General features: G+C 38.3%; 17 protein-coding genes across 22 annotated transcripts; 12 read left to right on the forward strand and 5 right to left on the reverse strand.

Annotated features, from left to right (window-relative positions):
- Positions 1–9,346: 9,346 nt before the first annotated feature.
- LOC140875893 (probable WRKY transcription factor 14) lies at positions 9,347–11,603 on the forward strand. Its single transcript, XM_073279722.1, has 4 exons — positions 9,347–9,432; positions 9,546–10,145; positions 10,722–10,862; positions 11,007–11,603. Exons 1-4 carry the CDS (start codon positions 9,425–9,427, stop codon positions 11,515–11,517), a joined length of 1,260 nt encoding a protein of 419 aa, XP_073135823.1. The 5' UTR covers positions 9,347–9,424; the 3' UTR covers positions 11,518–11,603.
- A 19,907-nt stretch (positions 11,604–31,510) lies between these two features.
- Positions 31,511–31,973, forward strand: LOC140869267 (non-specific lipid-transfer protein D, cotyledon-specific isoform-like). Its single transcript, XM_073272958.1, has 2 exons — positions 31,511–31,854; positions 31,964–31,973. Exons 1-2 carry the CDS (start codon positions 31,511–31,513, stop codon positions 31,971–31,973), a joined length of 354 nt encoding a protein of 117 aa, XP_073129059.1.
- A 206-nt stretch (positions 31,974–32,179) lies between these two features.
- On the reverse strand, positions 32,180–34,329 carry LOC140874972 (patellin-4). Its single transcript, XM_073278486.1, has 5 exons — positions 34,114–34,329; positions 33,093–34,029; positions 32,881–33,005; positions 32,657–32,786; positions 32,180–32,580 (listed from the first exon to the last, which is right to left on the reverse strand). Exons 2-5 carry the CDS (start codon positions 34,017–34,019, stop codon positions 32,326–32,328), a joined length of 1,437 nt encoding a protein of 478 aa, XP_073134587.1. The 5' UTR covers positions 34,020–34,029; positions 34,114–34,329; the 3' UTR covers positions 32,180–32,325.
- Positions 34,330–35,302: 973 nt separating this feature from the next.
- On the forward strand, positions 35,303–37,202 carry LOC140874966 (berberine bridge enzyme-like 21). The gene has a single exon (XM_073278473.1). The coding sequence runs from the start codon at positions 35,328–35,330 to the stop codon at positions 37,038–37,040; it is 1,713 nt and encodes a 570-aa protein (XP_073134574.1). The 5' UTR covers positions 35,303–35,327; the 3' UTR covers positions 37,041–37,202.
- Positions 37,203–38,621: 1,419 nt separating this feature from the next.
- On the forward strand, positions 38,622–40,401 carry LOC140875349 (monolignol oxidoreductase AtBBE-like 15). The gene has a single exon (XM_073279014.1). It carries the CDS (start codon positions 38,629–38,631, stop codon positions 40,243–40,245), a length of 1,617 nt encoding a protein of 538 aa, XP_073135115.1. The 5' UTR covers positions 38,622–38,628; the 3' UTR covers positions 40,246–40,401.
- A 575-nt stretch (positions 40,402–40,976) lies between these two features.
- LOC140879047 (berberine bridge enzyme-like Cyn d 4) lies at positions 40,977–42,484 on the forward strand. The gene has a single exon (XM_073282683.1). The coding sequence runs from the start codon at positions 41,036–41,038 to the stop codon at positions 42,440–42,442; it is 1,407 nt and encodes a 468-aa protein (XP_073138784.1). The 5' UTR covers positions 40,977–41,035; the 3' UTR covers positions 42,443–42,484.
- An 81-nt stretch (positions 42,485–42,565) lies between these two features.
- On the reverse strand, positions 42,566–44,086 carry LOC140879055 (putative RING-H2 finger protein ATL21A). The gene is made up of 2 exons (XM_073282690.1): positions 43,395–44,086; positions 42,566–43,247 (listed from the first exon to the last, which is right to left on the reverse strand). Exons 1-2 carry the CDS (start codon positions 44,035–44,037, stop codon positions 42,778–42,780), a joined length of 1,113 nt encoding a protein of 370 aa, XP_073138791.1. The 5' UTR covers positions 44,038–44,086; the 3' UTR covers positions 42,566–42,777.
- A 1,234-nt stretch (positions 44,087–45,320) lies between these two features.
- On the forward strand, positions 45,321–47,883 carry LOC140879058 (putative germin-like protein 2-1). 2 transcript variants are annotated; one of them, XM_073282708.1, is made up of 3 exons: positions 45,321–45,346; positions 46,957–47,045; positions 47,345–47,883. In XM_073282708.1, exons 1-3 carry the CDS (start codon positions 45,321–45,323, stop codon positions 47,881–47,883), a joined length of 654 nt encoding a protein of 217 aa, XP_073138809.1. The 2 variants fall into 2 exon arrangements, with proteins under 2 accessions (XP_073138809.1, XP_073138803.1); XM_073282702.1 differs by lacking the exon at positions 45,321–45,346 and having other exon boundaries at positions 46,919–47,045.
- A 931-nt stretch (positions 47,884–48,814) lies between these two features.
- On the forward strand, positions 48,815–51,099 carry LOC140876131 (tubulin beta-7 chain-like). Its single transcript, XM_073280008.1, has 3 exons — positions 48,815–49,354; positions 49,807–50,076; positions 50,220–51,099. The coding sequence occupies exons 1-3, from the start codon at positions 48,961–48,963 to the stop codon at positions 50,900–50,902; spliced, it is 1,347 nt and encodes a 448-aa protein (XP_073136109.1). The 5' UTR covers positions 48,815–48,960; the 3' UTR covers positions 50,903–51,099.
- Positions 51,100–51,636: 537 nt separating this feature from the next.
- LOC140876132 (putative germin-like protein 2-1) lies at positions 51,637–52,426 on the forward strand. The gene is made up of 2 exons (XM_073280009.1): positions 51,637–51,748; positions 51,897–52,426. The coding sequence occupies exons 1-2, from the start codon at positions 51,637–51,639 to the stop codon at positions 52,424–52,426; spliced, it is 642 nt and encodes a 213-aa protein (XP_073136110.1).
- A 640-nt stretch (positions 52,427–53,066) lies between these two features.
- On the forward strand, positions 53,067–55,660 carry LOC140881333 (beta-glucosidase 12-like). Of its 2 annotated transcripts, none has more exons than XM_073286551.1 (11): positions 53,067–53,335; positions 53,439–53,497; positions 53,579–53,654; positions 53,743–53,820; positions 53,907–53,994; positions 54,110–54,365; positions 54,446–54,561; positions 54,694–54,905; positions 54,992–55,129; positions 55,199–55,307; positions 55,378–55,660. In XM_073286551.1, the coding sequence occupies exons 1-11, from the start codon at positions 53,083–53,085 to the stop codon at positions 55,574–55,576; spliced, it is 1,584 nt and encodes a 527-aa protein (XP_073142652.1). In that variant the 5' UTR covers positions 53,067–53,082; the 3' UTR covers positions 55,577–55,660. The 2 variants fall into 2 exon arrangements, with proteins under 2 accessions (XP_073142652.1, XP_073142661.1); XM_073286560.1 differs by having other exon boundaries at positions 55,373–55,535.
- A 110-nt stretch (positions 55,661–55,770) lies between these two features.
- Positions 55,771–59,668, reverse strand: LOC140881672 (probable receptor-like protein kinase At1g30570). The gene is made up of 2 exons (XM_073287204.1): positions 59,100–59,668; positions 55,771–58,952 (listed from the first exon to the last, which is right to left on the reverse strand). Exon 2 carries the CDS (start codon positions 58,783–58,785, stop codon positions 56,254–56,256), a length of 2,532 nt encoding a protein of 843 aa, XP_073143305.1. The 5' UTR covers positions 58,786–58,952; positions 59,100–59,668; the 3' UTR covers positions 55,771–56,253.
- Positions 59,669–79,455: 19,787 nt separating this feature from the next.
- Positions 79,456–85,190, reverse strand: LOC140876309 (WPP domain-associated protein). 2 transcript variants are annotated; one of them, XM_073280250.1, is made up of 5 exons: positions 82,391–85,190; positions 81,656–81,782; positions 80,804–80,905; positions 80,557–80,622; positions 79,456–79,949 (listed from the first exon to the last, which is right to left on the reverse strand). In XM_073280250.1, the coding sequence occupies exons 1-4, from the start codon at positions 84,796–84,798 to the stop codon at positions 80,563–80,565; spliced, it is 2,697 nt and encodes an 898-aa protein (XP_073136351.1). In that variant the 5' UTR covers positions 84,799–85,190; the 3' UTR covers positions 79,456–79,949; positions 80,557–80,562. The 2 variants fall into 2 exon arrangements, with proteins under 2 accessions (XP_073136351.1, XP_073136341.1); XM_073280240.1 differs by having other exon boundaries at positions 80,548–80,622.
- A 1,337-nt stretch (positions 85,191–86,527) lies between these two features.
- LOC140869283 (uncharacterized) lies at positions 86,528–88,570 on the forward strand. The gene has a single exon (XM_073272959.1). The coding sequence runs from the start codon at positions 86,528–86,530 to the stop codon at positions 88,568–88,570; it is 2,043 nt and encodes a 680-aa protein (XP_073129060.1).
- A 10,444-nt stretch (positions 88,571–99,014) lies between these two features.
- On the forward strand, positions 99,015–102,578 carry LOC140874622 (phosphoribosylformylglycinamidine cyclo-ligase, chloroplastic/mitochondrial). 3 transcript variants are annotated; one of them, XM_073277956.1, is made up of 9 exons: positions 99,015–99,143; positions 99,407–99,784; positions 100,035–100,129; positions 100,534–100,635; positions 100,720–100,779; positions 101,235–101,407; positions 101,597–101,699; positions 101,771–101,929; positions 102,127–102,578. In XM_073277956.1, the coding sequence occupies exons 2-9, from the start codon at positions 99,433–99,435 to the stop codon at positions 102,295–102,297; spliced, it is 1,215 nt and encodes a 404-aa protein (XP_073134057.1). In that variant the 5' UTR covers positions 99,015–99,143; positions 99,407–99,432; the 3' UTR covers positions 102,298–102,578. The 3 variants fall into 3 exon arrangements, with proteins under 3 accessions (XP_073134057.1, XP_073134058.1, XP_073134059.1); XM_073277957.1 differs by having other exon boundaries at positions 99,071–99,150; XM_073277958.1 differs by lacking the exon at positions 99,015–99,143 and adding an exon at positions 99,177–99,303.
- A 3,653-nt stretch (positions 102,579–106,231) lies between these two features.
- On the forward strand, positions 106,232–107,763 carry LOC140875976 (uncharacterized). Its single transcript, XM_073279810.1, has 2 exons — positions 106,232–106,535; positions 106,788–107,763. The coding sequence occupies exons 1-2, from the start codon at positions 106,448–106,450 to the stop codon at positions 107,606–107,608; spliced, it is 909 nt and encodes a 302-aa protein (XP_073135911.1). The 5' UTR covers positions 106,232–106,447; the 3' UTR covers positions 107,609–107,763.
- A 6,531-nt stretch (positions 107,764–114,294) lies between these two features.
- On the reverse strand, positions 114,295–116,416 carry LOC140889539 (tyrosine decarboxylase-like). The gene has a single exon (XM_073297255.1). It carries the CDS (start codon positions 116,230–116,232, stop codon positions 114,700–114,702), a length of 1,533 nt encoding a protein of 510 aa, XP_073153356.1. The 5' UTR covers positions 116,233–116,416; the 3' UTR covers positions 114,295–114,699.
- Between the last annotated feature and the right edge of the window lie 25,395 nt (positions 116,417–141,811).

Here is a 141,811-nt window from a genome sequence, read left to right on the forward strand (position 1 = left end):
TGACCGACAAGTGTTTGGGGTAATACGATTGACCCTAACAAAGAACGTGGTGCACAACGTGGCGGAGGAAAAAACCATGGAGGAGATGATGTCCATTTTGTCGGGCATGTACGAGAAGCCATCGGCAAATAATAAAGTGTTCCTCATGAAAAAGTTATTCAACTTGAAGATTGAGGAAGGTGCTTCGGTGGCAGCACACATCAATGAATTCAACACGATTGTTTCCCAGCCAACATCGGTTGAAATTAAATTTGATGATGAGATCCGTGCACTTATTCTTTTGGCGTCTTTACCAAATACTTGGGAGCCGATGCGGGCAGCGGTTAGAAATTCTGCTGGAAAAGAAAAGTTACAATTCAATGATGTTCGAGATCGAATTCTTGGCGAAGAAGTTCGAAGGAGGGATTCTGGTGAAGGGACATCATCATCTGCCCTAAATCTCGAAAATAAAAGTAGGGGCAGGAGTAGCGAAAAATGTTCTAACCGATGGAGTGGCTCAAGGAGTGGAAAAGACAAAAATACATTCGAAAAGAAATTAAAGTGCTGGAGCTGTGGTGAAATTGGTCACATGAAAAAGGACTGCAGATCACCCAAGAATAATGTAAATGCTGTTACTGAGGATGTACATGATGCCTTAGTACTATCCATGGAAAGCCCGATTGATTCATGGGTTATGGATTCGGGAGCTTCATTTCATACCACCGGTGATCGTGAGGTATTCAGTAATTACACTGCTGGTAATTACGGAAAAGTTTTCCTGGCTGATGGAAAACCGTTGGAAATAGCTGGTATGGGTGATATCAGTTTGAAAATGTCAAACGGATCCATCTGGAAGCTCAACAAAGTAAGGCATGTACCAAAATTGACCCGGAATCTGATCTCAGTAGGACAACTCGATGACGAAGGTCATAAAGTGACCTTTGGTGATGACTCTTGAAAAGTGAGCAAAGGAGCCATGATTATTGCTCGAGGAACGAAAACTGGAACCCTGTACATGACTTCCAGTTGCAGAGACATGTTAGCAGCTGTGGATGCTGGAGCTAACTCAAGTCTATGGCATTGTAGACTTGGACATATGAGTGAGAAAGGAATGAAGATGCTGATATCAAAAGGGAATCTACCGGAGTTAAAAACTGTCAAACACAAACTGTGTGAAAGTTGTGTTCTTGAAAAACAGAAAAGGGTGAGCTTTTCGAAAGGCGGTAGAGAACCGAAAGCAGCAAAGTTGGAGCTGGTTCATACTGACGTGTGGGGGCCATTTCCTGTGACATTTCTTGGAGGCTCACGATATTATGTCACATTTATCGATGATTTGAGCAGGAAGGTCTGAGTTTATTTTTTGAAGAATAAATCTGATGTTTACGAAACCTTTAAGAGGTGGAAAGTCATGGTGGAGAATGAGACCAACTTGAAAGTGAAGTGTTTACAGTCAGATAATGGTGGAGAATATGAAGATATTGAGTTCAAGAAGTATTGTGCACCGAACGGGATCAAGATGGAGAAAACCATTCCTGGTACACCTCAACAGAATGGTGTAGCTGAGAGGATAAACATGACCCTGAATGAACGGGCCAGGAGCATGAGATTGCACGCTGGACTGTCGAAATCATTCTGGACTGATGCAGTTAACACTGCAGCATATATGATCAACAGAGGACCTTCGGTACCACTTGATTACAGAATACCTGAAGAAGTCTGGAGCGGAAAAGAAGTAAACATTTCTTTCTTGAAAGTGTTTGGATGTTTATCATATGTTCACATTGATTCGGCTAACAGAACAAAACTTGATCCGAAATCAAAGAAGTGTTTCTTTATTGGTTATGGAGATAATGAGTTTGGTTATCGGTTCTGGGATGACCAAAATCGGAAGATCATTCAGAGCAGAGATGTAATCTTCAATGAGTATGTGATGTATAAGGACAGGTCAAGCGTTGGAGCTGGTGATGAATGTCCTGAAGTCAAGAAGAGGGATGAAATACCATTGATGGATATTCCTGTGAATGATTCGAAAACCAGTAACTTGAAAGATAAAGAAACTGTTGCATAAGATGATGAACCGAAAACTCCGAAAATTGAACTCAGGAGATCTTCGAGAACAATCAGACCACCTCAGAAATACTCTCCAACACTTTATTATATTTGCTGACAGATAAAGGTGAACCGGAGACCTTTGAAGAAGCGATGCAAAATGATGATTCAATCAAGTGGGAGTTAGCCATGAAAGACGAGATTGACTGCAAATATAAGAGAAGAAGCATGAGCTGATACGTTGACTGTGTGAAGCCATGATTGAAATCAAGTCTTAAAGTGGGAGATTTGTTAGGTGGCAGGCGTTGGTTGGAAATTTGGGGAAGTGAATTAAATGCGAGACATTTAATTTCACGCGTAAAGGTTTTCCTATAAAAGGCAGCTTAGCTCTTCATTCTAATTATCCCACAGTGCAGAGAGCAAAGAAAAAGAAAGAAAAAAGAGAGAGTTTCTTGGGTTTTCTTGAGTGTTCTCTTGTGTGAGTTAGAGAAATATTTTTCTTGGTAATACTCGGGTGTTGGGATCGTGTGAGAGATATAGTGTTTTGCATACACTTGTAATATTTCTTCGGTAATAAATATTTGCAGCAGCTCCGTGGACGTAGCCTATATTGGGTGAACCACGTAAACCTTTGGTGTTCTTGTTGATTATTTTATTCCGCAATTATTATCGTCATGATCACTACGGCATAATCCATAACAGTAATAATCATCTTAGTTGGAGAACGATCGAATCATCGTACTTAGACTGGTATACAATTTTAAAAATAAATTTGAATTACACTATTAAAACAAAAACGCTCGATCCTACATAAGTGATGGGACATTTTTTGGTAGCATCCCCGAAGTTGACAAGACCATGTAGCGTGGACTGTGGAAGCAGAGCCTTGCTCGGCCTAATTCTCTTTTGTTTCGGTGTATGTACGTTTGTTAGGCAATAGTATATGATTTTTCTTTTTCTTATCTTTTCCCCTTTTTTAAGGCACTAGCTACCTTATTGACCAATACAAAAATGAACATTTACAATTTTCTAAGGAAATTACACATCTGTATATATAATTCAAATCTGTTGTATGTTTATGCACGCTAATGTGCTATGAATGACACGATTAAAAAAAAAAATTAAAAAACTTTAGATCGAAAAAGTATCTAGGTGACAACATGAAATGTATATGGAAGGGCCAAAGAAGCTAAGGTTGAAAAAGAGAGGCGACAAAAAAGTTCATTAAAGGCCATGGTTGGCGAAGGGAACATCGCAATTTCCTCCAATCACACCCGACAAAAATTCACTCAAAACAATTAAAGCAATCCACTTTACTTTACTTATATGGTGCAATAAAGTTGCATTTGACGGGGAAAAAAAAAAAGCATTCAAAATCTAACGCTTTAAGGATTGCGCGACACTAATTGTTGAGACTTTTTTCCTTTTGCATACTTATCAATATACTGTTCATCTCTCCTATTTTTCATTCGTATATATAATGGAGTATGTATGTATAGGTGATATATATATATTAATTTGTGTTTGCGTATATACATTTTACCAAAAGGAAAACAAGGATGGCATATTGTTATTATTGTCGGCATACCAAATGATTTGAACAAGGAACGAGGAGTGTGATTGTGTACGGGTGGGAGTGCATTAAATTACGGGTCACCATATGTATATATATTTTGACGCCCGAAATTTGTGATTTTGCAAATAAAGTGATTCTTTTATATATGGAAAGCGAATCACTTCACAACTCCCTCAAGTCTCATCCTATATATATATGTTGCACCCCATAATATATCTCCATATATCCACATTCTTGCAACGGCCTCGTACCAAATGTTTCAGAAATGAAAGGCACCTTATGGTCCTGCGGCTTCTACTTCTACTTCTTTTTTCCACTCGTCAACCGCGTATATCGTGGATCCTCAACGTTGATGAATTGTTTGTATTGTACATCATGATCATATGAGTTTGCATGAGATGGGGATATGCCTGGCTCCCTGTATGCCACACGGTGACACCGATTCCGGGCGTGGGATCGGGTGAGGCGGGTGGCGTACCAGGAGCCAAGCATGCCGTTGTACATACATCGCGTTTATTGTGTACATATTATATTCGTATGTAGGCATGATTGGTACCATAAGAAAAGAACTTGGCTTCGTTTTTGGTTTCTTATTCATGCTCCCTCTTTAAAATCTTCTATTATTTTTTCCAATTAATCCTTTTTATTGGTCAAGCAAGTTGTTACTCGTCTCGTTTCAATTTTCTTCTCTATCTCTATTATATATATATTTTATGATGTCGGAACCCACAACTGCTTACATTTCGTTGTGGGTTGGGTAAACTTTCGGACTAACACAATAGCCTGCAAATTAAGTTAGCCAAGTAAATCCTGCTAAGTAAATTCTTGGACTAACGCAATATCCTGCAAACTATGGTAACCTAGTAAATCATACTAGGCAAGTCTAGTGAGACAGATTAGTTCAAGCAAATGTTGGTAGAAGAATCAAATTTCTGACATCTGGCTAAGTGCTCACTTAATCTAACAACTAAAACATCTCTTTAGGAGATATCTCCCTGCTTTATTAAGTGTGAAGACGGAGGTTTTAGTAAGTTGCTATCATCTAGCTTTTTTTCCCCTTCTTTTCTTTTTCATAACATTATTAATTTCCGTTTTCCGCCACCATTTTCCCCTTTTTTCTCCCTAAATTTTTTGTGTTTACCTTTTGTATTTACTTTTATTTATAAAAAATATATACTGTACAACACTTTCATAGGATGCTTAGTTTTTAGAAATCGTGTCTATTTGCCTATGATGACATCTAACAGTAATCTATTTGCTTCATGCCATTGATAGCTTGGTTATCGGGCAGAAAGGATGTTTGGTAGGCTAGAATGATGAGCCACAATTTTGGGCCGGTGTGAATTAAATTTAAGACCATCAATAATTCAATCCAAAAGCAAGCCCAGTCTAAAACCAAGAAAACCCAAAACAAAACTATAGTATCATCCACTTTTCTATTTTAACATTATTATCATCGACAATTTTAGTGTAATCATTTAATTGATTGAGGACATATAAGGTACTTGCATCGTTTAGAAGGTCTTGCCCCATTCCCCTGCTCCATTTGTTTTTGCTACATTAATATGTAGGGATCTGTCAAACTTCGGTGTTTTTGTCTTTGTTTTTGTTGTTTTTGTTTTTTTTGTTTTTGTTTTTGTTTTTGTTACATGGTATTATTTCGTGGAAGAACCATTTTACATGGTTTTACGTGCTAATTATCATCGATTATATTTTACATAGTCGTCCTACTCTCTTATTAAGTTTGGTACGACATCATAGCTAAAATTATATCATCTAATAATAAACTCTTATGATACTGTAGACCGGCATTAGGGCCTTAGCTAGGCGCACAATATCTTAAATCTGCATGGATCTAAGAATTATTAATATCATAGACGATATGATGGATTATGTTAAGAATCTACTAAAATCATGAGGATGTATGTGTCTGTCTTGTATTAATTCTACCTATCCACCTGTGTCGGTTTCGCGAAAATTAATGATGAAAATTAAATTTATGTCGCAAATTAGCGACAAAATTAGTATTACGTAGTTGATTAATGCTAGTGACAAATATTTTATAATTGTCGTTAATTAAAGACGTAATTACTTTTTTGTTGCTATTAATAACTGAAATTTTACATCTGTCGTTCAATAATGATATATAAATATAGATTTTGTCGTTGAATTTATAGACTTTTAAAATTTTATATTTTTATATCTATTTTAACGACAGATTTATGCTGTCGTTAATTACCGGCAGAAGTTAATGTTTTGTCGCTGATTAATTAGTTTAGTGACAAAATAATATTTATATCGTAATAATATTTTAATATTCCCCCTAAACCTCCCACCAAGACTTGACGCTGATCTTCTCCTCTTTCTTTCGCGCTCGTTCTTTCTCAAAAATTAACGGCGAAAATTAAATTTTTGATCGGATACACATTTCTCTTGTTTAAATTAACGGTCGTTCGAGCCCTTTGGGCTTTGACTTAATTAGGATAGTCAGTTCTATTTCTCGACGAGACAAAGAGTATTGGACACTGTTTGGTTCATGGATTGAATAACGAGATACGTTTGCAATAGATTGTGCTTTTGTAGAAGTGATTAATTTATAGATTATAAAAAAATTAAGAAAAATCAAAAGTTGGTAGTCTTTAAAAACATATGTGAAAATCTAAAAATCAATGTTGGGTAGTATTTGATAAATAAGTGATTAAACTTTAAAGTGATTTTAACAATGACCTTCTTATTAGAATCACTTTTGGAGAATCATAATCACCACATGACTAGCTTTTGGATTTCAATTAAGTTAAGCATAAGCTAACACATAATCTAGGTTTAAAAAACACACAAAAATGATTTTTTTAAACCAAAAGCTAACAATTATTTTTTTAGTGATTACAAATACTTCATAAATATATGTCTCTTACATGTTTCTTTGGCCGACCCTTCACTAAATCTTGCAGCGGATATGGGAGGTTGATAAAGTATAAAGTATAAAAAAATAGATAAAGGATGGTGTGAAAAATGGCCGGCTGGCTGGTGCTTAGCTTCCAAATCGTACATGGGATTGCATATTATTTATTATTGAATCATAACCCGTATGTATAGTGCCCAACATTTTGTGATGTTCCCTACGTGGTACCTATTAATGAAAACAGATCATATCGTTCAGCAACACATTATATATTACTTCACACGTTTTCATTAATCAATTACGTTTTGTTTTTTATTATTGTTTCTCGACCATTATCTTCTCGGGAGTGCGGATTTAATTTCTGCTGAATATAGTTGAATGCATGATGGTGTAATGTTAATATTTATTGTTTAATAACGACTCCCCTTGACATATCCATTAGCAGCCTAATTAACAAATACCCCTAGAGTACCGCAATATTTAGGAAAAACGAAAATTTAGAAGAAAAAAAAAAGAAGCCATTTTGCTTTACAAATCTAAACTAGCCAAGGGTTTCATGTGTTGAATTAATCAACGGGAGAATTCTTCGGGAGAATGGCAAATATGATTTTGGGATCCATGCCTTGGTTCATCTCAATTCTCATGTCATGATCAAGAACAGATTCTGAAACTTTAAGGATTAAGGTTTTGCTTACATGGAAGAATTTCAAATTCATGGATTTCGATTATAATTTTATTGTTAAGAATGAATCAACATATCGAATCTTAAATTTATATCTTACTTATTTGTTTATTTACAGATTAATCATATAAAGTTGCATGAATTTCAAATAAAACCACTATTGGTCGAATTTGATATATTTTAATTAACATAAAAACTATATAAAATTAAATGAGTGGATTTAAATTTTATGCTATTACTTGTCTAAACAAAAAAAATACATTTAAAATCAACAAATTTGATTCTTTCATCCAAACTTAACAAGAGAAGATTTTGAAAAAAATTCGAGCACGCACAACACACACACCCCCACACAAACCGTGGCATTATACATATCTTGGAGCGACTTTACACACTCTTACAATTATGGAAAAATTGTAATTTTAATAATTTTATTTTTGTTTTTTATGTTGTCAAATTTTTGTTTTAGTTTGTAATTTTTTTCTCAATTTAGTGATTTTTTAGTGTGACATCGAAATTATGCTAACGTGACATTGATATAATGCTAACATGTGTAGTGTACTAGTGTTAGATGATATCCCATGGAAACTTGACTAAATTGCAAAACAAATTATACAATTACTAAAAATAAAAAAGGTATTAAAATCTAATTTTTAGGTATAAAAATCAAAATAGTAAAGATGCAATTTTCCTTATAATTATTATTACACACCAAATTCACCAACATGTAACAGTAAAATTTTTATATATTATGTAAAGAAAGCAAATCTGTTATGATTCCCTAAAAAGTGATTAATTAAAGCAGTAATTATAGCCATCCTATAAATGCAAACTACGAACACCATGCACAATAATCACATGGAAAGACGCTTCTGATTCTCTTGTTTTCAACCTTAATTAATGTGAACGCATTAATCATGCGTCAGTGTCAATTAATTACTCCGATAATCAAACTATTACTTTGTTTAATTTCTTGTGGGTTTTTTATTTCATGGGTCATGCATGAACGTGGGGTAAAATTTTAATTACATGAATGTTATCTTCAGATAGTGCTATGAATGAGGATACGAGCTAGATTTGAAGATGGTCGGAAATGATATATTCCATCTAATTTCTGATCATCTTCAAATCTCCGACCATCGAAATTAAAATTTATATAATATGATATTTCGTTGGATTCGTATTTTCGAGATGACTCTATCGTGAAAATTTCAAGGCAATCGTAGTTGTTTTGGGCAAAGGTGCACGCGGATCTCCCGCACCCTAGAGTGCGTGGGAACAAAACTATATGTATTATATGTACGAAGTCCACATTTATTCATTGAATCTCAAATACGAGAAAACTTTTAGATTGCGTTTGGATGAAAATATTTCAAATCCATAGATTTCGATTACTATTTTAGTATTAACAAGAAACATAGAGAAAATTTAAATCCATAACTTAGTTATTTACATGTTAGTTAAATGAATTAAAATAGATTCCACATGTCCACTTTATTGGATGAACTTAAAATACATCCTAATTATTATGAATTACTATGTAAAAATAAAAGAAGTGTATTTGATGTTTATGATGTTATTTATCTAAACAACAAAAGTACATTTGATTTCAAGGATTTGAAATACTTGCATCCAAGTGCAAACTTAAATATATCATCGAGATGTTATTAAATATTACGATGTAGCAGCTAATACAACAAAGTTAATTTCTACAAGTATAAAATGAAGAATATAAGTTAGAGCCAGATAAGCAGCGGTCCCAGGATACAACGTTTTGGAGCGTTTCTCCGAGAATTGCGGCTGCTTGCCCACCCTCTTTATTTTCCTATCACTGATTTCTCGAAATTGACCCTTTTTCCCAGTACTTGTTATACAACACAAGACATGGCCAGAATGTTAGATTTTAATAGAAATTAAATAATATATATAGTAAGTAAACAACAATATTATACCTGTTAAAATAATCAGCTACTGTCACACAGATTTGACCCTCTTAATTAATGGTGTATATAAACTAGATGTGTACAATCATTAGAAAAAAAATAAAATAAAATCAACAATACTAGCTCAAAACCCTAAAAGATCAACAGTATATATTGTAGTGCTACTGATAATTAGTTTTATGTTGTGTTTCTTTTATTCAAATATATAATTTTTATTCTCTCTTCTCTTCCTTTGTTGCGTATGCTGCAGACTTCTTTGTACCAAAGTCAGCGCCTTTCTCTCATATGCATCAATGATCAGGTTGTTTTTCGATCCTGATCAATTTTGTGATCATAAAAGAAATTAAAGAAGATCGATCATACATTTGTTGTGCGAATAAATAAATATGATCTTTATGTTTTGATAAAGTGCAGTTTTCTGATGGAGAATTATCAAGGTGATTTAGCTGACATAGTCCGCGCCAGCGTCAGCGGAGGCAGCATGAGTGCCGGAACATCGGCCGCGTCGACCTGTCTCACAGATATGCAGTTTCCAAGCAACCAAATGGGCTGTTATTTTGAAAGCCACTGGGAAGATGATTTCGGTGACCCTTTCAACCGGCTGGGAGATCCGTTCCACGATATCGATACGCAGGTATCTGGATTCGTCCTCAACTCGAAGCCCAACAGTTCAAGCAATGGAGGGTTTGAAGCTTTCGGCGGATCATATCGTAACCCTAGCGTAAATCATCTTGCTGATCATCATCATCACATGATTATGGATGATGATGAGATAACTAAAAGACCTTCTGATTTGTTCTCGAGGATGCTGCAGATCTCTTCGGATCCCAAGTTGCCTGCTGTTGTGTCTCCATGTGATCCTGATCCGGTGGTGGCTGCTGCTTCTTCTTCTAATTCCATGTTACTATCCAATGATCAAGTATTGACTTTCCCAGATAGCTCCAAATTGGGTTGCTTGGTGGAGAGCCCAGGTTTGCAGATCTCGCCTCCGCGAAATACGGGGATTAAAAGGAGGTACTTATATCTCTTTGATCAACACATGAATATTTATCTAATTAGTCATCAAAAGTTTTAGCACAATTCCTATAATATTTTATGCAACTAATATTATTGTTAAATGGAGGATCTTAATATATAGAAGTTAGGTTTCCAAAATATGATCTTGGTTTGTTTTAATGATCTGCACGCAAAGCGAGATTGCATTGATTTCCCTACCACAAGGTAAAGAATCGTTTTTGATATTACGTGCGGTGCTATAGCTAAACGTAACGCAGATATTTCAGTGTACGTACCTACCTGTTTCAGGACTTCGATCGCTTTCATTTTATACCTATATAATTAATTTGAACATACATACTGTATCTTGAAACCCACATGACCAGAGATTTCTGTGGTTTCATATGTTGAATCCACATTTCTCCATTACTTTCGGCTTTTTCCAAGGAAAAAAAGCTACAAAAAGCTAGCTGCACACCACTTCATGAAAATGATATGTGATATATATTCTATTATATTCCTTTAATTTCTTTGCGACCGAATTAAGAATCAGTTATTTTAATTTGTATGCAACGTCATTATAATATTGATCAGGAAAAGCCAGTCGAAGAAGGTTGTTTGTATACCAGCTCCGGCACCTGCAAACTCCAGGCATAGTGGAGAAGTTGTTCCTTCCGATCTTTGGGCTTGGAGGAAGTACGGTCAGAAGCCAATCAAGGGCTCCCCTTTTCCACGGTAATTATATATATCTTTATTTTCCTTCTTTTGATCATGGACTAATTTTAGTATATAATGGATATCACATTAATATATCATTGATTAATTCGGCTAATTTACAATATATGATCAGTTTTAATTTCATTGGAAAAAAAAATGCAGGGGTTATTACAGGTGCAGCAGTTCCAAGGGATGTTCGGCAAGAAAGCAAGTGGAACGAAGCAGAACAGACCCGAGTATGCTTGTAATAACCTACACTTCGGAGCATAATCATCCATGGCCGACACAGAGAAATGCTCTCGCGGGCTCCACCAGATCTCATCCGATTAAAACTAGTAATATTCTTGGTGCATCAAGAATTAAATCACCGAATTATTCACAAGCCCAAGAGCCCTCCAGCCCCGACGAAGAAAAGAGATCATCAGAAAACGTCACAGCAGATTTCGGGAATTGTGCGGTCTTGAAAGAGGAAAAGGATCCAGATTTCGAGCAATATTACGAAGACTTTTGCGGGGATTTTGGAGAAACCGAGCCCGACCCGTTAGATCTCTTGCTGATCAATGAGGGGTACTGTGAAAAGAACAAGACTTTCAGCTTCTATGATTGGCCTGCAAACTACAATGATCCAGCCACCAGAGACCAGCAGCATTACCGCCACCAACCGGGCCCCTAAAAAAGCCCGAACTCACTCACTCTATACAAACACAGAATCTATTAATCCCACAAAACTGTATACAATTAATTAAGCGCATGCATGCATGTTCTGAATCAATGTTTTTAGCTGATTAATTTACTTTGGATTAATAATTGCAAGAACATACATGCATGTGATTAATACTCCATCATATTACAATAATTATAACATTGATCCAGGATAATTAATCAGAGATTAATGATCAGTGGTGGTTTGAATGCATGGGATGGGAGGAGCATGAAGTGGGATTATGAATTTGTAATGGGAATAATGTGGATGGGACAGAAAGTTGAGGAACAGAAGGATTGAACAGTTAAGAAGTACAGACATGACTGGAAAACTCAATGAAGAGATTGATGTTCGATGGGACTCCTAGCTAGCTCCCATCTTTCAGAGTGGGATCGATATTTATATATATATTTATTTATTTTCATTTATATAATTCTTAATGGCTGGGGATTTGTAACTTTCTGCTTCTATTTCATGAAAACACGAAATAAATAAAATTAAAATAACTATTTTTGGTGAGAACTTGACAAAACATTGTTGCTAAAGTTTGATATTTCTTTTTAAGAAAATAAAAAAACAACAACAACAATGAAACGTGAAATGCGGTTCCTTAGTTAAGCAATATTGGCATGGAAGCATTTCGGTGGAGTTTGAAGTTGATGCTAAAGATGCGAGTTATGCAATTCGAAAAATTAAAGCTGGCCAGAAATATTTAGGGGGTGTTTATTCAGATTGAATCGAAAATTCGGTTAACCGAATCGAATTTGATCAAAAATCGAATTGAAACGGAATTTTCGGTTTCGAATCTGTTCAGACGGTTAACCAAACCGTAAACACCCCTAAATATATATGATTTTGGGTATACTATTCGAACATGCAATTAGATTTTGCAATAAAACCATCATTTTTAGTCATATATTTGACAATAATCGAGTATAGAGTTTTGCTCGGAGCTAGCTCGAGTAGCTAATTGTTGTGTTAGTCTCACTTTTCATCTCCCATATTTTATTGTTTATTGTCTATGTTCTTTCATTTGTAATTGTACTTTCATTTCAATTAAATAATAATCTCAAAAAATAATAATAAAAGATGCGCAGTTATATAAACCTCTCAATTACATGTTAAAGTAAAGCTATGCCATTTTATAATTAAAAAAGGAATAGAAATCATACAAGATGGTCATGAAACTCATGACTTTCTTACATGTCATAATTTTATATATAACGGATCCCTCAGTATTAACAACCAAAAAAATTTATTTTCTTAGGAATGATGTTTCTGCTGGTGGTTTAAAATAACAGTAAATATGAAAAATTATTTACATTATTAAATAATAAATTATATATAACTATTTGAATAAATATAAATATATTAAAAATTATTTATGTAACACGTGAACCCTAAGCTAGTGATATAATGGTGCGCGAAACAGTTCAAAATTTCAAGTCATTGTTTTGATTTTGACGTTAAAAACATCTCCCACATAATAATTAAGATAATGCACAAAGATAATATATATATAATTTTGGGCTCTCCTCAAAGTATGGGTCCTGTCCTGAGTCGACTGACTCAAGAACTTACCTCATGTGTAGTATAGGCTGGATATACAATTCATATATGTAGTGAAACAATATTTTTTATGTGCTAATTATATAAGAATTTTTTTTCAAACAAATGAAAAAAATAATCAAAAAAGTAAATTACGCATGAACGTCAAATTTTATCTCTAAAAAAAATAGTTGCACGTTTTTCAAGAAGTAATTAATAATTCTTCAAAAAAAAAAAAGAAGTAATTAATAAGATAAATTGATAAAACAGTAAAAAAAATTTATTGCTGAATATAATAGAAGACTATATATTTGTGACAAAAAAATGTGGCTTATCTAATTGAAACGGATGTAGTAATTAATTTTGATATATAAATAAGATTTTTCTTTAAGTCGAATTTGGTAATTAAAAAAATTCATCTCAATAAATTACTTTGTAATTAGACGGTGTGATTAAGGAGTAGTGTTTCTAATCCTCGCGTATCTTCCACGTTCTATTTGAAAATTCTGTCATCAATTAATGACGCTTTTGGAACATTTTGTTTTGTTTTATAAAATATGTGGTGTCGAGTTGAAAATCTCTCGGCTTCATCAAAATGATAGATTATGAGTTAGATGATCCCCTAATATGAGATTTGAAAATATGAAAGCCAGATAGACTCATCCCACCCATATTGATGCGATTATCATAAAATGAGTACCCGAGAATGGGTAAATTCTCAGATAGGCGAGTTCCTTATTCCTTAAAAGATGAATATTAAGAATGTATGTAGTGGACTCAGAGATTTTTGAGAGAGTGAGTGTGTGCAGAATAAATTATTAATCCTCTTGACAGATTCCGAGCTATGGTTTTTATACTCGTCGGCCCGGGTCTTCAATGATTACTAAGTATGAAATTACTGACAACTTTTATGGTGATGGGATGGTTATCACGTGTGATTTAGACACCCCGTAATCTTAGGGAAGAGCCCACTCCGTTGGAATATGGTTAGTAATGATTTGGTCTGTGATTGGAACCTGACATACTCTAAGTAGACGTCGCTGTTTCTTGGCCCTAAGAATAGAAAAGCTCGGGCCCCACCAACTTTCCTTTCTTTCCTACCTTCCGAAGGCTTATTCCTAGATATCTGTCTCCCCTGCTTTTATCCGGGCTTTTCTCGTCTTCCCGAGATCTCCCAGGCATCCTGGATCTCTGGGATGGCTCGGGTGCTTAAACCCTCCGAATTTATGCCATCATCCAAGGTATTCCCCGGGTCCTAGCCACACGGGATATCTCCAAGGTATTCCCCGGGCTTCTAGCCACCCGGGATATCTAACCAGGATATTACTACACTTCCTAAAGATCAACCGGGATATCTTGCTAGGATATCACCACACTTCCTAAAGATAGTCGGGCTAAGACCTGCTCCGCTGTCCCGAGGAGTTAGCGTTATGATACCCCTCCCCGGGTGGTGACATTAGTATGACGTCAGCCCTAAACGCTTCGTAGTGCGTGTGTCAGAGGTTCTGTCAGAGGTCGTTTCAGCTTTCTGAGCACGCTTTGCGTATCTATGCCGTTTAATTCAAAATACATGGCTCAGATTGTTTTGTCCCTTTCGAGTATTTAATCCTTGTGACCCTTCATTCTTTTTCTCACCGTCTTCCCCCTTGCGCGATTTGTTCTCTGGTTTCCTGCAATTTTCTCAAGTTTCCGTCACTCGCTCACTCCCTTATTTGCTCTTATTCTGTAAGTTCTTCTCTTTCTCATGTCTACGGGTACATCCTCTACCTCTGGGGCGAATGCCAAAGGCTCGCCCAGAGACTAAGTGCCAAGTGGTAGCTCGAGCGATGCTTTCTCCGCATCTGCTCTTCCTTCCCGACCCCGTTTTTCTAGAAAAACTTTTCTCTCTCGCACTAAAACTTCTGCGGCTTCGTCTTCCCATATGAAGGGAAAAGGAAAAAAGAAAGTCAAAAACCCTACACCCCTCGCATCTGCTCCTCCAGCCCTGGGTTGGTACACCTATCTTCCCAGCACCCTATCTCAAGGGGCTACGGAGGAACTGCGCGGTTCAGGGGAAATCCCCTTATCCCGCACTTTATTCCGCCCTTTACCAGGGAGCACTCCCGATACCCCTCCGGAGGGTTGTTATACCTTTTTTCGAGACCAAATCCGGAGCGGTCTTCGATTTCCCATTCCTCCTTTCTACCTGGCAGTTGCCGATTTCTTTAGAGTTCCTGTCAACCAATTCCACCCGGGTACTCAACCCGTAAGCTATCATATTCTCGTTTGTTAAAAGGACAGGAGAAGAAAAGTTTTTATTGCCAACTAAAGCCAGGCTGCGAACATAAGGCTCCTCGAATTTATAATGGTCTTGGAGCTCAGGTTGAGGAGGGAGACTGGATATGTAGTAGCCCAAAACCAAAATCAGTAATTAAGAAATTAATCATAATTACTTGAATAAAGTTTGAAAGCTCCGAAGGTAGGTTCGGAAGTTCCGAACAGGATCGGAAGCTCCGATGCAGGATCGGAAGCTCCGATCATATTACGTCAGGCATGACGATTGGCTAGATCTGAAGCTCCGATCAGGATCGGAAGCTTCGATCACCCCTATCCGAAGTCAACAAGTGATATTTTGACACGTGGCAGATCAGGATCTTCGAAAGCTCCGATGGCAGGATCGGACGTTCCGATCAAGGTTCGGACGTTCCGATCGAGGATCGGAAGTTCCGATCGTTGTCTATAAATAGAAGGCCGATGCTTCACTTTCATTTGCCAATTCCGAGTTCTCCTCTCCATTCTAGTCCTTTTGGAGCTGTTCTAGTCTTCTTAGGCTTGGTCCGGAGGTCGGCGAGACGTTCGGTAGTTGTAGCGGAGTTGTGCCCAAGTTCTGGAGGCATCGACATCAAAGGGCTAACGACGGACGAAGGTATAGCTTTTGCTTCCTATAAATATTTGGGAGTATGCAATAGCTTAGTTAAGGCTTTTAGAGCACTTTAATGATAGTAGTATCATTTGACAGTGTAGAGCAGAGTATAGGCATGGACCTAGAGTTGGTAGAGCTTGCACTGTTTTGAGGTACGAAAGTACTGTTCGAGATATCCTGACTAAGTATGCATGTATTATGTGACTGCATGATTTATATGCCATGATATTATGCTGCATTCATTTGCATCTTGCTGTATCTCTTTCGAGATGTCTGTTAGTAGGGTTGTACCCTATCCTGTCAGTGGATGGACTTCCATCGATTTGGGTCCGGCGTATCCACGGTTATCTCGGTATGTGAGCCACCTTCTGAAGCGACGGCACAACGTGCTACATACCAGGGCTCGGTCTGTCTCTGTTATCTGATCCTTGACCTCGAGTCTATAGGGAGTTCACTTTGCATGCATGTATACTCATACTCTCGTACTGAGCGTTTTATGCTCACGTCTCGTACTCTGTATTTTTTGGACACCCTATTCCATGGGGCAGGTTTGCGATTGGACGAGGAGGGTGGATCCAGGAGGGGCTAGTCAGTGGTTTGGCCAGCTGGAGCTTCGCCAAGGTTTTATTACTGTTGTTTGGGTTTTATACAGCTATTCGATTTGGTTGTATATTATTGGATAAATTACAGATTTCTTTACTTGGGGTTGTAAATTATTTATGGTTTCCGCAGTTTTATTCTGATATCTGTTTAATTAAGTTAATTGCATGCATAAGTTCTGTTTAGTAGGTGATCCGGGTAAGGGTCACTACATTTATGGTATCAGAGCATGCATAGTATTCTTGGGATTTAGACTCTGCGTAAGGTAACTGTGAGGTATTTTTGTAGATGGCAAATCATGACGACCGGAGTTCTCATGGCAGTGTTGGTGGGTGTTGGGGTGATGCCGACCGGGAGCCTCATCGAGAACGGCGTCATCGTCATCATGACGACGAGCGTTTCACTGTGCGTCGATTCTTAGCTATGGGTCCTAAGCCCTTAGTTGGAGGAGAGTCTCCGGAGGATGTGGAGAACTGGATAGACCGCATGGAGACGACTTTTCAAACTTTCCAATGCACCGAGGAGCAGAAGGTGGAGTGTGGGGCCTCGGGTTGCTAATCTCATATCTTAAGGGCAATTAATGAATAAGCATCATTAATCTAATAAGGAAAGAAAGGATCCAAAAAAATTTTTTTTTTTTTTTCAAAAAGGGGTGCGCCCCCGCCGCCAAAAACTACCGCGGGGGCGCCCCTGTTTTTTTCCAAAACAGTAGGCTAATCTCCAGGCTGCGCGCGAGCCGTCAAAAATTACCGCGGGGGCGCCTCCTGGAGCAGAAACTTGCCCTGTTCTTTGTCCGCAAATTTGATCCCTTCAATTCCTTCCAATTCATCAAACTCAAGTCTAAAACATGATATAAAAGATCCAAATCATCCATATTAATATAAACAAGGTCTCAAGCATCTATACATGTATTTATTACATCGCACAAGTCGCTAAAGAAATGATAAAAGACATAATCTATCTCAAGTTTCATACATGTATTCCAAAACCCACAAGTTCTAAGGTTCCATGCTTCTAACATTCAAAACATCATCTACAACCCGAGCCCTCACGTGCTAGACTCTCTCCCAGCTGTCAATGACGTCGATGATCAGCTCCTTCCCTCTCTGTTGTCATGCACGCATACAAAACAAGACAACAGCCGGATAAACTCCGGTGAGATATAATTCTCAGTATAACCAACATATCGAAAGCGTTAAATAAATCATATTAACTCTATTTCAAACTCGACTCAACAAATAGAGTACTCAAACGCTTTAAATACGAATTGATTCACATAACTTCGAAGCCATCAAGATTCATAACTGATCTTGACATGGATATCCATCTAACGAATTCGTAAACGACTCGCAAATAAGGTTAACCGCAATCAATTCGATATAACATCATATCAACTCAAATTTAAAGATCCACTACCTGAGATGGATCGACAACACCACAATCAAATCAAAACATAAACAAGTATGTGATTTTTGCGGGCCAACTCAAAGATAATCGTTCTTGAGTTTCAAAGTCCCTACTTCGCGATGTCGTCATTATACCTTCGTTTATCGAGATTCTGAACTCTTCAAATCTGCGAGATATAATCAAAATACATATATCAAACTTCATACCAATCTATCATTTCAGAAACGAGTCAAAACCATCAAGAATTCATCAATCAATCACATTTCAAACCTCAACTCTTTCTTCATTCGTTCAAGTCGGCGTCTTGTGTCGTTAAGCCTTCAAACTCAGTTGAAACTGAATAAGAAAAATACTATAACATTCATAACATCTCAACAACAACTTCAACTCAGAAATCGGCTATCAAAATAGTTCCAAAACTCGATTAAACGACGTAGCGATTCAAAATCGGTAACCGACGTAATCCCGACTTCGAAACTTGTAACTCCAATTCATATATCAGCATGTATCATATAAAACTCAGTCATAAAACATCTTATCAGCAGCTATAGTCATCGATATACAAGCTACAAATCATAATCAATCCCTTCAATCATCCAACTTTGATCCAGTTTCGAAAATAGAAGCGATACAATAGCAAGAACACAATCAATAACTAAAAATCTGATATCTGCTCCATAATGATTTCAAAATCCAAAAAACACAGCATAAAACTTACACGAGATTGAAGCCCTCGTTGTAAGGATTCCAGAACACTTTTCGGAATCGAAATCGGACAACCGGAACAAAAGTTATGACAAATCGAAAATCAAACTTTCAAAGGCAAAATGAAGAAATCGAGCTCTGTTCTTATTTTTCTGAAAATCATACTTCATACACGTGCATAAGCTGAGTAATCAATTCAATATCTGATAACTTTCAATAGAAATTGCAACTTAGTCCCTAGATTCTTCAATAATTGCAATTTGGTCCTCGGCCCCTATTTTAATTCAATTTCAATCCTAAATAATTTAAGAATATTAGAATTTAAATCAAAACTCCAAATATTCCCAAATTAAATATACTCGGATTAAAATTTAAATAAATTCGGATTAATTTCTAATTAATCCCGGGCCTTACATGGAGACCCTTGGCTATCTTCTGGATGGGCGTGCGCGCAGGTGGTGGAGGTTTACATCTGCACCTTTTGTTGCGGCGAGAGGAGTGGCCACCTGGGCCGAGTTCCGCACAGCTTTCCAAAAGCGGTATTTTCCTCCTGCACTCCGTCAGTCGAAGGCAGGCGAGCTATTGAGTCTGCGACAGGGAGCCATGTCTATCGATGAGTATCAGCAGAGGTTCTTTGATCTGCTATCCTATTGCCCCACGATTGCTGATAGCTCAGAGATGAAGTATAATCTGTTCCTTCAGGGCCTTAACCCTGAGATCCATGACTGTGTGGCGGTTGGCGACGACATGTCCTACGAGGGTTTGGTGAGCCGTTGTCACCAGGTGGAGGACAGCATTCGGCGGAACAGGTCTTTTCCTCAGTCGAGGCCTGCTAGTTCTTTGGGTCCCCGTGCCCAAACTTTCAAGAAGTCTGGATCTTCTTCTTCCTCTGGTTCTGGAGGTGTTGTCCGTTACGGTAAGAAGGACAAGTGTGATCACTGTGGAAAGAACCATCCATCCGACAAGTGCCGTAGAGCTTCTGGAGCTTGTTTCCGTTGTGGAGAGACTGGTCATATCCAGAGGGATTGTCCACTGTCTGGGGGAGGCGGTTTTGGATCTGGTTCAGGATCTGGTTATCAGGCCACCGTACAGCAGAGGTCGCAGGGACAGTCTGCTGGGAGTTCTCATTTGAGGCCACGAGCTTCTGGCCAGGTGTTTGCCCTGAGACATGATCAGGCTGTGGAGGAGAATGAGAAAGTCATCGCAGGTACATTTCTGCTTTATGGTATACCTGATCTTGTACTTATTGACACTGGTGCATCTCATTCCTTCATTTCTGCACGTTTTGTTAAGAGGCATAAGTTACCATGCATTGCACTAGACGTAGTGATGTCTGTTTCTACTCCGACGGGCCAATCTGCTTTGGCTAAGCGTCTAGTGATGGGTTGCCCTTTAGAGTTCGAAGGGAACATTCTGTTAGCGAATCTCATGGTCCTGGCGATGGACGACTTTGATTGCATTCTGGGAATAGATATGCTGACTACCTATCGAGCTTCAGTGGACTGCTATCAGAGATTAGTACGCTTTCATCCGGAGGGGAGTGAGAGCTGGTTTTTCTATGGTGAGGGAGCGCGACCCCCGATGCCTTTGGTATCAGCCTTATGAGCCTGTCGAGCTCTAAAGTCTGGCGGGGAAGGCTACCTTATCTATGCAGTTGATTTGTCCGCTGAGAGTATTGGGATAGAGAGCATTCCTGTTGTGGATGAATTTCCAGATGTATTTTCTGATGAGATTCCGGGTTTTCCTCCTGCTAGGGAAGTCGAGTTTGGCATAGAGTTGATGCCGGGTACTTCGCCTATTTCTAGAGCACTGTATCATCTGGCTCCGTCAGAGATGCGTGAGTTGAAGAATCAGCTTCAGGATCTTTTGGACAAGGGGTACATTCGTCCTAGTGTATCTCCTTGGGGAGCTCCTGTTCTCTTCGTGAAGAAGAAGGATGGGTCGATGCGGCTGTGCATTGACTATCGGCAACTGAATCGAGTCACTGTGAAGAACAAGTATCCGTTGCCTCGTATTGATGACTTGTTTGATCAGCTGCAGGGCACGTCAGTTTACTCCAAGATTGACTTGAGATCCGTAGTTTTCTGGGTCTAGCAGGGTATTATCGTCGCTTCATTCTGAACTTTTCTCAACTAGCTCGACCTTTGACGCAGCTTACCCGCAAGGGTGTGGATTTCGAGTGGTCCTCCGAGTGTGAGGAGAAATTCTGTGAGCTTCGACGGCGGTTGACTTCTGCGCCGGTGTTGGCATTACCGTCAGGATCTGGAGGGTATGTGGTATACACTGATGCTTCTCTTCAGGGGTTAGGTTGTGTTCTGACTCAGAATGGGCATGTGATCGCATACGCTTCTAGACAGTTGAAGCTTCACGAGGACAACTATCCAGTCCACGATTTGGAGTTAGCAACCATTGTGTTCGCTTTGAAGATCTGGCGTCATTATCTGTAAGGCGAGAAATTTGAGATCTTCACCGACCATAAGAGTCTCAAATATTTGTTCACTCAGGCAGAGTTGAACATGAGGCAGAGACGTTGGATGGACTTGCTTAAGGACTATGATTGCGAAATTAAGTACCATCCGGGAGCTGCTAATCTCACCGCTGATGCTTTGAGTCGCAAGGTGCGACTATCCGCACTTCAGACTTGTTCGATGTCTAGTGCGATCAGTGACTGTTGTACTTCAGGTTATACCTTCAAGCATAAGAAAGGTATGCAGAGTATCCAGATGTTTGCGATATTATCTGAGCCAGCCTTGTATTCGTGGATCCGAGATGCTCAGATGTCTGATTCGAAGACCCAGCGTTTAGCTCGTCTAGCTAACGAGGGTAGCTCGTCTGGATTTCATTATCAGTCAGATGTCTTTCTGTGTTTGTCTGGTAGGCTTGTGATTCCGCAGGATGAAGAGTTGCGAGAGGAGATTTTGTCTCAGGCACATCGCACTAAGTTGAGTATTCATCCTGGGAGCAACAAGATGTACAAGGATCTACATACTCGTTTCTGGTGGAAGGGAATGAAACGCAGTGTTTATCAGTTTGTTTCGAGATGTTTGGTGTGTCAATAGGTCAAGGCAGAGCACCGATGACCTGGAGGATTGCTTCATAGTCTGCCTATTCCTGAATGGAAACGGGAGTTTATCACAATGGACTTTGTGACCCATTTGCCGGTATCCCCGAGGAACTGTGATGCTATCTAGGTTGTGGTGGACCGACTCACCAAGTCAGCGCATTTCATTACCTATAGCCGAGAGTACTCTGTGGATCGCATGACACAGATGTACATTCAGGAGATCGTTCGACTTCATGGAGTGCCTGTGAGCATTGTCAGCGATCGGGACCCCAGGTTCACTTCTAGATTCTGGGGGAGTGTTCAGCGTGCGATGGGTACTACTCTCAGTTTGAGTACTGCCTATCATCCGGAGACTGATGGTCAGTCAGAGCGCACTATCCGTACTTTGGAGGATATGCTTAGAGCGTGCGTCATGGATTTTGGTTCAGCTTGGCAAGATCATTTGCCGTTGATCGAGTTCGCGTACAACAACAGCTATCATACTAGTATTGGGATGACACCTTTTGAGGCGTTGTACGGGCGACGTTGTCGTACTCCACTCTTTTGGAAAGAAGTGGGGGAGAGACAGGCTGAGGGACCGGAGCTTATCCAGCAGGCGATAGACATTGTCGATCAGATCAAGAAACGGATTAAGACTGCACAGGATTGTTAGGCCAGCTATGCTAATATCAAGCGTAGGCCTTTGCAGTTCGATGTTGGGGAGAAAGTGTTTCTGAGAGTGTCACCTTTCCGCAAGATTCTCAGATTTGGCCTTAAGGGCAAGTTGTCTCCCAGGTTTATCGGTCCGTTTGAGATCTTGGAGAGCATTGGCGATTTGACTTATCGACTAGCTTTGCCACCGCATCTATCCAGTATTCACGACGTGTTTCACGTATCTCTGTTGCGACGGTATGTGGTGGATGAATCTCATATTCTGCAGCGGTCTGAGGTTCAGGTGGACAAGGATTTGACTTATGTTGAGAAACCTATTCGTATCCTGGATTATAAGGATAAGGTTTTGCGGAACAAAGTCATCCCTCTGGTTTTAGTTCAGTGGCAGCGCCGAAGCACTGAGGAAGCTACTTGGGAGCTTGAGGACAGGATGCGTAAAGACCATCCTGAGTTGTTTTGATTTCATTCCTAAGTTGTATTCAGTTGCAAACTCTATAAACATTTGATTTGAATAAAGAATGTTCCTGATTTCTGTATTGCATTCAGTACTTAAGATCTGATTTCGAGGACGAAATATCTTAAGTGGGGGAGAATGTAGTAGCCCAAAACCAAAATCAGTAATTAAGGAATTAATCATAATTACTTGAATAGAGTTTGGAAGCTCCGAAGGTAGGTTCGGAAGTTCCGAACAGGATCGGAAGCTCCGATCATATTACGTCAGGCATGACGATTGGCTAGATCGGAAGCTCCGATCACCCCTATCCGAAGTCAACAAGTGATATTTTGACATGTGGCAGATCAGAATCTTCGGAAGCTCCGATGGCAGGATCGGACGTTCCGATCAAGGTTCGGACGTTCCGATCGAGGATCGGAAGTTCCGATCGTTGTCTATAAATAGAAGGCCGAGGCTTCACTTTCATTTGCCAATTCCGAGTTCTCCTCTCCATTCTAGTCCTTTTGGAGCTGTTCTAGTCTTCTTAGGCTTGGTCCGGAGGTCGGCGAGACGTTCGATAGTTGTAGCGGAGTTGTGCCCAAGTTCTGGAGGCATCGACATCAAAGGGCTAACGACGGACGAAGGTATAGCTTTTGCTTCCTATAAATATTTGGGAGTATGCAATAGCTTAGTTAAGGCTTTTAGAGCGCTTTAATGATAGTAGTATCATTTGACAGTGTAGAGCAGACTATAGGCGTGGACCTAGAGTTGGTAGAGCTTGCACTGTTTTGAGGTACGAAAGTACTGTTCGAGATATCCTGACTGAGTATGCATGTATTATGTGACTGCATGATTTATATGCCATGATATTATGTTGCATTCATTTGCATCTTGCTGTATCTCTTTCGAGATGTCTGTTAGTAGGGTTGTACCCTATCCTGTCAGTGGATGGACTTCCATCGATTTGGGTCCGGCGTATCCACGGTTATCTCGGTATGGGAGCCACCTCCTGAAGCGACGGCACAGCGTGCTACATACCAGGGCCCAGTCTGTCTCTGTTATCTGATCCTTGACCTCGAGTCTATAGGGAGTTCACTTTGCATGCATGTATACTCATACTCTCGTACTGAGCGTTTTATGCTCACATCTCGTACTCTGTATTTTCTGGACACCCTATTTCATGGGGCAGGTTTGCGATTGGACGAGGAGGGTGGATCCAGGAGGGGCTAGTCAGTGGTTTGGCCAGCTGGAGCTTCGCCTAGGTTTTATTACTGTTGTTTGGGTTTTATACAGCTATTCGATTTGGTTGTATATTATTGGATAAATTACAGATTTCTTTACTTGGGGTTGTAAATTATTTATGGTTTCCGCAGTTTTATTCTGATATCTGTTTAATTAAGTTAATTGCATGCATAAGTTCTCTGTTTAGTAGGTGATCCGGGTAAGGGTCACTACAGGATAAGAACCCGGTCCTAAAGGTAAAAGGAGCCGGGGGGCGGATGAAAAAATACCTTTCTTTCCATCCCTTCAAAGAATGGGGGATTTCGGAAAGAAAGCGGGCGTTCAGCCGGGCAGCTAAGGAAAAGGCCCCTTCATTAAATCGGCAAGTAAAAAAGTAGTGAAGAACGAGAGGGGTGATATCTAAATTGTACATTTTAAAAAGAATGTAAGTGGAGGGCAGAAACACTCCTTCCAAATTCCCTGGCCCAAATGTAATGATTGGGCAGAGATCTAACCTCCGGGCCTTGATTCCCAGGATTTCTCTTTTACTTCAAGATTTTCGAGCCCTATTAGAGTCCCCATCAGTGAATCCTCCCGAAATCATTTTGATCACCCCTTTAGAAGATCCCTCTCGGGGTTCTTTGTCTGGCCTCCGAGGTGTCATCTCCCGGGCTTTCGGAGGGTCGGGCCGTGGCACATAGGGACGTCCCCGCTGCTTTTTCTCCACATGTCTTGCTTTCTCGGGTATGGGCTGCCCTGGTTCCACTGTGAGCCTCCGACACTCACTGGTGTCATGGGTATTAACTCGATGTATCGAGCAATATTTTCCCGATCATTTTGGAGGCAATGGTTGGGCATTCTCCTCACACAGATGGATCTCTCGATCCCGGGCTATCTTGTGAGGAGCGTAGGCGGCAAGCCTCCCCGGTTGATCTTGCCTTATTCTCCCTTGACCACTTTGGTTTCCTTTCTCCCTGTGTCCTTCTTTTCTGTCTTTTTCCCTCTTGTGATCAATTATTCTTTTTGGATAAAATTTGGTTCAAGAATAATATTGAGTGCGATCGATCGGTTAAAAACAACCGACCAAGCGCAGCCCTCGTCTGCCGAAACAGTAAGTTTCATAAAAGTTGGGCGCTCGGTCCGCTAAATTTTGCCGACCGAGCGCACCCTTGTTTGAGCGAAACAGAAGGTTGTCAGAAGTGGGGCGCTCGGTCGGTTAAATTTGACAGATCGAGCGCGCCTTCTACAGACTGAAAAGTCACGTCTATTTCTGAGCTTTTTCTGTCATGGGTTGCATCCTTACGCCTTATAACGTGTTGTTTCGTGTATAAGTATATATATACGGTAGTTATAACATAGAAATGATGATTCAGAACATCTGATAACGTGCATACATCAGATTTCTGCAAAATCTTTCCTCTCTCTCACAAAAGAAAAAAAAAATTGATACATATTTTAGTTCGATGAAGATCGAGATATTTGTTGTGCTGCTATATCTCGATTGTATAGTCGTTGTATCTTAGAGACGATTGCCGCCAATGTTGAGCACTGTTAACGGGCAATTTCGTCTTGCGTATAGAGAGATTCTCTCGCCTCGACTAGTTGCTATTTTTTGTTGCCATTGCTGTTGTTGTTGTACACATTTTCAGAATTCGAAGTACACCCTTATAACAATTGCAAGAAGAAATTTTGTATTTCTCGGATTCTGAAGATGTCTACCGTTTCATTCACTCCGCTCACTTCCGCCCCTGCACATGGAGAAAAGCCGCCAAAGTTTTCTAGTGCCGACTACAAATGTTGGCAACAAAAAATGCTCTTCTACCTTACCACATTGAATCTGTCTAGATTCCTGAAGGAGGATCCCCCTATCGACGTTGATGGCGATTCTGACACCCAAAGGAGGACCGCTGTTGATGCATGGAACCACAGCGATTTCCTATGCAGAAACTACATCTTGAATGGCCTTGATGACACTCTCTATAGTGTCTACTCCTCTGTGAAGACGGCCAAGGAACTCTGGGATTCCTTGGAAAAGAAATACAAAACGGAAGACGCAGGAATAAAAAAGTTCGTGGTTGAAAAATTTCTGGACTTCAAGATGGTAGACTCAAAAACTGTGATGAGTCAAGTGCAAGAGATACAAATCATCTTGCATGACTTATTGGCCGAAAAAATGGAAAACAATGAACCATTCCAAGTCGCGTCTATCATTGAGAAGTTACCTCCGCTGTAGAAAGACTTCAAAAACTACCTTAAGCACAAACGTAAGGAGTTAAAACTTGAAGATCTTATAGTGCGACTTCGCATTGAGGAGGATAACAGAAATACCGAGGTCAAGTCACATAAAAAGATGATGGAAACTGAGGCCAAAACAAATCTGGCGGAGTCTAGTACGAGTCAAAATAGGAAGCGCCCCCATGATGTAAAACAAAAAGGGAAAGCGAAGAAATTCCAAGGAAGTTGCTACAACTGTGGCAAACCAAATCATATGGCAAGGGATTGCCGAATTCCAAAGAAAAACAACACAAATCAGAAACGAAATCAATCAAACTTGGTTTAACAAAGGTACTGTACCTTTAGCAATTTTTGATATTGATTTAAGTGTCGTTATTTGTGAGACCAACATGGTGGATGATCCGAGAGGATGGTGGATTGATACCGGCTCTACGAAACACATTTGTGCCGATAAAGATATGTATTCCACCTATGTCACCGTTGTGGATCGAAAGTTGTTTATGGGAAACTCCGCAACGTCTGAAGTTGTTGGAGTGGGAAATGTGGTGTTGAAGATGACCTCGGACAAAGAGGTAACGCTCAAGAATGTGCTGCATGTGCCAGACATTCGGAAGAACTTAGTTTCGGGTTCTTTCTTGAGCAAGGCAGACTTTAGAATGGTGTTTGAGTCTGATAAATTTGTATTAACAAAATCCGGTGTATTTGTTGGTAAAGGATATCGAGATAGTGGTCTCTTTTAATTGAATGTAATGAATGTTATCCGCCCTGAGACGAAGAATAAAGTTATTGGTTCTGCTTACTTGACTGAAAGTTATGATATATGGCATGAACTATTAGGACATGCTAACTTCAACACGTTGCAAAGACTTGCAAATTTAAATATAATATCTATGTTTAAAAGAAATCTACAACATAAGTGTGAGATTTGTGTTGAAGCGAAAATGGTTAAAGCTCCATTTCATAAGGTCACGAGAAGTACTACGCCACTTGAATTAATACATACTGATGTATTTGATTTAAAAATGGTACAAACACGAGGTGGAAATAAGTACTTTATAACATTCATTGATGATTGCACCAGATTTTGTTACGTATATTTATTGAAAAGCAAAGATGAAGCAATTGAAGCTTTCAAAAAATATAAGACTGAGATTGAAAATCAACAAAGTTCGAAAATTAAAATGATTCAAAGTGATCGAGGTGGAGAGTAAGTGGCTCTTTTTGAAGAATTTTGCTCAACTTCGGGCATCATTCATCAAACGACAGTCCCTTACTCACCTCAATCCAATGGCGTTGCAGAACGCAAAAATCGAACATTAAAGGAAATGATGAACGCGTTGTTAATAAATTCTGGTTTACCTCAAAATATGTGGGGTGAAGCGATTCTCTCAACAACTCACATTCTAAACAAGATTCCAATCAAAGGAAAAGATGAGATACCATATGAACAGTGGAAAGGTCGTAAACCTTCTTACCAATACCTCAAAGTGTGGGAGTGTTTGGCTAAAGTAGAAGTACCTAAGCCAAAACAAATCAAAATTGGGCCTAAAACGGTTGACTGCATATTTATTGGTTATGCATACAATAGTAGTGCATATCGATTCTTAGTGCATAAGTCAACAATTACTGATTCAAATGAAGGCACAATCATGGAATCAAGGAATGCTGTATTCTTTGAAAATATTTTTTCATGTAAAGAAAGGAAAGAAATAAGCTCGAATAAGCGAACTTATGAATATACAATTGAAACTGCACAAACCAAAGAAGAACCAAGACGCAGCAAGCGTGTAAGAGTTGAAAAATCGTTTGGTCCTGATTTTCTAACATACATGTTAGATAATGAACCAAGAACTCTTCAAGAGGCTTTATCGAATCCTGAGACATCTTTTTGGAAGGAAGCCATACAAAATGAAATAGATTCCATCATACACAATTATACGTGGAAGTTGGTTGATCTTCCTCCGGGATGTAAACCTTTGGGATCCAAGTGTATTCTTAAAAGGAAATACAAAGAAGATGGATCTATAGATAAATATAAAGCTCGATTAGTGGTTCAAGGTTTCAGGCAAAAGGAGGGATATTATTTCTTCGATACCTACTCTCCGGTTTCTAGAATAACATTCATCCGTGTTCTCATAGCTATTGCAGCATTGCATGATCTTGAGATACACCAAATGGATGTTAAAACAGCGTTTTTGAATGGAGAATTGGAAGCATAAATATATATAAAACAACCAGAAGGGTTTGTTGTACTCAGAAAAGAAGGAAATGTGTGTAAACTTGTCAAGTCGCTGTATGGACTCAAACAAGCACCTAAACAGTGGCATCAAAAGTTTGACACTGCAATGTTGTCAAATGGTTTCACAATAAATGAGTGTGACAAATGTGTCTATATTAAAGGTACTACAAATGCACATGTAATTGTTTGCCTTTATGTAGATGACATGTTAATCATGGGAAGCAACCATGAATTGATTGTGAAAACCAAGAAAATGTTAAGAAAACATTTTGATATGAAGGATTTGGGATTGTGTGATATAATTCTAGGGATTAAAGTCTCTAGACTTCCTTCTTGAATTATGTTATCCCAAACTCATTATGTAGAAAAGATTCTTGAACGATTTAATGCCACAAATCATCTTCCGGCTAGAACACCTATGGAGTTGGGTACACATTTAGCCAAAAATAGAGGAGAACCTGTTTCACAAGTGGAATATACAAGGGTGATAGGAAGTTTAATGTACTTAACTAACTGTACTCGTCCTGATCTTGCATATACTATAAACAAACTTAGTCGGTTCACAAGTAATCCAAGTGAGGATCATTGGACAATACTAATGAGAGTGCTTGGATATTTGAAATACACTTCAAGTTATGAAATAGTGTATACAAAATATCATGCGGTCCTAGAAGGATATTGTGATACAAATTGAATTTTTGACACAAAAGACTCCAAGTCTACAAGTGGATATGTGCTCACTATCGGTGGAGGAGCAGTGTCATGGAGATCCTCTATCGGTGGAGGAGCAGTGTCATGGAGATCCTCTAGATAAAGCTGGAGAAGGAGCCGAGTGGCTTCGTAACTTTCTAAAAGATATTCCATGTTGAAATAAACCGGTGTCTTCCATTACGATTCATTGTGACAGTCAGTCAGCAATAGAAAGAGTGCAAAGTAGTATGTACAATGGTAAATCTCGACATATTCGTCGGAGACATAATACTATAAGACAATTGATCTCGAATGGGGTTATTTCGGTTGACTATGTGACGTCAAAGGAAAACTTTGCGGATCCGCTTACAAAAAATATAAATAGAGATCAAATGTACAAACTACTTGGAGGAATGAGTTTAAAATCCACAAATTAAAATATTTATAGCGGTAACCCAATCTTGAGAATTGGAGATCCCAAAACCTTTGTTCAATGGGACAACTAAGTTATAAATATTAGTTTAAGTGCTTGGAATTGTTACTTGCGCATTCCTGAAATATCCAAGTATAAATGACCTGCAAAATGTGGTGAGGTTAAGTTTTCTTTTAATGATTCCTATACCTATGAGGTGGAGTAACGTAGGATACTCTTGATAGGAGATCACCTATATAAATACAAAGTATTGGCCGCTTTGATTGCAACACTTATGAATCTAAAATATGGTCCAGGGCCGAAATGGACACAACGTGAGAACAAAATATGTTAGAGTATTGTTATGTAAGTACTATTGTCTTCGTTTACATAAACGGTTGACTAGTTCAAGACATCGCGTCACTATGCAACTAGTAAATCCGATAGTATTTTACTAAGGTAGGTTCAAAGCCACAAGCTACCTATCCTGATGTAACAATAACTCAAAATGATTTTTTAGTGAGAATGCTAATATACGTTAAATTCATTCATGTGGGGGATTGTTGGAAAAAATTTTGAATGAATTGTTGGAATAAAATGACATGAAATGGGCTTGAATTACTTGTCCAAAAGGCTTGTATACTTGTCCAAAAAGATTGTCCCAATTGATGCAAAAATTTGAATTTGGTGAAATAATTTGGAGGAAAAGTTGTCTCACATTGAAACATGTTCAATGTATTGTTCACCTTATATAATCCAACATTGGATTATGGGATTGGGCCCTTAGAGCACCGATGTTTGTAAAGGGGCAAGACGCTAATCGATGCAATAAACACACATGCGCGCGCGCGGCCGGCCGGCTGGGCGAGGCGTGGTCTTTTGATCAATTATTCTTTTTGGATAAAATTTGGTTCAAGAATAATATTGAGTGCGATCGATCGGTTAAAAAAAACCGACCGAGCGCAGCCCTCGTTTGCCGAGACAGTAAGTTTCATAAAATTTGGGCGCTCGGTCCGCTAAATTTTTTCGACTGAGCGCACCCTTGTTTGAGCGAGACAGAAGGTTGTCATAAGTGGGGCGCTCGGTCGGTTAAATTTGACAGACCGAGCACGCCTTCTGCAGAAATGATGATTCAGAACATCTGATAGCGTGCATACATCAGATTTCTGCAAAATCTTCCCTTTTTCTCACAAAAAAAAAATAAAATTGATACATATTTTAGTTCGACGAAGATCGAGATATTTGTTGTGTTGCTATATCTCGATTATATAGTCGTTGTATCTTAGAGACGATTGCCGCCAACGTTGAGCACTGTTAACGGGCAATTTCGTCTTGCGGATAGAGAGATTCTCTCGCCTCGACTAGTTGCTATTATTTGTTGTCGTTGCTGTTGTTGTTGTTGTTGTATACGTTTTCAGAATTCGAAGTACACCCTTATAACAATTTATTGACTAATTGGATTAATGTAAATATATATTAATGCATGAAATTTTCCCCTTAGAAAACCAAAAGAAAGCAAGCTTCAAATTTCTCATGTGGTTTACCGTCGGTTAACCATGTTGCTCCATTGATGGAGAGCTTGCAGAAGTTTTGTTATGTCCAAATTAACCATACATGTTTCAATATGATCAACTCCAACGAAGAAAGAACACTTACACCGGTGAATGTTTTCAAAAATCGAGGATCAAGATATCTCGTATTGGGAAACTCAAACATCACATATTCCGATGCAAATTAAAATCGATCGATCCTGGTCCAGGCAGGCCCTCCTCTCTATATATCCGATTCATTCATCGACATTGCTAGCCCACCATTCAATCACCATCCTCAGAAATATAACCAAAGACATTCAAGAAATGAAGAACGTTTTCTTCTCTTTGTTCTTGGTCCTAGCCCTGGTTTACTGCTTCGCTCATTCTAGCGATGCAACCATCTCATGCGGCACGGTGGACACGAAGGCCGCCTCATGCATCGCGTATGCCACGGGGAGAGCCACAAAGCCCTCGGACCCATGCTGCGCGGGGCTGAAATCGCTCGCGCAGAGCGTGCAGTCGGTTGCCGACAAGAAAGACATATGCAGGTGTCTCAAGGAGGCTGTCAAGAGCTTTGCGGGCGTGCAAGACAAGTTCTTGAGCAAAATTCCTTCGGCTTGCAGCATCAAAGTTGGTTTCCCTGTCTCCATCAACACTGATTGCGAAAAGTGAGTGACTTTGTGTTGTTTACTTCACATTTAACAATATTCATCAGATTTTTTGAAGTGTATCTAATAGTGGGATTCTTTTGTTTTGTTTGGTTTGTCAATTTTTCAGGTTACACTGAGGTTTCTTTGGAATCGATCAGAGCTGGTTATTAATGTAGAAGCTGTTTTGAATAAGACTGTAGCTAGTACTACTCTTTTGAGAAATAAATCTTAGTGGCTTACATTTATCTGCTTTTCGCGTTCTGAGACAAATTGTGATTCGCACAAAAAGAATATTTTTTTTATTGCATGAAAAATATCATTCCAACAAAAGAATCTCAGACAATCATGCGCCAGCATATGTAGTTTGATAAAACGGGGTAAATACAAAAGAATAAGTAATAAAGCCTGAACTATTGCCAATCAAACAAAGAATCTGGAAGAAAACCATCTCGGGCGCCATGCCGCAAGCAACCTGAAACCTTAGCAAAATCAAGAACTGGAGTTTTTTAACATGTAGCTGTAGAACGCCTTCTTTTTCTTCCCAGAAGTATTACCAATTGTGATGGCAATTTTGCCTGGTTCTTTATTCTTGAACGTGCCGCGAACTGGTGCCTCTTCCGAGCACATCTTCCTCTCTTTCTGGATAATCATGGTGTAAGAGTTTTCATTATCAGGCACGAATTCTACCGTGCAATTCACCCCCCAACCTAGAACTAAGATGTCCCAGGTGATTCCCGTTCCAGCCTGAAATCATGAAACGCTAAGCATCAATCTTTTGGAAAATTTCGAGTAGTACTTCCACATTAGTCATTTTAATTACCTCTGGTATGATAATTTCAAAGCTCGTGGTTGATCCAGCTCTGATCAGCAATTCGGAAACTTCATCATCAAGTTTATTTTCCCTCTTCATTCCACCATACTGGATAGGGATTTCTTGAATCGGAATGTACCTGCCTCAGCACGGATACAGAGTTTTTCACTAAATTCCACGGACACAAAAATTAGAAAACAATACACGAGGAGATGGGTAAGAGTTCAACTCACTTGAGCAAGGTCTCAGTGACCTTAGAGGGCCGAGCGAAGACCAGTTTGCTCTTGCTTCTTTGAGTCAAGAAAGGAGAGATCACGGAATGCAATGCATAATACCAGAATGGAACATTAACAAAAATCTGCAAGAACGGATCGCTCATTATGAATGAACAAAAAAATTAAGAATGCAGAATAAGAACCAGACGAAATGAAGTAAAAAAACTCACGTTTTTGGCGACAAATTCTGGGTAATTGTCCTGGAGAAGAGCAACTGCTTTGCTCACCACAGAGCGAACCTCCTTCTTCGATGGTCCAGGAGAATTCTTGAGATCATTGATTTGAACAAAAGAACTCACACCACCAGGTTTAAAATTAAGTTTCTGAATTCCTTTTTCCATAAGCTGGACCCTCCATCTCAAGAACTGCTCGCGCTTCTCCTCTGTCGCGAGTGTCTTTTGATAGATCTCTTCATTGTCCAAGACCCCAAAAATGTTGTAACAAATGGGATGACCCTGGCGATCATTGCCGCTCAGGTATGCAGCAGATGTAAGATCAGAGCCGAACTCTTCATCCAAGATCGAATCAATCTTAAATTCTTTTCTCCATCGAAGCGTTTTCTCGAGCATCTGGAAGGCATCACTGACCTTGAAATCCCTGGCCCTCAAGAATTTCAAGAGAATTACATCAGTACGATCATCCCCTTTACTAGGCAACAGGGGTACTCCCCAGATGGAAATATCTTTATTCACTTCATTGTTCGCATCACTTTCTGGAGTTTTGGCACATTCATTGGGTTTTTCTTCAGCGCCCTCATCACCATTTTTCTTCTCTTCTTCACAACCTTCTTCATTTTCTCCTGCGGGTTTTTCCTTCTCCCGCAACTCTCCTCCAGTGGCAGCCACTTTCTTTTCTCCTTCCTTAGTAAAGAGCGTGTTCCCGGAAATCGCTTCTTCCAGTTTCGATTTCAGCTCATCCAACGCCTTCCTCTCATTCTGTTTCAAATCAGACTTAAAATTGCTCTCTTCTCTGTAAGAAGAAATCTTTTCCACCGCCTTTGATTCGCAAGCACGATCCTTTCCAATGCAAACTTGTTCCACCACCTTCACAGCCTCCTCCGCCGTCTGCATTGTCTCAGCTATAACCTCAACAGTCATGGCGATTTATCTAAAAACCCAATAAATCTATCAGCATAAAAAGTAGAATAAAAACATTCAATTCCACCAACAGATTTGCAAGAAAGATTTTTACCTGGAGCTCTCCGAAATGAAATTGAGCTAGATCCCTCAAATTTAACAAGCCGAGGCTTCTGGTGTTTTTTCCTTCGCCGACGGAGGGTTCTGAAAGAGTGAGAGAAGTGGACAAGGCGTGGGTTTGTTTATATAGCAGTTTGAATAGTGGGACCCGCAACGGTCGAAAAATTGTTGTCACCGCATGTTAGGAGCCGTTAAGATTCGCCTTCGTTTGTACCAGCCTGGCCCGGAGTTGGATTGTCTGAATCCACTCAAAGATTCCTTCGAGGTGTCAAATATATTGTTGAATGGGTCAAATAGGTTTTTTCGAAGGGAATGGGTATTGGGCCGCCTTTTAATTGAGCCTTTCAAAAATATTGTCTCATGGGCTGTGGCCCAATTAGAACCACTCACCAGTCCACCACGTTTGTTTGAAAGTTCCACGAGACCCAGTTTAGTTATTAACTTATTATTAATTTATTATTATTTTTTATAATAGTTTACTGATTAGTTATTGGTTAAGACTTGAGTCAATGTGTTACGAAAATAAATAATAATAATAATAATAAATTGTTTGACCAATATTAATATCTATTACTATTAATAAAGCATGATCAGATTATACTAACTACTTTAGGTATTTTTAAATGTTTTGACAGAATTGTCATTCTTTCAAAATTATAATTGCATGCATTGCTAACTAAAATAAAAGTAACACATACCTAAATTAGTCCTAAAATTTCACATGTTCACTTCTAAATTCACATACACACGTGCATACCTACTAACTAACTTTCAATTTTTTTTTTATAGTTCATAGTATTTTCTTTTTAAAATAGAGTGCATGATTGTCTAAAAAATTTTACCATATTAAAATTTTAAAAATAATATATATTTCAATTTAAAAAATATAATTTTATATACACACATGACACAACGTGTGTGCTTCGTAACTAATTTAGATAAAAATTATCTTAAAACGATCTCACAGATGAAACAAATCATTCATAATAATCTATTAACTTTTGTCAAAAATATAAATGTTTATTATAAATATGAGAGTTTAACAATTTCATCAATTCATTTATTTATAACTATCACATTTAAAAAAAAAAAATTTAAAAAAACTCCCATTCTAACGGAAAACTTGGCCAATCACTGAATGTAAAAAAAAAAAGAAAAGAAAAAAAAGTACAAAAATAATAATCTGACAGTGGGCACGCATCGTGGAAAATGGTGGAGATATTCTTTCTTCTCCTTCCTCTTGTTTTTCTTTCATTTGGCATTTCTTGTTCTTCAGCAGCAATGGATTCTGTATACAGCTCCTATGTACAATGTTTTACGGATAATAATAAGAATGTCTCAGATTCCCAAATCTCAGCAATTGTCTACGCTCCCGCAAACCCTTCTTTCACCTCTCTTCTCCAATCCTACATTCGAAACCGCCGCTTCAAACTCTCCACCACCCCTAAACCCATCTTCATCATCACCCCCACGGAGCCTTCCCACGTCAGCGCCGCCGTCCTCTGCTCCAAGAAACTCGGACTGCAGCTGAAGATCCGTAGCGGCGGACATGACTACGAGGGAATCTCCTACGTGTCCGACACCGCGTTCCTTATGCTCGATATGTTCAATCTCCGTTCCATTGACATCAACATGGAAGATGAAACTGCGTGGGTGCAGTCCGGAGCTTTGCTTGGAGAATTGTATTACAGGATCTGGGAAAAGAGCAAGGTCCATGGATTCCCTGCTGGGGTCTGCCCCACTGTCGGAGTCGGCGGTCACATCAGCGGCGCTGGCTACGGCAACATGCTGCGCAAATACGGGCTTACGGTAGATCATGTCATCGACGCGCAGATTGTGACTGCCAATGGAAGTGTTTTAGACCGTCAAGCCATGGGAGAAGACCTTTTCTGGGCAATCCGCGGCGGCGGCGGCGCTAGTTTTGGTGTCATTCTGGCTTACAAGATAAAGCTAGTCCCGGTGCCACCAATTGTTACCGTTTTCAGGATTATTAAGGGTTTGGACCAGAATTCAACTGAAGCCCTTCTTCAATACCAACAAATTGCAGACAAGATTGACAATGATCTCTTCATCAGGATTCTCTTGCAGCCGATTACCAAGAACAAGATTCGAACTGTTCGAACCACATTCATCGGAATGTTCCTCGGTGATTCCACCAGGCTGTTATCTGTCACCGATTCAGGATTCCCGGAATTGGGGCTGACCAAACTCGATTGCAAAGAAATGTCTTGGATTGATTCAGTTCTGTACTGGGCTAATTTCGACAACACCACTACCCCAAGTGCTCTTTTAAGCAGAACCTCAGATTCCATCAACTTCTTGAAACGCAAATCAGATTACGTGAAGACGCCCATTTCCAGGTCGGGCCTGGAATCCCTGTTCAATAAGATGGTTGAAATCGGTAAAGTCGGGCTTGTTTTCAATTCTTACGGCGGGAGAATGAGTGAAATACCCGAATCCGAGACCCCATTTCCTCATCGAGCTGGTAACATTTTCAAGATTCAGTATTCCGTAAATTGGAAAGAAGAAGGGGAAGCAGCAGACAATAATTTCATCGATCAGGCAAGACAGTTGTACGATTTCATGGAGCCTTTCGTTTCGAGCAATCCAAGAGAAGCATACCTCAATTATAGGGACTTGGATATTGGCACAACTGACAACGGAAAGAACAGCTACAATGAAGGAAAAGTTTATGGGACGAAATATTTCAAGAGCAATTTCGACAGGCTGGTGAAGATCAAGACAGCTTTTGATCCAGACAATGTGTTTAGGAATGAACAAAGCATACCCACACTGGCTTCGCCTCAAGAAGAAAATAAAGGGAGCCATTTTAGTGCTGCATCATTGAAATTATCAGTGCTTATCCAATGCTTGACTGCACTAAGTCTTGGGAATTTTGCAAATTTGCCATGCAAAATATAGCTTAGTTAGTAAATAACATACGTCAAATTGTTGTTCAATGTGTGGAGAGCGAGAAACTTTATGTGCATGTAAATGATGGCATATTTCAATGGCTTTTTCCCAATGATATGTGAAAAAGAAGATGTTGGTTGATCTAGAAAACTTATTCACGTCAAATCCTTATTATAAATATATAAACTTGTATTAAACTAGATAACATTGGCCTCGACTTTGTCTTAAGTCTGTTATGTTTTCTGATATGAGATATCAAATTTTTTTGGCCTTTTTTGCTAAATTTGCAAGAAGAGAATCCATGCCCAAAATATTTAGCACTCCCAAATTGCGAAGAGCTCTTCACTCTGACTAAAATTTCCGGCCAACCAAACAAGCAATCCGGACCATTTAAAAACCAAGACTTGTATGATGATTATGAGATGCAACAACACAAGCAATTCTTGCTATGCTGGCCTACATGCGAAGTTTCTGTAACAAGAGCAGCCTTAGAAGAATCCCATGCCCAAATTCCCAACAATAGGGGGTTATTTTCTTATGCGAGAGAATGAATTTCTTGATGCTTCTCCTCTTCTTCATTCTGCATTAACCAAATGCCATTTTTTTGTTACTTCATCAATTAAAGAAGAGAAGTTTTGTACAATATTCAATGCAGAACAAGTATTTGGAGTAGATAAATTCATGTTCCTCTCACTGATCCAATCCATTTATTTTTTAGACGTGGATGCTCCACATGTTCTTAGATTCCTTTGCTTTTACTGCTTTTTTAAAAAAAATTCTGTTGTTTATTGTTTCCTTTTCTCTACTTTTCATGGTTTATTTTAAGCTAGCTCCCACCATAACAGTACCCCCAGCTCAGATATCACAGCGATAATCACCCACAAAAGTTTATAATTTCCTCCATGTAGACACACAATCCAATCAGAATCTTGGGTTGGAACAAGATAGCCTTCTAGTAATCAGTAGGTAAGGTTATAAGTTACTACAAAGTAACCAAGTTAATCACGGCCGCCATCCGTGCCGGTTCAAATGCACCAAAGTGCATTGGCCAATATGAAACTTTATCCAAAAAGATTGCATTTACTTTACTTTTAAGGTTCATCTTTGACCATTGTGTTTCTATTTTAACTTAATGAGCAAGGAGTTAAATCTCACAAACACAATATTTCGGGATTTACAGCAAAGTAGAATATTAAAAACCTACAGTTTTTTGTTTTTCTATTTAAAACTGTTTGCAGGATGTTACCAGAGTGGTTTTCCCATTCAATGGAGTGTGTTATTTTCCTCTCTTTGGACATCCTTAAAGCAACAAATGAACGTGAATTTGTAATTTAGAAGGCAAGAATGGAAATTTAGGCAAAGAACCTCAATTCTGTAGTCAAAAAGTGCTCAGATACTTGGAAATTCATTAAGCATAAACTTATGTTGATTTTCTTACCTCATCATTATATTTCTAATCACCCACCTAACAAGTAGTGAACCATGACATTCACTACATATCATATGGGGTCATCAAGAAACCACAAAGTCCATAAATACCTCAGTTCCCCAACACACAACTTAAAAATTGCTTCACATCAGTGAAAAAAACTCTATCATGGGATCCTCAACCTGTTTATTTCTTACACTGAACACGATTCTGCTCTTTTCTTCATTGGTCAGTTCGCAACCAATTCTTGAAAAACTCTACCAGTGCATTTCTCTAAATTCCGACCTCTCTATCCCTTTTTCAACAGCTTTCTTTTCCCCGGACAATGCTTCGTTCAACTCCATCCTACAATCCTCTGCACAAAACTTGAGGTATTTGCTCCCTTCCGTGCCTAAACCTCAGTTGATATTCACTCCATTGACTGAAAATCATGTTCAAGCAGCTGTTATTTGTGCGAAAGAACTTGATATCCAGTTCAGAGTGAGAAGCGGAGGCCATGATTATGAAGGCCTTTCTTACACGTCAGAGATGGAACAACCATTCATAGTTGTAGACCTTTCAAAACTTCGATCTGTTGCTGTAGATATCCAGGATAATAGTGCATGGGTTCAGGCTGGTGCAACAAACGGCGAACTTTATTACAGAATTTCACAGAAAAGCAAGACTCATGGGTTCCCTGCTGGACTTTGCCCCAGCTTAGGAATTGGAGGGCACGTAACTGGAGGAGCATATGGTACCCTGATGAGGAAATATGGGCTAGGAGCGGATAATGTGATTGATGCACGAATAGTTGATGCCAGTGGCAGGATTCTTGACAGGGATTCTATGGGGGAAGACCTTTTCTGGGCTATTAGAGGAGGCGGTGGAGCTAGTTTCGGGGTGATTCTATCATGGAAGGTAAGACTTGTTCCTGTTCCAGCAACTGTCACGGTTTTCACCATTCCAAAGACCTTGGAACAGAATGCAACAAAAATTCTCCACAAGTGGCAACTAGTTGCTGACAATATTGATGAAGATCTCTTTGTCAGAGTCATTATACAAGCTATAGATGCTGGGAAGAAAGGTGAAAGAACCATCCAAACTGTTTATAATGCTGTGTTTATTGGAAGAACAGAAAGACTTCTCCAGGTGATGGATGAAAGCTTCCCTGAATTGGGATTGACTCGAAAAGATTGCACTGAAATGAGTTGGATTCAATCAGTGCTTTACATTGCTGGTTTTCCAAAAAATACGCCACCCGAGGTTTTGCTCCAGGGAAAGTCTTTATTTAAGAACTACTTCAAAGCCAAATCAGACTTTGTCAAAGAGCCAATACCAGTGACCGGGCTTGAAGGGTTGTGGAAAAGGATACTCGAAGAAGATTCACCATTGATGATATGGAATCCGTATGGTGGAATGATGAGTAAGATATCAGAATCCGAAATCCCTTTCCCACACAGAAAAGGGGTTCTTTTCATGATACAATATCTAACCCTTTGGAATGATGAAAAGCCCGAATCCGAAGCCAAGCACATGGACTGGATAAGGAAGCTTTATAATTACATGGCCTCTTATGCTTCCAAGTTTCCAAGAGAAGCCTATGTGAATTATAGAGATCTTGATTTGGGAGTGAACAAGAATGCTACAAGTTGCATAACATCAATTTCATGGGGTACCAAATATTTTAAGGACAATTTTAACAGACTATTGAAGGTGAAGACTAAGGTTGATCCCGATAATTTCTTCAGACATGAACAGAGCATTCCAACTCTTCCATTGATGGATCAGAGAAGAGGAAGAGAATGATTAGCTAAAAAGTAGTTTGGAAAATATATTCAGGCTACTATTTAAAGATTTGCTGCAACTGATATCCCTTTTCATAATTTGTTTTGTGTTCTATTTGCAGTTTGATTGTCCTAAAAGTTTTATATTCCACTTCTTGTAATTGGATTTTCGGTAATATTCCAGCTAGTACTTTAAACATGTTACATGATTGCAGATCATTTCCTTTTCTCCAATTCTTTAGATTTTGATTGGGGAATTGCATATTTTATGAACATTTTCATCCGTTTGTCACTTTGTTTAGCTTTACCTCCTAAAATTCATAAACACATAGAGAAATGGATCAAAAAATATAAGCTTTGGAGTGCATAATTAAAAGTATAGTTATATTCACTAAGCTGTACGTTATGAATGCAGTGACATTTAAGCATAAATTTACTCTACATTAATATTCTTTAACATTAATTCATATTTAAGCATTATTTACTATGTCCACTTTCAGTTACCTGCATAAAAACTTGGACTAAAACCGTTTCATTATGGAAGCTTTACATGTTACACAACACTGATATAAATACACAATCCGGTTGAAAAGCACATTTTTACAGAACAGTGGATTAAAATCATGTTAATCCCTTCCACAGTGTCATTAATACTTGTCTTGTTTTGTTTTCCTTCCATAGTTGTATCTAAAGCTGTCCATGACCACCATGAAACCTTCGAAAAGTGCCTATGGAACAAGTCTCGCTGTCTCTCCGAACCTATCCTCCACACCATCTTCTCAGAGTCTTATTGGCCTATTCTCCTATCGACTATGCGAAATCTCAGATTCAATTACACCAACACACGTAAACCTTTCTACATAATCACACCAGAAAGTTATGATCAAGTAAAAAGGGCTGTTGTGTGCTCGAAAAAACACAACGTTGAGATAAGAACCCGAAGTGGTGGCCATGACTATGAAGGCCAGTCGGTGACTGGTCCAAGACCATTCATACTTCTTGATTTACAGAAGCTGAGAAAAGTGAAGGTTAATGTGCAAGATCAAACTGCATGGGTTCAAGCCGGTGCAACATTGGGTGAACTCTACTATTACATTGCTCAGAAGAGCAAGACCCTTGGTTTTCCAGCCGGGGTTTGCCCTACGGTTGGCGTAGGCGGTCACATAAGCGGAGGTGGACAAGGTACCTTGTCAAGAAAATACGGCTTAGCGGCGGATAATGTTGTTGATGCACTGATAGTTGATGTCAAAGGGAGACTTCTTAACAGAAAACAGATGGGTAAGGATGTGTTTTGGGCTATCCGAGGTGGTGGAGCAGCGAATTTTGGAGTCGTTGTTGCTTGGAAGATCAAGTTGGTTAAAGTACCACAAAAAGTGACGGTTTTTACCGTACGCAGCTCCTTAGAAGAAGGTGCGACCCAGCTTGTTGCAAAATGGCAAAGGATAGCATATCGGTTTCCTGAAGATCTTTTCGTAAGACTACACTTCGGTCCATACAAGAACAAGAAAGGCAAAGCATCAATGCTAATTGCATTCAGGGGACTTTACTTGGGCACAGTTAAGCAACTCCTACCACTGATGAAAAAACAATTCCCTGAGATGGGGTTGAAGGCTAGTCATTGCCAAGAAACAACTTGGATCGGTTCCGTGTTATATTTCGAAAAAGGGGTCATAAAAGAGAACTCCACGAAAGAGTTGCTGAATTGGAAAGAAACAAATCCTGTATTTCAAAAACCAAAATCAGACATTATGACAAAGCTCATGCCAGAAAAAGCTCTGAAGAAACTGTGGCGAGTTTACTTGAAGGGGATTCCCGGGGTGCTGATCATGACACCCTATGGTGGGAAAATGAGCAGTATTTCAGAGGATGCAACGCCATTTCCGCACAGGTCTGGAACCTTGTTCAGCATATTGTACTTGTCTGATTGGAACAGAACCTCGATGGCGGTGGCGAAGGAGAAATATGGGTGGCTTCAGAGGATTTACAAATTCATGGGAAAGTATGCTTCTAAGCCAAGAACTTCATATCTGAATTATAAAGATTTGGACTTGGGAAAGGACTACGAAGGATTGGCGAATTACACACAGGCTTCCGCCTGGGGTAAAATGTATTTCAAAAATAATTTCAAGAAACTGGCGGAGGTAAAACATAGGTTTGATCCAGAGAATTATTTCAAGAATGAGCAAAGTATTCCACCACTGGAACCAGACTCAGATTAGTGTAACGACGTGTTGTGAAATTCCTTTGGTTTGTTTACTTCTTATCCTTATTATGATCAGTGATCTTGTTTGTCGTTTCAAATTATGGTTGATACAGGGGCAAAGGTTTAAGCAGCCATTGAAATAATTCAACTTTCCTGGATTGATACAGAGTATATTTGAACAAAAAGTGTTGATATCTTTCTACCCTCGGGTCACCCTTTGTTTTTGAGGTATTTATGAGTGGCGTCTGTTATGTACGTATGTAAACAAGAGCCAAACATTTACAACAACAAAAAAGAACGAAAGATGGCAAGATAAATCAGCAATGTAGGCAGGATTCGAAGTCCAGGATTTTAAGCTGTAGCATTTCTGCAAATGGGGCATGAAGTGTGAGTCCTCAGCCACAGGTCTATGCAGCTCTCGTGGAAGCAATGCCCACACTGAATAATGCTTTTCACAGCCTCTGTGGGATTGTACTCTTCCAAACAAATTGGACAAGTTGTGCTATTAGGCCCTGGGATTCGTCGACTTTCTCCGAGGTGAATGGTTTTGAACCTATTTGCGGCAGCGATGTTACCAGAGCCTGCTGTCACACTGGAGGGTGGGGGTGGGGGTGGGGTTGGGGTTGCTCTCCGAACAGGAAAGCCTCTTTGGTTTCTGTTTCGAACAGCTCGAGCTGAGCGACCAACTCCGTCAGCTATCCGTCTTATAATCTTCCTTATCCAACTTATGAAATATATTAATGCAAGAACCAATCCATAGACAACAAATCCAGCCACGTTTGGTAGAACAAGGCTTAAGAAAACTATCAACACAACATAGCCTGCAAACGGAAACACACCAATTATCTAATGAAGAATTATATTTTGAATTTTAAGTTTCTTACCCTCTAGTAAATGATGAAATTAACTAAGGACATTGGCACATCGAGGATCAAGAAAGTGATAAAGATGGACCATTTTTTTTTTACCTGCCCCGTGACGTTTTTTCTTGACACAAGCTTCGCAAGTCGTTACATTCCATTTCAACATAAGATCATCATCGAATCCATTGAATTCATACTGAAGAGGCGAGGAAACTGGGATAGGCACGGTCACCATCACGCTGCATCCTAAAGAAATGATCTCTTCTGCACGCGATATGGATGAAGTTGCCAATACAGAGAATGTGGAGTTGCTGAGGCAACCGATAGCGGTTAAATTACTTGAACTTAAATTCCCTCGGGGGCAGCCGTAAAACGTGTAGTTCTGATAGCTCACAGCGATGAGAGGCGAATAGGAAACGCCTGTAGTCAAGAAACGGCTGGCGAGGCAAGAAGCGTTTGTAGGATAGAGTTGTATGACATTGCTTGAATAGTTGATATTCCTTACATATAAATCCCCGAAAGAAGGAAGATTCAGAAGGGGAGCAACTGACTGGGCATCGGTGCATGTTAAATTTAAGGTAAGATAGTCGCAACCCTTTTGGTTTTGGCCCTGTAACTGGAAAGGGTACCGTATTGGCAAGGTTTTGTTTGCACAAAATGAATCGGAACAAGCGTTCTTGGAATGAACTATGGGGAAGATGAAGAGAAGAAGAAAAGGGATCACCAAGATCTGATTTTTTCTGGGCATCGAATGATGTAAGTATGATGAAGACTGGAAAGTATTACAGGGCCCGGGATGTGACGATGAACAATTACAATGCACATTCTGTTGAAGAATTAGCGCTTAAATCTGGTGAAGTCAACGGTTTTTGTGGCAAAGTTGTGGTTGACTTGGGAGGGTAATTTGTAGGAAAAGGCAAGTTCAAGGTATATATGTAGGGAAATTGACCTCTAAATGAGCCTTTGATTTGTTCAAAACATCAAATAATGTTCAATATTTTATGCCAATAGATAGATAGATGCCTTGCTTTGTGAAATATTTCTAGTTATAGTTGAATATTTTAAAGTCTTTTTCCTTTAAGAATAAGATATGACTATTTAATGGTACGAGTACAGCCACAACATTCACACACACTGGTTTTGTTTGTAAACGATTTTTTTGGAAAATAAATTATGAATAAAAAAAATTTAGATTTATATTTTGAGGACAACTATTTACATAAGGGCAAAGTTTTGCTTAAAATTTTTATATTCCGAGGAATATTTTAGAAAATAAATAGTTTTTTTGAGAAATAATTTTATATTTTTGTTCAATTATTTCTTAGTCAGATGGCTTTTATTTTATTAATTTGTTAAATGACTCGGGATTTTGTTTTAGAAAATATTAATAAGTTTGTTGATCAGGATAAGATATTCTAAAATATAGAAACAGTATATTTGATTAATTTTGTCACTTAAAATCAAATGACCGATGTCCTAATATTCTATTTAGGAAAGATGATTTGAACTTTGAAGAGGGCATAATAATCTAATAAATAAAGGTCAGTACGTGAAGTACAAAGAGAGTGGGAAATTTCATGCTCCTTTCACGTACAACTTGTTTTCCCGATGAATATATGGGTTGGCCCGAATGTTTATTTAATAATAGGAGAATTATTGCTACGTTCTTGGGCTACTTTCGGAATTTTCATGTTCTTTTTATTGGGCCTTCTGGCCCGTTTTGTGTGCCAAGAATATATGTATGCATAGACGAGAAAATACATTCATGTATATAGCTTATCAAAATCCAAAATTAAGAACAATGCTTTCGGTTGTGGGTCTTCACGTCACATAAAAAAAAAAAAAGACACATCATTCCCAAAGGTATTCAGTTGTTGGCGGTCCTCTAATTGTGTAGATTAGGTGACGAAACATTTGATAATTTTGTTTCCGCTATTAATATTTTCTACTTGACTTGGTGCTTGATTTATTCAAATAGAGGTTCTTTCTTCGAAAAAAAAGGTTGCAATTTAAACCAAAAAATAAAGTTGCATGTCTGCTAGCTTCCTCCTTGTTTAGTCTTTACATTTTTGTTCTCTTTGTTGGTTTGTTCATTTTCTTAGTCTTTTTCTCGAACTTATATCCAAGCATGTCAACATGTTCACTCTCGGGACACATACGGTGCCCAAAAATGAAATAAGACTCGTATATAACATTCTCATATATTGTGTTTAATTGTAAAGTGTGAGAGAGATTGAAAATAAGAGATCATATCATGAGGAATAATATGGAGAGTTGGGTTTTTTTAAAAAAAAATTAATGTTTAACATTAATATATAAATATAGAAATTAGGGAAAACAAATTGAAGATATCAACACTCGAAACCAGATGATTAAATATTCAAATTAAGAATAAGGAAATTAAATCAACCATGTTGAATTAATTAATGCCCTTATACAAATAACAAAAAAATTCTTGTAAGACGATCTCAAGGATAAATTTTAATTGTGAGATGAATTTTTTAATTGAATCATCCATGTATTAATTTCTTATCCCAAAAATATAATATTTTATTGTAAATATGAGTGTATTTGACTAAACTATATAAAATTGCCCGGTCTAATCGAAGAAATAGGCTGCCATCTTTTCAAATATAAATATAATAAAAAACAAAAGAGAATGCTTAATAAATTACAAGTTTAGAAAATTTTAAAAAAAAAGAGAATGGTTTTTTTATCCATTAATTTATTTATTTCTTGATGTTATTCCATTAATTTTTCAAATAAAAAACTATATAAAATTGCCAGGTCTTATAGAAGGAATGGGCGGCCGTTTTTTAAAATATATATAGATATATATATAATAAAAAAAACAAATATGAATTTTTTTTATCGATTAACTTGTTTATTTTTAGATTTTGTTCATTAATTTTTCAAATTTTGTTTTTGATACCCTAAATTTTATTTTTTAATTATTTTTGTCTAATTACCAACTGACAAGTCGACAAGTCAGTATTTTTAAAAAACACGCAAGTAATTTCCAGTATTACGTCGGCAATTGAACAAAATAACTGAAAATTAAAAGTTAATGTATCAAAACCAAAATTTGAAATTAACTTAATGAACTAAAACAAAAAATTAAACAAGTCAGCGTGCCTAAAAAATTAAACATCCGTGATCCAAAAAAAAAAATTACACATCCAAATCGCCAATTTGTTTGGATAAATATATGATTAGTCTAAAGTTTCAAAATATGATAAATATCGCCTGCAACTTGCCTTCTTGTCTCGAATCCATGCACTGTCGAGTTAACATTGTGGCGTAGATGTTAACAGAACATATTTTTGTCAGCTAGCTAGCTATAGGTTAATCATGCATGTTTTAATGAGGACAACTACTTCCCAACATTTATTGTGTCGGATTTTTTTGTTTTATCCATGAAATATTATCGATGCGTCTTAATAATTAAACCCAAAAGTCTTTGGGTTCAGCGTCAGACTTCTTCTTGTAAGATTAAAGAATCAATGCATGGGAATATATATGACTTGGTCTTGTATTAATTGGATATTAGCTGTCACGTGAGAAACTGAGAATATAAACACACAGCATTCCCTGGTAACTAATTTAATTTGAAGCGTATCTTACACAAAATGGCAAATTTCATGCTAATAATTATCGCGATGAATAGCATACTCGCATTTGTGTCTTGGGATTTCGCCCTAGCCCATGAACCTAGCCCTCTTCAAGATTTTTGCGTTGCGGACTTCAATAGCACAGGTCAGAATAATTATTAAGGAGTGTTTAGAAGAGTGGAGAGTACTTTTCAATTTTTCGACGTGCTAGCTAGCTACATATATACATGTATGTATATATGTTGAACGATGTTGTTATATGAATATATAGTGCTCATATATCAGATCTAGCCGTCCAGTTTTTTTTATGTGAAATGTTCATCTATCCTTTGGATAGGATAGTACTCGAAAGATAACATCTACGGAAATTGAACTAATGGGGTACTTTTCTTGTGTATATATATATATATATATATATTAATATGTACAATGCATGGCATGCAGTGAGGGTGAATGGTTTTGCTTGCCTAGACCCGAAGCAAGTGACAGCCGATAACTTCCTTTTCAGAGGCCTAAACATACCAGGAAACACATCTAACCCATTGGGCTCCTTCGTAAACAGGCCGACTGTGTTGGAGATCCCCGGCCTCAACACCCTCGGCATCTCCACCGTCCGCGTCGACTATGCCCCCGGAGGGGTGGTCCCACCGCACCGACACCCGCGGGCCTCCGAAATACTGACCGTGGTGGCCGGAACGGTGTTTGTGGGCTTCGTGACGTCCCACCCCGAAAACAGGCTGATTTCGAAAACATTGCACGAGGGAGATGTGTTTGTTTTCCCATTTGGACTGATTCACTTCCAACAAAACGTTGGCCAAGGGAATGCTGTTACTATGGCTTTCTTGAGCAGCCAGAACCCTGGTGTTATCGCCATTGCGAATACCGTTTTCGGGTCGAAACCTGCCATAAACGATCAGGTGTTGGCCAAGGCTTTCCGGGTTGATAAGTCCATCATCCATCAGCTCCAAGCTCCACATAATTAAGTTTGGTTGTATGTGATTCTTTTAATCAGAGAAATTAATGTACGTGTGAGTTATTTAATAAGAAAAGGAGATAATATTGTATGCTAAGGTTGTAGATCAATTTCGATTATATATATATTCATTTTGTGTTTCCAAATATTAATCCGGAAATTAGAGTTGGTTATTTTAAGAAAGTTTTATATATAATGTCATCTGTTGAGGAAATATTGTAAGAAATAATATCTAACGTGAAGTTTCAACTTTTAATTTGGGGAAAAATTAAAGTTTTTTCATTCCCGGCCAAAACACATTACATAGACATATATATGTATGACACCCAAAAACAAAAATGTATGAGTAGGTCCGGTCAGTCGACCGGTCCAATACATGTAGGAGAACAATAATATTTTTTTAACTTATCTTCAAAAAAATAATAATAATAATAATATTTTTTTTAACATAAAACAATATATTATATTTTTTTTTGAATCGGATTGAAAATTATATGTATCATAAAATTGAGATAGTCTTGCAAGTTTTAGTGAATATGAATTTCCATCTAATCGATTTTACATGATTTTCATATATCATTAGTATTTTATAAATCAACAATTTTCCTGTCAAAAAAATCAACAATTTTTTTTTTCTTTCACAAAATTTATTCATTATTATAATTATAATAATTTAAGAAATTCTAATAAAGGACTATATATCTTCTATGCTCTTGCGTATAATAATTCCTAAGAATTAAATAAACTATAACAAAAATTTCTATAAAACGATTTGAATTGTTAAAAAAATTTTCATAATCACTTATTTTTAAAATTGCAAACACTGCCTTAAAAAAAATTTACATTTATATCAAAATACCATTTTTCATTGGTAAATATATGTCAAACGGACACGTGTATATTTTACATTTGATTCTTTGAATATCTCCGGTCTATTTTGTCCTCCAATGAATGAACTCCCTCGATTTGCTCTCATCCACTCCCGGGAAAAATCCACACACACAGCAAAAGCGCTCATAAATTTCGTCGAACCAAAAATATCTCAAGATTCTCCATTTTCCAGGCACAAAAAATATCCGGCGGAAAAATGAGAGAAATCCTCCACATCCAAGGCGGTCAATGCGGAAACCAGATCGGCGCCAAGTTCTGGGAGGTCATCTGCGACGAGCATGGCATAGATCAGACGGGAAAATACAGCGGCGATTCCGAACTCCAGATCGAGCGCGCTAATGTCTATTACAACGAAGCCAGCGGCGGAAGGTTCGTTCCACGCGCCGTCCTCATGGACCTGGAGCCCGGTACTATGGACTCTGTTAGATCTGGCCCTTTCGGCCAGATCTTCAGGCCGGACAACTTCATCTTCGGCCAGTCTGGTGCGGGGAATAATTGGGCCAAGGGGCATTACACCGAGGGAGCTGAATTGATTGATGCCGTGTTGGATGTTGTTCGCAAAGAGGCTGAGAATTGTGACTGCTTGCAAGGTAATCCGTCGACTTGGTTGTAGTTTATCTCTGCTTTTGTTTTGTTAGATCGGGTATAGATAGCGTTACACGTAGAAAGTTTCTCGGTGAGATGTTTTCTCAATGTAATTCTTGTACTGATATTTTGTTCCCCTTCTAATTTGTTCGTCGATATGAGGCTATTTTTGTTGGTTCAAGTTGAAATCTTTGAGTCTCTGCAGTGTTATTTTTCGCAAGTATCTATTATTCTCTTTTTTCTTTTCTTGTTTTTTCTCCTCCCTCCATTTGGGGTTTGGTTAATATTTTACCCACAAAAATCTTGTGCATTCTTGTTCTTCAATTTTTTCCTTATCAGGCGCTGGTTATGCTCGATTCCTTTTTTAGCTGCCTAAGAAAGGTTAAGGCTACCTAGCATGATGCAAGTGCACTAACTTGTACCAGATTGTGTTAATGCTGAATCATGTTATGGACAGGATTTCAAGTGTGTCATTCTTTGGGTGGAGGCACTGGATCTGGAATGGGCACCCTTTTGATATCCAAGATCAGGGAAGAGTATCCAGATCGCATGATGTTGACGTTTTCAGTCTTTCCTTCTCCAAAGGTATCCGACACTGTTGTTGAGCCATATAATGCTACCCTTTCTGTTCATCAACTTGTGGAGAACGCAGATGAGTGTATGGTTTTGGATAACGAGGCTCTTTATGATATCTGTTTCCGTACTCTTAAGCTGTCCACTCCTTCATGTAAGCCTATTGATTAAATTTTTATATTACCATACCTTGTATAGTTATTGAAATATGATCTGGATCACTGAATGCTTATAGTTTGCAATGCAATAATGTAACAGTTTTTTATTTGCTAAAGTTTTGGTTATTCTGTGTTTCAGTCGGTGACCTCAACCATCTGATCTCGGCGACCATGAGTGGTATCACATGCTGTCTCCGGTTCCCAGGTCAACTGAACTCTGACCTGAGGAAACTTGCTGTTAATCTTATCCCCTTCCCTCGTCTTCATTTCTTCATGGTTGGATTTGCACCTCTAATCTCAAGAGGCTCCCAGCAGTACCGGGCTCTTACAGTACCCGAACTAACACAGCAAATGTGGGATGCAAAGAATATGATGTGTGCTGCAGACCCACGCCATGGTCGGTATTTGACTGCCTCGGCCATGTTCCGTGGTAAGATGAGTACCAAAGAAGTTGACGAACAGATGATCAATATTCAAAACAAGAACTCGTCCTACTTTGTTGAATGGATTCCAAACAATGTCAAGTCTAGTGTCTGTGACATCCCACCCAAGGGACTGAAAATGGCATCCACTTTCATTGGGAACTCGACTGCAATCCAGGAGATGTTCAGGCGTGTTAGTGAGCAATTCACTGCTATGTTCAGGCGTAAAGCTTTCTTGCATTGGTACACAGGTGAAGGAATGGACGAAATGGAGTTTACCGAGGCCGAGAGCAACATGAATGATCTTGTTGCCGAGTATCAGCAGTACCAGGATGCTACTGCAGATGATGAATATGATGCTAATGAGGATGAGGAAGCACAAGATGAGGCGTCCATGTGAAACTGATTTTTCGACTTGCTGTGACGTGTCCAAGTCTCTTTGTTGATTTTATCTTTGGATGCGTTGCTGTTGTACTATAGAGATCGGTTTAGATTGATGTAATCATATGCATGGATATGGCTTGGTTTGAGATGGGTGTGACAATGTGTGTTTTGTGTCTCATTCTAAATTGAACAATGAAGGTTTGCATTCAGTAATTTCAGATTTGCCTTGTTGGAGCACATTCTTATGGTCCTCACTTGGGTTTCGTGTGAAACTAAAGTTCTACTGTATTTTTGCCCTTGCCAGAATGACGTCTTAGAAATGGTCGATTAAAAATTTATTAGGATCAGTAATGTATGATTGGTTAAATGCTACTTGGCGAGATTAAGCATAGTCACATGTTTCGGCTGTTTTCGTCTGTTTAAACAACCAATACATAGTTAAACAATTAGCACATAGTTACAATCACACTATTATATTTTATTTTTTTAATAAAACAATCACACTATTTGTAATAGCATGAAGGAATAAACTCATGTACACATCACAAGTTTAGGTATTTCGCAAAATTTGAATCGTCGTGGGTTGCATTGATAATATCTGTCACTTTGGAGTTATATAGTAAGGACGGCACAATGTTCAACAATATAATTTCATCATCTTGCTCTATAAAATCAGGCCTGAATTGGCTTTAGCTTTCTGAGAAATTTAAGCTATCCATTACGCACGTTTTGCTGCATCAATATAACCCAATGCCTTCCAATTTTCTTTTGTTGGGATTTTTTATTGCGACTTTTACGGTTTGTTTGGCGTCTGATCCAAGCCCTCTTCAAGATTTTTGTGTTGCTAACCCCAAAGGATCTGGTATTTAATTTATTCATGAATCTCATTGTTGTGACAATAGCAATAAATAAGAAATCTCTGGTTATTTACAACATGTTTTGAAATCATGCAGGCTTGATTCATACTGCCTTGACTCCACTGTTTTCTTTGCTGGATTCTTTATTTCGAGTAAATGGCTTTGCATGCAAGGATCCCAAACTCGTGCAAGCTGATGATTTCTTCTTCAGTGGCCTTAACATAACAGGCAACACTTCTAATCCAGTGGGATCCAAAGTGACTCCAGTGACAGTCACTCAGATTCCAGGGCTCAACACACTGGGGATTTCAATGGTCCGGATCGACTTTTCCCCGTCGGGGGTCAATCCTCCCCACACTCATCCTCGTGCTACTGAAATACTGACTGTCATTGAAGGCTCCCTGGAAGTGGGATTCGTCACCTCCAATCCCAATAATACTCTCATCTCTAAAGTACTCGTAAAGGGGGACGTGTTTGTGTTTCCTCAAGGTCTTGTTCACTTTCAGCGCAATACTGGCAATGCTAGTGCTGTTGCTATTGCAGGACTCAGCAGCCAAACCCCTGGAGTGATCACCATTGGAAACGCAGTTTTTGGATCCAATCCGGCTATCCCGGACGATCTTCTCGCAAAATCATTTCAAGTGGATGCAAAAACTGTGGACTTGATACAGTCCAAGTTCTAGGCAGACTTCTTGGTTTATGCAATAACGATTTCCAATTATATTAATATTATTTGTTTTCATTGAAAAAGGATTTATCAATAATTAACTATCTTAACCTTTATTCTCTTTCTCCGTCGTATCAACTAGTGCGTGATAGTGTTCAAGATCCATCATGATTTGGTCTCAATGGCATAGCTCTAAAGATTAGAAAAAAAAGTAACAAAACAACGAAAACTCAAATTCTTTCAAGTTTGCGCTTACATTTATGAATTTCAGTATATCAAATCTAACATATCTTCGATATAAAGCATCAATCGCTAGAGTGACTAGCTAGTTTGGTCATTTTAGCAGACGAACAAAAATACTCATTAGTTCATTCAATAGCAAAAAAGTAAGGATCATATCTCATGATGTTTATCTTATCAAATAACTAAATGATGACTTTACCATTCAGTTTTACTTAAAGATGATGGGGTTGAATTTTAATTCTTCCAACAGAAGCAGAAAAGACCTTTTTCTTTGGATCGGATGCAAAGCACTAGCACTACATGTTGTCGGAATATGACTGCGGATTCACTCCCAACCACAAAAGATACATGGCTTGAATGTTAACTTGTTCATATATAAAACCAAGTACGCTGTAAAACAAATATAGAAAAAGATAAAAAGGTTCGGAGATGACAAGTACTCAGATTTCATTGTTCTTGTCCATTTTTAGTATGCTTATGATTACAGATGGCACAGTCACTGCTGCTACTGGTTCCAACCCAGAAACGAATTGTGAGTGCAACAGTACACTACTCCACCGCGACGACTTCCCTCCGGAGTTCGTATTCGGGGCAGGATCATCCGCTTATCAGTGTGAGGGTGCATATAATGAGAACGAGAAAGGCCTCAGCATGTGGGATAATTTCACGCACACGTATCCAGGTTCAAGTCCCTTTTGAAGCATCTTGCCTTTTATATATCCTCTCACATCTTGAAATTTTATTCTCATGACATTATTTGTTGTTAAATTGAGGGATAATCTCAGATAAGATATTGGACCACAGTAATGGAGACGTAGCAATTGATTCTTATCACCTGTACAAGGTACAGTTTTTGAACTTCCAAGAAAAACAGTGGGATTCTTTTGAGTTTTGACATCTGCTTCTTGAACTCTTGGTTGTGTAGGAAGACGTTAAGATTGCAAATGACTTGCATCTTAATGCCTACAGATTTTCGATATCGTGGCCGCGGATATTGCCGGGTTCGATTTCATACTAGGCTTCTTGATACTGGAGAATGAATGTTATTTCAACATTTTCATTTACAGTTTTAGTTTTTGAATACCTCAGGTGGAACGATTGAGAAAGGTGTCAATCGTGATGGAATTGAGTACTACAACAATTTGATCGATGAACTTTTAGCCAATGGTTGTGTTCTGAACTCACAAAATGCTGAATGATATTTCACTTCAAATTCCATTCGGTTCATTCACTTCCACTGATATGTATTGAAGGTATAGAGCCTTTTGTCACGATTCTCCACTTAGATCTGCCGCAAGCTTTGCAAGATTCATATGGTGGGTTCCTAAGTCCTCAAATTGTGTAAGCATATAAAAAAAATTTCCAGTTTTCTCGAGACATGGAATGGATAGATTGTTATTTTCCTGAAAAGAAAAGTTTGATTGACATCATCCCAATTCTGATTTAATCACTCCAGAGCAGATTTTCAAGACTTTGCGGACCTCTTGTTCTGTGAATTTGGTGATCGTGTCAAGTATTGGATCACTATAAACGAGCCATGGACATTCAGTTCGCATGGTTACGCATATGGTTCATTTCCACCAGGCAGGTGTTCCGATTGGCAAGGGGCCAGTTGCATGGGGGGTGACTCAGGCATCGAACCATACATTGTCACACACAACCAGCTTCTGGCTCATGCTGCTGTTGTAACACTGTATAGGAAAAAATATCAGGTCTCATATACATTATCCTGAGCCCTCCAAGTTCTTTGTGTACAGACAATGATCACTTGTCAAACTTAAACTCTGTGCAGGACTTGCAAAAGGGAAATATTGGAATTACAGTTGTTTCATATTGGTTTGAGCCATATGATGAGTCGCTAGAGAATAAAAATGCCAAAGATCGAGCCCTTGATTTCATGCTAGGCTGGTTGGTATTTTGAACTCTGCCACCACAGTGTCCCAAATTTTGAGCACTAGAGGAGCTCGAGATATCTTTTTGCTATCAACTTGATAAACCCATTACTTGCAAGACAACTGATTTTGGTAATGTCTTGAACAGGATTATGGAACCACTAACAGCAGGTAAATATCCAAACAGCATGAGAGCACGTGTCGGAAGCCGACTGCCCGAATTCTCAGAAGAGAGTATAGAGAGGCTAAAAGGGTCCTTTGATTTCATAGGATTCAACTACTATGGTGCCATTTATGCACTTAACAAGCCCAACTCTTCAAGCCTCAGCTTCTTGACGGATTCAGAGGTCGAGAAAACAGGTGGCTCTAAGATTCAATACTTTCTTGAATCGTCGGTATATATATTTGTAAGTCGCGAGACCAAGCTTTGATTGATTTGTCTCAAGGGGAGAGAAATGGAAAGCCAATTGGTGCACAGGCAAGAAAATCAAGCCCGATCTATATTTATCCAAAGGGACTTCCACAGATTTTGAAGCATATAAGAGAAGAATACAATGATCCGTTGATATACATCACCGAAAATGGTAATTTCACCAACAAACTTCGAACGAAAAATTACTTGAGAAGTTTCAAGATTATTCTGTCTATTTCAGGGATTGATGAGGCTGCAAATGACCGTTCAGAAATCTCCGAAGCAATCAAGGACAACGCGAGGAAGGCCTACATTCGTGACCATCTCTGTTGTCTGCATCAAGCTATTGAGTGAGTATTACCCTTCTCTAAATTCACACAAAGTTTATTTATACTAGTTAGTTATACGGGTGCAGCACAGGAAGGATGGGATCAATGTGAAAGGGTACTTCGTGTGGTCACTAATGGACAATTTCGAGTGGGCTTCCGGCTTCTCTGTTCGTTTTGGACTGAATTATGTTGATTACAAAGATAAACATCTGACAAGATATCCAAAACATTCTGCCAAATGGTTCAAGGAATTTCTGGAAAGCCATCCCTCAAGAATATCTGACCAATGATCCCATAAAAATGTCTCAAGGATATATATATTCCTACAGTCAACATCGTGTATGGAAAATTGGAAATAACGATCGTTAATTAAGAAAAGCAAGATGAAATATAGCTTGAAAGTTCGAAATATTTTCATTTCATTACTCAGAAACTAGTACAGAAAAATGAAAATCTGAAACTGTGATCAATGCGTAAATGATGAAGTATGAGAGATTACAATTACCACCAGTGATGTGCATACCGGGTTGCACACAAAAAAAAGGTTTTGACCAAGGTTATTCACCATATTTTCGAATTTAAAAAAAGGAAAAAGATCAGCACTTCAAATTAAAACCAGCCGTAGAAAAGAACAAAGAGAAGCATACATGCAAGTGTTACTCACTTCCTGATATGTAATAGGCATAATAATACCTTTCTAGACTGACATCACAACTTTCCAAACAACACCAAGAGACAAGAATAAAAGAATGGACCTCGCAAATGAAATTAAACAAAGTAAATAGAAGACTCTGAAAGCCAGCAGCTATATACTACAGCAACTTTTCTTTTTCCATCTCCACCTCCTTTCCCTACTCTGCTATGTTGATAATGAAGAAAGATTCCACACTCCTATTATATTTGTGTGCACATGAAAAAGTGGAAAGAAGCAGGCCCAGAAATCACAATACCGAATATAGCTTCTGACCTATTGTTTAGGAGTGCCAGTATCTGAATTTTCTTCTGCCCGTGCTTCGTCAGATTTTGAATCATCAAAAGGCCTCAAATAATTAATGCTAGAAACTGAGTGTTCTCCAGCATTGCTGCGCAACCAAGCATCTTGAAGCTGTAAAACATATTCCAAGTGCCACAGAACTTCCCCCATTGTTGGCCTGCTCTTCCCCTCATCTGCAAGACATTTCTCAGCAATCTCTCCAAACCTCATCAATGATTCTGGAGAATACTTTCCTTTGAGTTGTTCATCGAGAATGCTCTCAAGCGATCCCTCTCTTTGGCAACGCAATGCCCACTCTGCAAGATTTATTTGATCTTTCGGTAATGTGGGATTAATAACAGCTCGGGCACAAACAACTTCAAAAAGGACCACACCAAACGAGTAAACATCAGATTTCTCGGTCAGTTGTTGCCGCCTGAAATATTCAGGATCAAGATAACCGAAGCTTCCCTTCACCGCAGTGCTCACATGTGTGTGCTCAAATGAAGGACCAGTTTTGGACAGCCCAAAATCAGCCATTTTTGCTACAAAGTTCCCATCTAACAAAATGTTGGTTGTCTTGACGTCCCTGTGGATTATTCCCCTCTCTGATCCTGTATGAAGGTAGTGCAATCCCCTGGCCGCACCAATGCACACTTCCATTCGTTGCTTCCAACTTAATGGTGGTAAGTCGCTCCCAAACAGATGATTCCTCAGAGTTCCATTAGCCATATATTCATACACCAAAATCATTTCATTCTGCTCATCACAGAATCCAATCAGAGGGACAAGATGCCGGTGCCTTAGTTTTGACAGCAGCTCAATTTCTGTCTCAAATTCTGCTAAGCCCTGCTGAGATTGTGGATTGGATCGCTTAATTGCGACGAGGGTCCCATCATCAATCTCTCCTTTGTACACCTTACCAAATCCTCCCACTCCTATCACCAAACTTTCATCAAAATTATGTGTTGCTGCTCTAATCTCTGTTACTGTGAAGCGCCTCCCGGACCTGACAGAGCCAAATTGTCCATTTGGACTCTGACAACTCATTGAGCCTTTTGCATTGGCAGTGCTATTCCAAATTGATCCATGGAGGAACAAAGGCCGCCAGCCAGGAGAGGTCTTCTTGGTACCATTTTCTTCTCTCTTCTTCTTACAGAAGCAGATGGTCAGCATACATACAGCTGCAAGAATGGCAACAGAAGCACTACCAGCTCCAATTCCAACCCAAAGGATTAGCTTTCTTGAACTTTTTTTAATTTCTGGATCACTATACTTCTGTGCATAAGCAAGATTTCCATTCCGACTTAGCTTGAAAACCTCCAAACCACTCAAAAGAGCATCAGTTCCAGCAGAACCAGTACTTGTATCGGGACCTAACTGAATCCAAAGAGTCTTGGTGTTAGAAGAAATTGAATCCAGGTAATCCTCATGATATGCCTTGTTTATACCTCCAGCTCGAACAAAAATGTCAAAGTTTTCTGCAGCAGTTTTATTGTCAACGTATATTCTGAAAATCCTCTGATTAGGCTTATCATACAGCAGCTCACAGAAGTGCAGGCGGACTAGATAATCAAAATCTGGATCGACCTCCAATTTCCATGACATGTTGAATCTCTTGTCCAATACTTCTGTATTTGTCAAAGTTCTTGCTGTTTCATAGACAAGAAGAGGCGCTACGGTTGTATCATTTGGAGTAGCATAAGTAATGTTTGATTTGTTATAGATTTCTGATCCAGCATCTGAATTTATCATGTAACCTGAATCAGTTTCCCACATCCTCCAGAAAAAAGAATCTTGATCAGGTTTGATGGAGGAGCCTCCAACATTCAGTCTATACATGGTTTCGATCCCCCGTTTGTTTAAATTCAATGAGCTCAAGCCACCATTTACGCCCACCCTCCTCACAGAGTCGATGAACATCTTATTGTCTTCTGGAATCATTTCTATTGCATTCACGAAACCAAATGAGCCTTTTGAGGGAACAAAATTAACAACCGTTTCACTACCTTCAACAGTAAGGAAATATTCCTTCACCAAATATGTCAAGCTAGAATTAACTCTTGAAGCAGGAAATTGTGAGTTCTTATACAAAATCTCACCAGGAACATTGAATTCAGAAAGTAGCTTCAAACCATTCACCTCAACAGAGAAGTAAGAGTCATTGGCATTATAATTTTCAAATATCAATGGGTAGAAATGAAGCCTAAAAAAATAATTCCCCGATGTTCCTTGAAAACTATAATTCATGCGGTCTGTAAAAACTCTGGCAGTTCTATAAAGTGGCTCATAAACTGGATCGCCATTGAACATAGTGCTGTAGGCTTCAATACCAGGAGCAATGAGGGTGAAATTGTTGCCTGAAACTTTGTCACCAATCCATCTCCTACCATCTACATTTACACTCGAATTCGACCCACAATTTATCAGAAAGGACTGAATCTGAGATTCCACCGTTCTCGCAAACACAAATATAATAACCAGAAACAATACACTCAAGATTCCCAGGCCCTGAACCTTCATCATTCACCACTTGTAAAACAAACCAGATTCCCCCAGTTACCCTTATATGTTTTCTCCCAACAGAACTCAGAATCCAATGCAAGCACCAATAAATAGCAACCAAGAACAGAATGACATCAATTAAAAATTAAAAACCGTAGGCTGGATTCTGGAACCAAACGAACTGCTACCTGCAAATACAAAGCCAACAAATTTACCTCTCGTGGACATATTTTTTCTACAGCACACTCACTCACCCTCCAGCCAAAATTTTCTTTTTTAAATGAAGAAACTCCAAAAATATAAAAGTAAAACAACAAGCAAAGACATCAAGTTACCTTCGTCACAGGAATCACGACTGGAAACCACCAAGAACTGTTGAATCAAACAATCAGCTAGCAGATCTGGGCCAGGAAACAGTACAGAAAAGGGAGGGATTTCAAATGGCTACAGAAAAACGGTACAAGAACGGAAAGACGCAATCTTTTTCCCTCCTGTGAGCCTAAACACACAGAAAAAGGAAAAACAAAATCCCAGAAAAGAGGAAAAATGTGGAGGAAGATGGAACACAGGCTTAGGCAGAGATTAAGGTTTCAAAACAGACTGGAAAACATTCATGTCATTTATTTAGTCTTGTGTCTTGTTTTCTTTAGAAAAGGGTCGAGAATCCTGCATATAAATTATCTGTAAAATTAAACCAGTTGCAAACTTTATTGCACTTTAAGTTGTAACTGCTTTACTCAGTCATCTTTTCATTTTTTTCCAAAAAGAAGAAACAAAAAAATGATTACGAAATTTATCAAATTTTGACGTTTAGTGTGGGGTATATAAAAAACGTAGGGTGGGGCGAGTGGCAGATGGATGTTTGGTTGGCGGAGTATGAACGGACCTCCATTATTCGTCATCCTCACATGCATTTGTCTGCAAGATTGATTGATCTACGCGCAATTTCATAGAATTTTTCTTTAAAAAAATTTCTTTATGTAATAGGATCGAGGAAATTTATCTACTAAACTCCTCAAAGTCTCAACTTTCTCACTAGATGATCTTTGAAGAGATAATTTTACGAGCGGATCTCGCGGATTTATATGATGAATTGGTCGATTCGATTAACATCTATAACCAAAATTAATATTTTTTATACAAAAAATAATATTTTTTATAAGTTGAGTTAAATAAGATATTATAAAATTAAGTCGTTTTATAAGAATTTTCGTGCTTGTGACGATGATATGTAAATATATGTTAAAGAATTGCACCCCCGACTCGAATTCTCAATTTCTTAAAAGTGGTTTTTTTTTGTTCCCAAAAAAAAATTGGAAGTAATTTTGATAACACCAAATGAAAATATGAAATAGTTTTTTTTATGGGCAACTTGTAGATAACTCCCTAAATCAAACATAATTTTCAATTTACTCCCTATATTTGTCTTTCTGAAAATGTCATTGTCTTTATTTTAATCATTATTATTTCTTGAATTATTAAATGTGGAATTGGATTCAAAATCTGATTTACTTGATTCATCAAGATAATAAATATTTTCATCGTCGGATGAAAATTCAATTGTTTCTACTGGATAGAATCCAATAGTATATATTTCTTCAAGAAGTTTAACTTTATTTTTCTTTTCGTTTCGTTTTGGACATTCATTTGCATAATGACCTTCTTCATTGCACAACCAACATGTGCAGTTCTTTCCTTTACCTTTTGGGCAATGTGGTTTTTTATTATCAAACTTTTTATAAAATTTTCTTTTATAAGGTTTTCTGAAGAAATTTCTTCTAAATTTCTTTTTCTTATAGGGAATAAATTTCCTATTAAAAGATTTATAAGGTTTATTTAATTTATTATGTTTCTGTTGTTTTAAATGTTTGTGTGACATGTTTGTTTTACAACCGTATTCTTTTACTGTGAATTCCATTTTGTCACAACAAAGTTTATTATTTTGTTTGTAAGATTTGGATATTCTTTTATTTAATGTTACTTCTTGACATTTCTTTGTTATAACGTCTTTAATAAATTTAATAGCTACTCCTAATGTTTTGGCATAAGCACTAGTTAAGAATTCATCTTTACTATTTATTGGTATATTAGGTATTTTATTAAAAATACTTAATTTATAATGCTCTTTTTTATCAGCATCTATTAACTGATAATAGTTTGTTTCATAATCACATATAAATTCTTATAGATAACATAGATTACATAATTTTATATTATCCAAAATAAAAATTGCTCTATTTTGTTCTATATTTTTGGCTACTAAATTAGCGTCATTATTAGAAACTCCTAAAAATTCTTGGTACAAGGCATCAACAAATAGTTCGAAATATAGATGTTCTGTCATTCCTTGTGGTAGATTAGTAATTACTAGGTTTTCAGCCCAAGTTCTTACTGCTCCAACCAGTGTCATTTTTATCATCTCATGAGTTAAAACTTGAATATTCTCACTTTTGTCTAATAATGGTGTTAATTGAATTTGTACTGATAGTTCATTTGCCCAATGATCTATTTTTTATTTTCTTTCTTTGGCTGTTGAACAACCTAAATCTAAGATATTCTGTTTCACAAATCCTGATATTTTTTATTCTCTAAGAATATCTCTAACATCTTTATAAGATCCAGAGTATTGGTCTCTGTTATATATATTCTTCATCATCTCTTCCACCACTACCTTCTACATTCGTTCGTAGATTTAATCGTGGTCTAAAATCATCTTCAGATTCTGATTCTGAAATATCCATATCTCTGTATTGTTCTGATTCCTGATGTGAATGATATAATTCTTCTGTATTTACTCATATTTGTTCAAAATCAGATGAGTCTGTTTCACTAAACATCTCCATATTTATGTTTGTCATAACTAAGGGGATTTCTATACCATGATTCAATTTTGAATGGTGGTTCTTCTTCCATTTTCCTTTTTCCTTTATCTATTGGAAGAACTTCTTTAAGATAGTTTAATATTTCATTACTATGTCTTTCCTGTTCAATTGTTAATCTAGTCGTTGCTAAATCAATATATTCTTTGAAATTCTTCTCTAATTTTTGTATTGATAGATTGATCTTATTGATATTGTTTTCTAAATCTCCTAGATCTTTTTCTAATTTTATTAAGGACGTCATTGCGATGAGGTTGATTCATTAACAATAGCTTGTTTAATTTTAAGAATATTTTGATTCATGGTTCCAATCTTTTCAAGAATATCTTCATCATTTCTAGCAAATGATAATGATCTTCTTGGTACAGACTGTTTTGTGATTTGGAGGTCATCTGAACTCCATCTTTTATAGGGATTTATTTCTTCAATAAATGATTTTCGAGGGTGTTCAATTCTTGTAATATTTTCAAACATTCTTTCAACAGAAATAGTTGATTTTGTTGAAATTATTCCTGTTTGAGAATTATTACTTATTGCTAAACCGACAACATAGTTTATATTGATCGGATGGTTTCCTGTTAACATAAGATTATTTCTATAAAAGTAATAATCTAATGTTAAAACGTCATTTATGTTTTTATCAAAAAGAGATATATTGTATTGTGGATAAATACAAAATTTCATCTTTTTGTAACATAAGTTTCCTTCAATTTTTCCAAGGATAGAATCCTCAAAATTACGTATCCTTTTGTCACGAACTGTGATTTCAAATGGTGTATCTATTCCTTTTTGGTAGTGAGCTGATACTATTATTTCGATTCCTCCAATGTGAACATATTTCAGTTCAGATCGTTCTTTTTCACTGGCTTTTGCCATGATGGTATCAATATCTTGAGTTGTTAATAACTTCAGAGTATTAGACCTTGATTCGTTATTTATTTTACAAGATCGTTCTTTTGTACGAATCGAATAATAAATTAAATTTTTTCTAGGATTAATAAAATTTGAAATCTTGCTTAATATTCCTGGTTGGTCTATTAGATTTGTTTTTGAATTAGAAAACCCTATTTTCTGTATCTCAGCAAACTTATTCTGATTAAATATAATATTCAAATTATACTCTTGGTTCTCTTCAGATTCATCAATCTGACTATTTTGATTTGGAATTTTTACTTCTGTCATTTTAACAGATCATAGAACTTCTTAATTTTCTTAAGGCTATTAAAAGCCTTTTTGTTGAATCTATCTGTTCTAATAAATTCTGAAAATCTTCGAAACTATCAATTGAAGATTGACAATTTTTAAGATGTTTCAAATTGTTTTCACAATTTTCTATATCAAAATTTATATTTTGAGAATATAAATTAAAGATATTCATTTTTGTATTTTCATACATTTTCCATTTAGTAAAAATTGTTACTTTTATTATTTTGTTTTTGTTGATCGGATTTCGATAACAAAGTTTGTTCTTATTCATAACATATTGTTATGTCTTCAATTTCATCGTTTTCAGAAATTTGAATTATCATTTTCCATTTGCTTGAAAAATGTTCTTTTTTATGATTTTTGAAATAAAAGGTTTGGAGATCTTTTATTTTATTTCATAATTGATCTATTTGACGTAAATATTTTAGTAAGATTATTTTATCAAATAATTTTAATCTCAATATCTAAAGTTAATCCAGGCATTAATAATCTGCTTTATTTAACCGCTTTGATACCAGGTTGCGGAATTCTTCAAATTCTTATGAATTTTCTCATTCATGGCTTTACAGATCTGATTCATTTATAACAGATAAATGTTTTCAGATTAGTTTGGTTTCATTCATAGGTTATAATTACAAATTTTAGTTGATAAATTGATTCGAATATTGTAACACCCAGTATTTTTAAATACGTAAATCCGCATGCATAATTAGGATATTTAATTATTTAAATTTTAGATTTATGGGTTAAATAATTATGTGAATTATTTATGCATGATTTAATTTATTTTCAAGCATTTAACCCATAAATAGTGATTTTTATGATTTATGGCATTTTAATTATTTGATCGCGTAGACGGGACCGTGGACGGACGAGATGACAACTTTCTACCCAAATTATTTTATGAGTCTTTTAGGAGCCCAAAAATATTATTTTGAGATTTATTTCCTCAAAATTTTTAGTATTTAATTTTATATAATTTTAGGAGTCCATTTTTATTCAAATTTAGCCATTTTAATGACTTTTAATTATTTTTAAAATTTCCTTAATTTGTAATTTCGGGATTTTTATGTCTTTAATTTAAGTTATTAGATTTTAACTTTTATTTGGAGTTTTAAAACTTTATATTTTATATTTAAAACTTTTAATTTCCTAAAAACCTATTAAATTAAAAACCTAGACTAAGTCTAACCCTAAACCCCACACACTCACGCCTCCCTTCACCATTAGCCGCCCCACTCCACCTCCTCCATCTTCATCTTCTTCATCTAGCAATCCTCAAGAATTCATAGCTCGTTTTTGAAGGTCCGAAGCTCGTCGTCGTCGTCCCGTCGTCCCGGAAACGTTCTACGCAACTCGATCTTTGATTCATCGGTGAAAGGCATGTTTTCTTTCTCCATTTTTCGTTCCCTATCAGTGATTAATAGTGTGCGTGTGTATGCATCAAATTTATTCAAGAAATTTTCAGAAAAACGTTTGCTTTTGGATGTTTGCACCTTGTTCATGTGTTATTTTCATCATGCTCACGTTTTGCTATGGTGTGTGCACGGCTGCTGGTCAGAAGACGCATGGGGGGGTTCCTTAGGGTCCCTAGGATGGGTTTGGTTGGATGGTTAAGGCTGAAAGAGGGCTGGAGTCGAGCTACATCAGATCTAGGGTCCAAGGGTTCGCAGCTTAGGGTTTGGGGGAAAAGGGGTCGGCTGGTGCATGCAGGGCCGAGAACCAGCCGACCCATGGCCAGGTTAGGACCGGCAGGACCTTGGGAAGGTCCTGCCGGCGGCGGTCCGGCCAGTGGTGGCCGGACTGGTGCGGCAGCAGCCCTTGACGGGCTGCTGCACGCAGCCGAGAGGATTTGAGAGAAGGGGAGGATCGGGTTGGGCTGGGTTCTGGGCCTGGGTCGGGTCTGGGTGTCCTGGGTCGGGTTAAGTTGGTCCGGGTTTGGTGGGCCGGGCTCGAGTCTTTTTAATTTTAAAATATTTTAGGAATTAATTGGTTTTTGGGCCAATTAATTAGAAATAAAATTATTTGGACTCCTAAATAATTTTATTTGGGATTTTAAAATTTTAATTAAGTTAGTCCATTAATTTTATGGGCTTTTGAGCCCATAAAAGTTAGTGGGCCAGTCTTTGGGCTTTTGGGCCCATTGGGCCAGTTTAAATTGTTATTGGGCCTAGAATGCTTTAATGGGCTTTAAATTATTTAATTGGGCTTAGAATAATTTTTATTGGGCTTAAGTATGTTATTGGGCCAGTCTCAGTGTTAATGGGCCAGATTTAAGTAAATGGGCTTGAGTGTTAGGGCCAGCAGTCCAGTACAATCCATGAGAAATTTGCATGTGTCCTGAATATATATTTAATTATTTTTATGCATTGAAGTTATTTTAATATTTATATGTTAGTAAGAAATTAAATTAAATATATATGAAGGACACACATTTTTATTTAAATACATGCATTCATGAAATAATTTTATGCATAATTAAATGTTTAAGGTTGAGCAATAATAAAATATTTTATGTTGGAAGTTGAAGTAGTGTGACAATTTAAGGGGGATTCGTCCCCATATGTGAACTATTGAAGGGCAGTTTACTGCCAATTTAAGAGGTGATTCGTCGCCGCCACGTACGTTGGTTTCCACGCTGATCAGTATTTAATGTATGATTTAAGGTTACACTACGGATACAACCATGCGATGTTAGAAAATAATTGCTCAACAATGTTTATGTATTATGTTATTTAAGTTAAGTTAAGTTATGTTATGTTATGAAATTTTCAAGCATGCTCATTCATGTATATGTATGTATTAGTATTTAATTGTTTTAAATTATTTTAAACACTTGTTATGTTAGCATGTTGGGCCTCTAGGCTCACTACACTGGTATGGTGCAGGTGAGTATGTTGAGGATGAGGTTGTACCCACCGGAGGCGAGGATGTATGAGCGGGCATGCAGTGACCCCGTGACCGTGATAGATGTCTGAGTCACATGCATGTTTTTGATTATGTCAGCACGTTACACATTTTATATTATTTTTCAGTGGTTGTGAGTTTTGAATATTTTATTGAATATTGTCAGTGCATGCAAATTTTAATCATTTTATTTATGCAGTATTTTTAATTAAATGTTTGACTCAGATATTTATTTTATTTTAAAGAATGCATTTTTATTTAAGTATTTAATTGTTTATTTATTTATTTATTTTTAAATCTTTTTATTCTGTGCATATATGTATGGGCATATATGTACATATTTTATTTATTAAGTATAAAAAAAAAATTCGCATATTTATTTATTAATTATAGAGTTAGGGTCATTTGAGTTGGTATCAGAGCAAGGTCCTTGGAGGGGTCATTACTGCTATGCGAGCTCAGAAATCCACGCTACCGGTCTGTAAGTTTTAAGTATTTATAGCATGATTTAATTTTTTTTAGAATTTAAGTTAGCATTAATTTGAAACAACTTAGTTATGCATGGCGATTTACGTAAAGAAATATGTGGTGGTGCAGAATGCCTCCGAGACCAGTTAACAGACGTGGGGGACCTCCACCTCCACCTCCACCTCCACCTCCGCAGAACCCTATTGCAGCATTGGAGCAGGCCAATGCGAATATGATGGCGGGGATTACTGCTCTGTTAGAGCAGCAGGCTACTCGTCCCAGGTTGTCCCATGAGGAGGACGTTGCTGAGAGGTTCCAGAAGAAGGGACCCAAGGAGTTTGTTGGTACCAACGATCCTTTGGTGGCGGAGGGATGGATTCGCTCTCTGGAGTCCATCTTTGCTTATATGGGGATGACAGACACCGACAGGGTGAACTGTGCGACGTACATGCTGAGGGGTGATGCAGCGCTCTGGTGGGAGGGTGCAGCCAGGGGAGTTCACCTTCCTACACTGACCTGGGCAGAGTTTAGGCGTATCTTCTACGCCAAGTACTTCACTGAGGATGTGCGCAGTCGCATGATCCGAGAGTTTATGAGTCTCCGTCAGGGGGACAAGACAGTGGTTGAGTATGTGAGACAGTTCGATAGGGGCTGTCACTTTGTGCCTCTGATTTCAGATAGTCCACCAGAGAAGTTGAGGCAGTTTGTGGAGGGTTTGAAGGCGGATATCAAGCATGATGTTCGCATGACAGACGTCCTTACTTATGAGTCTGCAGTCAGTAGAGCCTTGCGTTTCGAGGAGGGTCGGAGAGAGATCCAGAGGGAGCAGCAGGGGAAGAGGCAGTTTCAGGCTGGGTATCAGCGACCATCTTCGCAGCCTCCTGCGAAGAAGCAGTTTACAGGGCCGGCTAAGGGCCCGAATCCACAGCAGAGGCCACAGCAGCAGAGGCCGCAGCAGCAGAGGGGCGGGGCCCCTAATTCCATAGCTTATCCCACTTGCCCGAAGTGCCAGAAGATGCATTCGGGACCTCGTCTATTGGGAGCAGGAGTTTGCTACCACTGTAGGGAGCCAGGGCATCAGATAGCTAACTGCCCGAGGAAGAAGAACACCGCTGGTAGGGTGTTTGTGATGCAGGTCGAGGAGGTAGATCCAGACACCTCCTTGATCACCGGTATATCTTACCCCTAACTTTTAATAATTTTTCTTTGGTTAAAATTTCATCTTTAATTTGGAATTATTGTTATTTGGGTTATTTAACTGCATGTTAGAATAGGAAGCATGTTTTACTTGTTATTAGAATTAAGAATTAGTAGTGACTCGTTGGGGAAAATTTAGTAGTGGTATGAAACTGTTGGGAATTTTCTGCGTGCAGGGAGAATTCTAGTTGGAGGCAACTCCACGTTTGCGTTGTTAGATTCAGGGGCTACGCATTCGTTTATCTCCCTGGAGTTTATCAGGCGGGTAGGCATCACACCTGAGAGTAGTGACAGTGGGTATGATGTTACTATGCCGTCAGGGCAGATTATTTCTACCTCGAAGGTTATTCGAGGACTGGAGTTGGAGCTGCAGGGACACTCCATTCGAGCAGATGTAGTAGTTTTGCCTTTGAGTGGATTCGATTTGATTTTGGGCATGGACTGGTTGACAGTCAATGGAGCTTCGATTGATTTTCGTCGGAGATCAGTGTCAGTGAGTACTACAGTAGGCGACCCGTTCACTTTTCATGCATCTCAGAGCAGTGATATTCCTCAGGTGATATCTCATATTCAGGCAAGGAAGTTGTTGAGACGGGGTTGCCAGGAGTTTCTAGCGAGCATCGTCACGACTTCAGAGCCATCTAGCAGATCATTATCAGAGATAGAGGTAGTTCGTGACTTTCCGGATGTCTTTCCGGAGGATGTTGCAGGAATTCCACCAGTGAGAGATGTGGAGTTCGGCATCGACTTAGTGCCAGACACCGTGCCTATCTCTAAGGCACCGTACAGACTTGCTCCTACCGAGATGAAAGAGTTGAAGGAGCAGATTCAGGAGTTGTTAGAGAAAGGCTTTGTTCGTCCTAGCTTTTCTCCGTGGGGAGCTCCGGTGTTATTTGTGAAGAAGAAGGATGGCAGTATGAGACTGTGCATCGATTACCGAGAGCTCAACAGGGTCACAGTGAAGAACAAGTATCCACTGCCAAGGATAGAGGATTTATTTGACCAGTTGCAGGGAGCTTCGGTGTTCTCCAAGATCGACCTGCGATCTGGTTATCATCAGTTGCGTGTTAGAGATACAGATGTGTCCAAGACTGCTTTCAGGACACGATATGGGCATTACGAGTTCTTAGTGATGCCATTTGGGATGACCAATGCTCCAGCGGTTTTCATGGATCTCATGAACCGAGTCTTTCAGCCGTATTTAGATCAGTTCATCATAGTCTTTATTGATGATATTTTGATCTATTCTAGGAGCATCGAGGAGCATAGACAGCATCTTCAGACAGCCTTGCAGACTTTGAGGGAGCATCGTTTGTATGCAAAGTTCAGCAAGTGCGAGTTTTGGCTTGAGCAGGTGGCATTTCTTGGCCATATTATTTCGAGAGATGAGATTGTAGTTGATCAGTCGAAGGTTGAGGCAGTGTAGAATTGGGGTATTCCGAAGAATGCTTCGGAGATTCGCAGTTTCTTGGGTTTGGCCGGATATTATAGGCAGTTCATCCAGGGTTTTTCCTCTATTGCAGTACCCTTGACTTCCTTGACCAAGAAGAATGCGAAGTTTATCTGGAGTTCAGACTGTCAGAGGAGCTTCGATCAGCTGAAGGAAGCACTCACTACTGCACCAGTGTTAGCAGAGACAGTACCACATGAGGAGTTAGTGGTGTACACCGACGCGTCTAAGCTGGGTTTAGGCGCAGTACTTATGCAGTGTGGCAAGGTTATTGCGTATGCGTCGAGGCAGCTGAAGATTCATGAGCAGAATTATCCGACGCATGACTTGGAGTTGGCAGCAGTGGTCTTCGCTTTGAAAATCTGGAGGCACTATCTGTATGGCGAGAAGTGCAAGATTTTCACAGACCACAAGAGTCTCAAGTACTTCTTCACACAGAAGGAGTTGAACATGAGACAGCGCAGATGGTTGGAGTTGGTGAAGGACTATGACTGTGACATTAGCTACCATCCGGGTAAAGCTAATGTAGTGGCCGATGCTTTGAGTCGAAAGTCGTCAGTGGTATCATGTTTGACCGTACAGTTACCACTATAGAGCGAGATTCAGAGATTTGGCTTGGAGTGTTATCCGAGTGGCCATGCACCGAGCTTGTCAGTGTTGACGGTGCAGCCAGTTCTGCGAGATCGGATTAGAGAGGGACAGTCTACTGATGAGGAGTTGCAGCGATGGAGACAGAGAGATGAGGCTAGAGGTAACCTCTTGTATACAGTGGAGGATGGTATCGTTCAGTACCGTGGTAGGATGTGGGTACCGAACGTCGATCAGTTGAGAGCTGGGATTTTAGCAGAGGCTCACACATCTCCGTACTCCATTCACCCCGGAAGTACGAAGATGTACAAAGATTTGCAGCTATTGTATTGGTGGCCCGGGATGAAGAGTGACATCGGGAGAGTGGTGTCAGAGTGCTTGACTTGTCAGCAAGTCAAGGCAGAGCATCAGCGTCCAGCAAGACTTCTTAGACCTCTTCCTATTCCGGAATGGAAATGGGAGAATATTACGATGGACTTTGTGGTTGGCTTACCGAGGAGTTCCAGAGGTTGTACAACGATTTGGGTGATTGTGGATAGACTTACCAAGTCAGCTCATTTCTTGCCGGTGAGGACTACTTATACTTTGACACAGTATGCAGAGCTTTACATCAAAGAGATTGTTAGACTGCATGGCATACCAGTGTCTATTGTGTCAGACAGAGATCCGAGATTCACATCTGCGTTTTGGAAGAGTCTGCACACAGCTTTGGGGACGAGGCTTTTGTTCAGTACAACATTTCATCCCCAGACAGATGGTCAGTCTGAGAGAGTGATCCAGGTTCTCGAGGATCTTCTGAGAGCTTGTGTCATTGATTTTCGGGGCTCTTGGGAGACTAGACTGTCATTAGTGGAGTTTACCTATAACAACAGTTTTCAGTCGTCTATAGGTATGGCTCCTTATGCAGCATTGTATGGGAGGAGATGTAGATCTCCTGTGCATTGGGATGAGGTTGGTGAGCGGATTTTGCTGGGTCCTGAGATTGTGCAGCAGACAGCTGACATAGTGACTCAGATTCGAGATCGGATGAGGACAGCTCAGAGTCGGCAGAAGAGTTATGCAGATGCCAGACGACGAGATTTGGAGTTCGCTGTAGGTGATCACGTATTCCTGAAGGTGTCACCTATGAAGGGAGTAGTGCGTTTTGGCCGGAGAGGCAAGCTTAATCCGAGGTATATAGGGCCCTTCGAGATCTTGGAGAGAGTTGGCACGTTGGCCTACCGTTTAGCTCTACCACCAGGGCTAGCGGCAGTGCACAACGTTTTCCATGTATCCATGCTTCGGAGATATGTCTCCAACCCGTCGCATATGTTGGATTTCGAGCCCTTACAGTTGCCACCAGATCTAGTGTATGAGGAGAGGCCAGTGCGGATCTTGGCTAGGGAGGAGCGGAGGCTTAGGACGCGGGTCATACCGATGGTCAGAGTCCAGTGGCTGAATCACTCGGAGGAGGAAGCTACTTGGGAGACCGAGGCAGACATGAGGACTCGCTACCCGGAGTTGTTCGGGTAAGTACTTTAATTTCGAGGACGAAATTCAATTTAAGGGGGGGAGAATTGTAACACCCGGTATTTTTAAATACGTAAATCCGCATGCATAATTAGGATATTTAATTATTTAAATTTTAGATTTATGGGTTAAATAATTATGTGAATTATTTATGCATGATTTAATTTATTTTCAAGCATTTAACCCATAATTAGTGATTTTTATGATTTATGGCATTTTAATTATTTGATCGCGTAGACGGGACCGTGGACGGACGAAATGATAACTTTCTACCCAAATTATTTTATGAGTCTTTTAGGAGCCCAAAAATATTATTTTGAGATTTATTTCCTCAAAATTTTTAGTATTTAATTTTATATAATTTTAGGAGTCCATTTTTATCCAAATTTAGCCATTTTAATGACTTTTAATTATTTTTAAAATTTTCTTAATTTGTAATTTCGGGATTTTTATGTCTTTAATTTAAGTTATTAGATTTTAACTTTTATTTGGAGTTTTAAAACTTTATATTTTATATTTAAAACTTTTAATTTCCTAAAAACCTATTAAATTAAAAACCTAGACTAAGTCTAACCCTAAACCCCACACACTCACGCCTCCCTTCACCATTAGCCGCCCCACTCCACCTCCTCCATCTTCATCTTCTTCATCTAGCAATCCTCAAGAATTCATAGCTCGTTTTTGAAGGTCCGAAGCTCGTCGTCGTCGTCCCGTCGTCCCGGAAACGTTCTACGCAACTCGATCTTTGATTCATCGGTGAAAGGCATGTTTTCTTTCTCCATTTTTCGTTCCCTATCAGTGATTAATAGTGTGCGTGTGTATGCATCAAATTTATTCAAGAAATTTTCAGAAAAACGTTTGCTTTTGGATGTTTGCACCTTGTTCATGTGTTATTTTCATCATGCTCACGTTTTGCTATGGTGTGTGCACGGCTGCTGGTCAGAAGACGCATGGGGGGGTTCCTTAGGGTCCCTAGGATGGGTTTGGTTGGATGGTTAAGGCTGGAAGAGGGCTGGAGTCGAGCTACATCAGATCTAGGGTCCAAGGGTTCGCAGCTTAGGGTTTGGGGGAAAAGGGGTCGGCTGGTGCATGCAGGGCCGAGAACCAGCCGACCCATGGCCAGGTTAGGACCGGCAGGACCTTGGGAAGGTCCTGCCGACGGCGGTCCGGCCAGTGGTGGCCGGACTGGTGCGGAAGGGCTGCTGCACGCAGCCGAGAGGATTTGAGAGAAGGGGAGGATCGGGTTGGGCTGGGTTCTGGGCCTGGGTCGGGTCTGGGTGTCCTGGGTCGGGTCAGTAGGTTAGTGGGTCGGGTTAAGTTGGTTCGGGTTCGGGTTTGGTGGGCCGGGCTCGAGTCTTTTTAATTTTAAAATATTTTAGGAATTAATTGATTTTTGGGCCAATTAATTAGAAATAAAATTATTTGGACTCCCAAATAATTTTATTTGGGCTTTTAAAATTTTAATTAAGTTAGTCCATTAAAAGTTAGTGGGCCAGTCTTTGGGCTTTTGGGCCCATTGGGCCAGTTTAAGTTGTTATTGGGCCTAGAATGCTTTAATGGACTTTAAATTATTTAATTGGGCTTAGAATAATTTTTATTGTGCTTAAGTATGTTATTGGGCCAGTCTCAGTGTTAATGGGCCAGATTTAAGTAAATGGGCTTGAGTGTTAGGGCCAGCAGTCCAGTACAATCCATGAGAAATTTGCATGTGTCCTGAATATATATTTAATTATTTTTATGCATTGAAGTTATTTTAATATTTATATGTTAGTAAGAAATTAAATTAAATATATATGAAGGACACACATTTTTATTTAAATACATGCATTCATGAAATAATTTTATGCATAATTAAATGTTTAAGGTTGAGCAATAATAAAATATTTTATGTTGGAAGTTGAAGTAGTGTGACAATTTAAGGGGGATTCGTCCCCATATGTGAACTATTGAAGGGCAGTTTACTGCCAATTTAAGAGGTGATTCATCGCCGCCACGTACGTTGGTTTCCACGCTGATCAGTATTTAATGTATGATTTAAGGTTACACTACGGATACAACCATGCGATGTTAGAAAATAATTGCTCAACAATGTTTATGTATTATGTTATTTAAGTTAAGTTAAGTTATGTTATGTTATGAAATTTTCAAGCATGCTCATTCATGTATATGTATGTATTAGTATTTAATTGTTTTAAATTATTTTAAACCCTTGTTATGTTAGCATGTTGGGCCTCTAGGCTCACTACACTGGTATGGTGCAGGTGAGTATGTTGAGGATGAGGTTGTACCCACCGGAGGCGAGGATGTATGAGCGGGCATGCAGTGACCCCGTGACCGTGATAGATGTCTGAGTCACATGCATGTTTTTGATTATGTCAGCACGTTACACATTTTATATTATTTTTCAGTGGTTGTGAGTTTTGAATATTTTATTGAATATTGTCAGTGCATGCAAATTTTAATCATTTTATTTATGCAGTATTTTTAATTAAATGTTTGACTCAGATATTTATTTTATTTTAAAGAATGCATTTTTATTTAAGTATTTAATTGTTTATTTATTTATTTATTTTTAAATCTTTTTATTCTGTGCATATATGTATGGGCATATATGTACATATTTTATTTAGTAAGTATAAAAAAAAATTCGCATATTTATTTATTAATTATAGAGTTAGGGTCGTTTCAAATATGGTTAAATCAGAAGTGTTTAAATGATATTCATGAAATGTATCATATTCATGATCATCTTCTATTTCAAACCAATTTTTTATTATCAATCTTCCATTTCTTATAAAGGATGATGACATGATTAATGTATTTTGACTATTTCTTTAAATTAAGGGCTGCATGAGATTTAGGAAGGTTACCTTGTTTGAATGAATCTTGGTTTTGAGCAGAGGCCAAATCCTTGCTTTCTCTTAACGATCACTTGATCAACTGGTACTTGCTCTATGGATCTCCAGGTTTACTCTAACCATGAATCTTCAATGGTTGGTTTCCAACCTTATCCTCCTTACGCCCTGCTTGTTTAGTTATTAGCCATAAGCCTTATTTTTGTTTTTGATTTTATGTTTCTTAGTTTCTGATAGTTTTCATACGTCTTGTATGAACCAGATTATAAGAAACTTGAGAAGAGAGATACTCAAACTTCACTTATTCATTTACAACACAAACATCTCCTTTTATAGGCGTGGAGAAATGCATACGATAGTAAAAATAAAGGAAGAGGGGGACCATACTACATAATAGAAAACAGCTCATTTTACATCTGAGTGGATGCCTTTCACATGTGGTGTGGTCCACGATTTCATTTATTTTTACATTGTGTCACTTTCTGAATCACTGGTACATTCGGACCATTTTTTTATTGGTTTGTCTTCTTTGACAGCTGGTTTGTCCTCTTTGACAGATGTTTCTTCTGTCTGAATGGGTTGGCAATGTCCACATTTGTGAGTGGAAATCATTGTTCTCCGGAGCTTCGAATTGAGCTAACATGGCTTGTTTTTTCTTTTGGATTGTCTCCTTGTGTCCAGTGATTAATAAAATTTTACTAGTTGCAAAATTTATTTTAACCTTTGAGTTTCCATCAATCTTTCCTGTCTTTGAGATCATGTCAATCAATGTCTTTATTCTTATCTCAGGAAGTGTTGAGATATCCATTACTGGTTTCTCTTCATTTGATCCTTCGAATAAGAACTTGTCTTTTTGTTTTCGACATTGAATATATATCATTGGTTGATAGAATTTGTTATCATCCCAATCTGGAAGGGTTGAGTGAATACTCAATGTTAATACTAGATCGTCCTTAAAGACTGCTTTCTTGAACTGGATGATACTATTTCTCAACTGATATGGAAATAGTTATATTTCTTGATTGTTGGGACTGATTTCCAATCCACTTAATAATCCATTTGAAAAGAATCTTGCGACTTTATGCACTGGAGCACCTTGCAGTGTTCTTGCTCTTGATATGGTCTGTGTGTCACAAGTTTGTAGCCAAGATTCTGCAGATGGTTTGGCTATTCTTAAATAGTTTAGTGTTTCAAAGAATTCAGTCTTGAGTTTTTCTGAAAAATTTGTTTTTTCAAAAATTGGTTTTTGTGGTCGCATATTGACCATCTTTCTTTCTCTTGCTTCAAGGGCACTTTTAAACGTCATTTCTTCTTTTTTTTTTCTTTTTTTTCGGTGTTGGATGTGACCACCGGTTCTTTCTTCTTTTCTTTTTCTTGGTTATCAGTGTTGGCTGTGACCACTGACTGTTTTTCATTCATCTCCATTATTTTGTTAAATGGAGTTGCTAACTTGATTGAAGTTTTTGGTGAGGATGATGATGATGATGTTGTCATCTTTTCTTTAATCCTCTGAATTTTTCCTTTTATATTCTTTTTTCTTTGTTGAAGAATCTGAATTTCTTCATTTATATCAATCAATTGTTCTTCTAATTGATTTAATTGTTTCATCCTGCACAATAAAACATATATATATATAACTGGTTAGAAATTTAACTTTTTTTCATGAGTAACTCGGATAGTTTTATTATGCGTATCATTGCATTTATGAAATTCTTTTGCAAGAATTGAATCAATTTTCATAAATGAGATTGATTGTCTTTACTCATAGAGTAATTCATGTTTCTGAATATAAATCACATTTCATCAATTTATATTCCCCATGCTTTCTGAGGCATGTTTGGATGACTGAAAGTTATAAAATAATTTATGTCTCTGAATATAAATCTCATTTCATCAATTTATATTCCCCATGCTTTCTAAGGCATGTTCGGACGACTCGTGGTCATTTTCTGGATCACTTGGGATCTCTTTTGTTATTCCATTACTACGGATAGTATAATTTGGATGAAGTTCTCTGGTTAATACGTCGGGTAATGAATTATTCGTTCTTTTGACATGTTGGATCTCGAACTGATAATGGTTCAATTTCAATTACCATCTAATTAGCCTTGCTGCATTTCTCCCTGCATTTCTTGATATTTTCCTTGTCTTGAAATATGTTAAATTCATATTATCTGTTCTTACTAAAAATGGTTTAGGAATAAGATAAATTTCATAAGTTTTAATTGTGAATATTAAAGCTAATAATTCTTTTTCATTTGAATGATAATTTAATTGTGCATCTTGAAAAGTTCCTGATGTATAATTGCATAATTCTTCATTTTTTCTAGTAGCTGTTTTAGTAAGTTCTTCTAAAATTTTTTCTCCTGTATAAGCTTTTAAGCATGCTCCCCAGTATTCATCTGAAGCGTCTGTTTCAATTATTATTATATCTTTATTGGAAGGAAAATATAACTCAGGAAGATTACTAATTATTTTCTTTTTAATAGTATCTATATAATTAGTATCTTCTTTAGACCATTTCCACTTGTAGTCTTGTTTAAGTTTTACCTGAAGAGATTTTCTGATTTCTGCAAGTTTCTTAATGTAATTTCCAGAATAAGTTAATAATCCTAAAAATCTTCTTAATTGATCTTTATCCTTGATTTCACTAGGAAAATCGTGAATTTTCTTAAGTATATGCTGTTGTAAACAATGTTTTCCATCTTCTATTTGTAATCCTAAATAATTTATTTTTGTTTTAAACAATTGTGCTTTCTTTTCAGAAAGTATAATTCCATCTTTATGACAAATATATAATACTGTCATGAGGTCTTTATAATGTTGATCTACTGTTTTTGAATAAATTAATATGTCATCTATATAAACACAACAAAAATCTACATATGATTTAAAAGATTCATCCATATATCTTTGAAAGATACCTGGTGCTTGTTTAAGTCCGAAAGGTAATACAGTCCATTAATACTGTCCTTTTGGACAACTGAATGATGTAAGTAATTGTATTTATGGTTCTAGCTGAATTTGCCAGAATCCTGATTTACAATCTAAACTAGAGAAATATATCATTCCTCCTATATAAGATAGTAAATCATTCTTGTTTGGGATGTAATATTCATCCATAATTGTTGCATTATTCATTTTTCGATAATCAATTACCATTCTTTTCTTATCAGTGTCTTTTTTACTGACATAAAAGGCTGGTGAAGAGTGTGGACTCTTGCTTGGGATGATTATCTTAAGTTTTAGTAATTCTTGAACCTCTTTTTCGAATATTTTTACATCATCCATGTTGCATCTTTTTGGTGCTTCACGGATTGTGATATTAGGGTCTTTAAGTTTTATTGAAGCAATGAATTGTTTTCTTTTCTTAATTTTGTCCTGAGAATTTTCAGAACAAATATCATGAAATTTCTTCATGATTTCTTTTTCATGATTAATTGTTAAAATATTTTCTATTTTTAGTTCTATTGGATTTGTATTTCGTTTATGAAAATTCTTTGTAAATCATTCATTTCCTACACGAAATGCTGTTCGTATTTTAGGAATATAAATCATTGATGATCCTTTGTTTAAAGTTATGTGATTTTCAAATTGTGTAAAAGGAAGATATTCTCTTAAAAAGTTATTTCATATTATAATGTCCATTCCTGATTCTATTTGGTATATAATGGGTATTACAAATTTTGTTTCCTCAATTTCTATTTTTAATTTTTCTGCTACTGTATCAAGCATGATTATTGATCCATCTCCTATTCGAACTTTTAATCTTTTATCATATTTCTTTCAATAATGATTTGGAAGTATATGTTTGCTTCCTAAACACATACTTGCTCTTGTATCAACATAAGCATGTATATGATATGGTTTATGTTCTTTGATTTTAATTTGAATTTTTATATATATACTATTTGGATTGGTTTTGTTTTTATTATTATCCATTCTCTCATTTTTTTTAATGAATTTTAAGAGATAAGGGTATAATTGGTATTTATAAACAAAAGTTTCTCTTTCTAGGGAGTTGAAAGTAAGTTTTATTTATGTAGGGATTTATAAATAAGTTATAAATTGATTTAGGGAGTGATTGACAATTAACCCTTTTTTTATTTTTATACAAATTAAAATAATATTTATTTTTTAGCTTTTAATTTAATTTGACTTTTGATTACTTTTTTAGAAGAAAATTTTGTATAGAAATAACTGAATAATTAGGAGAGACTACAATTTTAATAGAAGAGCCCAGAGACTCTATGTTAAGGGATTTTGATCCTCACTTATGGGATATAAATACGGTATGTGGTGAAAATTTTCAGACAAAATCATTAATTGACGTCTTGTAATCCCTTTGTATTGTCGAATGAATTTGAAAAGATTTTAGATGAATTGAGATCATCGAATAATTATTTTGTATTACAAAAATACTCGTCATCACATGTTATGTTCCTCAACAGAGAGGATCCAAATATCATGCTAAGATATTGATGTGATTATCATAAAATGGATACTTGGGGGTGGGTAAATTCCCGGGTGAAAAGGCAGGCGAGTTCCTTATCGGTTCGGAGATAAAAACTGCACGCAGAAGTATGGAGTAGGTTTATGGTATTTTGAGAGAGTGAGTGTGTGCGAAAAAATGAACCTACTCTCAAAATACCATAAACATACTCCATACTTCTGCGTGCAGTTTTAATCTCCGAATCGATAAAGAACTCGCCTGCCTTTTCGCCCAGAAATTTACTCACCCCAGATATCCATTTTATGATAATCGCATCAGATATTCTTCTCAATTTTTCCTACCGATCACACATACTGAGTATGTCTTAACCCGTTGGTATATATATGCTTGTGTTATCATGTTTTGAGAAAACCGTAAATCATTGATAGAAACTTCTAATGAACAGACAAATGAGGGAATCACATAGTCATATGGAATGCTTAAAAAAAAAGGGTATTCGTCAACATTCATAAATACGATGTTTCAATAAATAATGGCAAGTCACATGCCTTTATAATCCACTTTTCAATATAAAGACAAAATCGGTGGGCAACGTAGGCACTAATTCTAATTATTTATTTTCATTTCATTTCAATTAAAAAGACCATTCTTGTTCATTTGGCAGGAACCGTGCTGCTTTCAAGCGTTACATAATAATTTTCAATTATTTGAGCTGATGGATGATAAGCCGTACGGTTTTCAATAAATAAATATGGCAGTACAAATCTTTATTTAACGTGAAAATGTTATTTGTTAATTGAGATGTTGAATTTTTTTTCCAAAAATATATATATTTCTTGAATAAATATATTGTCATATTTCACCCCATATTTGTGAAGGAAAATAATACATTTTTAAAAAAGTAATGCATTTTGAGGGTCAGAATGAGTCAAATATTTCTCTCATAAAATTGACTCGTGAAACCTTATGCATCTCATCTTATTTAAATTTTATGTATCTTAAAAATGTAACCTCAAATTATTAGATTTCCCTCTTAGCCTCACTCGCCCATCTTCATAATCCTATGTACTTAGGGAAGTTGGCCTAGCAAGTCCCAACAGAAAAGAGGAAAGTCACAAGTAACTGGTGCAGCAGTGCCAGATATTTGAACATAGGAAAAGTAAAGAGAAACTGCAGAATTGTTCAACTATTGTGTCAAGTGTGGCGATCAGTGTCGTATTATCAGGAGGACTGAGTAGCATGCTACATAGATACCAAGATAGCAAGAATGAACAAAATACACATAGTTATACACAGGTCAGATTAACATCCATCTCAAGAAAATCCTCTGTTAGAGCAAGCCTACCTTTTCATCTAATCTAACTAGCAAGTAGATCAATTATATGTGGTAATCCACATGGAAATGTAACTCAGCGAAGAACAAATATCACTTGGAACTCAGATGTAGATCGGGAAAATGGACTTCTTGCCTTGGTCACCAGATATACAACCAACTTGGCTTACTTCTTTCCCCAGGGAAGAGCTCCTCTTGATATCACGGGCATGGCCATGTTTTCTATCCAACTGCTGCAAATCGATCAGTATGGTAGCTCAGTCAATGTACTTGGGTTGGTCCAAAACTTTTCGTCCGCACAAAAAGTAGCAACTGTTCCTTGAAGAAATCTGCATTCGTCCTGAAAATATACAAAATTAGACCTGAAGTTACATTATCAATTGCACATACAGAAACTAACACAAGCTAGCTATATCCGTAATGGCGATAGCATGTATGCTGACAATGGCAGCCCACTTCCACTTTGTGCTCTGATGGTGGACAGTAAAGACAAGGCTTTGCACCATTTTTGATATAGCCATCTCACACCGAATCCATATTTACCGTTTTGGCCCAGCAATGAAATGCAAACATGTACATGTATTTTTGGACTTCTTTCTGTTCTATTTTCATTTTTTCCCTCTCCCGAAAATGAAGATGGATGTATAATAAAAGCTGGTCATGCATGCCTCAAAATACATTCTTTTTTGCACAAAACCTTTAATTACACTGGTCTCCGAGTATCAGTTTCCCCTCCCTTTCTCCTTTTACTTATTTCCAATTAGCTGACACTTTGCCTACTGAAATGTAATAAAGCAATAGTTTCCAGACCATTCATAAAAGAACAAGGAACAAGCTTCATGTCATCGTATGATCAATCTTGACATGATCGGACAGAATAAATGCCAAACACTGAGAAAATCATTTAACAGAAGCTTTTAGGTCAAGCGATCTCCTACCATACATACTGTGTACTACAACAGCTTGATGGATCCACTCAATTCCCTTCGGACCAATTCCAGGATCTCAATAATCTGCAATAAAGCAACATATGACGTATAGCATCGGCTCTTATTCTGATAGCTCGCGGAAATAACTCAAAAACCACGGATGAATCACTTACCATGGAAGAAGGTATATCAAATAAATGCATGAACTACAATGACGCTGGAGGTAACTGAAAAATAAGACACTTAAAACTGATACCCAGCTTACCCCAGGATAATGCTTTAAAATTGGTGAATAATGATCCAGTGCAATATATATCTTCTCAAGTAATCTCAAGAGAGTGTCAACTTCATCTCCTAAAAGATCCACCTGAAACATAACACACAAAAATTCTTACAATCAGATAAGTGAGCCCACTAAACTCAGCCCCACTGATTGCCAACATGAAGAAAGGGAAAAAAATAGCAATACAAAATTTTTTAATATTATTATTAATTTCAATATGAACGTCTAGCTACCCGAAGTTTGCAATATTATTATTGATTTCAATATGAACTATTATTATTGATTTCAATATGAACATTCAGCAACCTAAGCCACAAACCTGTCATGCTAGACTTCGCATGCTCAATCATTTGTCTTGTATTCACGTTGCCAACTTAAAATTAATAAGCATACAAAGCAGAGATATAGGTAAAATTCCTCAGAGATATTTTGGTCATTCAATGAAAGTTTTGCTGTCATCCAGGAGGCCATGAAGTGAAGAATATGGAAAAAGGATTCAAAAAAAGAACCGATTGTTTTTTGCCCAAATCATGTTTTTGGTATTGGTCAGAACAAAAAATTATTGTTCATACGAATAGATTTTGTCCCAGATAACACAGCACAATATAGCACATGCCTAAACTAAAAGGTTTATAATTTACTTTGCAGCTTACATATCGCTGACACAAATTGGTTATTCTCTCCAATTCTGCCGACTTTTTATTGACCTGAGCTATTTTGAATTCCATAATCAATAATATCTGCATGCTAAAAACAAATATTTACTCACAATCACTAACCATGCCATCCTAGCACACGGCTTAGACATCCATAAGCATAAAGTCAAGTCCTTACCTCAGCCTCAGCCTTCTGGAGATCAGCACATCTTCTCTCCAGGTTATATCTGTATTTCAGCCCTGATTTTCTAAATTCGTTGGCAATATCGATCAGAGATTTCAACTGAGAACTCGCATCTTCCAGCCTACCAATCACAAAGTTGAGCCCAAAAACCATTAATACAACAAATCCTCAAAGTAGATGTCATCTTTCAGCCAGATATTACAAACAAATATAGGAATTTGATTCTAATGGATGATGAGAATGCCAAAACCGTAGAAAAAATATGCTATGCTTGTGCAAGAGACAGTACTGAATTTCAATTCATATCGATCTCCGATAGAAGCCTCAATAATCCTCAACCAACATCTGATACACTAAAATGACGTAGAGTAAGTATTATTTTGCCCAGGAAATGGACTTGGAACACAATTTTAAAAAAAGAACTTTTGCAAATTGATACTTAGAAAGCATTTTCGTGAAGGTTTTACAGAGTAAGCATTTAAATTCACAGCATTTTGTACACGATACACTTTAGACGGCGCCTAACTATACTTGGTTGATTCAAAGAGTATAAATGTCACATCTGAAAATAGCAAGCAGAAAATTAGTCAAATATATAAGAAGGTAAACAGCAGCAAAACCTGATGACGAAGCCAAATATGTAAATTTTCTCGTCCTCTTAAAAACTATGAAACCCACAAACCATATGCTTAGCTTATAAGACATTTAAGAATAAGATTTTCAATGTACCTTAAACTGTTCTTTTTTATCATCCCCAATATTCTGCATTCAAAATCGTCAAGCTTTTTGGACATTCCATTTACGACAACAGTCGCAGCTTCTATTACCTTATTTTGTTTATCTCCACTAGCTTCCCTCAAAATTAACGTATCATGCCTTTCTTGAGCAAGAGCAAGTGCCGTGTTTCTCTTTTCTATAGCTTCTGTTAAGTATTTTTTTGTTTGGTCAAGCATTTGTGTCAGATTCTGTATTTCAGCTTTATCAAGATCAATCTCCTGCATTGCCTCCATAAGCTGAACCTTCGCACTGTTGCCAGCACTTACCAATATTTGCTGCTGATCTATATGTTCTTTTAGCTTCCTTATCTCTTGCGAGGCCATCTCATACTGCTCCTTCTCTGTTGACAACAAAATCGATAAGTCTGTCGCTGACTTTTTCTTATGTTCTATTTCTTTGTCCAGATTTAGTATGCGGTCCTTCAATTTTTCCTTTTCCTCAACCTCCAATTTTAATTCACTTTCCATTTGAAGAACTTTTATTTGTAGAGAATTTCTAATTTCCTTCTCAGATGACAATTCTTGATACAAGTCTTTGAGTCTTTCCATGGCATCCTTAATAGCATCCTTGAATACCATTCCACTCAATTCTTGCAATATCAATGGTTCAATATCTGAATCATCAATTTCACATCTACTTGAAGTTTCAGCAGGAACAGAAGCTTCAATGAGAAGATTATCATAAACTTTCCGTATTGCAGCAAGCTCCATAATAGAATCTTCAGAGTTGCTTCTAATATGTCCAATCAGCTCTTTCATGACACATTTATGTACCTCTTCGGTTAGCAAAGCTTCCACACATGAATCTTCCACTGATGACTTCAGACTTGCCACAAGCTTCAGCATATTTACCTCATTCGAAGATTGCTGCATCAATTTCCCAGCAATGTCTGCGACCTGCACTTCCAGGCACTTCAATTCACTTTCCTTGTTAGCAAGGGTGTCCCTGAGCTGGAAATTATCAGCACGAAGGCTTTCAAGTTCACCTTTCAAGCTCACCACACTTTCAGCATTATTTATCATTGCAGGAAACTCTTTATTTTCTGAAAGAAAGCAGTCTAATTTTGTAATTAGTTCGGGTATCTTTTTCCTAAGCACATCAAATTCCTCATCTTTCCGGTGGGTCACATATGATCTCCTTTCGTTAAGATAATCTCGCTTTAGACTAAAATATTCTTCAGTTCTCTGTTGTATAGCAGACTCATGATCCCTTCGTATCCCAGTGATGATGCCATTAAAATACTTCACCAAGTCTTCCTTAGACAGGTGCTTCAGTTGCTGAAAATCGTAGCTCTCATGGACGTTAACTTTAAATGCCTCAAGCTGTCCATTGCCTTCACTGAGAGATGTTGGCAGGCTGACATGATTGCCGAAGGCTTTGCGGTGCAAATGGTCCAAATCATAAGATCCGTGAGAAACTAACCCTGTTTCTGTGATGGAGAGAGATTTCACAATTGCATCTAGCTGAATTCGTAAAGTAGATATCTCATTGAACTTTTCAAGATGGTTCCCATCGCGGTTTCCATAAAATTGAGCATGTTGTTCCCACAACTTCTCCTTGTACTCCTCGCGAAGACTTTTAATTACACTTTGCATCACTGTATCCTCTAGTTTCCCTAATACCTCTTGCTCCTGCTGCCACTCATACAGAGATATCTTTGAGTACTGTAAAACATCATCCATCCGTACGAAAACGGTGTCCATGCTTGTCTTAAGCTGCTTCAAAATCTGATTGATATCCTGAGAGTTTTTACACTCCTTTTCCTGTAAAATCCCACCCAAACCCATCAACCCAGTACCCAAACCACTCTTCTTGATCGAATTATATCCTCTAATACAACTAATCTCCTTCTCAATCTGCTTGAATTGCTCTTTTGCAGTGTTCCTGAGACCTTGTAAAGCCTCCCTCATTTTATCGTTCTTTGCACAAGCATCAATAGAACTTGATAGCTCCCCACAATCCCTGTTTAATCTTATATCTTCAAATGTGCTAGAATCCATGTCACGGGATTGCAGGCACTCCTTCAAATGGGCCACTTCTAGTTCTTTAGTTGCGACTCTTTCTGCAGCCTCTTGCTCCACTGCAGTCACCATCCCCTTAATAACAGAATCACTAACCATTCGTGAAATCATCAACCGGTCATGTATATCTTCCCAATACTCCTCCAAATCTTCCAGAACCTCATCTGCTAAATTCCCTTTTCCTGTTTCAAACCGACCTAAATCCGAAATCCCATTTCCATAGCTCTCCTGTTCAAACCCATTTTTCACATTTACTTGCTCCAACCCACCACCGTTTTCAGATGAAAGAATAAGATCCTCGTTTAAAACAAAATCTTTGAATACCTCTTGACTCTCCATAACACATATGTCTACCTACCTTTTAGTCAAAAAAAGTCAAATCCACTAAACTCATCCAGCTGAAACAAATGCAATAAATTCAAGCACCCACCAGCAACTCGGATATCACTAAATCACATGCAACAATCCCTAAGCTAAAGTAGAAGAAAAAAGGTGGAGCTGGAAAAAAAACTCACGATTTTGTGTAAATTTGCTTAATCTTTGGACCAGGAACTCTGAAAATTCACAAATTGACTGGTCAGATTAATTAAAGAACCCTTCACAACATGTGATTGATACCCTTTCTTCAATTTCAAGTCTCCTTGGTCCTCCTACATGTTTTTCACTTGTTTGTATGATACTTGATATTATTCTAGGGTTTTTGGGAGAGGGGAAAACTGAAGAGAGTTGAATTGAGGCTAATAGATGAGCCAGTAGAAAGGTGGGAAAGAGCGGGAGTGAACTAATACATTGAGTTAAAAGAATAGGCCCGATTCGCTATAAATTTACGTAAAATGCCATCCTTCCGCTTCCACCCGTGCTATTTTTTAATGAGGGTATATTAGGACAATCAAGTGAAACCGAAGCGGCGTATATATAATTTGTTGGTATTTGAGCGCAAAACGACGGCGGCGGCGATTCCTCTGCATTTTGCTACTTTTCACTTTTTACGGTAAAAAAAAATACTTTTGTTTCGTTGTAATTAAATTTATAACGCACAGTCAATTTGTTTTTTCGATTTTATAATTATGTCTAGCTAAATCTCTTTATCACTTCTTCGAATTTTATTATATTATTATTATATGAAAGATATATTAATTGAGGTGATATTATTAAAGTATTTTTAAATATAACTCGATCTTTATGATTACACTTTAACGCTTTAGAGTGATATTTAATTAGCCGTGGAGGGAGATTTGTTGTATGTTTGGATATTCTAATAATGAAGATAATCATTTTTTTATTGATATACTCTATGTAGTAATATTTTCCTATTTCATTTTTTTTTCCTTTTTTATATTTTACTTAGCATGTTTCAGGACATTTAAATGTAATGAATATACGAACCACCGATGAATTTGGATAACTAATAACCAAGGCACATGTAATGTGTGTTATTGTCGTTTTTAGGTAGATAGATGGATGAATAAAGCTTTCGTATTTTTATATTAGCAAAATTAGAAAGAAGAAAAAAAAGGGACGAGGATAAATGATGGGTATGAGTATATTTTTTAAATATACTTTTTATATATAAATTAATAGAGTGGTTCGATTTGCAAGAATAATATTTTTAAAGGACTAATTCTTAATTTTGTAGTCCTGGGTGATTAAATTGCATTTTTTGAGCCTAGGAGGGTTAGTGTGCAATTTAGCTCATTTTTGCCTATAAATAGGAGTGAATCTCTTCATTTCAAGGTAAGTGACTTTTTAGCCTACAAAAGCTCTCTGCTCTCCTGTTTTGTGTGGAGGTGATCGCTGACTTGAGCGTCGGAGGGTTTTCGCCGGGTGACCACCCGGCGCCTCTAACGTGTGTTCGTGAATCAGGTGACAACCCAAAAGGAAGACGTGCGACTTCTTCAGGTGACCGAAGGAGTAGGAGATCAGGAGATCGTTCCCATCTGTAGGTGACCGAAGAAACAGGAGACCAGGAGGACGTACGACTTCCTATTTTATTTGCTGAATAGGGACATAATTATTTCGCCCGTATCAGATTGGCGCCGTCTGTGGGAAAGCCACCTATCCACTAGAGATGCAAACGCGATCACATGCCACTCGTAACACTGAAGGTGGACGGGAGCTCCCGACTCCTAACCACCCGCCGCAAGAGGAGTTTCTGATCACCCCAAATGCCTTGAAATCCATGTTGGAGGAAGCTGCCTCGCGTGCAGTCGCGGAGGCCATGACACATTTTTTGGCAGCACAACAGCATAACTTGGAAAACAATCCAAATGTAAATGGTGAATTGCCTCCTCCTCAACACCAAGAAAGGAGACGCACACTAGAAGAAGAAGTTGGAACTAACAGGGTACCAAACCCCAGTGCAAGAAGGGAAACCATGCTCCATGAGGAGGAGGTAAATAGCCACGGGCCCGTGCGCCCCGGAATTCGGACTGAGGAGAGAGGAGAAAGTGCTCTAGCAATCTTACCGGCCCGGCATAGCCCATTCACTACTGCTATTTTAGCCGAGGTACTAACAGCTGGAGTGAAGATAGCAAGTCTGCCAGAGTACGATGGTTCAGGAGATCCTCAGGATCATCTCGATAGGTTTTATGCAAAAGCCGATCTATATGACTTCAGTGATGCCGCATACTGCAAAATCTTCCGGACTACGCTGACTAATCGCGCACTGGCATGGTTCAATAAACTCCCAGCAGGAAGCATTGCAAGCCTGGAACAACTTACTCAGCGTTTCCTTCATCAGTTCTCCATTAATCGAAAATACCCTAAGACTGCATCATACCTATTCTCGGTTGTGCAAAAAGAAGGAGAGAGCTTGAGAGAGTATGTGCAGCGTTTCACTCAGGCTGTTCACGAAGTCCCACATGTCAATCATGATATCTTGGCAGGAATTATGCAACAAAACCTCCGTCATCGAAAGTTTAAAGAATCCATAGCAGGAAAAACCCCAAGCACCTTGGAAGAATTACTGGAAAGAGCCGAGAAGTATATACGCATTGAGGAGACTATTGAACCACGATATTTAGGGAAAAGAAAAAGGGAAGAAGAAAAACCAAGAGAAGGCCGAAAAGAAGAGAAACGAGGATTCCAAGGCCCTCGTCTTCAGCAGGTACCCCTAAATGCACGCTTGACTGATATATTGGTGGTTGCGGAAAAACAAGGCTTGCTGCAACCTCCGAGGCCAATGAAAGACAACCCAAAGCGACTGAAATCTGACAAGTATTGCCACTTTCACAAAGACAAAGGACATTCTACCGAAGACTGTTATAGTTTGAGAACAGAAATAGAGAAGCTAATCAAACGTGGCTATTTAAAAGACTTCGTGAGTAAGTCTCACCACCAACAACGAGACAACAAGACTTATGAAGACCGCCGAAACAGAGAACCCCCAAAGAATCATGAGAAGCAAGGAAAGCATAATGGAGATTTCCATGAGAACATGCCGATCGGAGGGGTTATCGTTGTTATAACCGGGGGACCAGCTTGCGGAGATTCAAATAGAGCAAGGAAGACTCTTCTGCGTAATGCTTCTAGGGGGAATCACTATCCTCACCCTAACCAAGCCCAAGTCGTGTGTGAAATATCGAAAATATCAAAAGAAATGACATTCACTGAGTCAGATAGGGAATACCCTTTAGTTGAGCACAATGACGCATTGGTTGTCTCCGCTACAATATCCAACTTTTGGGTGAAAAAAATGCTGGTTGACTCTGGCAGTTCAGCAGATATCATTTTTCTTAATGCATTTGTTAAAATGGGGATAGACAATGCTCAGCTAACGCCCATCAGCACCCCTTTAGTTGGATTTTCTGGAGAAGTAGTGGAAGCACTAGGAGAGATCACACTTCCTCTCTCGCTAGGTTCGTATCCGAGAAGAGTTACAAAAATGGTAAAGTTCTTGGTAGTAAATGCATCCTCTGCATATAACGTGATACTGGGGCGCCCGAGTCTAAATGTTTTCCAAGCCATAGGATCAACCTATCATATGAAGTTGAAGTTCCCAACGTCAGAAGGAGTTGGAGAGGCTATTGGTGATAGCAGGTTGGCTCGGGAGTGTCATGCTAACATCCTGCGAGACCCAGCCAATTGCAAGAAAAGGTCAAGGGTGGACTAGATATCAACTCAGAAGAAGAGACATCCACAGACAGATGAGCCCAAAAATGATAGAATACATACTATCGATAGTGAAGTCGAGGAAGTAAAACACTTAGAGGCAACCGAAGTGCTAAAAAGAATAGAGGTAACTTCAGGAAGTCCCGGTAGAACTCTTAAGATTGGAACGGAGATGCCTGCTGAAGTAGAACAGATGATAACAACATTCCTCAGGGAAAATGCAGATGTATTCGCCTGGGAAGGTGAACCCTTACCAGGAATACCTCATGAGTATGCCCTCCATCAACTTAATGTGGACCCCAGGATGAAGCCAGTAAAGCAAAAGAAACGATCTTTTGGAGCAGAAAAGAACAAACATATTACGGTCGAAGTAGAAAAACTGGTGAAGACCAAGTATATCAGGCCAGTCTCCTATCCCGAATGGCTAGCAAATGTGGTGCTTGTTCCCAAACCCGGAGGTAAGTGGCGTCTATGCATAGACTTCACCGATTTAAACAAGGCTTGCCCCAAAGATCTCTTTCCCTTGCCACGAATCGACTTGTTGGTTGATTCCACCGCCGGATGTGAGTTGCTCAGTTTTTTGGATGCTTACCAAGGGTATAATCAGATAGGTTTAGCTCCTGAAGATCAAGAAAAAGCAAGCTTCATTACTGATCAAGGTATCTATTGCTATGAAGTAATGCCTTTTGGATTGAAAAATGCTGGGGCCACGTATCAAAGATTGGTAAACAAAATGTTCGAGAAATTGATCGGGCGGAGTATGGAGGTCTATATCGATGATATGTTGATAAAAAGCGTTATAGCTCTCAAGCATATGGAAGATATCAAAGAATGTTTTGAGATATTGAGGAAATACAAAATGAAGTTAAACCCCGAAAAATGTGCTTTTGGGGTTCGAGGAGGAAAATTCTTAGGATACATGGTTTCCCAGCGAGGAATAGAGGCGAACCCTGAGAAAATTAAAGCAATCCTAAGCATGGCGCCCCCCAAGAGCATAAAAGGGATGCAGGAGTTAACAGGAAGGATGGCCGCCTTGAACCGTTTTATTTCCAGATCGGCTGACAGAGGGTTGCCATTCTTCAAAGTCCTAAGGCAGGGAAAAGGTTTTCGTTGGACCGAAGAGTGTCAGCATGCTTTCGAAGATTTAAAAAAGTACTTAGCAGCATCACCATTGCTCGTGAAACCAAGAGACGGAGATACCCTTTTACTCTACTTGGCAATATCGACTGAATCAATCAGCGCAGTTCTGACGGTGGACAGGGAACGAGAACATAAACCCGTGTACTACATAAGCAAAGTATTGCAAGGCGCCGAGCTCCGATACACTAACATCGAGAAGTTGGCCTTAGCATTAGTAGTGGCAGGAAGAAAGCTGCGTCCCTACTTTTTATCCCACCAGGTGATCGCACTAACAAATCACCCTTTGAAGAGAATATTATCCAGCCCAGAGACATCTGGAAGGATGACCAAATGGGCCGTCGAGCTAAGTGAGTATGGGATTGAATATCAGCCGCGCCCCGCCATTAAAGCACAAGTTCTAGCAGACTTCATAGTAGAAATGGAATCCAATGGCGCAGGAGTTTCAGCTCCCACTTGGGCAATCCACGTAGATGGATCCTCCACGTCTGGAGGGAGTGGAGCAGGAGTGTTAGTAGAAAGTCCACAGGGAGATCAGTTCCAGTACGCCATCAAATTTCAGTTTCCAACATCAAACAATGAAGCAGAATACGAAGCACTTATCATGGGAATAGAACTGGCTTTAGCGGCAGGGGCTGGAAAGCTGATCGCCTATAGCGATTCACAACTCATAGTCAATCAAGTTCAAGGGAACTATGAAGCCAAAGAAGATAGTATGAAGGAGTACTTATCAAAAGTGAAGGACCTTCTTGTTCGTTTAGAGAATTTTGAAATCAAACAAATTCCTTGAACGGAAAATGAAATAGCAGATCAACTGGCCAAATTCGGCAGCTCCGCGACAGGAATTAGTAGCAGGACAATTACGTTCATCACATGTGATAGAAAGGGAATAGGAACTGGAAGTCTTAACATCCTGTGTGCAAATCAGGGCGAGCCAAGTTGGAAGGATGAAATCATCAAGTACCTGTCAGAAGGAGAACGTCCCCCAGAGCAGGACAAAGCAAGAAAGCTTAGGGTAAGAGCCGCACGATTCACTTTAATAGACGGAGAACTGTACAAGAGGGGGTACTCTCAGCCATACTTGAAATGTCTTGCACCTGCTCAGGCAGACTACGTACTCAGGGAAATCCACGAAGGAATTTGTGGAAACCATTTGGGAGGCAAAGCGTTGGCAGGAAAAGCACTCCGACAAGGATACTTTTGGCCTACGATGAGGCAAGATGCGCTCGAGCTAGTAAAACGATGTAGGCCGTGTCAAGAACATGCTAATATTCAGCATCTACCAGCAACACCGCTTCAACCACTCGAAAGCCCATTACCTTTTGCTCAATGGGGAGTGGACCTAGTAGGGCCTTTTCCTCTTGCTGCAGGGCAAAGAAAGTTTCTCATCGTAGCTGTCGACTACTTTACTAAATGGGTCGAAGCAGAGCCACTTGCGAAAATTTCTGAGAAAGAGGTGATTAATTTTCTATGGAAAAATATAGTTTGCCGATTCGGAATTCCGCGAGCACTAGTGTCTGACAACGACACTCAGTTTTCCGGTGCCAAGTTGAGGGAATGGTGCCTAGGACTGTCCATCCAACAATTCTTCACTTCCGTCGGGCATCCACAAGCCAACGGACAGACCGAAGTAACCAATCGAACTATCCTGCAACATATCAAGACTCGAATTGGGGAGGCCAAGGGAAAATGGGTTGACGAACTACCCAGTGTCCTGTGGGCATACAGGACCACTCCGCGAAGCTCGACAGGAGAATCTCCGTTCAGCCTGGCCTATGGGGCCGAAGCCATTGCCCCTGCAGAAATCGGAGAAGAATCACTAAGGATAAAGCATTACAATGCAGAGGGAAACGAGCAGGATTTACGGGCATCTCTAGACCTTATTGAGGAGCTTAGAGAAGGAGCAGCAGTACGAGCCGCAAGGCACAGAGCACGGATGTCAAGGGCATATAACCACCGAGTAAAACAACGAGCTTTCCAGGTGGGAGACCTGGTAATGAGAAGAGCAGATGTCCTACACCCCGTAGGAAAGCTGGATCCAAAGTGGGAAGGACCATATAAAGTAATCAAAATCGCCCGAGAAGGAGCTTATCGCCTTCAGCATTCGAACGGGAAGGTGTTGCCTAGAACATGGAATGTGGCAAACTTAAAGAAATATTTTCAGTAACTCATAGCTGCTTTTTCTTTTTGGCTAAGCAACAAGAGTAGTAGTTCCGTAGTTGTAATACATTTTCGTATAAATAAAAGTTTTTGTAAAAGCATCGCATCATGCTTTCTCACAAAACTACATGAGCAAATCACGCATGTTTATTCACTTAAAGAATTTTTAATCGTCACTAAACCCTGGTCGTCAAAAAATAGGTCACCTAAAGCATAAGAGGCCTGGCCAGCCCAGCTAAGGTACTTTGACACTGTAAGAGGTCAAGACGAATAGGAAGCCCCCACCACCCATGAGGTAGGTGTACGCTTTTCCAAGAGACACGACAAACCTTGGGAACCTGATCAATTCCCAAGTACTAGCGAGAGTATAACAATAAGGAAATATTTCGAAGCAAGCATAGAATAAACCAAGATATATAGCAAAGTATAACTAAAACCAGCTCCAAAAAACAGACACAGAGTATAAAAACATAGGAATATCGCTCTCGCAGGAGCTGGAAAGAGACTATAATAGAAATTTCAAAAAAAAAAAAAAAAACGCAAAATCGTTTAAAGGACAACTCTCTACGCATGAAATAAATATCATGGAACACCAGGAGCATCATCTCCCTGGAGGGAGTTCAAAGCCTCTATAATCTCGAAGTCACCAAAATCATCAAGGGGCGCAGCTACCCTCGGCATATCAGTCGGTCCCATGTCCGGATCCGGAAAACCAGCGCCAATCATCTTGACCACACTCTCCGAAACATGCTGCTCGCGAAGAATTCGGCGGCTCTCAAGTATCAACTCATCATGAATCGCATAGGCACGCCGAAAAACTTCCTCCTCAAAAGCAGCGGAGGCGCAAAACGATTCAACAGCCCTCTCCTCCAAACTCCTCTGCAACTGCAACCCCGGAGGGGAGGACAAAAACCCAGCTCCAGTCTGTACCTCAGTATAGTGCCTCTCATAAAGAGCACTAAGCTCAGAACGAAGAGTCTCCCCCTCCTTTTCCTTCACGCCAAGCTTTTCCGGCCACTGACGGAGTTCTTCCTTAATGCTAGCATTCTCCCCTCCCAAACGGAGAATCTCCTCCTTCGCCCTAACCTCCGAAGCTTCAAGGAGAACAACATCCTCCTTCAGTTTGGCCAACTCCTTCAGAATCTTAGCCTCGTCAGCCCGAGCCTTGTCTTCTCGAGCCTCCAGAGCTCGTACAGCGGACAAAATCTGAAGCCAATAGAGAAAAACAAATAAGAACCTTATTGATAATATCAAGATAAGAAAAATAAACTCTTCAAGAATACCTGACAAGAGCCAAGGGCAATAGAGTGGTGTAGGATCGAAGAGGATCGAGGTATCAAATGGTTCAAATCATGATCCCCTACTACCTTGGCCCCCCGCCTAAGGCCAATCTCAAAATCACTAGAGTCCCAGAAGGACTCTGCACCATCCCTATTCACCCCGTCAAGAAGCAAGGGGTGTGATCTCGCTTTCCTCACCGAAGAGGATGAAGCCTCCCGAAGTTTCTTCGCAGGATCAGCAGGAAGGACTTCACCCCCTTTTTTACCCTCCTCCATCGGCCTCTTGCCCGCCCCCCTCCGGTGCTCAATAGCACCAGCACCCGAAGATCTCTCATCAGGCAAGGAAGGGATACTATGGCCCTGGCGTCCCCGTGGTACCACGCCTCGGCTCTCTCCAGCACGGGGGACTGACGCAGTAACACGATCAGATGCATCTCTCCCATTCCCCTTGTGCTTCGGCCCACTCCAAGGAAGAGGGCGGCCGGAGGTATTCTCCCGATGACGGAGCTTACTCAAGTCAATCTGGTTACCTGTAAGGGAGATTGCATAAGTATAAAAAAAAATGTTCAGAGCCAAACGAATATAAGTAGTAAATACAACAAGTAAATGATTACACACGCAAAAGACCTAAATAGTACCAGTACTAACTAAACACCGAGGGTCAAAATTTTCGTTAAAGAGCCCCAGAGACCGACACTGTGATTGAAGCTCAAGAATAGATCCTTTGTCCTTGATTATAGTAAGCCCAGAGCTCCAATCCACGGGCACCCCCCACCCGCAATCTTTAGCATAAAAGAAATTTGACTTCCAAGCACCTCGGTGAGATCGAAGTTTACGTAAGAACCTACACTTCGGACGGGGCTGGAAATATATATCAGAGTTCGGTTTCGTGGGACGAGCTGAAAAAAGTGCATGAAATAAATCCAGGCTTGGATCCAATTCAAAAGCACCCATTTGATGTCGAAATCCGAAAAAATACAGAAGGGCATTAGGAGTCAACTGACTGAGACTAACACCTAAGCTTTTTATTAACCCTATCAGGATAGGGCATGGAGGAATTGAGAAACCGCTGTTTAGGTGTTCAACATAAACTGTGAAAAAACCAGCAGGCGGAGAGTGACGAGAGTCACCAGGGCACGGAACTATAATGTCGCAGGATCTGGGTATTCCTTTGCAGCGGCACACGTAAGAAACGCTTTCACGAGACAAAGGATGGGACACCATCTCACCAGGAATCCCATCACTGTCTGACTCACTAGAAGAACCAAGGTCGGGCTCAAGATTAAAATCGATAGGCTTTGGGCTCTGTAATGATGCCGACGCAACGTCAAGTGTGACAGAATTACTCAAATTGACGATACCTACACCTGAGCTGGGACTATAAGCCGGCAATTCAGTTTCAGAGTATCGCTCAGAATCAGGGCTATGATTGGACTCAGTCTGGGATTCACGTAGAGACATTAATAAGGAATATTCTTTCCCTCTGCCGCATCCTACGTAATTTTGCGAGGATCTCACGAATTAAATTTTGTATATTTAAGATTCTTCTTTGAAGATATTCCTCAAAAATGATTAATGCATAAACATGAAACATATATACATAAACAAATATACAGTCAATAATATATAACACATAAATACGGTAACAACAACCAAGGGAGCGACGCCCGCTCTTTCCCCTCCCATCTTCGCCAGAACAGTGAAATGAGCGACACCCGCTCCATGCACACGCGACCCAGCATCACGCTGATACAATCACTAACAAACATCGTGAGCGACGCCCGCTCCCCTTCTCAAAACAAAGTAGCAAACTGAGCGACACCCGCTCAACATCTCCTATCTAGCACCAGGAACGACACCCGTTCCTTTTCCGCCAACACATCACCGGGAGCGACACCCGCTCATAATCAGCACTCCACTACCACATCTTCGCCAAAGTACCACCGGGAGCGACACCCACTCATAACCCATCATCACCACTCAAACACCTCCAAGCACCAACAACACCGTCTCCGCACTACCTCCACGGCTCGGCCACGTGAGCCCAATTCATCCCGCCACACGCATCATCACGCTTCCAACACCATCCCTCCGCCCAGCAAAACAGAAAAATCCCCACCATGGCTCAGCCTTGCGCGCCTACATCACCCTACCGCCCCTCCGCCCAGCAAAACAGAGGAATCCCCACCATGGCTCAGCCTCGCGCACCTACATCACCCTACCGCCCCTCCGCCCAGCAGCTCTCTGTCGCACCATCTCCACCCGGTAGCTAACCGCTGGACCCTTCTCCTCCCTGATTCACAGCAACGTAAAAACCTTCGAAAAGTAAGCCAAACTCGTCGCCAGCCCCACCGTGGGATCAACAAAGAGATCGCCACCCAGCAACATCACCGCTGCCTCTACCACCTCCCGCATAAAAACACCGCGACCTCCGACACTCACCATTAATCGCGAGTTGTGCACCTCAGACATTCACCATTAATCGCAAGGTTGCATCATCGACGCAACGCCACCATCGCTTCCACACCAAGCAGCTCTCCCATACGATCCTACCTCACCGGCACGAACCCATCCACCACGGTTCGTCCTCCCAAACTCCAGCCCTGCATCACCAAACACTGTCAAAATAGCACGCTCCTCCACCGGAACTTCATCACCGATTCCTGTTCATCATCTCTACCTCCGATCACCATTAATCGGCACCTTCGCTGCGTATAAAAACATACGAAATCCAAAAAAAAAAAAAAAAAGAGAAGAGAAGGAGCAAAAACAGGGAAAAGAAAACATAACAAGGAAAAGACGAAATAAAGCGATGTGTCGGACAAAAAGCAAAAAGCAAGAAGTAAATGCAAAAAAAAAAAAGGAATAAAAGGAGTAAGAGGAACAGAGACAAAACAAAAGAGAAATAATATAAGTAAAAGCATGAAAAAAATACGTGGAAGGGAGAGCAAGGAAGCTACCTGCCATTTCTGGGTCACTGTGGCAAAGAGGCACAAAAAGCGGAGCGGATGAAAAGACTCTATTTATAATAAAACAAAAACCCTAGCACCGATTTTTTTTTTTTTTTTTTTGCCCAAGCAATTTGTCAAAAAATTCTCAAATTTAAGGACACGTGTGAGGAGTACGCATGTTGGGTATTGTTACAAAAAAAATAAATAAATAAATAAATAAAAATATAAATATATATATGATTGAGAGGTAATTAATAATGAGTACTCTTGATCATCTTCAGTAAATTGTAGCTACTCAAGAGTAGGGGGCCTATGATGGGTATGAGTATATTTTTTAAATATACTTTTTATATATAAATTAATAGAGTGGTTCGATTTGCAAGAATAATATTTTTAAAGGACTAATTCTTAATTTTGTAGTCCTGGGTGATTAAATTGCATTTTTTGAGCCTAGGAGGGTTAGTGTGCAATTTAGCTCATTTTTGCCTATAAATAGGAGTGAATCTCTTCATTTCAAGGTAAGTGACTTTTTAGCCTACAAAAGCTCTCTGCTCTCCTGTTTTGTGTGGAGGTGATCGCTGACTTGAGCGTCGGAGGGTTTTCGCCGGGTGACCACCCGGCGCCTCTAACGTGTGTTCGTGAATCAGGTGACAACCCAAAAGGAAGACGTGCGACTTCTTCAGGTGACCGAAGGAGTAGGAGATCAGGAGATCGTTCCCATCTGTAGGTGACCGAAGAAGCAGGAGACCAGGAGGACGTACGACTTCCTATTTTATTTGCTGAATAGGGACATAATTATTTCGCCCGTATCAATAAAATTTTAGGAAAAAAAAAAACATAGATCATATGAATGGAAGGTAAGGAATTTTGGTTTTTGTGGCAAGCTATTGTCGTTTTTGGAAGTGAAACGTATAGGTGTCAAAATGGGTTAGGTCCGTTGGGTTGGTCCGCCCCGCCATACAAAATTGGTGGGTTGGGTTGACAATTTCTCAATCCGCCTAAAAGGTAGGCCGGCCCGCAGCGCCCCGCCTAATGGTGGGTTGTGGTGGGTTGCGAATTGGCCCGCAACAACCCGTCAATTTACACGTGAGCCCGTCGAATTGGCCCGCCCTACCACCTAAAATATGTGGGTTGGGTTGGTGGTTTCTCAACCCGCCTAAAAGGTGGGCCGACCCGCCCCGCCCCGCCTAATAGTGGGTTACGACGGATTATGGACCGCCCCACCCCGTGGCCCATTTTGACACATCTAGTAAAACGTGCAAGGAGATTATGAGTGTGTTTGGATGAATAAGCCGAGGGAGGGATGTGTACGTATATATATTTAAAGAAATGCAATTATTGTTTTAAACGTGTTTAATATATTTGTAGTGTTTTAAAAAGCACCTAATTAAGTTAAGGCAAAAACTCTTATGAAACTGTCTCAAATGTCATTTTTTTAGACGAGTTTCTTATATGGGTTATCCATTAAAAAGTATTACATTTTATGCCAAAAGTATTATTTATCATTATAAATATGGGTAGGATTGACCCGTCTCACAGATGAGACCGTCTCATTGGAGTGTTACTCTTAAGTTAAAATGATTATTTTTGAAACGCCCGTTCTTATAGTTTTTTAAATATTTTTTTTCTAAAACTCAATTTTAAAAAGCAATTTCAATCTATTTATCTAAACGTAAAATTAAAATATTTTATTTAAAAAAAATACATTTGAAAACTAACTTTAAAAAAAAATACTTTTTTAAAGCAAAGTGCTTGTGTCCAAATCGATTCGATGTTTTATTGTTGAATCGATCGAGCACGGGTATAATTATTGATTTTATACTTAAATAATTTTCAATTAATATGAGAGTGCAATCTTGAGTAGAATAATTAATAAATTACTTTGATTAATCACGAGTATTAATTATATCAAATTAATTTATTGAAGTCTAATTTAATTGAGTTCAATCAGGTCTATTATATGACTTGAATATAAACTCGGATTAATTGGTTGTGTTATTGTCTCGTTATCTATGAAAATTTAAAATTAAATTTTTATTGAAATGATAAGATATGATATAATTTGATAATCAATCAATTTATAGAAAAATAAATAATTCGAAATCTTTGGAATTATCTTTATCTTTCTAGTTTTATATAGAAAAAACATGTGATCATGCAAGAATATAAGTCTTGAGGTTGAGAATATCGAATAAAGCTCGAGGGTTTGAAATATGAGATACTTAAAGATAATCTACATTATCTATATTTATTTGCATGTTCTAATTAACTAATTCAAGCTTGCGATCACCTTGTTGAGATTATTCAAAGGAAAACACGTGGAACGAGAGTAGAAGAATTTTAAGTATTGTTTGCAAGATCTAAAAATAAGTGATTATTAATTTTTTCTTAACTAATTTTTGAAATAAAAATCTATAATCGATTATTTTTAAATATTGCAAATATTACATTGGCATTAATGGAATACTAACAATTATTGATCATGTATGCAATAATGCACTGGCTCAATACAAATTAAAGGTTGAGATTTATCAATACATGTGGGGTCTACTATTTTATTAATCGGTGAAGTATTCGTTGCAGAGAATACATCATTGGGAGAGTGCCGATAAAAATAAGATGAAATTATCCTTGAAATATGGGATGAGATATAATCAAAGATTATATACGCAATTCGAAATTTGTTAGAATCCATAAACATCTCTGGTATGTCTATACATTGCGGGACAAAAAATTGGAACCTCGAAGCATCGAGGGTGAAGTAATGAATCCACAAATCTTAACGACGCTTATTAATTAACTTTTGGCATATTTTTTAATTATTAATTAATAAAACAAAATATTAAATTTGTATTCGAGAAAATAAATAAAATAAGATACTAAGGAAAAAAAGTAAATTGGGCCGGTCCAAATTAACGTTGAAATTCATTACCGGACCAAACTTACCATTCATATGGATTATAATCCATTCAATTTGACTCGTCCAATATCCAAGTTCTCGCCTCCTTCCGTAGCTCCGCCACTCAGCTCAGAGCTCCGCTTCAAGGTTTTAGGTTTTCTTTAATTCTATGCACTTTTGAACCTTTTCTAGTTAGTTGAAAACTATGGATGCAAATATGGTGGTGTCTCTATATTTGTCATCCAGTGCTGACTGAATGGTAAAGTGTAGGGTGAGCAAAACCGAAGTGGCATTCCTAGTAAAAAATGTACTCTTTAGTTATTTTTTCTTGAAATCGGATTAATAATTCGACAACTTAGTTATTTCTTGATTATCTTGGTTGCGAACTGACCCGACTGTCGTTCTTGAAGGACCTCTTAATTTCTTCAAGAAAAGTATGAGCACATCCTGTCAAGGAAATGCAGGAGTGTCACGCTGTGTTGTGAATTTTGTGCACCAAAATTCTCATGTAGGAGAGTCCGGTTGTGGTAATTCAACTAAAAGTTTTTTGCCATTGTCCAATATTTGCAAGAAAGAAGCCACAGATAGAAGCGGTAGGAGAAACAGCGTGGTATATTCAATGTCGAGCGGCCATATGAAAAATCATGTAAAAGCTGCTGCTGGGGATAAGAGCGAGGGACTTACCTACAAGGATTCTGGTGTTGACATAGACGCTGGTTCAGAGCTTGTCCGAAGAATAGCAAAGATGGCTCCTGGTATTGGAGGATTTGGAGGGCTCTTTCCATTGGGTATGATTTTCTTGGTCATGATGATAGCACGAAGCGGTCTAGTGTTAAGATCTTGTTTATTAATCATGACTCTGCTATATGAGTTACATGCCTTTGCTTAACAATAATTTTTTATTACTGTGTGATTCAAGATGAAATTTTTTCATGCATCAACATATTTTTTGGCCATCTAATATTAATTATAGTTAATATGCACAGCTATGGCCTTGCTTCCTCATTCCCCTTACTGTCAAGTCTCTATTGTTTGCAGGAGATTCCTATCTCGTGGCTGGTACAGATGGCGTAGGAACAAAACTGAAACTTGCTTTTGAGACCGGGATCCACGAGACTATTGGTATTGATTTGGTAAGTATATATCGGTCTCTTGTGGAGCACATAAAAAACAAACTGGTGTCAGTGAATCAGAATAAAGTAAATTGAAGTTGAACACTCCCTCGACAAGTACCTACAACCTTACTCTTCCCCATTTTCACTCTTACTTTCTATTTCTGCTTTAAAGGATCTTACTAGTTCTCATAGAACTTTTTATCGTATCTAACTATATTGAATTTGACTTTCTTTGGTTTCTACTTGATAGCTCTTTAGATTGTTCTCATAGACTAGCTCTAGGTTCTTCATTCTTGTACCACCTATAATTCTATATATTATTCTCTTTTGTCCTATTTTTTTTTCTATATAATCGAGATGGAAATTATCCTTTCAATTTCACTTCATTACCTTGGTATAAACATCCATTTTCTGTATATCAGGTGGCAATGAGTGTGAATGACATAGTCACCTCCGGTGCAAAACCGTTATTTTTCCTTGATTACTTTGCTACAAGCAGACTTGATGTCGATCTTGCAGAAAAGGTATGATTTGACTAACCTTATCTTTCATGTTTGGAAGATATTATTTTTTTATGTTTCTTTTCTTATGGGGAGCACAATTGTCAGGTCATAAAAGGCATAGTTGACGGTTGCCAGCAATCTGACTGTGCTCTTCTTGGAGGAGAGGTACTTGTTTTTGTCTTTAATTATGCGTGCTTGCTACAGGATTGTGTTGATAAATATTCACATCAGCTTTGGTGATGGTGCAAGTGGTTGTGCTTCTAGGATGTTAGGCCCTTGTTCTTTTCCTTAACATGATTTAGTTTTTCATTGGTCTTGCCAATCATGGAGCTATTTTGAATTTATATTTATTATTTGAAATTGTTTATAACTTGTTTTTGCTGCATTGGGTTGTTTTTGCTGCATTGGGTTGGAACTTGTTTATAACTTGTTTTTGCTGCACCAAAACTTTATGTGCTTACACCTTTCATTCGAGTAACTTGATTACCCTTCTCCATGAATGTGTGATGCCATGCTTGAGTTAGCATGAAGTTAAGACACTCTTGACGGTGCGTTGCTGGTATTTATGATTAACCGAAACTTGTTCGATCTAAACTTGATGAACTGCTTTTGTATTTCAGACAGCAGAGATGCCTGATTTCTATGCAGAAGGTGAGTATGATTTGAGTGGTTTTGCCGTGGGCATTGTTAAAAAGGAATCAGTTATCGATGGGAAAAACATAATGGTTGGTGATGTACTCATTGGTCTACCATCAAGTGGAGTTCATTCAAATGGATTTTCTCTTGTGAGGAGGTCTTAACTTTCCTTCGAAGAAATTGCTCCTTAATATTTGTCGTAGAAAAACTAATTGCTTCCTGTACCAGTAAATACGCGATTATTTGGATCTGATCATTTCTATGATATTTCAGTGTCAAAATTTTCTCCATATATTGTAATTTATCATTCCTCTGATCAAATGGCGATTCTGCCTTGTCAATTCAGGGTTCTAGAGCGGAGTGGCCTCTCTTTAAAGGACAACCTACCAGGTTCATCCATCCTTTTAGGCGAAGCTCTAATGGCGCCTACTGTTATTTATGTTAAGCAGGTAATTCCCAAAGCCATTGGTTGTGTAACTTCTGCTTAATGGCCTTGAGCGTTCGTTACTCTTTGGAACAGGTTCTTGACATCATCAGTGAAGGTGGTGTGAAAGGGATAGCTCATATCACCGGTGGCGGTTTTACTGATAATATACCTCGTGTATTTCCGCAAGGATTGGGAGCTGCCATATACAAGGACTCTTGGGTTATTCCTCCTGTTTTCAAATGGATCCAAGAGGTACCACTTACCAGTAATGTTTGTTTAGACTTTACTTGTGATATCAGATTTAATCTTGATTTAGGCACTGATCGTGTTTTCTGTCCAAGTTTTTTCTACTCTCCACAGTGTTTTTGTATGGCATGCACTACCACTTTCCATTCACGAAACCTTAGCAAACTGTACTTTCAATAATGCTTCAACAATAAATTTGCCAGGCTGGGAAAATAGAAGATGTCGAAATGAGACGAACTTTTAACATGGGGATTGGGATGGTTCTGGTCGTCAACCAGGAGGCCGCTCTTAGGATACTTGGGGCAGAACACGGTGATAATAAAGCGTTTCGCATTGGTGAAGTTATAAAAGGTGATGGAGTGAGTTTCAAATAACGGGCAGTAGATTTTATGCCTCGTAATTTCATCATCAACAATTTTTCCTAACCGTGAGACCTAAAGATGTCATATTTTCATTTTATTATTGGTTTCAAATGCTATTAACCTTTAACAATTTTCTCTGTCATGCAATGAGTGAGATGATCTGATGATGTATATTTTGCGGAATGTGAAAGTACGAGTATTTGATTTTATTCTTCTGCCCAATTACAGTATGTTATTGTCATTGTCAGTCAGATTATATGAATGTGCCAGCTGAAGTTCAAAACTTTTTTTTATTCAAATCCATCGTAGTCATTTCTGGGCTCATTTGTCAATGTCTTCCAGCATTCTTGTACTTGGATAAATATAGCCAGTTGGTAATTGTTTCGGTTTAATGAAAATATCGGTAAAATAGCTGAATGATATTGAACTTTATTCAAGGGTAAAAATAGCAGAACTTGCTGAAAACTTGGACTTAACAAAATTTTAATCACTTCTTGCAAAGCTAAGAACAATAGTCTATGAAAACCGAGGGATCAATTTCCTCGAGAGTACTCTGAAAAGTAGGTCAATTCAAGGATTGAATAACGTAGCTGCAATCGTGATTTTCTCCTTTTGTAGTCAGATTTTTCATTTGTCTTCTGTTGCTTTTAATTTGATAAATCACTTAAAGTTGCTGGGGAGTTTTCCCAGGATATGCATGTGTTATCCCAAATTCATGGATTTTATTTTCCTCTCTAAGAGAGACCGTCATGAATGGAGATTGTGCATATCTAAGCGATTCAAATTTTGGGCATATAATTGATATCATCACTTGGTTGACGTTGGTGTAGAATATGATGTTTTTACACACGGAACCCGTTCGATAGGTTTGCATTACTTATGCACAAAGTTAGCATTAATAGTCCACGATGAATGCATCATCTTCTGTTATTTATTTGCTTGAGCAATGAATCTTAACTTGTGACTATTACTTCGTGAAGAATTAGCGATGCATCTGTGATAACTGTTATAGCCGTTGCATCCTTTGCTTTATGTTCGTGCTTTCTCGTTATTGCTTGATGCTTCTAAGGTTTCCTAGTCAAAACTTGTCTGTATACTAATGGTCCATGGCTGGATGCATGCATATGTACCATCCTAGTTTCGGACATATTGTAATAGCGCTTATGTGAGGCTTCGTTTCAATAGTATTCTTGGTTTTGTGCTAGTTGGGGATCAACGTCACAACTTGCAAGCTCAGTCGAAAACCAGTGGCTGTGGCTTACTATCCAATAGTTGAAAACTTGAAGTAGATTTACCTTCCTCCCGAGTATTCATGCTTTATTTTTGTAACATCATGTTCCAAGTAATTAACCCTTTGGAACTATCAAATTGTTGTTTTTACTCTCCATGTCTCAACATTTTCTAGCTATTTTTCCTTCACCTTAGGTGCCAATCTGATTTTTAACGTGTGCCCGATGCCTTTGATTTGGTTTCTCGCAAAATTTTCGGGTTTTGTTGTTTTTTTATGCAAGTCATTTTAAGAAATAAAATAAAATAAATTAATTATGTATATCTTTTATTAAAATCATCACAACGTGGCGGTGCAGAAGATCTAAATTCTTGTTTATGTACTATTTTAGGTATAAAATAAAAGTGATCATTGCATATCTGTCTTCATTGATTGGAACCTGCGTGAAATAGAAACTTAGATGTACCTAGAACCCCTTCGGGACTGTTTATTTCCAATGTTATGTGTGTTGGACTTGATTTCTGTTTGTTGCGACTTTATGAACGTGGAATTAAAATATATTTTAGAATTTGATGGTATAAAATTTGAATAAATGAAATTTTGTAAGAAAATTATGAATTTGATGGTATAAAATTTGAATAAATGAAATTTTGTAAGAAAATTATGAAGAAAACTTAAAATTTACAAGTATATAAATTTATTATTAAAAATAATTTTATTGTTTTATAAATTCAAATCTCATAAAATCCCATGAAATTTGATCAGTTTTGTTAGGATTTATTTAGTTAAACAAAATCTCATGAAATCTTATAAAATTCAATCAAATATCAATCTGGTTTTGAAATCATATTTTTTCAAACACTATTCAATCATGACATTCATTGACTTTGAAGAACATTTGTAGAGTTTAAAAGTTTAAAGATATTTAATCTAGATTTTTATATATTCTACAAAATTCTTGTGGTATTCAAATTAGAATTCCATATAATTCTAAAAAGTCTAGTGATATTCAAACTTGATTTTTTAAAACTCTACGAAAGTCTATAAGTATGTAAAATGTCAATAAATGTCCACGGATTTTTATAGAATTCTTTAGTACAAATATTGAAACACTAGGAACAACTATAAAAAGTTCAAAGTTTTCCACCACTCATACCAAATATTTAAATAGATTTCTAATTGAAAAATAGTCCATAAATCTTCTCTTTTTCCTTACCGTTTAAAATTTTTATTTATATTTAACTTTTTTAGATATCATATTTTACACATTAACAAAATTACAATTAATATTTCATTTTATTCAATATTTCTAGATAATTTATTGCAAAGTCATGGTCATTAAATGTTTTTATTGCATTAAAATATTAATATTATCTTTTATATTATAATATATGTGAAAATATAAGGTTAATTTTTCATTTTTTTTATAATTTTTAGATAATTTATTTTAAAATCAAAGTCATTAATTTTTTATTTTGTGTTATATTTAAAAAATTATATTGTCTCCTTAAAAAAAATTATATGGTCTTTTATATTAATATATATATATATATATATATATATATGATGGCTATTATTTTCAGCTTCTTTAGTTGGTGAAATAATAATAATTTCTCATAAAAAGTTCATTCATCCCTGTTTAATCATTATATGTAATAATATTAATAAAATTTAGTTTGCTCTTATAAAAAAAATTTTTGTTCTCAACCAACAATATCAACGATTTTCTTGAAAAACTTATGATATGTTTGTCTGGTAGATTCATAGAAATTATTTTTTGGCTGATTTTTAAATTTTTTTTTTATATCTTGTGTATTAAAATTTAAAATAAAAATAATAGAATGGCTAAATATGATATAATTTTTGTCGATATGGTATAATGTTCAAATATTTTTTTTTTAAATATTGGATCATCGTCATCTTCAATAATGTTCAAGTTATAAAATCCATAAAATTACATGAAAAAAAACTTTTAAAAAGTATGCAGGACTCCATATAATTCTGTAAGATTCTGAAAATTTTATTAGAAATGAATCAACTTCATAAAAATATGTTATTTTAAAAAGTCATTAAAAATCATTAAAAGTCTGAATTGAATACACAACTGTAAACGTTATTTTCAATTTCAAATCCCAACAAATCCTGTCTAATTTCATATCTCAACTAATCTGGATTCCATCAAGGGAGAGAACATTGATGAAATTTTGAGTGCGAGGCATGAATGAAACAAGTAAAAATAGTTTTCTAAAGATTTGGTCTCCTACCATATCACATATTTTTATCCGTGAGATGGTTCGACCTGGAATATATCTATAATTAGAGAAATATTTTTGTCATGAAAAATAATAATCTCAAAAATGTCTCACGTAAGTTTTTGTTTTAGTGTTTTCGAAAAAAAAAAAATTATCCAATGCTGTTTTCTTTTCATCCATGGGAAGAATGTGGTTAAATGACCTGAAAATTAGAAGATTCTTAATTAATATTAAGTGTGGCGTGGAGCAGTTGGGCTGGGCACATGCCAGCCAGCCAACTTTTTGTCACAGGAAGTCAAATCTAACTACAGCCAAAGAAACATTCGGCCATTGCCAATAATTGCGCCAAAAAAAACTGTCACGCAGCAAAAAATCCTCTCATTAGTTAACACAAAACAATAACAACATTATCATTATTAGTGTTATTATTATTTTTCAAAAATTAAAATAAAAAGACAAATATAATCCAACAAGAACTAGAGGAGAGAGATATGCAAAACCAACCTCTCTTCTTTAGGTCTCTCAAATTATTTAATGCACCCGAGTATATTTACAATATCTGATAATATATTATTGCGTTTGACTCGGCTTCTTCCCGATATTTGCTTATTCTTGGTTTCTTGGAAATTTGTTACGTTCGAATTCTCCATTTTCTTTCTGGGTTATTGTTCTTTGGTAAATTATGAATAAGGTTCGTGCCAATTCGTCTCCCGAGTTGCTTCCGCCGCCATTAAACATGGAACAACAATATGACGATTCTGCGCTAGAAGGTACCCAATTCATCTCAGTATTATCGTATTTGTTTACCAATTAATTATGTTTTTGTTACGAAATAGATCATCATATGTTGTAAATCTGTAGGGCGATCAACGTTTTAAATCTTGAGTCATCTTCATGAATGAATTATTCGTCCCTTTTGGTAGAAAGATCCATACACCGTTGAGCTTTTGTCCATTGTTTTTTCCTTGAATATTGCAAGATTGAGATTCAAAACTTTCATATATGTCGATTTTGTTGTTCAGGGGTGGCATCAAACGTGAAGTTATTGTTAAAGCTAATCCAAGATCACAAAAATGCCTGCGATAAAGAGACAAACGACAGCCGGAGAATGTTGAGGGTGGCCACTATGATGACCATTCTTGATGGTGTTAGAAGCAGAATCCAGAAATGCCAATCTTTTGGAAACAAGAAAGCAGAGGCGGAGCTGCGGCGATGCAACACTGATCTAAGGCGGAACATCCCGAGGGACCGGAAAATCGGAAACGAGCCTCTGGACGACGAAAAAGAGAGGCTAAAACAAGAACTGAATTCAAGTTTAACGACACAAAAGAGCTTGAGTGTCATGTGCTCTAGTTTAGGGAGAGAAAGGGAGATTATGGCCACACAGCTTTCACTCAAGGTTCACGAATTGAGCGAATTGGAGGATCTTGTTAATGATCTCAAGAAGCAGAACCAGAGATTGCTAGATAAATTAAGAGAATGCTCCTCAGAGCACAAGGAGAAAAGGTTCAATGGTGTGGGGAGAGGAGAGTCACAAGGGAATGTGGGATTGCAAGAGAGAAACAAGGAGCTCTCGGACCAACTCCTGAAGTCCCTAGATGGATACCGATCCATTAAAAGAAAGCTCAGAGAAGCACAAGAAGAGAACATCGTGATGCGCAACAAGATTGATGAAATGGAAGGCAAAGTCATCACAAGAATGGAGAAAGTTCGAGGTTTCAAGGAACGTATATCATTATCTTCCAGAGACGACGTTCCTGATGACGTTCGGACGGAGATCGTAGCGTTGAACGATATGTTCCACTACTTTCAAGAATGTGTGAGGCTAAAGGGTCTAGCATGAGAAGAAGTCATGCATTATTTGACTGCCATTTTGGTGCCTGACGTGGTTTAGATCAATCCTAGTTTGTTGATTATGTTTTATTGAGGTATATAGTTCGTTCCATCAACGTTGTACGTTCTCGATTTCGCGCAACTTGTTGATGTTTATGTAGCTCAGAAGGATTTTATTTGCTTAATGAAATTTGCTCATTAGCTTTTTGTTGTGTATTTGTATCCTTGTTAACTTATGCATGCTAACAAAATTTTGGGTTAAAATCTAGTTTTCTGTACTACATAGCAAATTATTTCCTTTTATCTATTTTATGTAACACTTGTTAATTTATCAAAATATTCTCAATTTTTAGATAAAAATAAAATCTTGATTTTAATAATATTTTTATATTTTTCATGTAATAGTAACAATATATGTTAATCTTCCTAAAAAAAACAATATATGTTAAACCTTTTCCGTGCTTTGGATTTGAATTTGAAAAGCCCAATGTGCCTCTGCGTCCTCTTCCCACGAAATTAGATGGTCTGGGCTTGTCGAAACCTAAATTTAGTTTATATTTTAAAAGATCATTATTCAATCAGACCCCAAGCCCAACTCAATTCACATTATATCAATTATCAGACTCAATTTGATTTTTGTTGGGTTGGATCTATTTGGGCCAAATCGATTTGCATGTTAGCTCTATTCAGCATTTTGTTGGTTGTTATTAACTTAAATGAATTGAGTAATGTCAACTTTTGCATGTTAGATCTATTTGGGCCTACTCGATCAATTTGGGTTGTATCTAAATTTTGTCATGTGTGTATATATATCGGTCCCCTTATTATTATTTTTGTGAATTGCAAACAACTTTTCATTCATCAAGAACTAGGGGTAGAAGAGTATAAACTCATAAGATCACCAACAAACGTCAATGTCTTCAATCAAACAAAAAGATTAACATAAAAACGAGAGTGCCAAGATAACATGTGGGCAATTTCATTTGCTTGTCTACGGACAAAATGAACTGTCACATTTTCACTTTTAGTTGAGATCAATCTTATGAAATAAATCTAGTTTATGGTATATGTTGAAAGAGATTAATTGATGATCGATAAATAAGCAAGAAGTAAATATTTTATATCTATTTGTATTATTCTAATTGTTATATTACTAATTTACATTCCTTGTGTTTCTATTATTATTTTAAATCATTTTGATTTCATCCTAATTTGAGTGACAAGAGTGGTTACGTCGAGTGCAGGAAGAGAGGGATCTCATGATCGGAAATGTCGATGTCACCTTGAGGGTACCACCCTTAAGGTGGTGTGTCACTTTGTGATTGACTACTCATATGGGTCCCACAGTAACCAATCACAAACTGACACGCTATCTTGAGGGTACTGTGGGACCCATATGAGTAGCCAATCACAAAATGACACGCCACCTTGAAGGTGTGACATCGACAAATCCCTCATGATCATCTCTCAGGGAAGCATAACAACATATAATAAAATATGAGAAACGTAACATAACAACTAAACATTACTTGTTTTCCAAATATGGTAATTAATAGAACATAAATTTTTTGAGTATTTTTATGTTATTTAAAAATATTGACAAATCTTAATAAAATTAATAGTTTGAGTTGTTGAAGTTTTAAATATCTTATTTTAAGAATTAAGGAATTTTGTAAGAAGAATAATGATCAATTAGAAGTAAAATTGTTTTTTTACGCGTAAAACTTGTACACTTCTATGAAAAAATATCATTCGTCACAAACTCAACTAACATATGTGAAAGCTCGTCACTCACATAGATAAAAGTGAAGGGGAGGAATTAAGAAGCAATAGAATGTTCTACGGTATTTGCCCGATCTAAGCTCACGAATAAAATCTGAGATGACTGGTTCTTTCTTCTGGTCTCTAACCTCTGAATGTCAATTTTTACTTCCAAAATTCACGATGAAATGCATTTAACAAATATTAGAGTATGGATTACACAAGAGTACTTATCTATACTATTAATGCAATGTCACAATTTGAAACTCCATCGACGTGAACGACGGACGCTAATATATTATCCTAATAAAAATTTCAATTTTTGTAAAGAAACGACATGTTTATTAGGGGTGTCAAAAATAAATCCAACAACTCAACGTGACACGAGTCGAACCGAAAATATCGAGTTAGAGTTGAGGATTTTTGGGTTTGGTCGAATCGGATTAACCCGCGGAAATCTAACCCGAAAAATTTAGTCGCGTTTGGGTTGGGTTCGGGTCAACCCGAGTTGCCCCGAGATGACACGAAACTTATTATTATTATTATTATTATTATTATTATTATATAAAATTAAGAAAAAATTGCTACATTTTTATACGTTGTATGTTTGAAAAAATTTATTGCATATTAATATAATAAATTTTTGTTATTTAATGTTTATTTTGTATAATTTTGAATTTTTAATATAATTTTGAATTTTTTTGTAGTTAGTACCTTAGTTTTAAAATTTCTCCCACTTTGTTTTAAAATCATTTTTATTTTTTATTTTTTTAAAAATAAATTGGACCCACTTACTACTGTATATTAATTTTGGAAAAAAGAACCATTAATGAAGAATTCTTGTATCTATCCTATTTTTACCAAAACAAAAGGGAAGGAGTTGAATGATATTGGTAGGTAGGTGACGAAGTAATTTTTTTTTAAATATAAATAAATGGGCGGATGGTTTTAATTTTTAATATAAATAAATGAGCGGATGATTTAATTGAGTTTACACTGAAAAGTGCTGCATGTTCACAAGTTGAAAAAATTGAACTTAATTCATATAATATGAATAATGGCAGCAAATTCATGGTCTTGTGGATGCACACGTAATATATATATATAATAAAAATATAAATAGAAATATAAATAAATATCGTAAAAGATGTATCCAAAATGTTCCATGGGAAAGGTGGTAGGACTAATCGCACTAAAAAGCACGTGCTTGTAGTGTAGCTGCACCAAACATTCAATTTGACTATTAGGTGAGGAAATATATATATATATATATATATATATATATATTCGACGTAGGTGTTAGATTTTATTTTATTTTACATGCATAATTAAAAGCTATGGTTACTGAAAAAAATTCAAATCTTTAGTATAAAATTAATTATCTTATAATATTATTATGATTGACAAGGATACTAAATACTTGATCTATATTATTTGTTACCAATTTCTGGGATAAGCAGTGATCTCACTCTAGTGTCAAGATTTTGGGAAAGCAATGAGTTAAAATTAGTGAAAGTAGAGATCAATATTGTTGTTGAGGGATTATTCTATACTACAATTGGAATACTTCTCCCCACATGATGTGGTCAAATATCAATTATTGGATCATCAAGACATATGTCAATTTCCATAAAAATATGTGGATCCCACATGATCCAATGGTATGGAAATAGAGAGAGAAACACTCCCGGTGTAGCATAGACTAACCCGTTATTGAGTTTGATACTTTAAATTTTATAAACCAGTGTGGTTTATACTACGTACGTACTGTTTTTTCGCATGCGATGACGTTCGAAGTGTTCTTTCATGGGCCATTGTTTTATCAATCATGAATGATATATTGTCATGTGTTATGAAAATGATTTATTCAAATTGCATGTTATGATTTTGCCAATTCAAAATGTTTGGAATTTGGATCCAGGAAATATCCCTGGAGGGAGTCATGTGACGAAATTGAATGTGTTTGCATATTTGATTAAGTGATACACAACTTATTCTCATTTTTTTAATTTTAAATCTCGAAAAGGACGACATCTTTCTTCGCTGTATTGATGTATGCCTGGTATTCGTCGTATGCGTTAAATAATCGAAGTATTTTTCATGAACACCAATAACAGTTTTTACATGATACCTGTAATAATATTAATATACAAAAACTTTTATGATATTGTCTTGCACTTTCACTTCAACGCCGTGAGACAAATTTTTTATCTGAAATAATCTATTAAAAATATTATTTTTTATTATAAATATAAATCAGAAAACCTACTAAACCTACTCATAATAATAACTCATATCATGTATGCTATTGAAAAAATTGCGTGCCTTTGTTTGTTTAAACGTGTATATATTAGCTGCATTCTTCAGTAATATAAAATGGGTCAATGAAGTGGCACGCACACTTTTAAACAAATTTGCGTGTTCTTACGTACTTAACTTTGCATCTTTCTGTTGCATCTTTGAAATTTTTTCTAGTTAACTGGTTAACTTTGTAACGAATGGCTTTACTTTTCATTAACAAAAGTTAAACAAATTTACCTAAAAAAACCTTATAGATGGCATGTTTGTGACAAGGTAGCTACCGAGACGAATGTAACCTAAATGGTTGTTAAGTATTAAATATGAACCTGCGTGCGTGTATTAATCAATAGGCATTACTTTCTAAAATAAGTAGTTTTGATCATTTTAGGTGAACATATAATTTTCTTTCTTCATCGAAGAAAAGTTAGAATACATCTCGTATCATATTTGACCTTATCCGCACTTGAAATTTATAAAACTATATAAAAAATTAATATTGATTTTAATTATGACTAATAATCACAGAATAGTTACTTATATTTAAAAAAAAATCTATATATCTCCCTGATTGCAGCTGGCTCTTTGGAAAATGAAAAATGTGCAAGACTCTGTATTTTTCTCTTTTAATAGGCAAGTATTTGATAAATTAATATTATTGAATTAAATATATCTTCAAAATACAATTTAAATTTAGTAGTTTGAAAAATACATGGGTGAAGTTTTTAGATTTCTTTGACTCACCAAAAAGGTTTAATCATTTTAAAAGCACTTCTTAGTTCAACTTTTGCCAAGTATTTTCTCATATTAATTAAAAACGATATCTACAAGTCTTAATTCATGAAGACCTTTTTTTTTTAGGAGAGGTTAGTTAGCCGACCACAATGTAACATCTGCTGAAATAAAATAAAAAAAAACAAAATAAAAATTCCAAACGGAAAATACTTGTAACCTTCCGGTTTCCAATGTTTCTATAAACAGGAAGAATAGTCAAAGTACACAATCTAAAATAAATTAACAAATAAAAATAAGACTAGAACATAATATTTATTTGGAAACTTAGGTTATATTTGGACATGTATTTATAAAATATTTTATAAATGTATTTTTTTTAAAAAATTATAAAATATTTTAAAAGTTGTTTTAAGAATAACGAAAGTACATTTTTGATATTATAATTTGCACATTTTTTATTTTTTGTCCTATTAACATTGAATTCACCTTTTTAGTCATGTAATTTATATGATTTTTTTCATTTTAAGCCGAGTTAACACTGAATTTACATTTTTATTCATGTAACTTTCATTTTTATTTTTAGTCCTGTCAACACTGAATTTTCATTTTTTTGTCCTACACTTTCATTTATTTTTATTTTTATTTTTAGTCATATATAAATTCATCGATAATATGACTACAAAAAAAAAATATATGAAAGTTGCAGGACAAAAAAATAAAAATTCAATGTTAACAAGACTAAAAGTGAAAAAAGAATGCAAGTTACAGAACTAAAATGTAAATTCAGTGTTAACAGAACTTAAAATGAAAAAAAAATCATATAAGTTACAGGACTAAATGCGAATTCAATGTTAATACGATCAAAAAATGAAAAAAAAATTCAAGTTATAGGAATAAAATTGCAAATTTACTTTTAACATGACAAAAAATGAAAAATGTGCAAATTACAGGACCAAAATTGTAATTCTCCCTAAGAATAACTATGTGTTTGTACAATTATTCTATAAAAATATTTTAACATCACAAAAGTAATGTTCATCTATATTTTCAATATTTTTATTCTAAAAATATCTAAAAATACCTCTCAAATGTTCTTAAAAAAAACACTTTTTTAAAAAATATTTTATAAAAAATTTATCCAAACACATACTTCAAATTTTCATTTATAAAATACTAAAAATATTTTATAATTACGTGTTCAAACGAAAACTTGATGTATGGAAAATATTCTTTGTTTTTAATTTCATTTCATATATAAAAACTTTCACTTTTTTATTGTATGAAGAGAATCTTGAATTAAATGAAAAAAGCTAATAAACTACAGCACGGCAACGACCAAAATCTTATAGAATTTGAATGGTCCAAATGGATTCGGTGAAATTGAAAACCCCAAGTAGCAATTGCCATGTTTGAAAAATATATAGTTTCTAGCTGGCACTGTACCATAAAAAGATATTTTTGGGGGGAAAAAAAAGGTTTTGTAAAATATAGAGAAACTCTCTCCCAACTGCCTCGGGATGGTGGTAGGTAAAGGCACATGTCCACAAGAATATATATTATAAATTTATAATATACAATATAATATTTGGATTGTACGTGGATTCAATACTCTAGTAGAAACTCTTCCTTTTTTTTTACATTTTTTTTCCTTGTCGGTATTATTCACCACTGAACAATTATTTGGTAAGGACATAAAATAATTGGAATCATTTGAAATATTTACTATAAAACTTTATCTCGCATGTACGTAATCATGACATGATGTATGATCTATCATATATGACTAAAGAAATATGTACTTGCATGTAAAAATTTGTAAAAACATAATATGTTAAAAATCAAACATAATTAATTTAATCAATGTCGTCGTAATGTACCCTTCTATTATACGTACATTAAATATAGAAAAAAATATATAAAGATTGTAATTAAAAACTGATATTGGACTTTCAAAGTACATGGCCGTGAATTTACCAGAAACAGTTTCATTCTATGATGATCGCTCTGATTAAAACTCAAAACAATTTCCAAACATAAATTAATTTGATCGATGAACGCCTAGAAATGTCAATATCATGAGTCATTTTCGCAGCTATTCCAGAGAATGAAACGATGGTTTCTCAAATCACGTACGTACACGATATGGCAATTCTATACACTAGGAGAATCAAACAAATTAATAATATTACATTATTGAATTTCACAAGCAGAGATTTTCTTGCCCAAAGATGGATTTAAAAAAAAAAAAAAAAAAAAGCGAAAGAAAAAGAAAAAGAAAAATTCGTACTCAGGCCGATACATGGATGATCAGGACATGGTTAACAACGCGTTTGCATGCTCTTGCACGACTTTCCAGGCGAGGATTACATGTCTGTTTTCAGTGAGACTCGCCCCGACAGCGAATCGCATCACATATTCCCCACCAATCACGGCGTGTGTCATGTAAATCTTCCCTGATTCGTTGATGGATTCCAGCAACTTGGCGTTGAAATTGTTGGCCGCTTCCTCCTTTGACACGCTGTGATGCTGTGGCAGTATCGCACCGATTTCGATCGGGGAAATCCGGAAGCAAACCGTGGCGAAGTTCCGGGGGACCACCACCTCGAACCTCTTGTCCATTCCTATCAACCCTTCGAAATTCTTGGCCATTTTTATATGACTCCGTAGGAATTTCCTGAGATTCGACACGCCGTAGCTGCGGAGGACTAGCCACAGCTTCAGGGACCTGAAGCGGCGGCTCAGTGTGATCTGCCAGTCTTTGTAATCAACCACTTGCTTCGTTTCCGAGGCTTTGTTTCGGAGATACTCTGGATATGTAGACAGGGCTTTAATCAAGGCGCTGGGGTCTTTCACCCACAGGCAGCAGCAATCCAACGTTGTTAAGAACCATTTGTGTGCGTTGAAACTGAAAGAGTCGGCGTTTTCTACTCCGTTCAAGAAATGACGGTACTCCGGCAAGATGCACGCGCTTCCGGCGTATGCTGCATCCACGTGGACCCATATCCCGAACTCCTTCGCCACCTGGCACAGCGGCCCCAGCGTATCCACCGCCGTCGAAGATGTTGTCCCGATGGTGGAGCACAGGTACAGAGGCACCAGCCCTGCTTCGATGTCGGATTCCACGGTCGCCCGGAATGCTTCCGCGGTCAGCCCGAATGCGGTGGTTTTCGTCGTGGCGACTGCCCGGAAATTGTTGGGGTTGATGCCGGCTATCTGAGCCGCCTTCTGCAGAGCTGAGTGGGTTTGATCCGATCCATATACAACGAGCTTGTTGATATTCTCCCTGCCGATCTTCTTCAGCACCTGATCCCTGGCACCGACCACAGTGCAAAGCATGGCCTCGCAGGTGGTTCCCTGCATGACGCCACCTCCCCCGCCGGAGAAGAGGAACTCCGACGGGAGATCGAGCATTTTCCCCATCCAATCCATGACGATGCTCTCGAGCTCGGTGGCAGCGGGAGACGACATCCAGTTGAAGCCAACAATGTTGAATCCAGTGCTCAGCATTTCTCCAAGAAATCCAGCGATACTTCCGCTGGATGGGAAGTAGGCATAATAATTAGGACTCTGCCAATGAGTGATCCCTGGCACAATGTCTTTCTGCACGTCATGGAGTATCTCTTCAATGGCTTCCGGCTCGTTCGGAGCAGCTTCCGGCAACCTCTTCCGGAGATAGCCAGGCTCCACCTGGCTACGGACAGGATATTTCTCCACATTCTTGTAATAATCGGCAATGAAATCTATGACCATGTGACCTTGCCTTCTGAACTCCTCCGGGTCCATAGGCTTAATGGTTCCAGAGAATCCATTTTCAAGTTTTTGATTCTCAACACTCCCCATTTCACTCGCAAATTGATCTCTTCTTGGCTAATCGTGAAAGGAGTTATAATTTCACTATGTAGCACGAGAATATGAGAAGGGAAAAAAAGAGAATTGAGATTTTTTTTTTTAAAAAAAATTTCCTCAACTTCTTTTTAATGTTTATGTGTGGGGAGACTAAGCTATATATATGTAGAAAGAGTGGACCTTTGGAGGTGGTAGATGGGGGAAGAAGGTTTCCTATATTTTTATTAGAGTTGGTAGTTGTTGGGCAAAGGGTTTGGTCTTCCCACCGGTTCAACTTAGACAGCGCCCCCTTAATTATTATCTTCTAAAAGGTCCAAATTTTAAGGTTTTTTTTTTTTTTTTTTATCAACCATTCATTTGATATGTGGCTACATAAATCAAATTAATGGTTATGATCACAATATATGTTACACCTGTTGTGAAAAGTAAAAATTTATGATAAAAACTAAAAACTCTAAAACTCAAAATATATATCAAACCAAACACTTATAAAATCTTATCTCTAAACTTGTGTTATTTTTTCACAAATGTTGAGGTCTATTTATAGATCCTCAATTGAAAAATGTCCAAAAATAAATATGTCATCCATTACATAATCAAAAATTAAAATATCATCACATCACCATCACGATAATTTTCAATCTAATTTTAATATATAATTTCCAATACTCCCCCTTGTGATGATGATCGTGATATCATGTGTTTGTATACTGCCTCGTTAAAAACCTTACTAGAAAAAACCCAGTGGGATAAAAACCATAGCAAGGAAAAAAGAGTGCAGCCACGTAAACTCCCCCTCATGTTAATACGATCGATTCTTCACATACGCTGTAGATTTCGCATCCCAATATTATATATATTCTTTCTGAATATTGTCGTAGGAAGCGCCTTTGTGAATAGAGATCTGATGAGTTCTCACTTGATTGAATGTAACAGATATCAATATCTTTATTGTAACACCCGGTATTTTTAAATACGTAAATCTGCATGCATAATTAGGGAATTTAATTATTTAAATTTTTGATTTATGGGTTAAATAATTATGTGAATTATTTGTGCATGATTTAATTTAATTTTAAGCATTTAACCCATAATTAGTGATTTTTACGATTTTTAGTATTTTAATTGTTTTGATCGCGTAGACGGGACCGTGGACGGACGAGATGACAACTTTCTAGCCAATTTATTCCATGAGCATTTTAAGAGCCCAAAAATATTATTTTGAGTTTTATTACCTCAAAATATTTAGTATTTAATTTTATATAATTTTAGGAGTCCGTTTTTATTCAAAATAAGCCAAAATATGGACTTTTTAGTATTTTTAAAATCTCCTTAATATTACATTTCGAGAGTCTACTTTAGTATTCAGATTATTAAATATTATTTGAAATTTTAAATGGTATATTTTTACATTTAAACCTTTAATTATAGTTTTATTTCCTAAAAACCTATTTTTATTAATCATAACCCTAATCTACCCAAAACCGATCGGCCAAACCACCCAGCCGCCTAAACCCCTACTGTTCATCATCCCCCCCAATCGAGCAGACCCAAAGAAGTCACCATAGCCTCGGTTTTTGAAGGTCCAAGTCGGTTGTCATCGCCCCGTCGTCCCGGAATCGTCTCACGCTCGTTTTCTCTTCGTTTTTCGGTGAAAGGCATGATCCCTTCTTTATTTTTCGTATTGTACTAGTGTATGTACGGGAGTGTGCGTGTGCATCGATGTTCTTCAAAGAAATTTTCAGAAAACTATTGGATCGATGGCTTGAGACACTTTTCATGCTTGATTTAATGTTTGTTCATCGTTTTTTTCTTTAGCCATGTGATGTACACTGCTGGTCGAAGGGTTTTAGGATGGTTGAGGGTTGCCTAGACTCGAATGGCTCGAGTGGATCGAGCCAAACGAGCCCAGGAACCCAGCAGGTGCAGATCGGCCGTGGGTGAGTGCAGTGTAGGGTTCGTTGGAAGGGGCTTCGGCTGCTGTGCTTGGGGCTGCATGGGGTCGGGGTTGTGACCAGGTTAGGACCGCCCAGACGTGGGCTACGTCTGGGCGGCGAAGCTCCGGCCAGGGGCAGCCGAAGCACGGCGACAGCAGCCCTAGAAGGGCTGCTGCTCGCGGGCGGACAGATTAGGGAAGGGGTAGGGCAGTTCGGGTTTTAGGGTTTGAAGGGTCCGGGTCGGGTGGTTAGGTCCGGGTCGGGTCAGTCAAGTCTTGGGTTAAGTTAGTTGGGTCCAGGTCCGGGTTAAGTTAGTTTGGCTCGGGTATTTTTATTTCTTAAGTTTTTAAGTTTAATTAAAGGTTTAATGGACCTAATTAAATCTTAAAATTTTATTGGGCTTCATTTAATTATTTTGGGTTGATTTCAATTATTTGGGCTTAAATTGATTTAATTAAGTGAGTCCAATAATTTTCATGGGCTTTAGGGCCCGTGAAAGTTATTGGGCCAGTCTTTGGGCTTTTGGGCCCATTGGGCCAGAATTGTGTTATTGGACTTTAATTAATTTTATTTGGGCTTAGAACAATTTTATTGGGCTTAAGTATGTTAATGGGCCAGTCTCAGTGTTAATGGGCCAGATTTAAGAAATTGGGCTTGAGTGTTAGGACCAGCAGTCTAGTACAATCCATGAGAAATTGACATGTGTCCTGAATATGTATTTAATTATTTTATGCATGGGAGTTATTTTAATATTTATATGCTAGTATGAAATTAAATTAAATATATATGAAGGACACGCATTTTAATTAAGTACATGCATTCATGAAATAATTTTATGTACGATTAAATGTTTAAGGTTGAGCAATAAGAAAATATTTTATGTTGGAAGTTGAAGTAGTGTGACAATTTGAGATTTGAGGGGGATTCGTCCCCATATGTGAACTATTGAAGGGCATTTTACTGCCAATTTAAGAGGTGATTCGTCACCGTCACGTACGTTGGTTTCCACGCTGATCAGTATTTAATGTATGATTTAAGGTTACACTACGAATACAACCATGCGATGTTAGAAAATTACTTTGCTCAACAATAGATATGTATTATGATATTTGAGTAATTTAAGTTAAGTTATGGTATGATATTTTGAAGCATGCTCATTCATGTATATGTTATGTATTAGTATTAAATTGATTTAAATTATTTTAAACCCTTGTTATGTTAGCATGTTGGGCCTTTAGGCTCACTATACTGGTAAGGTGCAGGTGAGTACGTAGAGGAGGATGTAGCTCCTACCGGCGACGAGGACGTATGAGCAGACTGGCAGTGATCCCCGTGACCGTGATAGATGTCTGAGTCGTGATGCATGTTTTGAATATTTTTAGTATGTTACATTTTTAAGTATTTTTCAGTGGTTGGGTTTTGGAATGTTATTTTTAAATATTTTTAGTGCATGCAGTTTTTAATTATTTTCTCATGACAGTATTTTAATTAAAGGTAGACTCAGATATTTATTTTATTAAAGAATGTAGTTTTATTTAAGTTATTTATTTATTTATTTATTTATTTTTAAATCTTTTTATTCTGTGCATATATGTATGGGCATATATGTACATATTTTATTTAGTAAGTAATAAAAAAAAAAAATTTCCGCATATTTATTTATTAATTTTAGAGTTAGGGTCGTTTCAGTTGGTATCAAAGCACGGTCCTTGGAGGGGTCATTACTGCTATGCGAGCTCAGAAATCCACGCTACCGATCTGTAAGTTTTAAGTGTTTATAGTATGATTTAATTCTTTGGATTTAAGTTAGCATTACTTTTAAACCACTTAGTTATGCATGGCGATTTACGTAAGGAAATATGTGGTGGTGCAGAATGCCTCCCAGATCGATGAACAGACGTGGGGGATCTCCACCTCCACCTCCACCTTCACCTCCGCAGAACCCTCTAGCAGCATTGGAGCAGGCCAATGCGAATATGATGGCAGGGATTACTGCTCTGTTAGAGCAGCAGGCTACTCGTCCTAGGTTGTCCCATGAGGAGGACGTTGCTGAGAGGTTCCAGAAGAAGGGACCGAAGGAGTTCCTTGGTACCACCGATCCTTTGGTGGCTGAGGGGTGGATTCGCTCTCTGGAGTCCATCTTTGCTTATATGGGGATCACAGACGCCGACAGGGTGAACTGTGCGACTTACATGCTGAGAGGAGATGCAGCTCTATGGTGGGAGGGTGCTGCCAGGGGAGTTCACCTCCCTACACTGACATGGGCAGAGTTCAGGCGTATCTTCTACGCCAAGTATTTCACGGAGGATGTGCGCAGTCGCATGATCCGGGAGTTTATAAGTCTCCGACAGGGGGACATATATGTGGTTGAGTATGTGAGACAGTTCGAGAGGGGCTGTCACTTTGTGCCTCTGATTTTAGACAGTCCACAGGAGAAGATGAGGCAGTTTGTGGAGGGCCTGAAGGCAGATATCAGGCATGACGTTCGCATGGCGGATGTCCCTACTTATGAGACTGCAGTCAGTAGAGCCTTGCGTTCCGAGGAGGGTCGGAGAGAGATTCAGAGGGAGCAGCAGGGTAAGAGACAGAGTCAGTCAGGGTATCAGCGACCATCTTCGCAGCCTCCTGCGAAGAAGCAGTTTACAGGGCCGGCTAAGGGCCCGAATCCGCAGCAGAGGCCGCAGCAGCAGAGGCCACAGCAGCAGAGGGGCGGGGCCCCTAATGCCATAGGTTTTCCTACTTGCCCGAAGTGTCAGAAGATGCATTCGGGACCTTGTCTGTTGGGAGCAGGAGTTTGTTACCACTACAGAGAGCCAGGGCATCAGATAGCTAACTGCCCAAGGAAGAAGAACACTGCTGGTAGAGTGTTCGTCATGCAGGCAGAGGAGGCAGACCCAGACACCTCCTTGATCACCGGTATATCTTATCCCTAGTATTTTATAATTGTTCCTTTGGTTAAGAATTTCGTTTTTCTTTATGGAATTGTGGTTCTTTGGGTTATCTATCTGCATGTTAGAATAAAAAGCATGTTTTACTTGTGATTAGAATTAAGGGTTAGTAGTGACTCGTTGGGAAAAGTTTGGTAGGGGTATGAATATTTTGGGAATTTTCTGCGTGCAGAGAGAATTCTAGTTGGAGGCAACTCCACGTTTGCATTGCTAGATTCAGGGGCTACGCATTCGTTTATCTCCCTGGAGTTTATCAGGCGGGTAGGCATCACTCCTGAGATTATTGACAGTGGGTATGATGTTACTATGCCGTCAGGGCAGATTATTTCTACCTCGAAGGTTATTCGAGGACTGGAGTTGGAGCTTCAGGGACACTCCATTCGAGCAGATGTGGTGGTTTTGCCATTGAGTGGCTTTGATTTGATTTTGGGTATGAACTGGTTGACAGTCAATGGAGCTTCGATTGATTTTCGTCGGAGATCAGTTTCAGTGAGACCTACAGTAGGCGACCCGTTCACTTTTCATGCATCTCAGAGCAGTGATATTCCTCAGGTGATATCTCTTATTCAGACGAGGAAGTTGTTGATACGGGATTGCCAGGGGTTTCTAGCCAGTATTGTCACGGCCTCAGAACCATCTAGCAGATCTTTGTCAGAGATAGAGGTGGTTCGTGACTTTCCGGATGTCTTTCCGGAGGAGGTTGCAGGGATTCCACCAGTGAGAGATGTGGAGTTCAGCATCAAGTTAGTGCCAGACACAGTGCCTATCTCTAAGGCACCATACAGACTTGCTCCTACCGAGATGAAAGAGTTGAAGGAGCAGATTCAGGAGTTGTTAGAGAAAGGCTTTGTTCGTCCTAGATTTTCTCCGTGGGGAGCTCCGGTGTTATTTGTGAAGAAGAAGGATGGCAGTATGAGACTGTGCATCGATTACCGAGAGCTCAACAGGGTCACAGTAAAGAATAAGTATCCACTGCCGAGGATAGAGGATTTATTTGACCAGTTGCAGGGAGCTTCAGTGTTCTCCAAGATCGATCTGCGATCTGGTTATCATCAGTTGCGTGTTAGAGATGCAGATGTGTCCAAGACTGCTTTCAGGACACGATATGGGCATTACGAGTTCTTAGTGATGCCATTTGGAATTACCAATGCTCCAGCGGTTTTCATGGATCTCATGAACCGAGTCCTTCAGCCGTATCTAGATCAGTTCATCATAGTCTTCATTGATGATATCTTGATCTATTCTAGGAGCATTGAGGAGCATAGACAGCATCTTCAGACAGCCTTGCGGACTTTGAGGGAGCATCGTTTGTATGTCAAGTTCAGCAAGTGCGAGTTTTGGCTCGAGCAGGTGGCATTTCTTGGCCACATTATTTCGAGAGATGGGATTGCAGTTGATCAGTCAAAGGTTGAGGCAGTGCAGAATTGGGGTATTCCGAAGAATGCTTCGGAGATTCGCAGTTTCTTGGGTTTGGCAGGATATTATAGGAAGTTCATCAAGGGTTTTTCCTCTATTGCAGTACCCTTGACTTCCTTAACCAAGAAGAATGCGAAGTTTATCTGGAGTTAAGACTGTCAGAGGAGCTTCGATCAGCTGAAGGAAGCACTCACTACTGCACCGGTGTTAGCAGTGACAGTACCACACGAGGAGTTAATGGTGTACACCGATGCGTCTAAGCTGGGTTTAGGCGCAGTACTTATGCAGTGTGGCAAGGTTATTGCGTATGCGTCGAGGCAGCTGAAGATTCATGAGCAGAATTACCCGACGCATGACTTGGAGTTGGCAGCAGTGGTTTTCGCTTTGAAAATCTGGAGGCACTATCTGTATGGCGAGAAGTGCAAGATTTTCACAGACCACAAGAGTCTCAAGTACTTCTTCACACAGAAGAAGTTGAACATGAGACAGCGCCGATGGTTGGAGTTGGTGAAAGATTATGACTGTGACATTAGCTACCATCCGGGTAAAGCTAATGTAGTAGCAGATGCTTTGAGTCGGAAGTCGTTAGTGGTCTCATGTTTGACCGTACAGTTACCACTACAGAGCGAGATTCAGAGATTTGACTTGGAGTGTTATCCGAGTGGTCATACACCGAGCTTGTCAGTGTTGACGGTGCAGCCAGTTCTGCGAGATCGGATTAGGGATGGACAGTCTACTGATGAGGAGTTGCAGCGATGGAGACAGAGAGATGAGGCTAGGGGTAACCTCTTGTATACAGTGGTGGATGGTATCGTTCAGTACCGTGCTAGGATGTGGGTACCGAACGTCGATCAGTTGAGAGCTGAGATTTTAGCAGAGGCTCACACATCTCCGTACTCCATTCACCCTGGAAGTACGAAGATGTACAAAGATTTGCAGCTATTGTATTGGTGGCCCGGGATGAAGAGTGACATCGGGAGAGTGGTGTCAGAGTGCTTGACTTGTCAGCAAGTCAAGGCAGAGCATCAGCGTCCAGCAGGACTTCTTAGACCTCTTCCTATTCCGAAATGGAAATGGGAGAATATTACGATGGACTTTGTGGTTGGCTTACCGAGGAGTGCCAGAGGTTGCACAACAATTTGGGTGATTGTGGATAGACTCACCAAGTCAGCTCATTTCTTGCCGGTGAGGACTACCTACTCATTGACACAATATGCAGAGCTTTACATCAAGGAGATTGTTAGACTGCATGGCATACCAGTGTCGATTGTGTCAGACAGAGATCCGAGATTCACATCTGCGTTTTGGAAGAGTCTGCACACAGCATTGGGGACTAGGCTTTTGTTCAGCACAGCATTCCATCCCCAGACAGATGGTCAGTCTGAGAGAGTGATCCAGGTTCTCGAGGATCTCCTGAGGGCTTGTGTCATTGATTTTCGGGGCTCTTGGGAGACTAGACTGCCATTAGTGGAGTTTACCTATAACAACAGTTTTCAGTCGTCTATAGGTATGGCTCCTTATGCAGCATTGTACGGGAGGAGATGCAGATCTCCTGTGCATTGGGATGAGGTTGGTGAGCGGATTTTACTGGGTCCTGAGATTGTGCAGCAGACAGCTGACATTGTGACTCAGATTCGAGATCGGATGAGGACTGCTCAGAGTCGTCAGAAGAGTTATGCAGATGCCAGACGACGAGATTTGGAGTTCGCTGTAGGTGATCACGTATTCCTGAAGGTGTCACCTATGAAGGGAGTAGTGCGTTTTGGCCGGAGAGGCAAGCTTAATCCGAGGTATATAGGGCCATTCGAGATCTTGGAGAGAGTTGGCACGTTGGCCTACCGTTTAGCTCTACCACCAGGGCTAGCGGCAGTGCACAACGTTTTTCATGTATCCATGCTTCGGAGATATGTCTCTAACCCGTCGCATGTGTTGGATTTTGAGCCCTTGCAGTTGCCACCAGATCTAGTGTATGAGGAGAGGCCAGTGCGGATCTTGGCTAGGGAGGAGCGGAGGCTTAGGACGCGGGTCATACCGATGGTCAGAGTCCAGTGGCTAAATCACTCAGAGGATGAAGCTACTTGGGAGACCGAGGCAGACATGAGGACTCGCTACCCGGAGTTGTTCGGGTAAGTACTTTAATTTCGAGGACGAAATTCAATTTAAGAGGGGGGAGAATTGTAACACCCGGTATTTTTAAATACGTAAATCTGCATGCATAATTAGGGAATTTAATTATTTAAATTTGTGATTTATGGGTTAAATAATTATGTGAATTATTTGTGCATGATTTAATTTAATTTTAAGCATTTAACCCATAATTAGTGATTTTTACGATTTTTAGTATTTTAATTGTTTTGATCGCGTAGACGGGACCGTGGACGGACGAGATGACAACTTTCTAGCCAATTTATTCCATGAGCATTTTAAGAGCCCAAAAATATTATTTTGAGTTTTATTACCTCAAAATATTTAGTATTTAATTTTATATAATTTTAGGAGTCCGTTTTTATTCAAAATAAGCCAAAATATGGACTTTTTAGTATTTTTAAAATCTCCTTAATATTACATTTCGAGAGTCTACTTTAGTATTCAGATTATTAAATATTATTTGAAATTTTAAATGGTATATTTTTACATTTAAACCTTTAATTATATTTTTATTTCCTAAAAACCTATTTTTATTAATCATAACCCTAATCTACCCAAAACCGATCGGCCAAACCACCCAGCCGCCTAAACCCCTACTGTTTCTCATCCCCCCCAATCGAGCAGACCCAAAGAAGTCACCATAGCCTCGGTTTTTGAAGGTCCAAGTCGGTTGTCATCCCCCCGTCGTCCCGGAATCGTCTCACGCTCGTTTTCTCTTCGTTTTTCGGTGAAAGGCATGATCCCTTCTTTATTTTTTGTATTGTACTAGTGTATGTACGGGTGTGTGCGTGTGCATCGATGTTCTTCAAAGAAATTTTCAGAAAACTATTGGATCGATGGCTTGAGACACTTTTCATGCTTGATTTAATGTTTGTTCATCGTTTTTTTCTTTAGCCATGTGATGTACACTGCTGGTCGAAGGGGTTTAGGATGGTTGAGGGTTGCCTAGACTCGAATGGCTCGAGTGGATCGAGCCAAACGAGCCCAGGAACCCAGCAGGTGCAGATCGGCCGTGGGTGAGTGCAGTGTAGGGTTCGTTGGAAGGGGCTTCGGCTGCTGTGCTTGGGGCTGCATGGGGTCGGGGTTGTGACCAAGTTAGGACCGCCCAGACGTGGGCTACGTCTGGGCGTCAAAGCTTCGGCCAGGGGCGGCCGGAGCACGGCGGCAGCAGCCCTAGAAGGGCTGCTGCTCGCGGGCGGATAGATTAGGGAAGGGGTAGGGCAGTTCGGGTTTTAGGGTTTGAAGGGTCCGGGTCGGGTGGTTAGGTCCGGGTCGGGTCATTCAAGTCTTGGGTTAAGTTAGTTGGGTCCGGGTCCGGGTTAAGTTAGTTGGGCTCGGGTATTTTTATTTCTTAAGTTTTTAAGTTTAATTAAAGGTTTAATGGGCCTAATTAAATCTTAAAATTTTATTGGGCTCCATTTAATTATTTTGGGTTGATTTCAATTATTTGGGCTTAAATTGATTTAATTAAGTGAGTCCAATAATTTTCATGGGCTTTAGGGCCCGTGAAAGTTATTGGGCCAGTCTTTGGGCTTTTGGGCCCATTGGGCCAGAATTGTGTTATTGGACTTTAATTAATTTTATTTGGGCTTAGAACAATTTTATTGGGCTTAAGTATGTTAATGGGCCAGTCTCAGTGTTAATGGACCAGATTTAAGAAATTGGGCTTGAGTGTTAGGACCAGCAGTCCAGTACAATCCATGAGAAATTGGCATGTGTCCTGAATATGTATTTAATTATTTTATGCATGGGAGTTATTTTAATTTTTATATGCTAGTATGAAATTAAATTAAATATATATGAAGGACACACATTTTAATTAAGTACATGCATTCATGAAATAATTTTATGTACGATTAAATGTTTAAGGTTGAGCAATAAGAAAATATTTTATGTTGGAAGTTGAAGTAGTGTGACAATTTGAGATTTGAGGGGGATTCGTCCCCATATGTGAACTATTGAAGGGCAGTTTACTGCCAATTTAAGAGGTGATTCGTCACCGCCACGTACGTTGATTTCCACGCTGATCAGTATTTAATGTATGATTTAAGGTTACACTACGGATACAACCATGCGATGTTAGAAAATTACTTTGCTCAACAATAGATATGTATTATGATATTTGAGTAATTTAAGTTAAGTTATGGTATGATATTTTGAAGCATGCTCATTCATGTATATGTTATGTATTAGTATTAAATTGATTTAAATTATTTTAAACCCTTGTTATGTTAGCATGTTGGGCCTTTAGGCTCACTACACTGGTATGGTGGAGGTGAGTACGTAGAGGAGGATGTAGCTCCTACCGGCGACGAGGACGTATGAGCAGACTGGCAGTGATCCCCGTGACCGTGATAGATGTCTGAGTCGTGATGCATGCTTTGAATATTTTTAGTATGTTACATTTTTAAGTATTTTTCAGTGGTTGGGTTTTGGAATGTTATTTTTAAATATTTTTAGTGCATGCAGTTTTTAATTATTTTCTCATGACAGTATTTTAATTAAAGGTAGACTCAGATATTTATTTTATTAAAGAATGTATTTTTATTTAAGTTATTTATTTATTTATTTATTTATTTATTTATTTTTAAATCTTTTTATTCTGTGCATATATGTATGGGCATATATGTACATATTTTATTTAGTATGTAATAAAAAAAAAAATTCCGCATATTTATTTATTAATTTTAGAGTTAGGGTCGTTTCATTTATTCTTCTCAAGCTCTTGAGTGTAGGCAAAGAACTTTGGGGGAATATGTTTGGTTCTGTCACTTTTGATGTATCATTCTTTCATTTGAGCAATACATGCATCATTATCTTCATACAGCGTCACAGGATTCTTGTTTACTGATAATCCACAAGAATTTTGGATATGTTGTGTCATTGATTTTAGCCAAACACATTTACGACTTGCTTCATGTAGCACAATAATCTCGGCGTGATTTGATGAAGTTGTTACTAATGTTTGTTTCTGTGAACGCCAAGAAATTGTTGTGCCTCCACGAGTAAATACATATTCGGTTTGGGAACGTGTCTTATGTGGATCAGATAAATATCCAGCATCAGCATAACCAATGATACTTTGATTGGTGTCTTTTGAGTACAAAAGTCCCAAATCTGTCGTTCCTCGTAGATAACGGAATATATGTTTAATTCCATTCCAGTGCCTCTTTGTTGGATATGAACTGAATTTTGATAATAAATTTACAGCAAAAGATATATCAGGTCTAGTGCAATTTGCAAGATACATAAGGGCATCAATGACACTTAGATATGGTATTTCTGGACCAAGAATAACTTCATCATCTTCACATGGACGAAATGGATCATTTTCTATGTTTAATGATCTTACAACCATTGAAGTACTTAATGGATTTGATTTATCCATATTAAAACGTTTAAGAATCTTTTCTGTATAATTTGCCTGGTGAACAAAAATTCCACATTCTTTTTGTTCAATTTGCAAACCCAAACAATACTTGGTTTTTCCAAGATCCTTCATTTCGAATTCTTCTTTCAAGTACATCATAACTTCTTGAATTTTTTTATTCGTTCCAATGATATTTAAATCATCAACATATACAGCAATAATTACACATCCGGATGTTGTTTTCTTGATGAAAACACAAGAGCATATTGGATCATTTACATATCCCTTTTTCATCAAGTGCTCACTTAGCCGATTATACCACATTCGGCCGGATTGCTTCAACCCTTATAATGATCTTTGCAATTTTACAGAATAAAATTCTCTGGGTTTTGAACTTTGTGCTTCAGACATCTTAAATTTTTCAGGGATTTTCATGTATATATCACTATCAAGTGATCTGTATAAGTAAGCTGTAACAACATCCATAAGACACATTTCCAAATTTTCAGACACGGCCAAACTAATCAAATATCGAAACGTAATTGCATTCATAACAGGAGAATACGTTTCTTCATAATCAATTCCAGGTCTTTGAGAAAAACCTTATGCAACAAGTCTGGCTTTATATCTTGCTATTTTATTTTTCTCATTTCGCTTTCGAATAAAAACCCATCTATATCCAACAGGTTTTACACCTTTAGGTGTGAGGACTATAGGTCCAAAAACATTACGTTTATTTAGCGAATCCAATTCAACCTGGATGACATCTTTCTATTTGGCCCAATCATGACGAGTTTTACATTCACCAAAAAATTTTGGTTCATGATCCTTATTTTCATTTATGATGTCACATGCCACATTATAAGAAAAATATCTCTTCAATATCTTCTATATCTTTTTGGTTCCATATTTTTCCAGTATTAATATAATTGATAGAGATTTCACGATTCTCGTCAGTTTGTGGTTCTGACAGAATATTTTCATCATCAGGTGTTTCTTTTGGAACACCATTTTCTATTTTATGATCATCGTGTTTCTCTATGCCTTTTTTTTTCGAGGATTTTTATCCTTGGAACCGACTGGCCTTCCACGCTTCAAGCATTTTATGACATCATGAGTGTCTTCAATTTGTTTCTTTGGAATTTCAATTCGAGCAGGAGCATTTACAGCATGCATATATGATTTTGTTACCCCTTTTGTGTCTGCAAATGCATATGTAATTTGATTTGAAATTCTTTGCAAGTGCACAATTTGTTGTACATCTTTCTCACATTGTTTGGTCCTTGGATTCAAATATAACAATTATGGTACATACCTTGTGATTTCCTTTTCGATGTGTTTCTTTTCTTCCCCTGACATTGGGAAGATTTCTTCATTAAAATGACAATCAGCGAAGCGTGCTGTAAACACATCGTCTGTCTGAGGCTCAAGATATCGAATGATTGATGGGCTATCATAACCGATATAAATACCGATTTTTCTTTGAGGACCCATTTTTTATCGTTGAGGTGGTGCAATAGGCACATACACCATACATCCAAAAATTCTCATATGAGAAATATTTGGTTCTTTACCAAATGCAAGTTGCAATGGGGAGAATTTATAATATGTACTTGGTCTGATGCGAATTAATGCTGCAGCATGTAAAATTGCATGTCCCCATATAGAAATAGGGAGTTTTGTTCTTATAATCATTGGTCTAGCAATCAGTTGTAGACGTTTAATCAATGATTCAGCTAATCCATTCTGTGTATGAACATGAGCAACATGATGTTCAACAGTAATTCCCATTGACATACAATAGTCATTGAAAGTTTGGGAAGTAAATTCTCCAGCATTATCAAGTCTTATTTTCTTGATTGTATAATCGGGAAATTGATTCCGCAATTTTATTATTTGAGTCATTAATCTTGCAAATGTCACATTTCGAGTTGACAATAAGCATACATGTGACCATCTGCTGGAGGCATCGATCAATACCATAAAATATCGAAATGGTCCACATGGTGGATGAATTGGCCCACAAATATCACCCTGAATACGTTCAAGAAATATGAGTGATTCTGTTTGGATTTTAGCTGGTGATGGTCTTATAATAAGTTTTCCAAGAGAACATGCTTTACATTGAAACTTATTATTCTGAAAGATCTTCTGGTCTTTCAATTGATGACCATGTGTATTTTCAATAATTCTTCGCATTATTATTGAACCAGGATGTCCCAATCGATCATGCCAATTGGTTAATATTGAAGAATTATTAACCACCATATTTGATTCGATTGACCTTATATGTGTATAATGCAATCCAGTAGGGAGCATTGATAATTTTTCAACCACATGTTTCTTTCCTGATTTATATGTGGTAAGACACATATATGTCTGATTTCCATCAGTTATCGTCTCAGTATCATATCCATGAGAATATATGTCATTAAAACTCAACAAATTTCTTTTCGATTGTGGTGAATATAAAGCATCATTTATCCGAAATTTTGTACCATTTGGTAACAAAAATTGTGCTTTACCACAACCTTCAATCAAGTCTATAGGACCTGATATGGTATTCACCATTATTTTTGTTGGTTTTATTTCCATGAAATATTTTTCATCTCGCAGAATAGTGTGCGTTGTACCACTATCCGGTATGAAAATTTCCATGATATTATTTCAATGTTTGCTCATAGCATTTTCCATATCAAACTTCACAAAAATGCAATAAAGAAAAATTAAGTACAATACAAATGCAAAATATAACATGCTTTATAATACAAGAATGCATGAAAAATACAAATTTGTTACAATCTAGTCCCACCAATCTTTTAATCAATGTCTTCGAAATCATTCAAAAAATGTGCAGCATTGAAACTAGTTGAACCAATTAAATGGTCACTATTTTCAATAAAATTGGTCTCTTTTCCTTTCCCCTTTGTCGATTCTTTATAGAGCTTATATAGGTGCTCAGAGGTTCGACAAATATGTGACCAATGTCCTGGAGTGCCATATCTATAACAAACACTCTCAGATATTTTTGAGTGATTTTCATTTTTACTCGTATTTTCATGCTGCCTTTTTGGTGGGTGGTTCGTGACGTTCTTTTGAGATGAGTTATTGAAATAACTATCTCGATTATTTTCATATTCACGGCCACGACCATGACCGCGATAATTTTTACGTTCACGTCCACGCCTACTTCCTCGACCTCGTCCACGACCAAAATATTGTCTATGCCTTTGATTTTGGTTTTCATTTTTAATTACGACATTTGCTTCTGGAAATGCCGTTGAACCAGTGGGTCGGGATTGATGATTTCTTACTAACAATTCGTTGTTCTTTTCCGCCACAAGAAGACATGCGATAAGTTCAGAATATCTCGAAAATCCACGCACTCTATACTGTTGTTGTAGAGTTATATTTGATGCGTGGAATGTGGAAAATATTTTTTCAAGCATTTCCATCTCAGTAACAACATGCCCACAAAATTTCAATTGCGAGACTATTCGATACATCGCATAATTGTAATCACTGACTTTTTTAAAGTCTTGAAATCTCAATGTATTCCATTCATCACGGGCGGTGGGGAGTATAACTTCCCTTATATGCTCAAATATTTCTTTCAACCCTTTCCATAAAATCATTGGGTCTTTTTTTGTGAAATACTTACATTTCAATCATTTATCAAGATGTCTACGTAAGAAAATCATAGACTTTGCATTATCTTGTGAGGATGATATATTATTTTTTTTGATGGTATCACTTAGACCCAATGACTCAAGATGCATCTCTACATCGAGAGTCCATGGCATATAATTCTTTCCAGTGATATCGAGCGCAACAAATTCAATCTTTGCAAAATTTGACATGGTGGTACTAGAAAAATAACAATGCATTTTATTAGTTAATTTCTATTAGTACGACAATACAAAATAATGGAATAACGAAGATTGCAAGTGCGTGTACAAATAGAGAAAAAGTATGTGGTGGAAAATCGCTGGTGAGTACAAGACTAGTGAGCATGATGATCATAGTCGTTATGAAAAATAGTGTAGTGACCCTTACCCGGATCACCTACTAAACAGAACTTAGGCATGCAATTAACTTAATTAAACAGATATCAGAATAAAACTGCGGAAACCATAAATAATTTACAACCCCAAGTACAGGAATCTGTAATTTATCCAATAATATACAACCAAATCGAATAGCTGTAAAAACCCAAAACAACAGTAATAAAACCTAAGCGAAGCTCCAGCTGACCAACCACTGACTAGCCCCTCCTGGATCCACCCTCCTCGTCCAATCGCAAACCTGCCCCATGGAATAGGGTGTCCAGAAAATACAGAGTACGAGACGTGAGCATAAAACGCTCAGTGCAAGAGTATGAGTATACATGCATGCAAAGTGAACTCCCTATAGACTCGAGGTCAAGGATCAGATAACAGAGACAGACCGGGCCCTGGTATGTAGCACGCTGTGCCGTCGCTTCAGGAGGTGGCTCCCATACCGAGATAACCGTGGATACGCCGGACCCAAATCGATGGAAGTCCATCCACTAACAGGATAGGGTACAACCCTACTAACAGACATCTCGAAAGAGATACAGCAAGATGCAAATGAATGCAGCATCATAATACATGCATACTCAGTCAGGATATCTCGAACAGTACTTTCGTACCTCAAAACAGTGCAAGCTCTACCAACTCTAGGTCCACGCCTATAGTCTGCTCTACACTGCCAAATGATACTACAATCATTAAAGTGCTCTAAAAGCCTTAACTAAGCTATTGCATACTCCTAAATATTTATAGGAAGCAAAAGCTATACCTTCGTCCGTCGTTAGCCCTTTGATGTCGATGCCTCCAGAACTTGGGCACAACTCCGCTACGACTACCGAACGCCTCGCCGACCTCCGGACCAAGCCTAAGAAGACTAGAACAGCTCCAAAAGGACTAGAAAGGAAAGGAGAACTCGGAATTGGCAAATGAAAGTGAAGCCTCGGCCTTCTATTTATAGACAACGATCGGAACTTCCGATCCTTGATCGAAACGTCCGAACCTCGATCGGAACGTCCGATCCTGCCATCGGAGCTTCCGAAGATCCTGATCTGCCACGTGTCAAAATATCACTTGTTGATTCCGAATAGGGGTGATCGGAGCTTCCGGTCCTGATCGGAGCTTCCGATCTTGCCACACGTCATGCCTGACGTAATATCGATCGGAGCTTCCGATCCTGTTCGGAGCTTCCGATCCTGATCGGAGCTTCCGAACTCACCTTCGGAGCTTCCGAACTCTACCCAAGTAATTATGATTAATTCCTTAATTACTGATTTTGGTTACGGGCTACTACATTCTCCCCCACTTAAGATATTTCGTCCTCGAAATCAGATCTTAAGTACCGAATGCAAATACAGAAATCAGAAACATTCTTTATTCAAATCAAACGATTACAGAGTTTGCAGCTGAATACAACTTAAAGAATGAAATCAAAACAACTCAGGATGGTCTTTACGCATCCTGTCCTCAATCTCCCAAGTAGCTTCCTCAGTGCCTCGGCGCTGCCACTGAACTAAAACCAAAGGAATGACTTTGTTCCGTAAAACCTTATCCTTATAATCCAGGATACGAAAAGGTTTCTCAACATAAGTCAAATCCTTGTCTACCTGAACCTCAGACCGCTGCAGAATATGAGATTCATCAGCCACATACCGTTGCAACAGAGATACGTGGAACACGTCGTGAATACTGGATAGATGTGGTGGCAAAGCTAATCGATAAGCCAAATCGCCAATGCTCTCCAAGATCTCAAACGGACCGATAAATCTGGGAGACAACTTGCCCTTAAGGCCAAATCTGAGAATCTTGCGGAAAGGTGACACTCTCAGAAACACTTTCTCCCCGACCTCGAACTGCAAAGGCCTACGCTTGATATTAGCATAGCTGGCCTGACGATCCTGTGCAGTCTTAATCCGTTTCTTGATTTGATCAACAATATCTATCGCCTGTTGTATAAACTCCGGTCCCTCAGCCTGTCTCTCCCCCACTTCTTCCCAGAAGAGTGGAGTACGACAACGTCGCCCGTACAATGCCTCAAAAGGTGTCATCCCAATACTAGTATGATAGCTGTTGTTGTAAGCGAACTCGATCAACGGCAAATGATCTTGCCAGGCTGAACCAAAATCCATGACACACGCTCTAAGCATATCCTCTAACGTACGGATAGTGCGCTCTGACTGACCATCAGTCTCCGGATGATAGGCTGTACTCAAACTGAGAGTAGTACCCATCGCACGCTGAACACTCCCCCAGAATCTAGAAGTAAACCTGGGGTCCCGATCGCTGACAATGCACACAGGCACTCCATGAAGTCGGACGATCTCCTGAATGTACATCCGTGCCATGCGATCCATAGAGTACTCTCGGCTATAGGCAATGAAATGCGCTGACTTGGTGAGTCGGTCCACCACAACCCAGATAGCATCACAGTTCCTCGGGGATACCGGCAAATGGGTCACATAGTCCATGGTGATAAACTCCCATTTCCATTCAGGAATAGGCAGACTGTGAAGCAATCCTCCAGGTCGTCGGTGCTCTGCCTTGACCTGTTGACACACCAAACATCTCGAAACAAACTGATAAACACTGCGTTTCATTCCCTTCCACCAAAAACGAGTACGGAGATCCTTGTACATCTTGTTGCTCCCAGGATGAATACTCAACTTAGTGCGATGTGCCTGAGACAAAATCTCCTCTCGCAACTCTTCATCCTGTGGAATCACAAGCCTACCAGACAAACACAGAAAGCCATCTGACTGATAATGAAATCCAGACGAGCTACCCTCGTTAACTAGACGAGCTAAACGCTGGGTCTTTGAATCAGACATCTGAGCATCTCGGATCCGCGAATACAAGGCTGGCTCAGATAATATTGCAAACATCTGGATACTCTGCATACCTTTCTTATGCTTGAAGGTATAACCTGAAGTACAACAGTCACTGATCGCACTAGACATCGAACAAGTCTGAAGTGCGGATAGTCGCACCTTGCGACTCAAAGCATCAGCGGTGAGATTAGCAGCTCTCGGATGGTACTTAATCTCGCAATCATAGTCCTTAAGCAAGTACATCCAACGTCTCTGCCTCATGTTCAACTCCGCCTGAGTGAACAAATACTTGAGACTCTTATGGTCGGTGAAGATCTCAAATTTCTCGCCATACAGATAATGACGCCAGATCTTCAAAGCGAACACAATGGCTGCCAATTCCAAATCATGGACTGGGTAGTTGTCCTCGTGAAGCTTCAGCTGTCTAGAAGCGTATGCGATCACATGCCCATTCTGAGTCAGGACACAGCTTAACCCCTGAAGAGAAGCATCCGTGTAAACTACATACCCTCCAGATCCTGACGGTAATGCCAACACCGGCGCAGAAGTCAACCGCCGTCGAAGCTCACGGAAATTCTCCTCGCACTCGGAGGACCACTCGAAATCCACACCCTTGCGGGTAAGATGCGTCAACGGTCGAGCTAACTGAGAGAAGTTCAGAATGAAGCGACGATAATACCCTGCTAGACCCAGAAAACTACGGATCTCAGCAACTGTCGTCGGACGCGACCAATTAAGTACCGCTTCAATCTTGCTTGGATCAACAGAAATCCCTTCCCTGGATATGATATGGCCAAGAAAGACCACTCTATTCATCCAGAATTCACACTTGCTCAGCTTGGCGTACAACTGCTCATCTCGAAGAGTTTGCAGTACCAACCGCAAGTGAGAAACATGCTCTTCTGTATTACGCGAATACACCAAGATGTCGTCAATAAAGACCACGACAAACTTGTCCAAATACTCCCTGAAGACACGGTTCATCAAATCCATGAATATAGCCGGCGCATTAGTCAAACCAAATGGCATCACTAGGAACTCGTAATGCCCATAGCGAGTACGGAATGCAGTCTTGGCTACGTCCTGATCACGGACTCTCAACTGATGATACCCAGATCTCAAGTCAATCTTGGAGTAAACTGACGTGCCCTGCAGCTGGTCAAACAAGTCATCAATACGAGGCAACGGATACTTGTTCTTCACAGTGACTCGGTTCAGCTGCCGATAGTCAATGCACAGTCGCATCGACCCATCCTTCTTCTTCACGAAAAGAACAGGAGCTCCCCAAGGAGATACACTAGGACGAATGTATCACTTGTCCAAAAGATCCTGTAACTGATTCTTCAACTCACGCATCTCTGACGGAGCCAGACGATACGGTGCTCTACAAATAGGCGAAGTACCCGGCATCAACTCTATGCCAAACTCGACTTCCCTAGCAGGAGGAAAACCCGGAATCTCATCAGGAAATACATCTGGAAATTCATCCACAACAGGAATGCTCTCTATCCCAATACTCTCAGCGGACAAATCAACTGCATAGATAAGGTAGCCTTCCCCGCCAGACTCCAGAGCTCGACAGGCTCTCAAAGCTGATACCAAAGGCATCGGGGGTCGCGCTCCCTCACCATAGAAAAACCAGCTCTCGCTCCCCTCCGGATGAAAGCGTACTAATCTCTGATAGCAGTCCACTGAAGCTCGATAGGTAGTCAACATATCTATTCCCAGAATGCAATTAAAGTCGTCCATCGCCAGGACCATGAGATTTACTAACAGAATGTTCCCTTCGAACTCTAAAGGGCAACCCATCACTAGACGCTTAGCCAAAGCAGATTGGCCCGTCGGAGTAGAAACAGACATCTCTACGTCTAGTGCAATGCATGGTAACTTATGCCTCTTAACAAAACGTGCAGAAATGAAGGAATGAGATGCACCAGTGTCAATAAGTACAAGAGCAGGTATACCATAAAGAAGAAATGTACCTGCGATGACTTTCTCATTCTCCTCCACAGCCTGATCATGTCTCAGGGCAAACACCTGGCCAGAAGCTCGTGGCCTCAAATGAGAACTCCCAGCAGACTGTCCCTGCGACCTCTGCTGTACGGTGGCCTGAGAACCTGATCCTGAACCAGAACCAGAACCGCCTCCCCCAGATAGTGGACAATCTCTTCGGATATGACCAGTCTCTCCACAATGGAAACAAGCTCCAGAAGCTCTGCGGTACTTGTCGGATGGATGGTTCTTCCCACAGTGATCACACTTGTCCTTCTTACCGTAACGGACAACACCTCCAGAACCAGAGGAAGAAGAAGATCCAGACTTCTTGAAAGTTTGGGCATGGGGACCCAAAGAACTAGCAGGCCTCGACTGAGGGAAAGACCTGTTTCGCCGAATGCTGTCCTCCGCCTGGTGACAACGGCTCACCAAACCCTCGTAGGACATGTCGTCGCCAACCGCCACATGGTCATGGATCTCAGGGTTAAGGCTCTGAAGGAACAGATGTTGAATCCGATATTTTGGTGATAACAAACAACAACTCATTGTATAGGAATGTGCTGCCAACCATTGTATTTCAGGAATCTACTACAACTTCTACCGGAAGCTTGTCAACCGCCTTTGCTCTCGACCGGCTGAAATCACAAGCCTATCGACTGGCTATCAAAACCAGCAGAGGATAAATCTATCTACCGGAAGCTTGTCAACCGCTTTTATCTCTCGACCGGTTGAAGTCACAAGCTTATCGACTGGTTATTCAAACCAGCAGAGGACAAATATCTCTACCGGTAGAATGCCAACTGCCTATCTAGATATCTCGAGACAAGTACCTGTGACAAGATGTTCTTTGCAGGATCCTTTATTAAAAGCAGAACCGGCGTTTCAGAAGATTTGTTGACTCCTGCAAATCAAGACAACAGGTTGTACCAAAATGGCAAAAACACAGAATGACTGCAGATAAAGCATTCGACCGTTTATTCCAGTTTTGGACCCTGGAAGTTGTCTGCAGTGTACGATCCTCATGCAGAATCATCAATGCATTTATGAGCATTAAATGTGCATTCAATGCAGCATCAGAACGTTCAAAATAAAGACGTTGATGATTGACCTATATAAAGGGAAGATTGCTCAAAAAGAGAACAACAACAAGAACAACAACAAGTGATACGAGACAACGAAGAGAGACAAGCAACTCAGAAAAATTTCAATCACTTGACTAATATCAGAAGTCCTCATCTGATATACTTGAGCACACTTACAAGATCATTCATCTGCTGCTCAAATAAACCCTCGCCTACAGTTCACATATCTGATCGTCAAGGATCATCCTAGGGTTTTCAAGCCTCTCGACCGCTCTGCAGTCTGAGAAGCTCAACTCAACTATACTCAGTGTTGAAGAGACTTGAAGCTGCTCTGAAAGCTTCCACCAGTCTGATAAGAACTGAGAATCTTATCTGTGTAAATCTAGGAGTTTCGGATTAGGCATTGGATAAGTCCTAAGTCTGAAGTGGGTGTATTACAAGACGTTGTAATAACCAAAGTCTTCTAGTGAATTCCTTCCTAAGTGGAAGAAGGGGAGACGTAGAAGGATTAAGCCTTCGAACTTCCATAAAATTGTGCTTTAGCATTTACTGCCATTTATCTTACATCCTGCTCATACATTGCATTATAAACTTTGCATCACTAAAACCTCTGAACTATTTCCGCACTATTTAAGTTGTTCAAAACGTTTTAGAAGTTGAGAAAACTGATTAAGTGAACTAAACCTCACTTGATCATTTTAAAGAATAAGAAGAAAAGTTTCAGAGTGTATTCACCCCCCCTCTACCCTCTGAACCGATCCCAACAAGTGGTATCAGAGCGGGTTCCTTTCTCAACTGCTGATCTGAAGTTTTCAAATCATGACTTCTTTCAACAGAATTCCTATGTTTTCTAAAGAAGAGTATGATGATTGGAAAATTCGCATGCAGGCACATCTTGCAGCACAGGATGATGACATGCTATATGTCATAACAGACGGTCCTATCAAAATTATGAAGGTCAACCCAGCTCTAGCCGATGGTGCAGGACAAATGATTGAGAAACCAAGAGCTGAGTGGACCACTGAGGACAAAAAGAAGGCCAATCTTGACAATGTGGCCCGGGACATCCTATACAAAACACTGGACAAGAATATGTTCAGCAAAATCAAGTCATGTTCCACAGCAAAGGAAATTTGGGAGAAGCTCACTCAGCTGTGTGAAGGGAATGACCAGACAAAGGAAAACAAGCTCACTCTGGCCATTCAAAAATATGACAACGCCAAAATGAAGCCAGGGGAAACCATGGCTGAATTTGATGAACGGTTCAGTAGTATCATCTGTGATCTTATTGCTTTAGGTAAAACTTATACTAACCGTGAAATTGCTGTGAAGGTTATGAGAGCTCTGCCCAAAGAATGGGAGATCAAGACAGTGGCCATGAGAGAGTCAAAAGACTTGAGCAAGGTTGAACTGCATGATCTCTTTGCAGATCTCAAAGCCTATGAGTTCGAGCTCAACATGAGAACAGAAGATGAACCATCTACTTCTCAACCAACCAAGGCCTTAACCTCAACCGTGATATGTCCACCGGTCGAGGAAGCTCCAAAGAGATCAGCTGAGCAAATCAGCAATGAAGCCATGACACTCTTTGTCAAGAAATTTGGTAAATTTATGCGTAAAAACAATTCTAAATTTAAAAATTATCATAAATCGGACCATACAAACGATGGTCCTACTTGTTTTAACTGTGGAAAGCCAGGCCACTTCATTGCAGACTGCACCAAGCCTAAGAACAATGATCAGAAGCAATTCTCCGAAAGAAGAAGGGGTAAGGAGGATAAAAGGACGTTTAGAAAAGGAAGAGACCAAAGGGTTCTAGTAGCAGACGAAAGCAAAAGCAAGTGGGCTGAGTCTGACTCTGACAACTCCAATACCGGAAGCTCTTCAGATGACAGCGATGATGAAAAAGTGGAATGCCTTATGGCCGACATCGAAGAAGAAGCTGAGGAGGTATTTGACTTTGGCTCACCTGAATTTACTCACAGTGATTTAGTTACTGCTTTACACGAAATGACTAATGAATACAAAGCATTATCCAAGGAGTTCGAGGAAGTAAAGGCAGAAAGAGCTGACCTAAAAGATAAGTCAAGCAAATCAAGCTGCATGCAGCAAAAAGAGCTTGATGGTCTTAAGGTCAAGCTAAGTCTGCTGGCTACTGAGAACGACACCTTGAAAAGAGTATTCCAAGCTACCTTGATTGAGAATAAAAAACTACTTGAAATCATTAAGGCTTGGAATAAATCTTCGGTAACCATTGACAAGATTCAAGAAATCCAAAGACCGGTACATGATAAAACCGGTCTAGGGTTTGGAACAAATGAACAGTCTATGGAATCCTGTATTCAGTCAAGCCTGGACAAAGGCAATCTTAACAAAATAAGATTTGTCAGGTCCAGCACGATATATGAACACGATAAGTGCAGCTTTGACAAAAATCAGAAAGTATCGAACGAACGAAGCTCTAAGCATAGAGGGCTGGGATATGTGGATCCCCAGACCTCTAATCAAAGAGGAACTTGGATCAAACCAAAACCTAATGAAAGAAGAAAGGGAAACCAATCTAATTTCAAAAGGCCATGGAATGAGTCTAACTACTCTAAGAAAAGATGGTCAAAGGAGAAGCCTTACCAGTACTTTAATTGCAGGCCAGTTCAAAAGAGGTACAGGCTAACTGATGAAAATAAAAAAGGCAAGCAGCACACAGCAACCTCACAAGCACACACATTTACTGCCTATCGACCGCACAGATTTCTGGACACACACACGGGCAAACCTGTAAGGGTGTTCCAGGTGTGGGTCCCGAAAGGGCTAATCCGACCTGGACCCTACTAGATATGGGTACCAAAAGTTCTTCACTCTTTGCAGGTACTAAAAGTCCAAACGGGCGAGAAAACCACTTCTATCAAGGACACTACCTGGTATTTAGATAGCGGTTGCTCACGACACATGACAGGGAATCCAGAACTTCTAACAGAAGTGGTGTTGTGCAAAGGACCAAAGATCAGCTTTGGAGACAACTCCAAAGGTAAAACCGTGGGTAAGGGTAAGATCATCCATGGTAACATCATTATTAAAGATGTGTTACTTGTTGACAAACTATGCTATAATTTGATAAGTATTAGTCAACTATGTGGCAATGATCATTCGGTCGAGTTTCACAAACACACTTGCCTCATAAAAAATGACAAAGGTGAGACTCTTATGACCGGTGTACGAGACCTAAACACCTACAAGGTAAACTGGTCTTGCTCACATATTTCTTCACCTACTTGTCTTACTGCTCATCATGATAAACATTGGTTGTGGCATAAGCGGTTAAATCATCTAAATTTTAAGTCCATTTTTAACTTGAGGAAGCATGATTTGGTTTCTGGTCTGCCCGAAGGAGATTTTATAAAAGACAAAGTTTGTCCTGCTTGTCAACTAGGAAAGCAGGTGAGAGCAACTTTTAAAAATAAAGGGTGTATGTCTTCTTCCAAATGTTTAGACTTACTTCACATGGACCTATTTGGTCCTATACCAGTAAGAAGCATAGGGGGAATGAGATATGCTCTTGTTGTTATAGATGACTTTTCTCGATTTACTTGGGTCATCTTTCTCTCTTCAAAAGATCAAACTGCACCTCACCTGATTAAGCTTTTTAAACGCTTGCAAAATGAACAATCTACTGTGATAGATAGAATCAGGAGTGATAGAGGGACTGAATTTTTAAACACCACTCTTATGACTTATCTAGATGATCAGGGAATCAAGCATGGGTTGTCAGCTGCTAGATCCCCACAGCAAAATGGGGTGGCTGA

This window comes from Henckelia pumila, chromosome 1 (assembly GCF_033568475.1).
Source record: "Henckelia pumila isolate YLH828 chromosome 1, ASM3356847v2, whole genome shotgun sequence".
Classification (NCBI taxonomy): domain Eukaryota; kingdom Viridiplantae; phylum Streptophyta; class Magnoliopsida; order Lamiales; family Gesneriaceae; genus Henckelia; species Henckelia pumila.

Coding starts and splice junctions, on each gene's coding strand:
- LOC140875893 (XM_073279722.1), top strand. Junction 10,146..10,721: donor AATACGGGGATTAAAAGGAG/GTACTTATATCT, acceptor AATATTGATCAG/GAAAAGCCAGTCGAAGAAGG. Junction 10,863..11,006: donor AAGGGCTCCCCTTTTCCACG/GTAATTATATAT, acceptor AAAAAAATGCAG/GGGTTATTACAGGTGCAGCA.
- LOC140869267 (XM_073272958.1), top strand. CDS start 31,511: ATGAAGAACGTTTTCTTCTCTTTGTTCTTGGTCCTAGCCCTGGTTTAC.
- LOC140874972 (XM_073278486.1), bottom strand. CDS start 34,019: ATGACTGTTGAGGTTATAGCTGAGACAATGCAGACGGCGGAGGAGGCT. Junction 33,006..33,092: donor CAGAATTTGTCGCCAAAAAC/GTGAGTTTTTTT, acceptor CCGTTCTTGCAG/ATTTTTGTTAATGTTCCATT. Junction 32,581..32,656: donor TTGAAATTATCATACCAGAG/GTAATTAAAATG, acceptor TCATGATTTCAG/GCTGGAACGGGAATCACCTG.
- LOC140874966 (XM_073278473.1), top strand. CDS start 35,328: ATGGTGGAGATATTCTTTCTTCTCCTTCCTCTTGTTTTTCTTTCATTT.
- LOC140875349 (XM_073279014.1), top strand. CDS start 38,629: ATGGGATCCTCAACCTGTTTATTTCTTACACTGAACACGATTCTGCTC.
- LOC140879047 (XM_073282683.1), top strand. CDS start 41,036: ATGCGAAATCTCAGATTCAATTACACCAACACACGTAAACCTTTCTAC.
- LOC140879055 (XM_073282690.1), bottom strand. CDS start 44,037: ATGCCCAGAAAAAATCAGATCTTGGTGATCCCTTTTCTTCTTCTCTTC. Junction 43,248..43,394: donor GAAAAAACGTCACGGGGCAG/GTAAAAAAAAAA, acceptor TTCCGTTTGCAG/GCTATGTTGTGTTGATAGTT.
- LOC140879058 (XM_073282702.1), top strand. CDS start 46,919: ATGGCAAATTTCATGCTAATAATTATCGCGATGAATAGCATACTCGCA. Junction 47,046..47,344: donor TGCGGACTTCAATAGCACAG/GTCAGAATAATT, acceptor CATGGCATGCAG/TGAGGGTGAATGGTTTTGCT.
- LOC140876131 (XM_073280008.1), top strand. CDS start 48,961: ATGAGAGAAATCCTCCACATCCAAGGCGGTCAATGCGGAAACCAGATC. Junction 49,355..49,806: donor GAATTGTGACTGCTTGCAAG/GTAATCCGTCGA, acceptor TGTTATGGACAG/GATTTCAAGTGTGTCATTCT. Junction 50,077..50,219: donor TAAGCTGTCCACTCCTTCAT/GTAAGCCTATTG, acceptor TCTGTGTTTCAG/TCGGTGACCTCAACCATCTG.
- LOC140876132 (XM_073280009.1), top strand. CDS start 51,637: ATGCCTTCCAATTTTCTTTTGTTGGGATTTTTTATTGCGACTTTTACG. Junction 51,749..51,896: donor TGCTAACCCCAAAGGATCTG/GTATTTAATTTA, acceptor CTTTATTTCGAG/TAAATGGCTTTGCATGCAAG.
- LOC140881333 (XM_073286551.1), top strand. CDS start 53,083: ATGACAAGTACTCAGATTTCATTGTTCTTGTCCATTTTTAGTATGCTT. Junction 54,906..54,991: donor TTCAGAGGTCGAGAAAACAG/GTGGCTCTAAGA, acceptor ATTTGTCTCAAG/GGGAGAGAAATGGAAAGCCA. Junction 55,130..55,198: donor GATATACATCACCGAAAATG/GTAATTTCACCA, acceptor TGTCTATTTCAG/GGATTGATGAGGCTGCAAAT.
- LOC140881672 (XM_073287204.1), bottom strand. CDS start 58,785: ATGATGAAGGTTCAGGGCCTGGGAATCTTGAGTGTATTGTTTCTGGTT.
- LOC140876309 (XM_073280250.1), bottom strand. CDS start 84,798: ATGGAGAGTCAAGAGGTATTCAAAGATTTTGTTTTAAACGAGGATCTT. Junction 81,783..82,390: donor ATAAAAAAGAACAGTTTAAG/GTACATTGAAAA, acceptor TGTGATTGGTAG/GCTGGAAGATGCGAGTTCTC. Junction 80,906..81,655: donor TCCAGAAGGCTGAGGCTGAG/GTAAGGACTTGA, acceptor GTTATGTTTCAG/GTGGATCTTTTAGGAGATGA.
- LOC140869283 (XM_073272959.1), top strand. CDS start 86,528: ATGCAAACGCGATCACATGCCACTCGTAACACTGAAGGTGGACGGGAG.
- LOC140874622 (XM_073277956.1), top strand. CDS start 99,433: ATGAGCACATCCTGTCAAGGAAATGCAGGAGTGTCACGCTGTGTTGTG. Junction 100,636..100,719: donor ATGTCGATCTTGCAGAAAAG/GTATGATTTGAC, acceptor CACAATTGTCAG/GTCATAAAAGGCATAGTTGA. Junction 100,780..101,234: donor GTGCTCTTCTTGGAGGAGAG/GTACTTGTTTTT, acceptor TTTGTATTTCAG/ACAGCAGAGATGCCTGATTT.
- LOC140875976 (XM_073279810.1), top strand. CDS start 106,448: ATGAATAAGGTTCGTGCCAATTCGTCTCCCGAGTTGCTTCCGCCGCCA. Junction 106,536..106,787: donor TGACGATTCTGCGCTAGAAG/GTACCCAATTCA, acceptor TTTGTTGTTCAG/GGGTGGCATCAAACGTGAAG.
- LOC140889539 (XM_073297255.1), bottom strand. CDS start 116,232: ATGGGGAGTGTTGAGAATCAAAAACTTGAAAATGGATTCTCTGGAACC.